General features: G+C 37.8%; 1 protein-coding gene across 1 annotated transcript; it reads right to left on the bottom strand.

Annotated features, from left to right (window-relative positions):
• Nucleotides 1–28,105: 28,105 nt before the first annotated feature.
• Nucleotides 28,106–143,751, bottom strand: RERG (RAS like estrogen regulated growth inhibitor). Its single transcript, XM_043968858.1, has 5 exons — nt 143,538–143,751; nt 138,829–139,004; nt 44,802–44,858; nt 34,266–34,339; nt 28,106–33,064 (listed from the first exon to the last, which is right to left on the bottom strand). Exons 2-5 carry the CDS (start codon nt 138,887–138,889, stop codon nt 32,657–32,659), a joined length of 600 nt encoding a protein of 199 aa, XP_043824793.1. The 5' UTR covers nt 138,890–139,004; nt 143,538–143,751; the 3' UTR covers nt 28,106–32,656.
• Nucleotides 143,752–144,179: the final 428 nt, after the last annotated feature.

Here is a 144,179-nt window from a genome sequence, read left to right as displayed (position 1 = left end):
GTAAAGTAAGGATACCCATGATCATCACTACTATTTAACAGTGATAGAAATGCTAGCTATGACATTAAAACAACAACAAAAAGAAATTGAGGAAATATGCCCAGGAAAGAAGAAGTGCAATTATACTTTTTACAAATAAGTGTTTAGAGAATTCGAGAGTTAATTAAAAATTTATTTGAAATAACTTCAGATAAGATGAATGCACATGAATCATCAGCACTCCCACATACAAATAACAAAACCCAGGAGGAAGATCTAAAAAGAGAAATTCCATTCAAAATAACTATAGAAGCAATAAAATATTTGTGAGTATATCTACCAAGATTTACCCAACCTAATAATAAAACACTCTGAATAAATAAAGACAGACCTAAGTAATTGGAGAAACATTAATTGCTCATTGTGGGGGGCGGGGTGTTGAGCTAATTTGATAATACTATCTAAAGTAACATAATTGTTCAGGGCTGGATGAATCAAACTCTCCAAAGGATTCTTTATAGAGCTAGAAAATAAAATAACAAAATTCATATGGAGGAACAAAAGATCCAGGATCTCATAAGTAATATTTTTCTAAATGGGAAGAAAGGGCACTTACGATATATTTCAAACTGTATTATAAAGCCACAATCATTATTAGATTTGGTACTGGCCACCTCATCCCTATCATATTAGCTAACATAACAGAAAAGGAATATATGATAAATATTTGAGGGGATATGGAAAAATAGGCACACTAATGCACTGTTGGTGGATCTGTGAACTGTTCCAACCATTCTTGAAAACAATTTGGAACTATGCCCAAAGGGCTACAAAATTGTGCATACCCTTTGACCCAGCAATACCACTACTAGGTTTGTATTCCAAAGAAATTCAGGAAAAGGGAAAAGGACCTATGTGAAGAAAATATTTATAGCAGCTCTTTTGCAGTGGCAAAGAATTGGAAACTGAGGGAATGCTCATTAATTGAGGAGTGGTGGAATACTATTGTGCTATAAGAAATGATGAGCAGCATGGTTTCAGAAAAACCTGGGAGACATATAAAGTGATGCAAAGTGGAGTTAGTAGAACCAAGAGAACATTGTATATAGTAACAGCAAGGATGATCAATTGTGAAAGATAGCTACTCTTATCAAGACAATAATCTAGGACAATTCCAAAGAACTATAATGAAAAAAGCTATCTCCTGAGAGAGAACAGATGCACTCTGAGTGCAGGCTGAAACATACTTTTTTCACTTTCTCTGTGTTTTTTCTTTTTTCTTTTTGCTACATGGCTAATATAGAAATATGTTTTGCATTTTAAAAAAAAGATTTGGTACTGGTTAAAAAAGAGATTGATCAATGGTACAAATTAGGTACACAACATTTGGAAGCAATATGTTAAGTGTTCAATGCATTCAAAGATCAGAGTTACCAGGGGAAGGAATCACTATTTGACAAAATCTCTTAGGAAGACTGGACAGTACTCTGTTAGAAATTAAGTTTAAAACAACACTTCATATCACACACCAAAATAAGCTACAAATGTATATATAGCTTAAATATAAAATATCACTTCATAAACAAATTAGAGGAGCAAGGAAGAAATTACCTTTTGGATCTATGGATAGGGGAAGAGTTCATGACTAAACAATTTGTAGAAAAGACCACACAAGATAAGATGGACAATTTTGATTATATAGCTTTTTTTTTTTTTTTAAAGATTGCACAATCCAATGTAATGTGGTAAAAATTAGAAAGGAAACAAGTAACTGGGAGGTGGGGAGAATCTTTCCAATGTTTATCAGAGGATAAAGTTCTTATATCCAAGATTCAAATTTATGACTATAAGCCCAATAGATAAATATCAAAAGATATGTATTAACAGGATGTTTTCAAAGGAAGAGATCTAAACTCTAAGCAATCTTATGAAAAAAATGCTTTAAATCACTAATAATAAGATAAATTAAAAGTAAATTCGAATCCACCTCATATCTATCAGACTGGAAAAGGTGACAAATGTGAAAGAGAAAGACAGAGAGACAGACAAGAGAGAGTGTGTGTCAGAAATGGACACACAGAGCTAGAGACCAGAAAGAGACACATACACAGAGTTGGAGGGATATTTTATTATTTTAGTTTTTTGTTTTTCTTTCTATGCTAGCTATGCCTTTGCTATATTCCCTTCAGTAGAAAAAACAAATATAGGTTTGTGAGCTATTGTTTTGAAGGGATGTGAATTCTGAATACCTTGAAACTGTTAGCCTTGCCTGGGGATCATCTTGTGGGAGTTGGGAGGAGGAAAAAACCTAGTCCCCGGGTGCTACACAAGTAAAGAATTATGAAAAAGAAGTGCTGTAAAGAGTATCATAAAAATATATGAGGGAAAAGATGGACTGGTCTCATGAAGAGAACAGGGAATAACCAAATGAAAGTCCATGTGCTCTACTAGTTTCTTTTTGATGTCAAGAGAAAGCAAAGGAGGCTATAGGCCCTTTGGGCAGATTACCTGTGGCAAACTTAACTAGACGACATAGATGGGAGTTGTACAGGATGGGCAGGCATGAATGGGTTGAATTATTGGAGGAAATACCTACAGCGATGAGATAAAATATTCAACTGAGCATTTTGTATTTTTGAGTGAAACTTATTTAGTCGAGCATCTTATAAAGTATTCACTAAGGGTTTTGTGAAACCTTAAATGAAGTGCTGTTTGTACAAATGCCACGTTGAAAGAATGTGAGAGGTAGAGTTGGTGTTTTAAATTGCCTTTGGGAAGGGTCTACTATGAACACGTGTTTAACTTTTTTGTTTATCTACATAAAAACAAACTCAGATTTGTCTAAAACATAGACTTCAGTTTAGTATAGCCATGGGCAAAACTAGTTAAATAATGTTTTCCTTTAGTAAAATGGTTTTGTTTACTTGAAATATCCAAAATAACGACTTAATGGGGATGCCAAAGCTAAAGATATATTTTAAACACAAACCTGTTTCTCTAAAACAGTGCTCTACTATAGCCCTGATGGTTTTCCTAGGGAAAAAAATAGACTGGTAAAGAGAAGACTTAGGGGGAACTTGATGACTCTCTTCTGATAGTTTTAAGGGGTCTCATGTAGAAGAAGAATTATAATTATTTTTGTTTATGACAGAAAGTACTTTGTAAACTTGAAGTACTACATCAATGTGAGTTATTTGCAACAAAAGAAGCATTGTTGTTGCAATTGTTGTTCTTAGAGAGCAATGAGTCAGATTTAGAAGAAGGTAGATTTTATCTAATTCTAAGGAAAAATTAGCTCAGACTTAGTAATTGTGTTTTAAAATTTTGTCTTGAATACTCTATTTTCTCCATTGAGAACTCTAGTTTCTGACTTAAATTCATTCTCAACTTCTTTAATTAATTTCTTTTTTTTTGAGACATTCTGAAGTTTGTTGCTATTCTGTGAATTCTGGAAAGGCAATAGGATTCAGTTTTTATGTTACACTATTTATTGGTCCATTGTCCTTTATGTTGTCAAAGGGAAATAGGTGGTGGGGTCGTTGGGTATTCCTCTTTAAAGAATCGCAACCCTAACACGCAATCCAATTAGAATAAAAAGGTCCTTTATTTGGGTGCTGGAGAAAGTGACTGAGAGAAGTCAAATATTTCACCTCAAGGGGACATGGCTTAGGGACATCTTTTCTCATTGAATGGACGAAAGACTGAAGCTTTTATAGAGGAAAGATGGGGTGACCATCTGACAATGGGAAGTTACTTTTGGGGGTGTGGTGGGGGAAGATTTCTGAGGGGGCAGTCTTTTGGAATGATAGTCCTGACTTCTGGAGTTAGCTCTTTTTCCAAGTTCATTTAGTAGCCCCACCTAACTGACTTTCCTGCTATAGAATTTAATCTTCCCTTACTTCCTAGGTATGTCCATCCTGATAGCTAGTTACCCAGTTTAAACTTTAATAGTCCCTTAATTCCCCAATATGTCCTAACTCCATATCATTATTATAATATTTATGAAGAAAACTTGGATTTCTATTTAGAGTTTACTTATTTCTTTTTCTGTTTTTAGGATTTTATCTCCTTTTATACAGGGCTTTTATGAAGGCTCTGTTTCTCCATATCTTTGGTGTTTCTACCTTCTTATATTTCCCTTTACCTATTCTCTGGACCTCTTTCTCTTCACACATTGCACCCCCCTCCATTCTCTATCCCCCAAGGCAATGTTGCCATTGTACCTCTGAGGCAGGGGTGGGCCTGACTCTAGCACCCTGAAAGTTCAGTTTTGATTTGGGAGGAAATGAGGCACTCATAAATTATTGGAAAAATAATGGAAAGAGACTTACTTAGCTCTAATGTAGCAAGGATATGCAACATAGATTGAGTAACAACTTTCCTAGATTCTCCCTCCCAAACTCCCAGTAGAATTGGGGGAGGTATGGTGACTCCCATGGTCTTCAGACAAACACCAAGTTGAAGGAACTCTGACTCCACAGACATGGGACTCTTTGTGCCCTTAGGTGACTAGGAAGCTAGTCAGGGTGGTTAGAAGGGAGGCAGGGGCCAATCAGGTGCCAAAGAGCGTTTTATTGCCCTTTTGCGATAACCAATCCTTGTTTCAGGGAGATGGAGAACCCTAGTATTCTAACATTTGAGAGATATGGTGGTCACTATCTTGGGTACCTGTCCTGAGTAACCTCTAGGATGGAATTGGTCCCAGCCACATTTTGTACAGTCAATGAGCATTTATTGAGCTCTTACAGTGTGCCAGGCACTATGCCCTTTACCTCAAGCCTAATGAGACAGAGAAAGACAGAGATAGAGAAAGGAATAGGAGGTAAAAGAGAGAAGAAAGACAGACAGAGAGAGAGAGAGAAAGAGAGAGAGAGAGAGAGAGAGAGAGAGAGAGAGAGAGAGAGAGAGAAACATAGCACATCCCAAGTGTGAAAATAGCTTTTTAAGAAAGAGAAACAGAACACAAAATAATAACAAACATTATTATATTTTTTCAGAGTGATCAAAGAATTTCCTATATATTATCTCACTTGATCCTAATAAATTAAGCACTACAGGTTACCAATTCTACTTCCTATATGATAGACAACATTTACATTTAGGTCTCTGTCACACACAAATACAATAGCTGTACATGTAGCCCAGCCATTGCTTGCACTGTTTAGGAAAGATGTGTTTATTTTACAAATATTCCAAAAATCTTGTGAAGTCAGGATCTTTTAACTTTGTTGTACTTTGGTAGACTATACTCGACAATTTACATTAATATAGATCTATCTTTAAATATTGGAATGTAAGCTCACAAAATTGAAATTAAGTATGTCTTGATTATATTGGAGGGTATTTTAGTACAAGAAGGTAAGGAGACAGATAGGGAGGAAGGAAAGAAGGGAGGGAAAGGGAAAGCACATAGCAGATCTTGTGTATGTAAATGCCCAAATTATTAAACATCTCAACTCTCAGTTTAACAACCCATAGTAAAGCATCCGGAGAAACGTCACCATGGCCTACAATGTATGCCTGATACTAATATCAAATCTTAATTTTTTTCCCATTGTAATTTACACCAAATTCATATTCAATATTATCATGACAGATTTTTTGATTCTCATTATATCTTATTCTGAATTATAAATAAATTTCTTAATGCATCAAATTTTAGGAGTTTTTTTTCCCCTCTCCATTTTGTATTTTTTGCCCTTTTTAAATTGCCTCATTCTTGGGATTCAGGAAAAAAGAAAATGTCCAGGAAATAAAATTAAGTTACTATATTCAAATCACACTCTGGTCCCAATCACATAGTTTGGAAGTTTTTTCTTGAAAAAAGTATATTTCCTTAATTTTACTCAAGAGCCAACCTTGATCATTACCATTGCACAGAATACAATTTCTTTTTATTGTTCTTTCCATTGGTATTGTTGAAGTCATTGGGTGTATGTGTATCTATATCTATGTATCTACATATGTGTGAATGTATGTATGTGTATATATACATATGCACGTACATGTATATATATGTAGGTTGTAAAGGGCTTTAAAAGCTAAATCCTTGAAGCAATAGGGAGCCACCAGAATCCATTGATCAGAAAATAAACTGGTGAGATCTAAATTTAAGGAAAATCATTTTGGCAGCTGTGTGGAGGATGGGTTTGAGAGAGAGAGAGAGAAAGGGAGGGAGCATTAAGGAAGGGAGAAGAACAGAGGACTATTGTCCAAGAGAGACATGATGAAGGCTTCTACTAAGATGGTGGCTTTGTGAGTAGTTGTATGCCAGAGACACTATGGAAGAAGAAATGTTAAGATTTGGCAAATTGGGCAGCTAGGTGGTGCAGTGGATAGAGCACCGGCCCTGGATTCAGGAGGACCTGAGTTCAAATCCGGCTTCAGACACTTGACACTTACTAGCTGTGTGACCCTGGGCAGGTCACTTAACCCTCATTGCCCCACCAAAAAAAAAAAAAAAGATTTGGCAAATTATTGGAAATGTGGGGTGAGAGGAAGTGAAAAGTTGAGAGTTACATTGAAATTGAGAGTCTGGAGACAGGAAAAATGGTGAGACTCTTGACAGTAATAAGGAAAAGGAAATTTAGAAGTATGCTCATTTTGAGGATAGTAAAACAGATAATGAATTTTGTTTTGGACATGTGGAGTTTGAGATTTCTTTGTGATTTCCAGTTTGAAATGCATAAAAAGCAACTGATGAATTAGGACTGAGGTTCATGGGAGAGATTAGAGCTTATGATATAGATCTGTGAGTCATCAGTATATAGATGATGGGGCAACTAGGTGACACAGTGTGGATAGAACATTGGCCCTGGAGTCAGGAGGACCTGAGTTCAAATCCAGCATCAGATACCTGACATTAGCTGTGTGACCTTGGCAAGTCACTTAACCCTGATTACCTCAAACATCAGGGGCCATCTCCAGTCATCATGATTTATATCTTGTCACTTGACCCAGACTGCTCTAGAGAAGAGAGTAAGGCTGGTGACTTTGCACAGCCCTCCCTTACTTAAATCCAATTCACTGCAAGTCATGACTTCACCTCCCAATGTCATGGTCTTCTATGAGAACAAAGGACAAACACCAAACAGATAATTAAAGGTATAAGAGTTAGTGAACTCACCAAAGAAAAAAAAAATATAAAGAGATAGAGATGAGAAAGAATGCCTAGAGTATAGCTTTGGAAAATACCTAGAGTTATAGAACGTGATTCAGCAAAGGAAGGATCAGATAGGTAGGAGGAGATCCAACAGAGAGTAGAGTAGGTGGCTAAAATTAGGCTCTCAGGGATTTTCTCTGTGTGAGTGAGATGGGCTGGTGCCCCTCCCCCTCTGTTTCAGCTGCAGGAGCCTCTGAGCCTTGGGCCCATGCGTGGCGAAGCACAGCCCCTGAAGCAGCTAGGTGCTCCAGAGGGGGAGGGACACCAGAGCTTGTTTCGCCCAGCCCCCAGCTCCTGGAGCGCTAGGCACAGGGCTCGGCCTGACCTAGGGGTAACAGAGAATTAACTTGGCATGTGTAGGCCAGAATTTCAGGAGGATGAAGATAAGGGATATATAGCCTGGGGGGCAGAGATGCTGAGAGGTTGACATAGTGAAAGGGGGAAGGCTACAGAGATGCTACGGAGGAAGGAGATGCCAGGGAGACAGTATGGGAAGAAAGGGGGCTTTGGGGCTGGCAGTTAGAAGATGTTACAAGCAGGAAACAGAGAGAGGAGCGGAGCAGTGAAAGTGAAAGGGATTGAGAGAAAGGAGACTGAGAAAGGGGAGCAGATGGGTGGCAGGGCCAGCATACCCTCAGGTGAGAGATTTGAGGGGGGCAGGAGAGAAAGTTTAAAAAGGTTTCGGGTTGTATACTTTGCATTTCTTTACCCTTATCTCTTACATTTATTCTCATAAATAAACCCATTTGCTTTAATTGAAGAAAGAGGCTTCCCAATCTTTTTCTTATCAATTTGGGAGAAACAGTGGGGGAATTTTAAACGGCCCATACTAAATCAAAAGCAGTCAGATAGCCAGTCAAAAATCCACAGATTAGGCCCCTAGTTAAGTTAATATAATTTTTACAGTACTGTCATAGAAACCCAGAAAGGTGAGAGTATCCAAAAGAAAAGAGTGATCAACAGTCTCAAATGCAGCATATAGGTCAAGAAACATAAGAACAGGAAAAAATTATCAGGTATGGCAGGTGAGAGAACATTGATAACTTTGGAAAGAGCAATTTCAGTTGAATGATGAAGTGGGAAGCCAAACTGTGACAGAAGGAGGAGTAGGTGAGAGGAAAGGTAGAGGAAGCAATGAGTGTTAGCTTTTTCTGAGTTTGGCTAAAAAAAGAGAGGAGAGATAGAAAACAACATCTTAAGGGGATGGTAAGGTCTAGAGAGGATTTTTTTTTCTTTTTAAGAATAGAGGAGGCTTGAGTACGTTTGCAGGAAAAAGGGAAGGAACCAGTGGATAGAGAGGGGCTAAAAATAATAAAATAATAATAATAGCATTTATTTAGCATGTTAAGTTTTACAAAGAGATTTGCATGTGTAAAGGATTCAAATTTGTATCTTATTTGATAAGAAAGGGGAGATAATTGAGGTGAGATGAGAGAGGATTGGGATCAAGGGCACATGTAGAAGGATTGGTCTTCACAAGGAGAAAAACAACCTGATTTTCAAAGACCAGGTCAAGGAGAGAGTTCATGATGATAGTGTTTCAAGATGAAAAGAAGAGTCTCAGTTTTCTTTAGAAAGTCAAAGGTATGGTCCTTAGTTCATTGAAAAGGGAAAAGAATTGGGGGAAGTGTGGCAGGCCTGAGGAGAGAAGAAAAAGTTTGAAATAACTCCTATAGGAAGTGAAATACAGAATAAACTGGAAAGGTATAAAAGGATTATGTTGCTATGGTGAAGAGAAGACAAGGTGGCAAGGTATTCCACTCTAGAGGACAGTAGAGATTTGACTTGTCTAACTATAGAATTGAAATCCAAATAAGAAGAAAATGGAATCAGAGCAGGGATAATGCTCTGAGAAAGTATTAAAGGGTATAGAGGTATTGGAGGTCCAAGGAAGGAGAATAGGTTTATAAATGGGGAGCAATGGAGAGATGGATTGATAGGAATTTGTGGTCAAATAGATTAATTTCATAATTTTTGTTCAAGGAAATGTAACATTTATGGGTAACGGTAAGGTCAAGGTTGTGACCATGCCTCTATAGAATTGAGGTGGAATAATGGGTAGGCCATAGGTAATAATTTAAGGAATTAAATCTGGAGGATGGTGTGCCTGAAGAACTATGGACAGAGGTTCACAATATCATACAGGAGGCATCAACAAAAGCATTCCAAAGAAAAAGAAGAGCAAGAAAGCAAAATGGCTGACTGGTGAGGCTTTACAAATTGCTGAAGAAGGAAATGGAAAGGGAAAGGAGAAATACCCAACTGAGTGCAGATTCCAGAGAATAGCAAGGAGAGGTAAAAAAGTTTTCTTAAATGAGCAATGCAAAGAAATAAAAGAAAACAATGGAATGAGAAAGACAAGAGATCTCTTCAAGAAAATGAGAGCTATCAAGGGAATATTTCACACAAAAATGGACATGATAAAAGACAAAAATGGTTGGGACTTAACAGAAGCAGAAGAGATCAAGAAGATATGGCAAGAATACACAAAAGAGGGGGCAGCTAGGTGGTCCAGTGGATAAAGCACTGGCCCTGGATTCAGGAGGACCTGAGTTCAAATCCAGCCTCAAATGCTTAATATTTACTAGCTGTGTGAGCCTGGGAAAGTCACTTAACCCTCATTGCCTCTCAAAAAACAAAACAAAACAAAACAAACAAACAGAAAAAAAATACACAAAAGAACCATAAGAGAAAGATTCTTAACATCACTGATATAACCATGATGGCCTAGTTATTGTTTTTTTGTTTTGGTTTGTTTTGGGTTTGGGTTTTTTTTTGCAGGGCAATGAGGGTTAAGTGACTTGCCCAGGGTCACACAGCTAGTAAGTGTCAAGTGTCAGAGGCTAGATTTGAACTCAGGTCCTCCTGAATCCAGGGCTGGTGCTTTATCCACTGAGCCACTGCCCCTCGATGGCCTAGTTATTGATCTAGAGCCAGATATTTTGGAGAATGAAGTCAAGGGGACCTTAGGAATCATTGCTAACAAAGGCTGCTGGAGATGATGGAATTCCAGCTGAGCTATTTAAAATCCTTATAGATGTTGGTGTTAAACTGCTATGCTCAATATGCCAGCCCATTTAGAAAACTCAACAGTGGCCACTGGATTGGAAAAATTCAGTTTATGTTCCAATTCTAAAGAAGGGAAATGCAAGGAATGTTCAAATTACTGAATAATTATGCTCATTTCACATACCAGCAAGGTTATGCTTAAGATTCTGCAATATGTGAACACAGAATTACCAGAAGAGGACCCTGGTTTTCGAATGGGCAGAGGAACTAGAGGCAAAATTGTCAACATTTGCTGGATTATGGAGAAAGCAAGGGAGTTTCAGAAAAAAAAAAAGAAAAAGAAAAAAACATCTTTTTCTGCTTCATTGACTACACTAAAGCTTTTGACTGTGTGGATCACAACAAAATGTGGCAAGTCCTTAAAGAGATGGCATCATCTCACTTATCTACTTATACTTATAATAATAATAATTATTACTTACTTACTTACTTATAGATCACCTTCCTTGTCTACTAGGCCAAGAAGCAACAGTTAGAACTACACATGGAACAACTGATTAGTTTAAAATTGGAAAAGGAGTTTGACAAAGCTCTATATTGTCACCTTATTTAATTTATATGCAGAGTACATCATGCAAAATGCCAGGCTGGATGAATCAAAAGTCATAATTAAGGTTGCCAGGAGAAATATCAACAATCTCACATATGTAGATGATACCACTCTGATGGCAGAAAGTGAAGAGGAATTAAGAAGCTTCTTGATGAAGGTAAAAGAAGAGAGAGTAAAAACTGGCTTGAAGTTTAACATCAAAAACACTAAGATCTTGGCAACTGGTCCCATTACTTCCTGGCAAATAGGGGGAGAAGAAATGGAACCCGTGTCAGATTTTATATTTGTGGGCTCAAAAATCACTGCAGATGGCAATTGTAGTATTGGGAGAGAAACAGGTGGTGGTGGGAGATTGTTAAGCATAGGGTAGTGATGAATGAAGATGTAAGAAACTTCAAGTCTCCAAGGGGTGTTGTTGAAAGGGAAAGGCTAGGGATGTGAGCCTAAGTTATCCTCATTTATTCTTTTTGGGTGGGAGGTGGGGTGGCTTGGGGAGTAAGCACTAAGGAAGTCAGGTCCCCCAAAGGAGATAGCACTTGGCTACACCAAGATCTACATTGTTCCTGACTTGCCAATGCTGCTGCTGCTTCTCTGATAAATTTGGGGAAGGGATTAGGCAGTAGTTGCGCTCTCTCTCTCTCTCTCTCTCTCTCTCTCTCTCTCTCTCTCTCTCTCTCTCTCTCTCTCTCTCTCTCTCTCTCTTTCTCTCCCTCTCCCTCTCCCTCTCTCTTTCTCTCTTCCCCTACTCAGCTTTCTGACTACTTATTCCCTATGTTTATTGGATCAACATATCTATATCCATCTCCACCTCCACCTCCACCTCCACCTCCACCTCCACCTCCACCTCCTTCACCCTCTCCCTCTGCCTCTCCCTCTCCCTTTCCGTCTTCCTCTCTCATCCTGACTGCCTAACTTTGGATGTATCCCAGTGCTCTATACTGCCTCTGTTCTCTATGCACTCTTTTCCTTGGTGACTTCATCAGTTTGCTTGAGTTCAATAGAGGCAGCTAGGTAGTTTAGTGGATAGAGTGCTAGGCTTGGAGTCAGGAAGACCTGAGTTCAAATCTGACCTCAGACACTTACTAGCAGTGTGACCCTGGGCAAGTGACTTAACATCTATTTACTTCAGTTTCCTCATCTTTAAAATGAAGATAATAATAGGTCCTACCTCTCAGGGTTGTTATGATGATCAAATGAGATAATATTTGTAAAAGCCCTTAGCAGAGTGCCTGGTATATAGTAGATGCTATATAAATGAGTATACCCTTCCCTCTCTTTCCATTATCATCTGTGCTGATAACTCCCTAATTTATATCACCAATCATAATGTCTCTTGAGCCCCAGTCCTTGATCATAAACTATATATTTGAACTAGAGTTTCCATAGGCAAATAAACTCAACATGTCCACAATAGAACTCATCATCCTTCTTTCAAAACACCCATCTTCTTAATTTCTTCTTTTCTGTTGAGAGTAGTAGCTTCATCATTCCAGTCATACAGGTTTGGTACTTTGAGTTCAAACTCCTCCTTACTCTTCTCTCATCACACAGTCCAATCGTTTGCCAAATATCACTGTTTCTACTTCCATAACCTCTCTAGCATCTGTCTCCTTCTTTCCATTCAAAACCCCATTAATCTAATTCAGGCCCTTATTATCTCTCATCTCCTCTATTGTAATAGCTTCCTAGTTACCCCACCTCAAAATTTTCTGATTCTAATTTATCTTCTACGTAGCTGCCAAAATATAGTTCCTAAAAGGCATATATTACCATGTCCCCTATACAATAAACTCCAGTAGCTCCCTGTCATCTTTAAGATCAAATATGAACTTTTCTGATATTTAGAGCCTTCCATAACCTAATCCCACCTTACTTGTCTACCTTACTCTCCACCATGCACTCTATGACTCATCCAAACTGCTGTTCTTAATGTTCTTAATCCATGATACTCCATTTCCACTTCACTGGCTGTCCCACATGCTTGGAATGCATACCCTTTGTATCTCTGCTTCTTAGAATTGCCTGTTTCTTCCAAGGCTCAGCTCAAGGCTCACATTCTATAGGATGCCTTTTCTGATTTCCTCTTCCTCTCATTACTCCCAAATCCCCCTATGATTATTTTGGATCTATTTTGTTTCTATATTTTATAGATTTAAAGACATAATGTCCCTCCCTGATAGACTGCAAACTCCTTAAGGGCAAAGGCTCTTTCATTTTTGTCTTAGTATCATAGAAGCTAGCACATAACTATTGCTGATTAATTATAATCAAAAGAATCAAACTAAAATTCCCTTTTCCCTTATTGGTTAAAAGCGTTACCCAACCATATTTGTGAAAGATAGCTGTCCGTTGTTCTCCACCTTTTCCCCCATGATGTGACCTCTTATATTTAAATTGAATATTCATTGGGCTTACGATGTTATATAATAACTGGTCTGAACATTTTTTTTTTTGCCAAACTGCTTTCTGGTATTCCTGGTAATCCTTGTCAGCCAGGCAATCTTTCCCAGTGCAGCTAGCGAGCAACAAAAGATTTCGAATTTCAAGGGGAAAAAAATAAAGAAAATTGGCAATCAAATGGAAATAGATCTTCCAGACCAATTTATATTCTCAAATACTAATTACCCAAATTATTTGGTACTAGTTAAAAAGTAGAAAAGCACATCTGTGGGAAAGACGAAGCAAGAATCAGAGACAAATGAACAAAGTATTCTGTTTTTTGATAAATCCTTACCTAAATTTTTTAAGGGGGTGGGTATGAGAGCCACATATGTGGTTTTTGTAGTGAATATATTGTTTATCTCATCACTCCATATTATATAGGGTTTCTTTCATTTAAATTTAATACATATGTTTGCTAATAATCCAAGAGTCAATAGGAGAGGCCCCATAGTGGGCATAAACTATGACATTTTCCAGCGATGGTGTATGTTCAAGAAATGACATAAAGGATATCATTCAGGAAATGTATAAGTGGGCAAGTAGAAGGTAATTAAGGCTTGTTTATTTATTTATTTTTATATTTATATTCCCAGCACCAAGCAAATATCTGGATCACAGTAGGTGTTTAATGAATTCTTGTTGAATGATATGGCAAGGGTGAAAACTAACAAATGGACAAGTACTGCACTGTGAAAATGAAACGTTAAAAAACAACTAGCCAACCCAATACTAGAAGAAGGCCCCCAGCACACTGGGTGAATACTCTCTGGAGAATTTATGGAAGAGCATGGACAAGATGTTCACAGTATAAGAAGGCATGAATGAAAATCAATGAGATCCTGGATTCATTGAAATATTAATGTTGTCAGAGATGGTAAACAGCTTCGCATGGAAGGTGGCACTGAAGCCACCAATTATTTCCTAGCCATATTTAAGAAGGGACAAGATTTGACCTTGTTGCTATGACTCAAGAAATTTTAATAAGAAGTATGATTTTGTTATTGTTGTTGTTTTAACCAGAGCCTTCTTGCTTTTGTCTGCTAATATTGGTAATCAATGCTTTTAGCACTAAATACTTGTATAAATTATTCTATATAATTTTAAACATAAAACCTTGAAGGAAGAGTTGAAGCCTTAAGAATATATTCAAGGCAGGGCAGCTTGGTGGCATAGTGAATAAAGCACCAGCCCTGGATTCAGGAGAACCTGAGTTCAAATCTGACCTTAGACACTTGACACTTACTAGCTGTGTGACCCTGGGCAAGTCACTTAACCCTCATTGCCCTGCAAAAAAAAGGAAAAAAAAAGGAAAAAGAAAGAAAGAAAAGAAAAGGCTACATGACCTAACTGAGAGGTGCCATAGGATAACAAAAGTGGCAAAGCTCTCTGCTATTCTGGTACCTGCCCCACCCCCCCCCTTTCTTTTCTGGATCCAAGGTGTCTCCTTTCAAAGTAACTCCCTCCTTTCCCATTGCAGACCTGCTCAATCTCAGGACCACATTTCATTGATTTGTAGGGTCCCAGAATATTGATTAGAAACTATAAAATATAATTGTATAAGGGCTCCCTAAAGATCTCTGTTAGTAATTTTCCACTGGAAGAGGTTTTGCAAATGACTGTAGATAAAGGAAAAGCTTTTTAGATTATAATCATCCTTCTTAAGAGCAGCAATGAAAAGCACATGTTGTATTTGACATGTATTCCGATATATTATTTCCTGCAATTAACAATGCAAACATTCATTCATATTTATGTAACACTCCCCACCCCTACTCCATAGCTATTTTCCCCCAATTCCCACTTGTATTAGCTGATTGAATACCCAGAAAGCAATGAACTACCCCTCAAGGTTAATAACCTCACTGAAGCATTTCTAGTACTGTCATGTAATAGGGGGAAAATCAGTCTGAAAGTCATCCATTTTCTCTTTTTGTCTGCTGTTTCTTAGTTAATACAACCATTTTAGGTGGCTTCTCTCATCACTTTAACAGTTCCTTCTTCCTATAGCATGCAAAGAGAGATAAGAAAAGTTTTGAAAGAATTCTGAGATATAGTTGTCTTTAATTTGTTCCAGTATCTTGTACATACAAAGGCATTTATACACCAACAATCTACTTAGAAAAAATAATATAAAATTTAAAGAGTTTTATTATATTACCAAATTGTGAGGCAGAAAGAAGATGTTTAATTTACTAGTCTGAAGTTTAAAACTGGTTTTGGGGAAAGATTTTCTTTCATCACCCACTGAGCAATTACAGCCCAAACCAATCCACAGTCTTTTGGGGACTGACTTGATTAGAATCACTTGTTTGTAAGCAGTTTTTACTCCTGCTGCACCGACTCTCCCTTTTTTCAACTACATTGATTTTAGAGTTTTGTGTTAAGTTTTGGGCACCATATTTTAGGAAGGATATTGACAAATGGATTAGCTTCCAGTGGAAGGTGATCCAGGGATTAGAAACCCGACTTTGTGAAGATCAGTTTAATAAGGCCCACTTTTTGGAAAGAATAGTTAATGATTAAAAGAGCTGAGGGTTTGTTTGTTTTTTTTTAGTAAAGAGGAAGATTTATACTAAGGGTTAAAACATATATGATATTGCCATAGTTACAGATGGTACTATTTTTGTTACATTCTACATTTTACATAAATGTTACATTTTAATACCTGAAAGTTATTAAAGTCCCTTTTGGAGGGACTTTACCATCACTGGCAGAGCCAGACACTGAATGAGCACTTGGCAACGTTTTGACTAGGATTCCTGTTCTGGTATGAGGAAAGTTAGCTGGTTTTTATAATTCTTTCCAATTCTGAAGGTCTGTGATTTTTAGGAACTTTATCTCATTATTCCTCCTTATGAGATAACTAAATACAACATATCTGTAACTTCAGATAGACTAGAGTTCAAGAGAAACACACACATACACACATATTACACGCAAACTTCATTTGGCTGCTTTATCCTCAGATTTCAAAATCTCCCATTCTTCAGAATGTACCTCCTATAGGAAAAAAAAATCCAATCCTAATTGTCACTGTTGCTGTTTACATCCTCAACACAGAGAGAAAAATCTCTATTTATAGATTTGATTTTGTGAATTCAGTTGTATCTTATTCTTGTGATAGTCATGTGGAGCCTGTCATAGCTGGTTTTTTTTTTTTTTTGAAACTTGCAGATATCCTAGCACTTGAGATACATCCCATGTTAAAAAGTTTTTAAACAATATTTTAACATTTAATGTTTAAATTGTTATTTATTTTTAACATCCTTTAAAATTTTTTTTATTTTCAAATTCTCACCCTTCGACCCCTCCCCTACCCATTAAGAAGGCAAGCAATATATCAATTATACATGTGAAATCAATCAAAATATATTTCCATATTAGCCATGTTGCAAAAAAAGCAAGAAAAATAAAGAGAGTGAGAAAATTATGCTTCAATTTACACTCAGAGTTCATCAGCTCTCTCTCTCTCTCTCTCTCTCTGGAGGTGGTTAGTGTTTTTCATCAAGAGTCCTTTAGAAGTGCCTTTGATCATTGTAGTGATTACAGTAGCTTTCTTTCACAACTCATCATCATTGCAATATGGAGAAGTAATGAGATCTTGAACCAGGGTAATTGTGGTGTGAGTAGAGAGAAGGGCTCTGGTGTGAAAGATGTCTAAGACTGCCAGGATCTGGAAGCTAGATCGATGTGGGAACTCAGGAAGAGGAGAGTCAGATGAGAGGAAGCACAATGTATTGGGGTGATTTAGAATCAGAATATTGGGGTTGAAATCCTTGACCTCAGGCAAGTCACTTTATTTCTCTTGGATTTAGTTTGAAAAAATTCTGAAAACAGCTCAGGAAAAATTTCCTAACCATTAGTGCTCTCGAAAAGTACAGGTTGAAAAAAAAAAGTACAGGTTGAAAACCTTGGAGGTTTTCAAAGGCCACCTAATAGGTTTATTATAGGGTTGATTCCTTTTCATGTATGGGTTGGACTCATTGGTAGCTAAGGCCCCTTCCAACCCTCAAATTTGGGGATTCTTTTATTCTGTGCTCCTTGAATTAGGCCTTTATCATCCTTTGGATCCAAGGTTCCAAAACTGGGGAACCCAAAATAAGTAGTTTTGAAGCACTGGCAGGTGTAGAGATAAAGATGATGAGTTGAGTTTTGTACCAATTGAGTGTGAAGTCCTAGTGGGATGCTGATGCAGACATGTGCAACAGGCAGTTGTAGACCTGGTACTCAATTTAAAGGTCAAGATTAAGCCTGGAGATAATAGGGTAGATCCTCAGGGAGAGTGTGTATAGAGAGAAGATAAGTGGTTCTAGGGTATTGTATCTGGGAACTGCCACACTTAGGGGAGGAAAGGAGGGAAAGGAAGGAGAGAAACATAAGGTGCCAGAACTTGGCCCAGGAATGTGGCTCTATATCTATAATGCTGGAAAATACCTTATTTGGGATATTCTGGGTTATCAACTCTGGATAAGTGGAAGGCATAAGTTGTTGAAACAAAATTGAAAAAAAAAAGTCAATGGTTCTATACTTCTCTCAGCCCTCTACTCAAAAAAATCCTTTATTTAAAAAGTCAGTGAGGAGAGAGTAGAGCTAAATTCCCTGTGATCAGTGTTTTTAGAACTATCAAATCACAGGGTACAAAGGGATTTTTAAAAATTCAGCTTCAGCAGGACCACTCCTAAACTATTCCAACCAGTAGAATTCAGTCTTGTTTGTACTTTCTGAGAATAAACCAGATCATTTCATTCACCCAAAATAAGCTTGGAGGGAGTGAATGCCACACCCCAAACCCACAAAGGAAAATGGTGTGTTGGTTTACAAGGAAATGAAAAGGATGTTCCTTTGTCATTTGTCATTGACACCACTCTCAGTCGAGAGGTCTGTAAAGGCAGAAATGTGTATTGAATTTGTTTTCCTGAAGAAACATGAAACTAGAGAAGAGACATTTTTTTAAAAAATGAAACTTTTGTCCATTAAGAAAAATAGAATATAGATGAGAGGGATTTCTGGCAAGATTGATGAGTGAGTAAATGTGCTTAGGTTCTGGTCCCTTTCATTATTTTTATACAAGAAGAAATGCATCAAATATTTTTTTTAAAGAGCAAAAGGAGAAAAGGAAAAAAGTTACTACCAGGAAAATCTTACAGAAAAAAACAGCAGAGAGACTGAAGAAATTAATCTCTTAATATAAGAATAATTAACAGAAGAATAGTGGGATAAAAATACTGTGGAGAGAAATCTCCAAAAGAATGAATGAATGAAAAAGCATTTATTAATCACTTATTACGTGCCAAACATTGTGTTAAGGACTTAGAATACAAATACCAAAGTGAGACAGTCTCTGTCTTCAAGGAAGTTACATTCTAATAGGGTGACAGAAGACACATAGAGAAGTGATGGTCAAGGAATGAATTTATTTGGTTTGGGAAGTCACAAGGAGTAGTTGGTGGAGCCAATGGAGTGTTGATTGATACATGATTTTCAGTTATCAATGGCAATATATTGGTTATGGTTCCAGAACTTGAAAGGGGAAAGTGGAGATAGAGTATCCCACAACAGATGGTGAGAAGATAGCCAGGGTAGAATGAAAAACATGGTTAGGGCTGGTTAGATATAGTGGGCTATGTGAAGCACTCACCAGTTAGGACTCCACACGGTTCAAAGAGGAGTTTCAGACACCAGAGGGTCTGGAAAGTGTAGGGCAGGTAGGATTAATGGCAAAAAGCCAGACTAGAAAAAAAAGATGCAATAATTGAGACTGGGATAATCGTAAGAGCCTGGTGAGTGGTTAGGATTAAAAACTTTATTAAAATAAGATAGGAGTCAAATTAGAGATGTAAAAATTTAAAAAGACAACAGGAATCAGTGTTTTAGAACAGAAGGTAGACAATTTTATTAAGTGGACATTCTGAAAAAAAGAATGGAAGAGATGGAACTCAAAAATGGAATGAGGTAGCAAGCTATATTAATTAAATGACAGCAAAATGGAAGAATACTTCCTTTCTCATCCTAGTTTGTGAAAATGTTTCTCAGTATGCTATCAGAAAGACTTATGAAAAATGCAATCCATCTACAGAGAAAGAACTGATGGCATCTGAATATAGATTGAAGCATCATTTTTTTTTTGTTAGTTCCTCTTTCTAAAGGTTTTTTTTTTGGTTTGTTTTTTGTTTTTTTTAGTGAGGCAATTGGGGTTAAGTGACTTGCTCAGGGTCACACAGCTAGTAAGTGTTAAGTGTCTGAAGCTGAATTTGAACTCAGGTACTCCTGACTCCAGGGCCAGTGCTCTATCCACTGTGCCACCTATCTGCCCCTCGAAAGGTATTTTATCGGTTTTCTTTCACAACGTGACTAATGTGGAGATGTTTTATGTGACTGCACATGTATAACTTATATTGAATTGCTTGATTTCATAGGGTGGGGAGGGAGGGAAGAAGAAAATCTGGAACAATCAATGTGAAAAAAAATTTGCAACTTGGGGAAAATTCTAAATAAATCAATAAATCCAAAAAAATGTTTCTCAATTTCATATAGCTGATATCTATTTATCTTTTGCAATTGCCTCTTTCTTTTTTGTTTGTTTAAGAATAAAACCCCTACCCACTATGTCCTAGTTCTCTTCATATCTACCTGACTGCTCCTTCTCTGTCTCCTGTGCTGAATCTTCCTTCAGTTCATATCCTCTAACCACATGTGTCCTTCAGGGTTCTGTCTAGTGACCTCTTCTCTTCTCCCTCTACACCACTTCACTTAGGAATCTCATCAACTCCCATGGATTTAATGCCTATCTCTATTCTATGATTCTCAAATCCACCTTTTCTGTCCCAGTGTCTCTGCTGATTTCCTAATCTCACATCTCCAAGTGGATGTTCAGTAGGTAGCTTAAACTTAATATGTCCAAAAAACCTCATTATCATTCTTCCTAACCCCTATCCCCTCCCACCTTCCCTATTACATAGAGGGCAGCATCATGCTCCCAATCCCTCAGTCTCAAAATCTAGGAGTCATCCTAGATTGCTCACTATCTCTCACCCTTTTCCCCACCTACAATATCCAAGCTGTTGCCATGGCCTGTTGACTTCAGCTTTGCAACAACCCTTAAATACACACCTCCTTCTGTCTTCTGACATCGCCACCACTCTGGAGCAAGCCTTCAACTCCTCGTGCCTGGGTTACTGAAGTAACCTCTTTGTGGGTCTTAAGTCTCTCCCCTTTCCAAGCCATCCTCCATTCGGTTACCATTCTTAAATTATAAGAAACTCCAGTGGCTCTCTATCACCTCCAGGATAAAATACAAATACTCTGTGATTTGGAAACTCTGTATAACTTGGGCCCCTCCTACTCTTCAAGTCTTTTTATAGCATACTCCCTGGTAGATACTCTGCCGTCCAGCGGCACTGGCCTACTGGCTGGTCCATGAACAAGACACTCCATTTCTCTGCTCCAGGTATTTTCTCTGGCTGTTGCCCATGCTTGGAATACTTACCCGCCTCTGCTCTGACTACTGAACTCTTTAACTGCCTTTAATTCCCAACTAAAATTCAATCCTTTATAGGAAGTCTTTCCCAACCTCTCTTAATTCTAGTGTCTTCTATCTATTAATCATTTCCTATTTATTCTGTATATATGTATATGCCTTACTGAATATATATATATGTATATATATATGTGTATATATATGTGTATATATATATGTATATATATATATATATATATATATATATATATATATATATATATATATATATATATATATATATATATATATATATATATATATATATATATATATATATATATATATATATTTGCATTTTGTTTTCCCCATTAAATTGTAAGCATTGGGGGAGGCTAGGTGACAGTGGATAAAGCACCGGCCCTGGATTCAGGAGTACCTGAGTTCAAATCCGGCCTCAGACACTTGACACTTACTAGCTGTGTGACCCTGGGCAAGTCACTTAACCCCCACTGCCCGCCAAAAAACCAAACAAACAAAACCAACCAAACAAAAAATACCAAAAAACAAATTTTAAGCATTTTGAGGACAGGGACTGTTTTTCTCCTCTTTTTGTATCCCCAGTACTTGGTACAGTGTCTGGCACATAATAAGTGCTTAATTAATGTTGATTGATTTATTGGTAACAGTGAAAGTTCTCATCTTTTCCTCCTCCCACCTCCCTCCTCTCACCTCCTTCTTCCTCCTCCTCCTCTTGTTTAGTTTTATTTAACCCCCAAGAATACAAACTACTGGGAAAGATATTCATAATTTGACAAAAACTGTTGTAAAAACTGGAATTTTTTTTGTAGAAAGTAGATATATATTGGTATCATAGACTACATACCATAACAATTCCAAATGAATAGCCAGTCTAAGTATAAAAAGGAGCACCATAAAAATCAGAGGACAGAAAGTTATATCTTTCAAAGCAATTAATTAGGAGAAAATTCCTAACTGAATAAGGACATAGGAGATTACAAAAGAAAAAAACAACCAACAGTCATGATTACCTAAAATAAAAAAAAGCTTTTGCAAGATAAAAGGAAAGTAACTAAAATTAAAAGAAAAGATTGAGATTGAGAAAAGGTTTTTGCATTTAACATTTTAACCTCAGTTTTCTGATTTGTAAAATGAGGAGGTTGGTCTAGGTCTTTTGAGAGTTGGAATAATGCCCTCTCCTGGGAGGAATATTTTGTGAGCTCTGGCCTGAGGACATAGCCACGTGGCCTTGGCATCAGGAAGTGACGTTTGCTCATGGGTACTGTCAATCAAAACTATCAGCCAATTAACTTGGAGCTCTGTGTATACGGCCCTGTTTCCTGTTTCATGAGAGGCTTCTGGGAGGAGGTAGGGGAGAGTGAGCTCTCTTTCGCCCGGGACCTTGGTTTGAGTGGAGCTGAGATGCTGACTCCCTGAGATAGATAGATGAAGGAATCTTGGCCTCTTTCTCCTCACCAAATTCTTATGCTTCTTAAGAAATACTTAAAAGTCTAAACTCTTGCTAAAGCTTATAATTTATGGCGACCGCTCATTAGATTTTTAGACTGTCTAGCTAGTATTTTAGCCCTGTACAGATAGCAACCTTACAGTCTGCAACCCTCCCACAGGCAGCAAAACCAGATTGAAATGTAAGTGGGAAATATTGAACAAAATAAATTTAAAAGACAATAGAAAAAAATAGACATTTTTATATGTGATTTTATAAGTTAATATGCAGGCCACAAGGATCCTTATATATGATTTGGTGGCCCTGTTAGTTTGACACTAGTGGTCTAGATGACTTCTAAGTTTCTTTCTATCTCTGTGTCATTTTATGCATTTTGATAAAAGTTTGATATCTAAAATCTAGAGGGAATTGACATACATTTTGCTAAGAGCTGTCACCCAACAAACAACCAGTCAAAGGATATGAGCAAAAACTTTTCAAAGGAAGAAATGCTAATCTTATTCTAGCTACACTGTGAATTGGAAAATAATTTGGAATTGCTAAAGAAAATTACAGAAACAAACCTGGGAATAAAATATGAGCTCAGTGGTGGGGGAATGGCTAAACAGTATGAGTATAATGGAGCATCAGTATGATATATAAAGTAACTAATATTAAGATTTCAGAAAAACTTAGGAAGACTTGTATTAAACAATGCTGAATAAAGAAATAATAGAACAAAAGAACAACATATACAATGTAAACATGGAAAACACTCTAAAAGGCAACAAAACTCAAGTTAATTATAGCCTATAATATTGGTTAAAGAACATGACCTCCCTTTCTGTTGCTAATTGACAAACTCCAAAAGTGGTTAGTGACCTGTTCTATCAATTGCAAACACATTAGTATGAAGTTTTGTTTAACTATGGGGCATTAGATAGTGTCAGGCCTGAGGTCAGGAAGACTGATGTTCCTGAGTTCAAATCTGGCCACAGATACTTACTAGCAGTGTGACCCCGGGCAAGTGACTTAACCTTGTTTGCCTCAGTGTCCTCATCTGTAAAATGGGCTAGAGAAGGAAATGGAAAACCACTCCAGTATCTTTGCCAAGAAAATCCCAAATGGGGTCACAAAGAATAAAACATGGCTGAAAAATGAACAACAACTTGGTGGAGGTAAAGGGGGGAGTGTCATTTTGAGGGTTGGTTGGGAAATGTCTATTGTGTTAAAAATGAAATGTATCCAAAATATAAAGAAAGAAAAAGAAATATATGTTAAGTATGTGTGTGTGTGTGTGGGGGGGACACAATACTATCATGTGTTAAATTATTGGGATTGTTTTAAATCTATTACAGTCATGTTTTCCCTCCATCATTGAACTTGTTCATGTAAATTTTGTTGTATTGACTTGAATACTTAGATACTATGATGAATCTGTTCTTTCATGGATATGATGCAGCTGAGAACTCATCCAGAGTAACTCTTGTCTTTATCCTCCTATAAATCCTCTATTGGTGGGGGGAGGGGCAGGATTTGTTCATCTAATAAACTATATCTTCCTCTAGGTCTCTAAAAGATTTCTTGACATTGTATGGAGATCAGTGGGGCACATGCCCATTCATGGGTAACTCCTCACTTATATGACCTCTCTACCTTTACGTTGCTTCTGCACAATTAATTCTTCATTGGTTATAGTGCAGTCTACTGAAGGTAACTGTCTATCTCCCCATTGCCTTTACAGTGACCTTCAACTTTAATCCATCACTGACTGATAGATAATCTATGACTCACAGCCTTACTGCATCACTAGAATACTGATGTTAACAAAGATTGGTTTTCATTTCAAGAAGAAACTGTGGGTCATTAAAAATGCAAAAATGTGACATTTATACAAATTAAGGTTCTTTATCAAAATGACAATCTGTACTAGCTTTTTAAAATCACTTGGATTTGGGGAGAAGTCCAGGCATGAAAGGAATATTTTATTTATATATTTATCAACTATCACAGTGCTTTTGGATGAGGCTGCTGAAAAAGACCCAAATGTCAGTTTTACAGGGGTTTGGAGTTAATTTGATGAGGCTACAATCTTAGAATAGGTTGGATTAAGCTTGTCTAAACTATTTTCCATTTTCATTTTATCTTAGAAAGTCATAGATGGGCTCTATTTATATGTAAGCACTACTGATGGGAAGGACAATTGTTAGCTATATGGGTGCACCTTTTTTCTTAAATCTTGATATAATGATAGCTCCAGTTTGGCATTCAGTAAAGAAAAAGTATCCCAGCAGAGGCCTATTCATATTCTAGTAATAGCTGGATTGGTTGGAACACTGAGCATTTATATAACTTTAGTGAGTGTTCTTCCCCACACTGACACATAACCAAATAGTGAAACAAGAATTAACAACCAGAGTTTTAGGAGACGGTAATAATAGTAATTGATTTTGAGCAAATATTTTCGTTTTTCTGAACTCAGTTTTCTTTGTCTTATATGGGACTATGTAACTGCAAATGAGTCAGTCAGGTTCATTAATTTGATTGTTCAATGAATGGCTGCCCAAAGTTGAAGGAATTTTAATTTTTGACAAGAAAAAAGTCTTGCTATTGTATTAAGTAAATTTTTCTCTCTTCCTCAGCCTCTTCTTTTTCATTTAAATAGCTAATCTTTTCTCTTTTGTCCACTATGGATGTCTGTAACCTCTTTGTGGGTGTACACTAGGATCACAGGACCAGAGACTTTAAGAACTGGAAGGTACTTGGGAGGTCATCTAGTAAAAATCTGATTTTTCACATAAGGGAATTGAGGCCCAGAGAGGTTGTACAAGGTCATACAGTAACCATTCTGGATTTGAACTCAGGTCCTCAGCCTCAAAATATGACACTCTTTTCACAGTGCCACATTGGTTTCTGAATTATTCATTTTCCTGTTCATTAAAGATGGGAATAGTAACACCCTTCTGTTTAACTACTAAGGCATCATCCTTCTTGGTAAACTCCCAAGGGCATACTTTCTCAAAACAGTTTATTTAATTTAAATATAAACTTCAAATCAGCATGGCATAGTTTATAGCTGTTCAAGGCACTTTTGGAAAACTTTCCCACACACACACAAAAATCACCAGCCTTTCTTAGGTTCATCAATGTAGCAGCAAGGAATATCAGGAGGCTGCATACTCCTCCAGTCTATTGCATCCATTTTTATTAAAATTAACAGCATGTAACATGAGAATTTTGGGGTGCAGTGTAATTTCTTTGAAGACTGGGTCCTGAGAGTCAGTGACAATTGGTACCACTACTACAACAATTGACTAAAGGACTTGGTCTTCATTTCTGAGTAGAATGCACCAAAAAAAAGCATTTTCTTCCTACCAGATGTATGTTATATATAGAGAGATACCGATACTTATCCCACAAATTTTGTTGTTAAATACATCTAGGTGGCACAATGGATAGAGTGCTGTGGCCTAGAGTCAGGAAGTTCTGAGTTCAAATTTGACCTCAGACACTAGCTATATGACCCTGGGAAAGACACTTAACCCTGTTAACCTCAATTCCTCATCTGTAAAATGAGCTGGAGGAGGAAAAGGCAAACCACTCTATTATCTTTGCTGAGAAAAGAATAGGACACAACTGAAATGACTGAACAACAATAACAAAATGGGCACACAAGAGATAATGGACTTAATTCTATCACAAAGGAAAGGCAGAAGCAGCTCAGAATTTCCCCTCCCCGTCTGTCTAAGTAGAAGAATCAGGAACTAAAACTGCAAGTTCCTTCTCTTATCTTGGCCCTTGTTCTTTTAGTCTCAGGGTGGGGTTTTAAAATGTAAAAGAATCATTCACATGTAATAGCTTAACTCCTAACAGTCCTGCCCACCCCTACCCTGGGGACATTTCCAAATGTATGTAATCCTGTAGTGGCCAATGAGAACCAGTCCTCAGCAGCACTCACAGAAGGCTCTGCCTGATGAACCCATGACTCCCAATGTGGAGGACTTCAGTTCATGTCAGTGTGGAAAGGCAGGGCTGGCACTCCATTTTACAAAGGAATTATTCTAAGGGCGGTTTTTAAAAATTTTTTAATTTTTTTTTCCTGCTTGCTGAGTGGTGAAGAAAAGGTCATTTGGTCAGCTGCTCAGTCAGAAATGAGAGTATGTAAATTCATGAGGAGTGTATGGCCACTGCACACAGTAGTACCTGGTTGATCTCTTGCTGAGTTGGTTGCGTTTCTGAGCTGCCCCACCGGACTGGCAAATTCTAGTATGACTCTACATAAATATATAAATTATAGTCAATGGATCTCTGCAGCTCCAACCTTTTGAAGTCACAAGGTCAAGTCCTATACCAAAGTAAAGAAGACACACCAAAAGGCATCCCATCTCAGACACAGTTTTGATCATAGAAACTTACTCAGTAGCTGGCATGACTGGCGGCCATGGGCACTGCACACCATTTCTACCACACACACTGTCGCTCCAGAACCCAGACTTGACCTTAAACTTTGAGACAAGCCAGAAACAAAGAGAGGGGGTTTCTCTAGGGGGCCTTTTGTTTGCCTATTGTTTCCATTTCAGTAGCCAATAGCAAAGCTCCTCTTCATGAAGTATTCAGAATACCCATCCATGCTCTGAACTGGAGCCTTACATGTCATTATGAACATCCAGATGCAGCTTCATCCAACTTCCACACGGGGGAGATCATTAGGTAAAGAACGTGTTGCATGCTTCTAAGGAGTGATGATAACATAACAATAGCTAGCATTATGCAATTCCTACTATGTATTAGACACTGTAATAAGAGTTTTACAACTATCTCATTTGAATCTCACAACAATCTTGGGAAGTAAGTGTTATCTTCATTTTACAGTTGAGGAAACTGAGGCAAACACAGATTAAGTGATTTGCCCATGATCAGTCACATTGCTGTATTTGAACTCAGGTCTTCTTGACTCTGGGCCCAACATTCTATCCACCAAGCCACCTAGCACTGGCCAGTTCCCTGGTATATTGCATTTTGCTATTAGCTTCTTATTTCCATTCCAGCTTCATGTAACCCCAAAAGGAAATGGGTTTCTATTATAGCTTAGGTGCATATATTGTAAGAAAGTGAAAAATAATGGAATCTAGTATTGAGACTCCCCAAATAGTGGCTCCAGCGACAGCCATCTGAAAGGCTACTAGCAACCATCATGTTAATGGCTAATTTCACAGCTACTCTCTCCAACGCAATGGTTGGGAAACCAAGGTCTGAACTCTTCCTAAAGGATCTCTTGTTCCTGGAAGGTTTGGGCAAAGGAGAATTCATTTCATTCATCTCATTCATTCCTCCCCTGAATATCATAATCAGAAAGGGGAAAGAAGTTTTGCCCAGAAGTGCAAGTGATGGCCCCATCCTGATTTTTATGGAAACAGCTGATGATTCTTGGATACCACAGGTGGCCTACGAAGGGAACCTCAGGGCCTGTAAGCTCCTACCACAGCTTTACCAGCTCTTTTCCTTTGGCAGTGCTCAGTCAAGTTACCTTTCTCATCATTCTGGACAGTCACTACTCTGACCCCCAAACACTTGAGACATTGTAGGAGGTGGCATTTGAAGGAAACTAGGAATTTTAAGAAGTGAAGAAAAGGAAGGAGTCCCTTCCAGGCCTGGAGGGGAATTCTTCTGCAAAGATAAGGAGATAGATAATGGGTGGAATGTTTGTATCTGCAGAAGATTAAGGGAACTGATTTGGCTGGATTGCAAAGTGCAAGAAGGGGAATGTAATGCATAATAAAGGCAGAAAGGAAGGTTGAAGCCGGTTGGGTATGTTATAGAGGGGATTCATTTTCAAGTATGGGTTCCATCAGATAATTTCTGAAGCTCCTTCCTGTTCTCAAATTGTTATTCTTTAACTATTACCAATATGACCAGAAGAAAGAATACAAAAGACACAACAGTATGTGTGAAAATGATACCTTTTATTATAATCTCGGTATTTCAAATAAAATAAGTTAGTTACACCAAAATTTCAAAATGCATTGGTGAATCAAAGCTTCAACCTTACAAATGGTTTATACATATATCTACGCATTTATATATATGTTTGTGTGTGTATATATATATATATATATATATATATACCTACACACATATATGTAAAAGTCATACGGACATTTTCCTCTAAAATAAAGTGCCAGAATTTTTAGATTTGGAGATATGACAGGGAAAATGAGTCACTTATTTTAGTAAAGAGTAATGAAAAGTTTAAAAAAGAACATAATTTTTATGTTTTTGTTTTTTGTTTTTGCAGGGCAATGAGGGTTAAGTGACTTGCCCAGGGTCACACAGCTAGTAAGTGTTAAGTGTCTGAGGCCGGATTTGAACTCAGGTCCTCCTGAATCCAGGGCTGGTGCTTTATCCACTGCGCCACCTAGCTGCCCCCAAGAACATAATTTTTAAACACAAAGCCCTATCATTTCTTATTTTGAGAGTATAGGTTAATGGACTGGACTGAGTGATATAGCTGAATCCCCATTATTCATGCATTGATTATTAAATTCTTTGAGAGCAGGGGTTCCTTTTCTTGTATTTGAATCCCCAGAAAGTAGCACAATTCCTGGCGCACAGCAAATGCTTAATGAATGTTCACTGATTAAAGTTGTTACTGCATATCTGGTACTTTGGTCTCCCCTCTTTCCTACTGCTATGTCCTTTCTTCTCCTCCTCTCATCCCTCTTTTGAAACTTCACTTTCCTTTGCCACTTTTGCCAGAGGTGAAAAATCAGGAAAAAACAAGAGGGAAAAATTAAACACCCTCCCTCCCCCAGGAATTCCAATGAGTGTGTAAGGGTCTATATGCATGAGATTACTGGATCAAAGGAAGTTTCAAACTTATCTGTGGGTGCTATTTATCCAAATGGACCTCACTGCCATAGATGAGTTTGAGTTGACTATAGGAAGTTTTGAATCTTAGCCTGAACTCTGTGAAAATAAACCTTGCCACTATTTTAAATTGAGGTTTAATTTAAATTAAAGCTGACATTGCCAATTGAGCTTTAGGAGTTCCTCTACTAGGAAAGAAATATCCATTCTTCCATATTTGCTGATGTATTAATACATACCACTGTTAAAAGTTTGTAGTTTCAATAATAGAATATGATATACAAATTGATATGGCATATCAATTCATTTCACATGCATTTCTAACTGTAATGAAATGGAACTTTTTTATGCATGAAGTACCTTGATTTTACTTGGTTGACCAAGAATTAATAAATAAATTCCACTGTGAAATCATATATATTTTTATCTTACTTATCTAGTAATTTTCCTTATCACTGGATGGCCCATGTGGTCCATTATTACTCCACAACCTTATTTTAACCAAGAGCTTCTTCCTCTTCTTCAACTTAATCACTTACTAGCTCTATCAAAAAAATAAAAAATAAAAATGTCCTATTTTGTTTTTCCTACTTTTCCCATTTTTATTGTGGAGATTCTAATGAGCATGAAAAATATTCAACAGGTAGTTAGCAGCAGGCAAACAAGAGGCCTGAACTTACTAAAATATTCTAGAAAATAAGATTCCATTTTTCCTCCATACCATTTTGTCCATGTTTCCATAAAATATCTGCACTACCCTGTATACTGTATAGGGAAAGGTCTTGCTAAAACTTATAAACTGCTGGGATTAAAAAAAAAAATGTGTGCTAAATTAAAGCCAATCCACCACAAGTAAATTGTGAAACAAATGAGCAGGGGTAGATCAAAAGAGGAAAGTGTCAGCACATGGCCCCAGAATTGAAAACAACAAAATATGACTATTTGTGTGTTCTCAAGAGGCATGATGGATGGGGAGCTGGGCTCATGTGCTCACACTCCAAAGACCTGTCTGCTTCTTCCTCTAACACAGTTTCATTAAGTCATTTAACCTGTCAGTGAGCCAGGCAATTTTTCTCAGGCTAGAAGTTGTAGAGAAAGTGCCTATTTCATTGGAAGAGAAAGTTCCTTACTGGGGAACTCCCAGGAATTCACAGGTTTAGTTTCTTTTTTTTTTTAAAAAAAAGCCTATGTGTGTGCCTTGTTGAGAGGGAAGATGTTTAATATCATTTGTAATTTTGCACTTTTGACTCTTTGGTGTTTTCTGACTTCCTCAAGCCAATGAAATAAGAACTGTTAGAATGGAAAGCATACTGTAAACACTTCCAAAAGCTGTACCCTAGTTTTCTGTTCTACTATGAGCCAAAATTTAGCATCAACAATCTACCTTTAAAACATAGCTCAAAGATGCAAGAAAATCACTTCCTTATAAATGGCTAGATTCCTGTCACAAGCTTGCTCCCCAGACACATTCTTCATCAATCTTCACTAATGGCTGAAATAAACAAGCTTCCCATAGTGGGTTGAGTGCAGGACTTAGAAATGAGCCTCAGTATCACCCTCCAGAAATGGGGGATAACAATACTTTTAGTAGCTACTTCAAAGGACTGTTTTGAAGCTCAAATAAAAAAAAAAAAGGTGTATGTGAAGCATTTTTCAAACTTTAAAGCACTATATTAAGTATGTGGTATTAATATCAGCATCCATGGCCGGTAAAAGTCTGCCCAAAGGAATCATATTGCTTTCCCTGGGAATTTTATTACTTCCTCTTACTGCTTATAGGGTAGACATCTTCTCTAAGAATCTCTGAAGATAAACTCTAAACTAAATTTAAGCAAAAGAAAAGGTGATTTTTATTAGCTACAGTAAGATAAGGATTCTTTTCTTTTTAAAGGCACCCCTCCAACCTAAATGGAAACCCAAATTATCAGATAGTTTTAAAACAATCTTTGTAAATGAAGATCAAGATATAGACAACAGCTTGAAATTTTAAAAATTCAACTGTACATAAAATAATATAACCTCATGGTTCAAGTTTAAAATATTTTTAGTGTCACAAGGCAATGAGTGACCATTTAGATGATGTTTCAGAACTTCTTTTATCTACTGTAATCAATCATTGAAAAAGTTTTGTGAATAAAGAGTTCTCCTGGTTTTCTTTCTCCCATTCTCCTGTTCTCCCCTCTCTCTCTCTCTCTCTTTCCCTCTCTCTCTCTCACTCACTAGCTCGCTCTCCCCACTGGTTATCGTGGAATTGTCTTCTAAACCATTAGTCTTGATACAGACATTGATAATCACTACCCTTGTGAAAATTCATTTTTACATATGCTCAGGTATACTTCAATGCCTCTTGACTCTAGACCACATCTTAAAATGTCTTCATGATTTGCCATAGTCAAAAAATTAATCATCAATCTTTTGAGGTTGTGCTTCTCTGAATTAGTTAGACTGATACCATCTGTCCAGCATAAGAAATCTTTCTAGCTTGGCTTTGAGAACCCACAGCTAAGATGATGATGTACATGTCAAAATATGGCTTTACTGGTATATTACTGTAAAAATATACAAGGAAATACTACCCTTTCCAAGGTTCTTGCAAATAATATAGTTTGGAAATAAATGCTCACAAGATCTCTGACCTACCAGGTCTAAGATAAACATTCTTAAAGTGAAAGGTGTATCAGATTCAGTTTAATTGGGAGTCATTTAGAATTTTAGTTAATCAGTTTAGTGAATCTAGGCCCCCCCAAATATTTTTTATTATATATTGCCCCAAATTTTCCAGGTTGTGTAACCTCACAGCTACATTTAAAAAATTAATTTATTTGCATAGTAATCTTCAAAAGAAAGGGTTCTCTATCTTCATATTCAAGATAATTTTTGTTTTTCCCATCAGGCAATGGATGTCTATTGTGAATGTCAATTGGCTGCATATTTCCAAGAAAGTAGGAAGAGGACAAATTTTGGACATGAAGGACAGTACTTTCTAACACCAATTACTTGAAACTTTCAATTTAATGAGGTGGGGACAAGAGAATAGGGAAAAGGTTGTTTTGGGGGTAGTTTGTAAGTGAAAATGAATCTGATAGGTCTTTCAGTTATGGTACAGATAATGGTATCCCTATTTTGGGCACAGGAAAAAAGGGCTGAGAAATGTTTCCAGCCCCAGCATGAGGGATCTTGTTTTAGTCATTTTGATCATCACACAGCTATTCATACAGTCTATTCATGGAAAAGGATCCTGCCGATCAGGTGATGATAGAACCCACTCCACAAATGGAAGTCAAATTCTACCATGGAAAGGGAAGAGTTGCCTTGGAATGGACTCCAGTCCCAGACCTGTACTAATTTGAAGTGACTTTCTGAAAGACAGCCAATCCTATTTGTACAGGCCATATCGTAAAACAGAATGCACTATATACAAACAGAAAACCTGAAAACCTTAAAAGCATAAACACACTGTAATAACTGAAGTATTAGAGCCTAGGGGACAGAATCCCCACTTTGCCAAAAGAGGTAAAAGTGTAGTTTCTTTTCTTTTCAGAGATGGAAGAATAGGCAGGGAGGAGAGAGGGAGAGAGAGGGAGATGGAGGAGAGAGAAAGAAACAACCATCTGGCCATTGCCACCCCTGCTGGAGCATGGATTCTCTGGGAAAAGCAGCCCTTTAACTGCTGATTTTGGTGAGCATCTTGTTAATTGCCTGCTTAACATGTGTGGTGGAGCTTCTTCTCCTTGTCTTACCCTGGACCATCTTCCGACGCCGGACCTCCCGGCACAGCTCGTAGAAAACCTCTGTGATATTCCCTTCTCCGGTGCAAGCTGAACATTCATAAAATGCACAGGCCAGGTCAGTAGCCAGCTTCTCTCCTTCTTCTGTACTAACTTGCCTAGAATGGTCTAGGTCAGCTTTGTTCCCCACTAAGATCAGAGTCACATTCTTGGGCTTTTTGATCTCATCCAGCAAGTTCTTAAGTGGGAGCACATCCTCAAAGCTTCCCCGGTCAGTAATGTCATAGACCAGCACAAAACCTTCTCCCCATCTCACGTGTCCTTCCCTTTGAATAGCGTCCTCCTGTTGACAGAGAAATGACAGTTGGGGAGCTTGAAGAGAATAGCATTAAGAATACTCTACAATGTCTTTCCTTAATTAGTATCAGCTGTTCAATGCTACACAGCTTTGCAAGCTTAAAAAATCATTCAGTAGTATGCACTTTCTCAGACAGCATGGATAGTAGAACCACAATAATTTATTATCAGTAACCATGCCATACCCTGTCAGCTCAGGACACCCATCCTATAGGTCCTGCTCTGCTCACCAGCCTCATGGAGCAGACCACACTTTACTTCTCAGCTATCTCTCTACTAAAGAACTCACTTGTGTTTGGGCATCCTCTGTACCCTTCCTCCAGATGTCCAGGTCTGAAATAATCAAGTCAATATTTACATCATTACTAGAAATGATGTGTCAATTAACTTCCCTCCACTCACCATCCTTGAAACTTTCCAAAGCAAAAATGCCCTTCCAGGGCCACCACAATCTTTATGTGTTGTCCGGTCATTTTAGAATATAAGCCTCCTGTGGGCAGCAACTGTCTTTGCTTTTGTTTGTACACCCAGCTGTAGCACAGTAAGTGCTACATGGTAAGTGTTTGGTAAATCTTTTTCATTCATTCAATTTATATGAAACCTTCCTCCTAAATGAGATAAGTGTCCAAATTTTATTTGTCTTTTAAAGTTTACATCCCAAACTTTCAGCAGTTAGAAGGTGTGTATGTATGTGTGTGTGTTTAAGTGTGCAAGTGCGTGTGTGCACGAGCATGTGTGGTGTGTGTACATGTGTGTGACCAGGGTGTGGCAGGAACCTCAGAGGATAAGTAACAAAGAGAGTGTTTGTAAACCTGCCTAAGAGCAGTGGAAAATGCTGTAGCCTCCTTTATTAGACCATAGCTCCTCAAATTCCTATCAGGGACTGTCATTTTTCATCTTGGCATCATCAGTAGCCTGATCAGTAACTTGCATAAGGTATGCACTTAACAAGAATTGAATTGCATTGTACTAGCTGTAAAGACTGTCACAGTGCTGACAGTGGTATATTAAATGTCTAGATAGTTTGGGTGAAGCACTTCTTTAGTCATCGATGCAGACTCCTTTATAAGTGTTCAGTTTTATCAGTTTTACTACTTATTTATCTTCCCCAGGCTTTATTTATCAAACCCCATCCTTGTTGTACAATTTCATCAAGGATTGCTTTAGTGGAACCCCTCCTTGCCTACCTGACCAGCTGTGTCTAGTATGTCCATGGAAAGAACTTCATCATCAATTGTTGCTTGATGTCGATAAGTTGATTCTGGGGACAGAAAAAAAAAAAGGACGAGAGAAGATGATATTAATGAGATAAATTTGGTTCCTAAGACTCAGATGAACACAAATGGAAATGCATTTTTTGTGTTTGTGTATATGTATGTGGTATATTGGTTTGTAATTCTAGAAGACAGGAATGGTGTCTGCTCTTTTTATTTCTCTTGAGCTTCGGGGTGCTCTGTACATAACATGCAGTCAATATATTTGTTGAGATGAAGTGAGTGAAGCCAGTGTCACTTCACTTACTATAATATGATCAGATACTCACAGCAATGATTAAAACAGTGTAAGAAAAAATGAGAATTCCAGCTCACACCCTCAATTACCTAGAAGTGTATACTGACTTCTGTCTCACTATGTTTTATGTATGCAGAGGAGAGTATATGTGTGTGAGTGAGAATGTGTGCATGTGTGTGTGAAAGGAGAGACACAGAGAGACAGATAAAGAAGAAAAAGGACTAGGCAAAGAAGAGTGGAGGTAATAATAATACTTATTTAGTGCTTACTATGTGCCAGGGACTATGCTAAGTGCTCTATAATTATTATGTTATTTGATCCTTACAACAACCCCTGAGGGCAGGTGCTATTATTAACCCCATTTTATAGAAGAGGAAACTGAGGCAAACAGAGACTAAGTGATCTGCCCTGATAAGTGTCTGAAGCTGGATTTGAACTAGGGTCTTCCCAACTCCAGGCATGGTATGTTATCCAACTGTACCAACTCTGAAAAAAAATGTATATAACATTTATGATGTGCCAGGCACTGTACTTTAGAATGATTATCTCATCTGATCCTCTCAACAGCCCTGAGAAGTATGTGCTATTATTACTCCCATTTTATGGATAAAGAAACTGGGGTGACCAGAGCTAAGTGAGTTGCCTGGGGTCACACAGCTGAGTCTTTGAGGTCATATTTGAACTCAGGTCTTTCCATCTAAAGGTCTGGTCCTCTATTCACTGTACCACATAGCTGCCCTATATATGCACCAACTCCAAGTGTCACACATGTGTTCTCAGTAGGCAGGAGATTGTTAATTTCAGGCTAGAGTTTGGGGAACCAGGACCACCAAAGTATAACACTGGAGATGACTATTCCCTCTTTTCTTCATGTCCCTCTATTGAAGTATAAATCCTTTTCTATCGAGGAAGCTGCTTTCCCCTTCTGTTGATAATACCTGTCCATCCCAAATGTAGATTCTACTCCCCACTCCCATCTCCCCAAAAAGGCACACGTGTAACTGGGTTTAAATATCTATACCCTACACGATGAGCATGAACTCTAAGCTTCAGAATGGCTCTGAACTAATGGTCAGTCCAAGTGCTGAAAAGAGATGAAAAGAGATGAGCAGAGCAGAAGGACTGAGGCACTAGTGGACAAAGAAGTGGTCCAGAGCTGGCATTTGGAAATCTGGTGGATTTTAGTACACTGGGATGAATGGGAGCTTAAGGTTGAGTGACTGGTGTCACCTTTTAAGGGCACTGCACCACTGATGGCTCGATGTGGACTAGATTCTGCTGCTTTGAGGGAGAGTAAGAGTTCTAAGCTGCCCAGAGCATGATGGGTCATGCTGGGAAGAGATTACAAAGCACTATGGGAGGCTGCTGCAGGTGAAACGACTGTAAGTAACTGCAACCCTTCCCTTCCCCATCTGAAGACTGACAGGGAATGATTCGTCTGAACACATGAACGCGTGAATGGCTCTTCTCCACTATCTCTCTGCTTCAAGCCTCCCTTCACACGCAGCCAAAGAGATCTGCCTAATGTACAGGTCTAACCATGCCATGACTCAATAAACTCCAGTGGTTCTTACTGTCTTGAGGATCAAATATAGATTCTCTCACTTGGTATTTAAGACTCTTTACAACCTGGCCTCACTTTACCTTTGCAACCTTATTATATTCCCTTCATGTACTCTATAGACTAGATTTACAGGCCTACATGCTGTTGTTCTTATGAAATAATCATAATCATACCTATATAGTCATATCATAATAAAACATAGAAACAGCTAACATTTACATAGCAGCTATTATTTGCCAGGCACTGTACCATGTGCTTTACAAATATTATCTCATTTGATGCTGGAAAGAACACTAAAAGGTAGTTGGTATCACCGTCCCCATTTTACAGTTGAGGAAACTGAGGCAAGCTGAGGTTAAGTGATTCACTCAATGTTACACAGCTAGTCTCTAAGGGCAGAATCGAACCCAGGTCTTCCTAATTTCAGGCTAAGTCCTTTCTCTCCTGAGTCATCTAGCTGCTCCATCTCTTTTCTTCATGCTTTGTACTAGTTGACTGGCATGTATGGAATGCACTCCCTCCTCTCTGCTGTCCTTCAAGACACACCTGAAGCACCACCTTTTGCAACTCTTTTGTATGGTGTGTGTGTGTGTGTGTGTGTGTGTGTGTGTGTGTATGTATGTATGTATATATAAATCACATACATATATATATGTATGCACATATGCAAATTCTCTCCCCTTTCAGAATATAAAATATATGCTCCTTGAGCATATATATTTTGCTTCTGTTTTTGCACAGAGAGCACCTCCCCCTAACTTTGTGGGGCTGAAATCTGAGCTTACTTGTCTTCAAAAAGACTACCTCACTTGCTGGCAGTTCCTTGAACTCTCTTGCCTGAACAAAATCCATTCCACTTGAGAGCAAAGACATAACCCCCAACCTGCAGCCTAGACTCCAGGGCAGTGCCTAACCTTGGGAATATTCTAAGCATCTTCCATCTTTGTCAATGCAGCTTCCATCTCCTAATACCCCTAAAGTGACCAAACTCATCCTGCTTGCTGCTCTCCCAAACTAACATACTTCTCTTCATTCTGAACCAACTTTCTCTGGTACTCCGAGACCTAGTTTCTCCCCAGTGACATGGCACTACCAGTCATTTTCTCTAGCACTAGCTGTGCTTCTTTAACCCTCATCACCTTGGTTCTAGAGGGGGAGTTTAGAATACTCTTTGTTCTCTACCTCTACTACTGGACACCTTTGATGCTGTAATCAATCACTTAGAAACCTCTCTTCCTCTGAAGTCTCACCCAATCTGGATCATGGCTGCTGTCATTTTCCATATTTTCTTAAGGAGTTTAGTACCTGGTTTATGGGCTTTCTCTCTTCCCCAACTCCTGCATTTATGCCAGAAGACTTAAATCTATATCAATACACACATATATTATAACACACATTATTATTAATATATTATCATTATTTATATATCAGCATGTACATGTCAACGTTCTCTCAAACAGACTGCCCTCTTAGTTCATCAATCTTCTCAAATTCCACAAGCTCTGTTTTCCCAATCTATTTCAGCCACACACACAGAGATGGTCCTGCAATTGATCTTACAATCACCTACAAAGGCTCCACTTGTTTGATAAAAAACTTGGAAATGCCTCAGATAATCATAATTTCCTATCATTTGATATTTACCTGCACCTTACTCCTCTTAAACCTAGTCTCTGACCTCCCTATGACTTCCAAACCATTTACCCCTCAGAACTCTCTCTGGGGCATGGGCTATTTCATTTTGCCTCTGTAGCTCTAAGATTTAGCAGAGGGCCTGGCACTTGGGGGCACCCAATACATGTCTGTTGTTGGATTGATTTCCCAACCATTCTGTAAAAAAAGGACACATCTGTTCTTTTTTGTCATTTAGCTCTCTAGCGTGCCATTTACAGCCAGAGTTCTCAAAGAAATATTCTGCCTTAATCATTTTTATCATCAATGCTCCAGTTTGACCCTGGAGAGCCACAGGAAATGTCACACATGCTGCAGGCACATATTCATCCCCCGCCTGCTTCTTCCTTTGATGTTCCTTGTGGTGTCCCTTATCCTTGTATCTTTGCTGGCTCCTTCTTTTAAATGATTAACATTATTATTGAAGCCTTGATGGAAGCCAGAGTTTGGGGCTATATTTCATCTGCTTGCTTCTCAGTCACCTAAAAAATACCAGTGATTTTCACTGTGCCTTCCACAATAAAATAGATATGAATTTCAAACACAGAATCCCTCAGTAAGGAGAAATGAAACATAACAAAAATTATATGAGTTATGTGATCATTTGACTGTTTGCTAACAGAGGGGGAAAAGGGTAAATATAGGAAATATGGAAATGTCTGTTGCAACAGTGACAGTGGGTGGTAGGAGTCATTTTATCTGCTTTGAATACTAGCTTTACACAAGTGTGTATATTTTATTTGGACTGATTTCTTTTCTCATTAAAGACTCTGCTTCTTTTCAGCGAACTCATTAGGACTTTTGCCTACAAGGGCTTCATGCATATATATTAGAGTTTTTCTTTGCTTTAAAAATGTCTTTTTATTGTTACATTTTGCTCTGACACAACAGCTACTACTCCATATAGAAAGACTCCTCCCTCCACAAAAACAATGTATATTTCTTGAAAACAGATGAGCAAAACCACCTAGTAATTTTGAGTGATTGTACATAGTTTTTCCCCCACTTTTGTAGTTGATTGTTAACAGAAAGAAAAAATGTGATTTAAAATTTTGTTGCCTCTTTTTATATTTCTTCTATTTACATTATTGTATTCATGGTGTTTATTATTCTTTTGTCACACCTTTCTTTATTTTGCATCAATTTATGCCAGTCTTCCTATAATTCTCAGAAATCTCGATTATTCTATTGGAACTGGAAATTAATGAGATTATGCCCTCTTTTCCTGCAAGACTTTTGCCCTTGTATTCTCATGCTTTACTCTGAATTGCCAATTTGCATTTTTAATATTTGCTTCTAATTGCGTGGCTCACATCTGGTGTCACCCAAATATCTTAGGACCTGATCACTTACAAATGAAGAAAGCTGTACCTGTGCATGCCTATCAGAACAAACAAACAAAAAAACCCAAACAACAAAAAAAACCCCTACTTTTATTGGTAAGAGAAAGTACTGAAAACGACTTGGTATTATAGAAAGGGTTAAAGTGAATTCTCCACATTGTTTTCTTCTGATTAAAGCAAAGGCTGTCTACTCATGTAGAATATGCCAGAATGGATGACTGGAAGAAAAGGAATTATTATTTGGTCTAAAATAGAAGATCCAGACATTGGAAATAATATTATAATATTATGCTCAAACTATTTCTTGATGAAATGATAGATTTTACAATAACTGGTGGTAACAATTATAAAACTGCTGCTAGCTTCCTCAAAGGTGGGCTGCAAGTAGACAGTGTTTCTGTGTTCCTCCCCTGCACTGAAGCTATCACATGTCCTCTGTGTACCTCTGTCAGGCATGCTTTATTACTGCAGCTAGTGAAAGACAAGGAGCATTGCAGATGTGCAGAATTCATCTAAGGACCTTCTGAAGCATAAACATTTTCTGGAATTAAGAGAATGAGTTGCTTCAAATGCACTTATTTGCAGATGATGCACTAATTGCACTAGACCTTCAGAATAAGATCTCCTCAATAAGATCAATGGCAACTCAAAAGTTATTATACTACAAAGAAAAACCAAGTAGATGAAGAAATTTAGCCTCAGGAGCTTCCTTACTAGCTATATGACCCTGGGCAGAGTTTCTTCATCTGTAAAATGGGAATACTAATAGCACCTACCTCTTAGGCTTATTATGAAGATCAGATGAGTTAATATTTGTAAAGCAATTTGCAAACCTTAAAGTGCTATATAATTATTATTGTTATTATTATTATTCAGATGATGACATGCAGTTCTATGGGAAGACAACCGAATTCATCCATAAATACATATATAGCATAAAAAGGCACCTTGGATGGATAACTCAACAGAGCTAAATAGGAAGGGAGAGGATGTATTGCTTTTGCTAAATGACAGAAAACTTTCAATGATCCCAAGTTCCTATATGATGCCAAAGACCACCTAATCATATTTTCAGAAGAGCTAAACTGCAGGTGATCCAAGGGGCTAAAGTAGCCAATAATGAGATGCATGCAATAAATGGAATAAAAGGTATAACTGTAATAATAATGATAAAAATAACAAGTGGCATTTATACAATATTTGAAGGTGCATAAAGAGCTTTAAATTGCATTATTTCATTTGATCCTCACAATAGCCCAGTGAAGTAGGCCTTTATTATTATTTCCATTACAGATGAAAACACTGAGGCAGGGAGATGTTCACATGACTTGCTTAGAGTCCTACTGCCTAGGGAGTATCTGATTGAGGATTTGAACTCAAGACTTCCTGACTCTGATTCCATGCTCAGGACTCTATGTACTCGAAGCACCATCTGACCACTTCAAGTCATCAAGAACATGTTATACCTGGGAAGACTTACATGAACTGATGCAGAGTTGAAGTGAGCAGAACCAGGAGAAGGTTGTACAGAGTTACAGCAACATTGTGTGATGATCAACTGTGAAAGATTTAGCTCTTCTTACCAATACAATGATTCAAGACAATCCCAAAGGACTCAAGATGAAGTATACTATTCACCTCCAGAGAAAGAACTGATATTATCTGAATACAGACTAAAGCATGCCTTTTTTCACTTTCATTCATTCTTTTTCTTTTATTAAAATCTCCTTGTGCATAATGAGTAAAATGGAAATGTTTTACATGATTGTACATATATAATCTATATGTGCTTATCGTCTCAAGGAGGGGGGAGGGCAGGGGTAGGGAATGAAGGATAGAATTTGGAACTCAAAACTTAAAAAAACCCAACTCAAATAAGAATTTGTTTTAACATGTAATTGGGGAAAACTATATATGCATATGTATATGTAAATAAAAATATAAAAATAAATGCATGTATGTATATATGTATGTGTGTATAACATGTCACAAAGGCAGAATCCTAACTATGAGGGGTGAGAGAGAGGGATTAAAGATAGACAGACCACCCAAAAGCTGACCCAGTATCCATTAAAAAGGAACAGACTCCAATAAAGGTGATCTCCTATGGGGAGATCTCCTATGGATGACTCAGGAAAGGCTAAGGTTGAGAAGCACACAGAAGCCACCTTTACTGGAAGAGTAAACCACTAAGGAGAATATAGATTCATCAGTGTTGAAGTGTCAAGTATGTGATAGGAGTAACTAAATTGGGCATAGAGCCTTTCTAAATCTATAGCAGAACATTAATTTTCTTCAGTCCTTCCTCAGAAATGGACAAACTGGCAAATGAGCAATTTTTCCTATGGTTATGAAAAAGATGCAGAACTCTGGGCATTTTGATTAATATGCTTCTTTGTTGGGCTCATATCACTTCATTTTTTCTAAACATCTATTCTTCATTTGTAAACTGAAGGGGTTGGGCTAGCTGACCTCTATGTTGTTGCCTTGTTCTAACATTCTATAGAGTCTATGTTCCCAAGCACCAAATGGATAGTCCTTGAATGCTGGTATTGAGACCAATAACCTAGGAAACCAAGGATTTGATAGAGGTAAATAGCTCCTTTTATGCTATCTTCTAAAATACAAGTACCTCTGAAATTCTGGCTGTACTTCAACTGTGGACTGGGTAGATGGATTGGGAATTGCTTAGCTTGGAGACTGACTGTAAGCTATCAGCCTAAGAAATACAATTCCCAGTGCAAAAGAGTTAATGAAATCCTGGTCTAAGAGTGAGTCAGAGATTTGACACTCTTGAGCTTGTAAAGCTTCTGATCAAAGCTTTGGTTGCTTAGCAGCTGCATTTAAAATCCATTTTACAATATAGTTTCTTTCATTTTTATATTTGGGGATAAGAAGAATATGTCAAAAAAAATCCGTTTATAGATTCCCATTGGTAGCAAATATCTTGTAGAAAAACAAAAAAGGAATTCACGACTACTTAAAACAGCCATCGCTGTTAGCTGATGACTAAAGAGGGACACTTGGAAGAAGACAAATATGTTATGAGCTCATAATCTTTTATTTGTTTTTTCTTTCAATGGAAAGTATTGATTTAACAAATATAATTAATATTTTTCTACTTATTTCTCATAAATCATTTGATTTGAGGAGTATAATCTCTGCAATGATATGCTCATGAAAACAAAGTTCATAGAATCTAGAACTACAAGGGGTCTCAGAGACCATGTAATCCAACCACCTCATTTTATACATAAGGAAACTGAGGTCCAATCAGTCAGATAACCAACAAGAATTTATTAATCATTTACATCTTGCCAAGAACTATGCTAAGTGCTAAGGATATGAAAAATATAGTTCTTGCCCTTAAGAATCTCATATACTAACGAGGGAAAGGAAAGACAACAAACTATGTGGAAGAGAGGTAATGGGATCTGGAACGGTCCTTTGATTCCAGAGACAATGCTCTTCCCACTGCACCATGCTGTATGGAAGCAGGAAGAATTAAAAGATATGAGAAAAATAAAAAATATGAAAATATTTTTAACTGAAAATTTACCTTCAATATTGTGATATATTTTTTGGAGTAATGGCATATATATGTATAATATTAAAGAATAGGCAGAAAGAATTTGTTGAATATGAAAATATCTCATTTAATTTTATCTTGAATATCAGAAAATTATATTTACTAGAATCTATCTCTCTATGGCTTCCATTCATCCATCCATTCATCCATCCATCCATCAATCCATCATTTATCATATGAAAACATCTCCTTTAAAAAGCATTATCAAGGAGTTCTTCTGGCAAAATAGTCACGAGAGGTTATCCATTAGAATGTGAGCTCCCCGAGGCCAGAGACTGTTTTTGTCTTTCTTTGTATTCCCAGGTGGGCTTAATTTAAACAACTCACTGTATAAACCCAGTTTCCTCTCATCAACTCAAAATCGATAAAAATGCTCAAAATAAACTAAAAGAAGAGATAAATTAGGAGAAAGGAAGGAAATTTCTACAGAAAGGGAGAAATGCCCCGATGAGATAATGATAATTAATCATCATAATAACATTTATGTAGCACTTTTTTTTTTTTTGGTGAGGCAATTGGGGGTAAGTGACTTGCCCAGGGTCACACAGCTAGTAAGTGTTAAGTGTCTGAGGTCAGATTTGAACTCAGGTCCTCCTGAATCAAGGGCCGGTGCTCTATCCACTGCACCACCTCGCCGCCCCCTATGTAGCACTTTAAAGTTAGCAAATTGCTTGACATATATTATCTTTTGATTCTCACAACCACCCTAGGAGGTAAGTACTTAGTATTCTTATTAGGCCTATTTTACAGAAGAGCAAACTGAGGCCCAGGAAGGTTAATTAACTTGCCTGGGGTCAAACAACTAGTAAGTATCTGAGGCAGGATTTGAATGTAGGTCTTCCTGACTCCCAGGGTGGTGGTCTATCCACCACACTAGCTATCTCTGAGCAAAGAAAAGGTCTTAATACAATGAAGAAATACCATGGAGTAAGAAAATGTCAAGAAGAATTTCAAGAAAAATAGAATAATTCTGTAATAACTATAGCTAGAATTCTAGATGAGTGGACTATACTGTGGCTACTCATTTCTTTCCCCTGTATATGAACCTCAGCTGTGGAATCACTTTTTAAAAATGTTGATCTTTTTTATTTTTAATTTCTGAAATATAATAAACATTTCCATAACATAGTGTAATAAAAAAACAACTGTGGGATTGTTTACAGATATGATTTTTTCACCTATGTCTACAAAGTGTCTGGAGTATTTTGGGCATAAACAGTATGAAACAGGGATCTAGAAAAGGCCTTTTAGAAGTCTCCATTACATTGTCTAATACAGCATTTCCACAAGGATATCTGAAGAGTTGAAGGCTCTATCATATGGTCTGTCAGTCCTCCTGCCACTGATAAGATCGGGCTCTCCGACTTCCTAAATGGCCTTGGAGAGTGCTGTGTCCTAACATGTCATTGTCCTGAGGCCTATCTGCTGATGAGCCTCTCCAACTCAGCTACACCAGGGTCCTTGGTCAACATACCTAATACATCACTGGGAGACAGTGCAGATACTTTCACTTGCTGTACACCATGCCTAGAACACTGTCCATCCGCATCACCATCTCCTGGCTTCTCTGGCTTACTTCAGGTTCTAGTTAAAATCCCACCTTCTAAAAGATACCCCTTCCTGATCCCCTTGAATGCCAGTGCCTTTTCTCTGTTAAACATCTCCAATTTACCTGTAAATATCTTGTTGGTACAGATTTGTTTGCATGCTGTCTCCCCCATTGCACTGTGAGCTCCTTGACAGCATGGGACTGTCTTTCTTTGTCTCCCCAGTGCTTAGCACAATACTGGGAACATAGTAAGCACTTAATAAATGCTTATTGACAGGGCATACTTGAAGCCTTTTCATGGATAAGAACTGATACAACTTACACTCCAATGGCAAAATTGCTGAGAACACTGGGTTACTATCATATCATAGCAAGGCACTGAAGGGGATACTACTTCAGAGGAAGGTTGAAAGAATAAGGACATAAGAACACTGTAGAAGACGATAAACCATTTTTTCTTTAATGGAAAAAAGGTTAACATGAAACTTGACCTACCGAGGGTTGGGTCATATTCCCAGATGAACCGTTTGGTGAGAAATCTTACTACCAGAGCTGTGGAAGGAAGAAGAGACATTTCAATTGCAAGTTTAAAACTACAATCTACATCTGCACACCAGTTTAAAAGTTTCTTGATGCTACTGCATCTGTCCATGAGGGCAAAGTCTCATCGATCTGCCCCATCCAAATACCTTCTTATAATCATCCCAATTAGGATCACAAATAGGTTAACTGTAATTAATTGTCTTGTTTAATAGGTTAAAGGCATATGAATAAGGCACTTAGGAGCTAATCCTCCATCCAGAAATCTGGTAAATATTTCTAGGTGATTCTGCACACCAGCAATCTTCATGAAGGACAGCTGGTGGCCCAGTAGGCTTGGAGTGAGGAAGACTCATCTTTATGAGTTCAAATCAGGCCTCAGACATTTACTAGCTTTGTGACCCTGGACAAATAACTTAACCTTGTTGGCCTCAGTTGCCTCATCTGTAAAATGAACTGGAGAAGGAAATAGCAAACGGCTCCAAGAAAACCTCAAATGCCGTCATGAAGAGTTGGACGTGACTGAAACAACCATACAACAACAGAAATGACAACAAAAGTTATCTTCAATCCTTCAGTACAGGATATCTCAACAAAAAGATGATGCAGACAGGTTATTTCAGGACCACTAGTTCACTTTAGTGATGACGTATGGTCACTAAACGCAAAATAGGCTAAAAACCGCAGGATTTCAAAATGATGGAATTATCTTTGTCATTCAAATAACATGAAATTAACGTTAAGACAATTACAAAAATGAATTAAAAAACAGAACCACCAGCAGCACATGTTATCATTATGAGGGTATGAATATTACCTGGGTACCATTTCACATGGAAGGTGGCAGGATAAAGTCCAAGAATATCATCTATCTATCTATCTATCTATCTATCTATCTATCTATCTATCTATCTATCTGTCTGTCTGTCTGTCTGTCTGTCTGTCTATCTATCCATCCATCCATCCATCCATCACTTCAGGATCATATTCTCTCTCTCTTGCAGGACAATGAGGGTTAAGTGACTTGCTCAGGGTCACACAGCTAGTACATGTCAAGTATCTGAGGTAGGATTTGAACTCAGGTCCTCCTGAATCCAGGGCCGGTGCTTTATCCACTGCGCCACCTAGCTGCCTCAGGATCATATGCTCAAAGGCAAAAAAGCTCATACTAACTACGTGATTCAATGATATCCTAATATGATTTTCATCACCTATCAATATATTGATTTTAATTAGAAGGTTGGTGACTGCATGCCAAATTATTTTAGTGGTGACAGTAACTCATGGAGGGCAACCACTAAGGCATGAAGAGGCTGCAATCTCCATCAGATGAAAAGCTACATACTGATGAACTGATGGATCTTCTAGAGGGATGAAACATATCGGTTATTAAAGAATATTTATGGCAATGCCAAGTATATCTTGGATATTCTCTGTATAGCTGAGAAGAACAATAAACTCAATGTTAGTCCCTGAGTTCCTCAACAGTCTTTGTAAACAGGGGTATCCTAACACTAATGCTGACATATATGACGAGCAAGGCAGAGGACAGCTGTAACATGAATCTTCTGAAATAGAACCTAAAATACTTTGAATTTTAGAAGTTCAGGACCAGTTGATTGGGTCTGAAAGTAATATCTTATTCTTCTATCACAGTGAGTATGACTATCCACTGAGTGAGTTCATAACCCTTTGGTTCTTCCCACAGTAAGCATCTCTGGGATAGAAATAGTTGGTTGGTGTTGGCTTTCTGAAGATAATGTTTCTTTAAATAATCTGAGCAGAAAGTGATGTATATATACATTTAGAAAGCAATATGAATATAAATAATTAAAGTAGCATCAGAGGTTAATCTCCTCCCATAGAATATATTTTGGCTTAAAGATCACTAACTGGAAAAATAAAGCAGCACCTCACTTATCTAGCATTGTCTACACAGGTAATCTGTGTAAGGTAAGCCTGACCTTTTAAAGTTTTAGCCAGTTTTTGAACATTTTTCTCTATTATTTTTGTTTTTATTTTTCAATTAATAAGTATCTTAATTTATCTGTTCCACTACATCCACCCTCCATTGAGCAAATTTAAAAATTTCTGAAAAATAAAGTCCTCAGTGAATAACTGAATAATGCAGCAAAACAAATTCCTGCTGTAGTTATGTCTGAAAATGCATGTCTTTTTCTGAATTTTAAGTTAATCAGATTTCTGTGAGGAGGTGGTACATGCTTCATCTTCATTCTTTTGAACTCAAGGCTTATCATTGAATTGATTACTGTTCTAAAGTCTTTCAAAGTTGTTTATCTCTATGACATTATCATATAAATTCTCCTATTTTAGGTCATTTTTCTCTGCATCAGCTCATAAAGGCATTCTCAGTTTCCTCTGAAATTGTCTATTTCATTGTTTCTTATGACACAATGATATTTAATTACATTAATCTACCACAAATTATTTACCCATTTCCCAACAGGAAACCATCTGAGTTTCTAATTTGGGGCTTTCATGAAAAGGCTGCTATAAATATTTTTGTATTTAGATCTTTTTCCTCTTTTTTAGATTTCTTTGGAGGTATGGATCTTCTAGTGGTATAGTTGGGTCAAAGGGTATGTAAAATTTGGGAACTTTCTGGGCAGAATTCTAAGTTATTTTCCAGAATGGCCTGACCAATTCACAACTCCATCAAGTTTTTCTTGTTTTTCTGTAATCTCTTCAACATTGGTCATTTTACTCTTCTGTCATCTTTGCCAGTCAAATAGGTGTGTGGTAGTACTTGAAAGTTACTTTAATTGGTATCTCTCTAATTATTAGGGATTTAGAGTTGTTGTTTTTCATGATTGTTGATAACTTGGATTTCCTTCTTTGAAACCTGTTCATATTTTTGACTATGTGTTAGGGAATGTCTCTTAGTCTTATAAAATTTGAATTAGACCCTTATATATCTTGGATATGAAACCTTTATCAGAGAAATGTATTGCAAAGATTTTGCCCCCTCCCGGCCCATCTTCCCCCCACCCCCAGTAGCTTTTCCCTTCTAAGTTTTTATTACATTAAATTTCTTTCCTATGTTTTAATATGGAGTATTCCAGACTTAAGGGGCAACTAGGTACAGCAGTGGATAGAATGCTGGGCCAAGAGTCAGGAAGATTCATCTTCCTAAGTTTAAATCTGGTCTCAGACACTAGTTATGTGACCCTTGACAAGTCACCGAACCCTGTTTGCCTCAGTTTCCTCATCTATAAAATGAACCGGAGAAAGAAATGGCAAACCACTCCAGTATCTTTGCCAAGAAAACCTTATATGAGTCATGAAGAGTCAAATACAACTGAAAAGACTGAACAAAAACAAAATTCCAAACTTAAATTAACTTTAAGTTTCGGTGTCATCATTATGAAAAATACCCGTTATATTGTATATAACATTACTCATACCTATAGTGATGCCCTGAGGGGCTAAAGGATCTCAGGCAATGATGGGTCTTTGACATTCTTGAATCTATTTTAGAAGGTTTTTTCCTGTCTCCTCTGCTTTCACCTGCCAGTTCTTGTGGTGTTACTATGTCCATGTCTAACAATATCCTCCCCCTCAACTCCCTGCCCCCAATTCCATGCTACTCCTGCCATATATTTTGGCTCTTCAGAGACTGATTTAAAAAAAGCCAAACAACCCAACAACTCTCAGGCTCTCAGCTATGTTCCAGGTAGTTGAGTTTACTACATAAATAACCTCTGCATAAGTGAGGCTATATATATTCTGAGTGTTCTTATTCAACAAACATACATGTACCTTAACAAATCAAATATTTGGATTTTTTATTTAAAACTATTTGGGTTTTAAACATGCATTTTAAAAATAGCACAGACTATTTTAACTAGATCAACATGAAATTTAAAAATTTTTGGTTTTATAGTTAACTTAGTTTTCAACTTCCTTCCCTTTGTTGATTATTCACAAACATACAGATGACCTTTCCTATTTTTTCAAAGTTCAAATGATTTCCTTATTTAGGATAACTTGATGAAAAACTCTAGATTTTTACATTGAGAATGGAAAGTCCCAAGGTGAATAAAATTTTTCTATACATGGTAAAGTTGTTTATATTAAATGCTGAATTATCACACATACAGATAAATTGTATGATACAATTACAGAACACTTCACATAAATAATGAAAGATCCAAACAACTAGAGAATTATTAATTGCTCACGGATAGGCCAAGCCAATATAATACAAACAACAATACTACTTAAATTAATTAATTTATTCTGTGCTATACTAATCAAAGTACCAAAAATTATTTCATAGAGATAAAAAAATAATAAAATTTATCCAGAGAAACAAAATGTCAAGAATATCAAGGGAATCAATAAAAAATAAAGTGAAGGAAGGGGGTCTTGTACTACTAGATCTTAAGCTATATTACAAAGTGGTAATCATCAAAACAATCTGATACTGGCTAAGAAATAGAATGGTGAATCAATGAAACAGATTAGATATATGATATAGAGAAGCAAATGAGCATAATAACCTAGTACTCTATAAACCTAAAGATCTTAGCTATTGGGGCAAGAGCTCATTATCTGACAAAAACTGGAGAGTAGTCTGGCAGAAAAACTAGGCATAGACGAACATCTCACAAAGTATACTATGATAAGTTAAAAATGGGTACATGCTTTAGACATAAAGGGTGATATCATAAACAAATTAGGGGAACATAAAAAAATTTACCTGTCAGATGAATGGATAAAGGAAGCGATCAAGACCAAATAGGATTTAGAAATGATCAAGGGAGATAATGGATAATTTTGATGACATTAAATTTAAAAGTTTTTAGACAAACAAAACCAATGCAGCCAGAATTAGAAGGAAAGCAGAAAACAGGGAAACATTTTTTTTACAAGCTTCTCTAATAAAAGTCTCATTTCTCAAATACATAGATAACAGCTAAATTTATAAAAATAAGGGCCATTCCCCAATTGATAAATGGTCAAAGGTTATGAACAAGCAGTTTTCAGAAGAAAAAAGGAAAGCTATAAATAGTTCCATGAAAAATTCTCTAAGTCACTAATAATAAGAGAAATGAAAATTAAAAGAGCTCTGAGCTACCATATCATATGCATTATTATGGCTATTATGAGAGAAAAGGAAAATGATAAATGTTGGAAGAAAGAAAAATAGGAACCTTTGGTGGAATTATGAACTGGTCCAACCAATCATTTCAGAGAATAATTCAGAATGATGCCTAAATGGGTTATAAAATTCTGCATATCCTCACCTAGTTATACTGCTACTAGGTCTGTATCCCAAAGAGATCAAAGAAAAAGGAAAAGGACCTACATGTGCAAAAATATTTATAGCAGCTCTTTTTGTGGTGACAAAGAATTGGAAACTGAAGCGATGCCCATCAATTGGAAAATGACTGAACAAGCTGTGGTATATGATTGTGATAGAATACTATTGTACTATAGAAAATGACAGAGAATGGGTTCAGAAAAACCTTGGAAGACTTATATGAGTTGATGCAAAGCGAAGTGAGCAGAACTAGAACTGTACATAGTAACAGCAATATTGTAATGACAACCAACTGTGAAAGACTTAGCTACTCTGATCAATATAATGATCCACAGTAAGTCTAAAGGACTCATGATAGAAAATTCTATCCACTTCCATAAAGAGAACTGATAAACTCTGAGTACAAATTGGATCATATTTTTAACTTTATTTTTCTTGCTTTCCTCCCCCTGTAATATGGCTGATGTGAAAATATTTTTGCATAATTTCATACATATCATATTTCTTGTCTTCTCAATGGGTGAGGGAAGTATGGAAGGAGGGAGAGAATTTGGAACTGAAAATTTAAAAAAATAAGCACAAAGAATGCTGAATTATTATTTTACTTCCCTGTTAAAGCCAATTCTTGTGTAGCAATTAAACACTTACAAAGATCAGTAAGGAAATAAGCTGAATATAGGTCACAGTAGGTCATACTATAATATTTTAAAGAAGCTAAATAATTTACATAAATATTTGTCTCAAATGCCTTTTGACATTTCATTATGCTCTCTTTGTATTTTAACATAAACTGCCTTCATATCCTTTAGGCAACTTTCTATTACAAAAACATTAACTTAGAATAATTTAAAAAATTAATTAAAGAGCTCTCATATCACTATTCTTGCCATCTTTAGATAAAGGTCAGAGATGATCTAGTCTGGTCAATCTGAGGAATGGAATTGATGATGTGGATGGCTATAGTTTTCCTAGATTTTTGCAAAGGACATAAAATCTCTCTCATTCTATTCCTATGGAAAACACAGCACAATTAAAAGGACACAGAACTGGTTAAATGGACAAATACCAAAGGTTCTCTTAATGGTACGATGCCAGTTTGAAATAATCAGAGATGTAGCTGAATCTGGCCCTGTGCTGTTGCACATCCTTATCCCTCACTTGATTAAAGGTACACTAATGGACCAGTTATCAGATTTGCAAATGATACAAGGCTGGGAAAGACTGTTACCATACTAGATGAAAGAATCAAGATCTAAGAAGACCTTGACAAATCAGAACATTGTGCTAAATCTAATAAGATTGAACTTGAGTAAAAAGCAGTTCAAGCCTTGTTCTGGTGCCTCATCCTAGAAGAGAAGTGACTCTGGGTCCTTAGAGGCTATGCCACAAGGGCCTATTCTCTGGCAGGTTCTGTCATGAGGCTTGTAGGACACTCCTGCCAATAGGCAGTGTCTAGTTTCCAAGGACTAGCCTAGATAAGTAATTATTAAGCATTTATGAAATGTTTATTTCATGCTAACCAATGCATTAAGGACTGAGAATGTAAATACAAAAAAGAGACAGTTCTTGTCCTCATGGAGTTTATATACAGGTAACTGGGGTAGGGAGCAGGGGGAGGCACACTCTTCATGGAGAAGCAGATACAAACTACATATATATATATATTATATATATATATATATATACACACACAGAAAATGATCTCAAGATACAGGGCACACTAATCAGGAGGAAAGGTTTCTTGCAAGAGGTAGCACTTGAGTTAATCTCTGACATCATTTTTGGTTCCAAGAATTTGGGATGAGGAGGAAGAGCATTTCAGGCATTGGGCATGGCCTGTGCCAAGGTTGAGTAGAAGAAGAGGGAATGTCATAGAAACCAGTGGGACTGGATTGCATAGAACACTTTAGAAAGGAGGTAAATGGAGATCGTGAAGGGATTTAAATGCTAAAGAGAGAAGTTTGTATTTTTTTTGGGGGGGGAGATGAAAACTCATTGAAATTTCCTGAGCCACACAGGTGGATATGAAATGGTCTGATCTGTGCTTTAGGCATCAATTTGGCAGCTGTATCTTGAATGGACTACAGGAAAAAAAAATAAACCAAAGACAATGAGAAAAATTAGGAAGCTATTCAGTCAAACAGTCAGTGAGTATTGTATGTATGTATGTATGTATGTATGTATTTTTTGTGGGGCAATGGGGTTAAATGACTTGCCCAGGGTCACACAGCTTGTAAGTGTCAAGTGTCTGAGGCCAGATTTGAACTCAAGTACTCCTGAATCCAGGGCCAGTGCTCTATCCACTGCGCCACCTAGCTGCTCCAGTGAGTATTTATTAAGCACCAACTATTTGCTAAGCCCTATGTTTGGGTATACAAATAAAAAATTAAATAATTCAGCCTCTCAAGGATCTTACATTCTAATTAAGAAGATAAGTACATATAAAATATATGCAGCATAAATATAAAGTAAATAAATACAAATATGCACAAAGAAGTTAAATACAGGGTAGATTAGGGGAGAGGGCACTAAAACTTAGAAAGGCAGGGGGAGGGCCAAGAAAGGCTTATGTAGAAGATGGTGCCTGCACTTCATCTTAAATGAAGAGGACTCTATAAGGCAGAAGTAGAAGGGGATGCGTTTTGGTTCTCTGGGGCTGGGGCTGGGTCTACATGGTGCTCCACTGTCACCCTGGTGTAACAGACCTTTTCTGCAAACTTTCTAAGCTGTCTTTGACTGGAAAATGATCTCATTCCATCCTTTTGTGGGTTCTGCTGCTCCAGGATTTGTCTTATGGCATTATTTGAAGGGATTTGAAGGGATCTGGGGGAGAGCTCCAAGGAGTCACTGCTTATGCTCCATCATCTTGGCTTGGGAGTGCATTTTGGGCATGTGGAGTTGCCACTGCAAAAGTTCACAGATGGCAGATGTAATGTCATGTGCAAGGAACAAAAAGGCCAGTTTCGCTGGATAGCATACCTTGGTGGGCTGGGGGAAAATAGGGAAATAATGTCCAATGATGCTGAAAAGAGAGGTTGGGGCTAGGGTGTGAAATGCTTGAAAAGCTAAAAAAAATTGTAGTTTATCCTAGAGGCAACAGGAAATCACTGCAATTGTCTGAATAAAGGAGTAATGGACTGAACTGTTTAATATTTCTTTAACATTTGTACAGTACTTAAAGAAATACTTATCTTTCTGGACTAAAAGAAAAATATGTGGGCAGCAGGGACTGGATGATGGACTGGAACTGTGGGAGACTTGAAGCAAAGAGACCAACTAGCAATCTCTTGCAAAGAAACATGAGGCTATGAGCCTCTCAGTTAAGGTAGCAGCTATGTGATTAGGAAGAAGGGGTTAGATGCAGATGTGAGAGAGCTATGGAGACAGAAATGGCAAGATTTGGTAACTAAGTAAAGAATCAAGGACAATGCCAGGGTTAAATATCTGGGAGACTAGAAGGATGGGATGTGTGATAAAATAATGGGATTTGACAGACGCCCAGGGGGCCCCACCTGAAGATTGATTTGGAATTGATTGAACTGGGTGAGACTGAGAAACTGACTGAGAACCTACTTAAGATTGATAAAATCAAACCATGCCTTGTTGGTCCTGAGTGGGGTATTGTTCTTAGAGGTTATGGACTGTGACATCAATAGGAGACCACCCTCAACCAATGAGCTTGAAGGACCTCCACTTTCGGGGAGGGAGACAGGAAGAAGGACGGTGAGGCTGAGTTCCTGGATGGCTCTCTTTTTTGTTCCGGAATTGACTTGTGGTGGCAGAAAAGGTGAGGTTTTCTCTCTGGCTATCACGCATAGATCTAAGCTAGGGTTTTCCATTCTATGAGAGATCTGTTCTCATCCTCTCTCTCTTCACTAACTTTTTTTTTTTTTTAAGTGAGGCAATTGGGGTTAAGTGACTTGCCCAGGGTCACACAGCTAGTAAGTGTTAAGTGTCTGAGACCAGATTTGAACTCAGGTACTCCTGACTCCAGGGCCAGTGCTCTATCCACTGTGCCACCTAGTTGCCCTCTTCACTAACTTTTAATACACTTTGATAAATATTTAAAAGCCTAAACTCTTGCTGAATTTATCAGTAAATCTTAGCTAGTTCCCCCTCCCTGCCCCAAACTGGGGGGGGGGGGCAGGTAAGGACCCACATTAGATTTTAAACATAACAAGGGGAAGGTCTGGTGGGGAAAGACTATGCTTTTAGTTTTGGACATATTGAGTTTACGATGTCTCCATGAAACCTGATTTGAAATGACTAATAGGCAATCAGTGACATGAAACCAAAGCTCTGTGGCTAGATATTTAATTTTATATGTATTGATATCTGTATAAGTATATAGATGTATACATATATGTATATTTATATGTATATATATATGTCATTTAAATAGAGATGATCATTAAACCCATGCAAGTGGATGAGATTACTGAGAGAATGTGTATTGTGGTAAAAAAATGGAAGTTTTAGCTGAATCATTTGAGAGTTGAGCGCATGCTACTGAAGTGGCTTTTGAAGGACTTCCCTTTTGGGGTGGAGTCCACGAACTTCCAGCATGCCAGCTTAAAACTGAGGGTGGAACGGAAGTTTGGTCTCTCTCTGGCTTTTCCGTGGCAGCGCACGCATTTGGTGTTCGGTGCTGGTTCTTGGCCTGGCAGGCAGTTTGGGATTTGGTGAGTTTTATAAAGGAATATAGACTAAGCTTAGATCTAAGATTATTCATTTGTATTTCTACTTTCCTATTTCCCTAATTGATATCACCTTTTGTTGTCTAATTCCCAAACAATAAAAACTAATCCCCCACTGATTAAAGTTCAGAGGCTTCTTTTTCTTAGTGGTCTGGGAGACATATATATATATATATATATATATATATATATATATATATATATATGTGGGAAAAGTTAAAAGGGGAAGTTTAATGCTCGTATATCCAATTTTAAATCTCACAGTTTAGAAGAGAAAAAAAGCCTAGCATAGAACTCTAAGGGGGGCATAATATGGATGATGATCCAGGAAAGAAGACTAAGGAGTGGTCTGATAGTAGAAGGAAAACTTGAAAACAGTTTTGTCATGAAAACCCAGAGATAAGAGGAAAGGAGAGGACCTAGGACAGAATCCTGGGGATAGGTACTCACACATGGAAGTAGGATATGTCTAATAATCTTGCAAAGATACTTAGGAAGATTGCTTAGACAGATAGGAAGAGAAACAAAACAAGTTAGGGTCAGGAAGCTAGAGTATTCAAAAAGAGGGGATAGTAAACAGAGTTAAATGCTATGGAGAGTTCAAAAAGGATGACAACATAAAAGGCCATTGGGCTTAACATCATTGGCAACCTTGGGAAAGCTAGGTGGCACAGTGGATGGAGCACTGGCCCTGAAGTCAGGAGGACCTGACTTCAAATCTCACCTCTGACACTTACTAGCTGTGTAATCCTGGACAAGTCAATTATCCCCAATTATCTTAAATATCCAGGGCCATCTCCAGTTGTCCTGTTATATATCTGGCCACTGGACCCAGATGGCTCTGGAAGAGAGTGAGGTTCATGACTTTTCATAGCTCTGCCTCACTTAAATACAACTTAGTGCAAGTCATGACATCACCCTGATGTCACGGTCCTCTTCAAGAACAAAAGACAAATAACAACAACACTGCCTTGGGACAAGTACTTACAATTTGATAACTGGGGACAGAAGCCAGATGGAAAGAGGTTAAAAGCTGAGTTGAAGGTGAGAAAATGAAGGCAACGAGTACAGACAGATGTTTCTAAGAGTTTGACTGTGAAAAAAAAAAAGATAAGTACAGGACGACAGCTTGAGGCCATGGTAAGGTAAAGGGAAGATTTGTTAAGAACGGGGGAAGAGCTGGGCATGTTTATACCAATTTTGATCTTTGTTCTAACAAGTAGTATTGTATGGGTAGCTAATTCAGGAATGACTCCCACATCAGTAATGAGTCACTTACTATCTTCTGAAATAGAATCAATTCATGTGTGTGTGTGTGTGTGTGTGTGTGTGTGTGTGATGTTATATGGTGCATGCCATGCAAAGAGCATACTTATTATTTTACCAAATAAATAATATATAGACATGAATCTTCTGTGTAATTCATGAGTTTAGGGCGTCTCATCTCTATAACCATATTTTCCAGTACTCCTTGCCATCCTCATCCATGCCCTCTTTTTGGACTTGAATCACCAAGTAGCAAAGTATATGGTGATTTGCTTTGGAGGACTTTGTTATATTTTGTTTTATTTTAAAATAATAAGCATTTTTTCCCTCCAACCCTATCTTCAATTTAAAAGAAAAAGAAGACAAATAAAGCCTTTGAAACAAATATGAATAATTTTTGCTTTGGATACTTTTATAAAGTTTTTGTTTTATTATTTTTTGTAGACTTTCTCTACTGCAAAGATGGTGAATAATTTGTGTTTGTTTTCATGGTAGTCTTATTGCATAAACTTATCATGAGCACTACAATTTTTGTTGACAAAATGTCATATGAAATGATTCTTTTTGCCTGTGGGTATGTAAGAAAACCAACTCCATGAACTCCTTTTGTTTTTTCCCCCAAGGGAACCTATGAGACATCCTTCCATTCAATTACAGCTTCCTTCTTGTGTTTTCAATTATGAGACTATCAGTATTAATATGATTCAATTTTTAGTAGTCTGCTCATTCACTGATCACTAGATTAGGAACTAATACTTAGAATGCCAACAACTATGTAAATTCTCTAGATGGTTAAAAACCACTTGATTCTGTTCCTTTTGTGCCACTCTGCAATGAGAGAGAGAGAGAGAGAGAGAGAGAGAGAGAGAGAGAGAGAGAGAGAGAGAGAGAGAGAGAAGGATAGATATCAGAACAAATCATCACTTTTTCCTAAAGGAGTATATCTGATGTAAATCAATGACTATAACAAGAAGACCAAGGGAGCCTGCAAACCTACATAATCACTCAACACTAGATTTACTTGCCAACTGGAAAGAGATGGCAGTGAAGGGCAACACCAATTTAGAATACAAACTCAGCTGTATTATCTTCCAGAGGAGGATTGGTGAATGACTAGAAAAACTGCTTCATCAATCACTAAGAAGTAGTGGAGGGAAAAACAGATTTACAGGAAATCTTGTAAGAGAACCAACTGAGCAAAGTCATTCAAGAGGGTATTTAGGAATGAAACTGGATGGGGTAAAGGAAGAGAACAAGCATCTATTAAGCACCTACTATGTGCCAGATGATCCCATTAGATGGATAATAACACATGAGAAATGAAGATACATGATCCATAAAGATTTTTTTTACCAAAAAATTTCTTTTTTGCTGTTACTGCCAATGGAGTTACTGCATTTGGACTGGAACATAGTAGTCCCAGATGTTTTGTATGAGGAAGTAGAAATGGCACTAAAGAAAACCAATAGCAACTGGGACTAAACCAAGTTTTACATAGAAGAGATCCATTCTATCCGTGGTAATAGTTTTGAGAAGATTGAGGGGAATGACTCTAAAGATATATGAAGGAAAGATACTAATAACCAACACTTATATGGCATTTTCCATGTTATTACAATTGGTCATCATCACAAACTCATGATCCCCATTTTATAGATGAGGGAACTGAAGTTGACAAGTTAAGTGACTTGCCCAGAGGTCACACAGTTAGCAAGTGTCTGGGGCCAGATTCAAAATCAAGGGCTTCCTGATGTTACGTCTAGTACTCCAATCACCTTGACACCTAATTGCCTCTAATTAAAATAAATCCTTTTTTTTTTTTTTTTTGCACCATGGACCTCTTTCACTGTATAATGATACCTTCTCAGAATGTTTTTAAATGTACCAAAGAAAATACACAGGATTATAAGGGAAACCAATTATATTGAAATATAGTTATGAAAATGTTAACTTTTTTATGGAGCCTAGATTAAAAACCCTTAAATTAAATTATATATGTAAAATCCTTTGCAAATTTTAAATCACTATATACATTTTAGCTATTATGATTATTTTTTACCAAGCTGGGAAAAATCTCACGCATTTTTGTTATCCAAAAGGCCATTTATCTACTTTCCTTACAAAAATCTTTACAAAATCTACACATTCAACGAGGACATCCTTAATCAGAGCATGAAAAGGGAAGAGGAAGGCTTTTGTCAAGAATATACTGCAGAAGATCATACCTTTATCATCATACAAGTGACTAAAAGGTGTAGGGACTACAAGATCCCTTTGTATTTTCCATAAAGAGAAACCCTTTTTAAAAAAGGTCTCCAAATGAATCTTCTCATAAGCATTTATTAAGGATGTACTGTGTACAAGGTACTATATTTGGTAATGGAAATAAATTGATAAAAACAGAAATGATTCCTGCCCTTAGGGATCTTATATTCTATAACATTCCAAAAAGGCAACTCCCATGCATACATCAAAATTATACAAGATTCCCTGGATGTAACAAGTGATATAACTTTGTTAGACAATGATCTGATTGGTAATACCTGGCAAGAAATAAAACAGGGAGATTATGCTCCCAAAGGTATCTGGCATCATCAATTTGAATATCTAGTACAGAGTTCAAATGGAAAAGAAATTCCCTATAGATGGAAAGGTATTCCAGATAATCATGTTTTTAGGTGATACTGTCTTGCACTACGCCCTGAAACATGTTAGTCTTCTAAATGAGGTCCACGAAAAGAATTTGGTCTAATTATCCACACAGTAAAAACCAAGAGGATAAAAAAATGTCTATTGTCTACATTATGACCTAAAGTCTATGCTATAACTGTCTAGACTATAATATGGATGGACAGCCCATCGAACTAGTTCATTCCTAAATATATCTTAGACAGACAGTGAGGAATAGACAATGAGTGGGTCTCAGAACTAAACTGACAAATTAGAGCAGGCTAAATTGCCTTTGGCAATTTGTCTCATGATTTTAATGTCCATGCTTCTCTATGAAATAAAGATTTATATTTTTATTGGAAATCGAGGGGTTGCCCATCAATTAGGGAATGGCTGAACAAGTTGTGGTATATGAATGTAATGGGATACTATTGTGCTATAAGAAATGATGAGCAGGCAGATTTCAGAAAAATCTGTAAAGACTTATATGAACTGATGCTGAATGAAGTGAGCAGAACCAGGAGAATATTGTACACAATAACAGCAACACTGTGTGCTGATCAACTGTGAAAGACTTAGCTCTTCTCAGTAATATAATGATCTAAGACAACTCCAAAAGACTCATGATAGAAAATGCTCTCCACATCCAGAAAGAGAACTATGGAGTCTGAATGCAGATGGAAGCATAAAGTTTTCACTTTTGTTGTTGTTTTTTCTTTCTTGTGGTTTTTTCCTTTTGTTCTGGTTCTTCTTTCATAACATGACTCGTGGAAATATGTTTGACATGATTGTACATATATGAACTATATCAGATTGCTTGCTATCTTGGGGAGAGGAGATGGAAGGGAAGGAGGGAAACATTTGGGACTCAAAATCTTACAAAAATGAATGTTGAAAGCTATCTTTATAAGTAATTGGAAAAATAAAATAATTTTAAGTGGGAAAAGAAGATTTATCTTTTTCATGACCACAATCTTTTGGTGATACTGTCTGTGAGTCCTAGAATACAGCAGTTTCTGAAGAGTTAAATTCAAGAGTCTCCCAAAGGTGCGTGAGTACAGATGAAAATTTCTCACAAAAAGCAATAAAAATAAGATTTAAAAGCATATGACTAGAAAAACAGATGTGTCAGTTATTTATCAAAAACAAAGGGTAATTTGATAGCCCGTGCTCAACTACTATTCATATAATGTCAAGAGAACTAGAGGATGGTCCCTGGCATTTTTGGGGGATCCTCTGTGGAGGATTTATGAGAGGTCATGGATAAGAATAGGTAGGCCTGGATGCACTGCAATGTGTATCACTGGACAGGGTATCCTCATCAATGGGATAACAGAGCCACTAAAGTATCACAACATTAAAGCAGCATAATTGGTAGTTATAACAAGCCTTTCCTCAATGGTTGGTTACTACTGCCATTATATCCTCTATCATTCCTTACATTCATTTATTGCCTCTGTGGATTTCACCATCAAATCCCAACTAATGTCAGAGTAAACAGGAACCTCTCATTACAAAACCACCACCACCACCACCACCTCAGGGATACCTGTTTTTGACTAATGGAAATGATTTAACACAGAAGATACTTATTCTATTGATCTGAGGTACATCCTTATTTTTAATGATCCAAATATACTTGGATCAGCTCATTTATTCCTGAAGAAAATATTAATAATTTAATTTTAAATGCAATGGGTCCCAAGATTTTTTGGAAACCAAATGCCACAAAATGTATTTTAATGGTTTGGTTGGAAACTAATTAGTTCAATGTAAATGGAATTCCCTTTCTGAATTTGCACTGATGTTTAAAACTCAAGGAGAAAAGGTCTCTAAGGAGAACTCTGAGAAGTATAATTTGTGAGCCCCAAATGTTTACTATCATCATTCAATCCCTAATATGGCTGGACTTGTTTCTCCTTAACCATGAGAACATGGCCAGCCTCCATGGCAACCAGAGAGCATCTGAATTTCAGAAAATGAGAAAACAAACTCTGAGGACAGAAAGCTTCTTTCTTTTCCTCGTGCAAAACTCCAGCAAATGAGAGAAAAGATGACATCAAACACAAAGAATGTGATAAGCAACAGAAATGAAACTGTCTTCAAACTGAATTTTTCTTAAAAATATCTCATCATTTTCATGCTTGTATATTTCTAAAAAAGACAAAAGAAAAGAGGTCTTCCCTCCATAATGCAATAGTAACACTGACTACTACCTGGGTACCTGAGAATTCATTTTCATTAAAAAAAGCATTAGTAAATGCCTGTTCTATATAAGGTAACTGTGTTAGATGCTGGGGATACAAAGTTTGATGACAGTAGAGTTGCTACTTGTGAAGACATACAAATAACTTTAAGACCATGTAGAAATTGAGTAGAGAGAAGAACCTGAAAGAGTACCCAGAAAAATCAGAAGACAGAATACTTTCACGATTGTGGTAGTGGTAGTAGAGCTGGTGAACAGGGAAGATTTTCTCTCTTAAGCTTAGCACACCTAACATTCTGACATACTCTCTCACTTCTACCACTTGCCCTTCCCCTCCTCCAATTTTCTTCCATTCCCCCAGGTGTTACTCTTCTCAATAGGAAAAAGAATATGAAGGACCTAGAAGTATTGGGACAGTCCTTTATGTGAGGAAAAAGCAAGGTGAACCAGAAGCTTGGATGCAAAGAGGCAAATTTGATTTCATACCTATCACTGAGACATGATGGAATGAGATCCGTGGCTGGAGCATAGCCCTGGAAAAATATTTATTATTGTTGTTGTCTTTTTCAATATTGTCTGATTCTTTGTGAGCCTATTAAAACTCACAGGCCCATGCCATAAAATTTAGTCCTACCCACTTAAAAATACAATTAAATTAGTTAAATGTCACAGAAGACATATCTACTTAAAAACTTTTATTGTTACTATTTTGTTTGAAGATAGCCCACTGAATGTAACAAATGGAACTTTTAAGAATATTTTGTTACCCTTTAGTATATAACTATTAGGAAGTTATTGAATAGCTTCATGTTTTTACATATTTTCAGAATTTAGAGCTGAAAGGAGATCATTTTATCTAGCCTTCTTATTTTAAGATGAGAAAACTGAGGTCTAGTAAAATTAAATGGCTTGCTCAAATTCATAGGGATTAAGTAGCAAAGCCAGGATTTAAATGCAGGTCTCTGGACTACATATTCAGAGATCATTCTACTGCATCAAAGATGCCTATGAGAAATATGAAATGTTGAGCAAATTGAAAGAAAGGCCACTTTGCTTATTAAGTGAAGAAAAATCTTTATAGATAATAAACTTTAAGTACTCTAGAATCAGTGTTTTGATTCGCTATTCCTTGGTATAATTTGATGAGATAAACTGTCCTTTCTCTGATATATGGAGTATATGCGATTGCTTAAATATTGCATTCAAGTAAGTGGATGTGCTAGGGTGAGGCATTGGGTTTCTAGACAGGAGGCCTCCCAAGTTGTTTGCCTCTGGGGATTTGGCCTTTAATAACTATACTATTATTTGGATAAGCATGCTATCCAAATATAGTTGGATGGGCTCAGCAGCAAATCAACTTAGAAACATTATCATAATGGCCTCATTTCCTGGATTTTAAATTGTTTTCTGAATTTGTTATATATCCAGAACAAAACAAACAGAACAAAACAATCAACCAGATACACAACACTTTTACCTCTTGGCATTCTACTTAAAAAAAAAAATCCTTGTCAGCTCAGAAGCCAAATTTCCTGAAACCTCAGCAAAGGTTTATATTTATTTCAGTTCAGCTTGGGGATAGAAGTTCAGGCCAATTCTTATTTTAAGAAAATGGGCTCCTCCACCCTTGAACCTTAACTTGCAGTGCATAATTATGCTGGTGACCACAAAGGCTAAAATGATCTGTGATGTGGATTTGGTGTACAGTTTCACAAGATTAAAATATGGCTTTAAAAATGAACATACTTTTTACCAAAAAAAGTTTGTTTTCAGCACAAAAAGCATTTTGTAACATCCTCTTTTCTTTGTACCTAAGTAAGATCATGTCTCTCTGAGCAAAATGGGCTGAACATTTAAGGTAATAATCAGGATATAGAAAAAAACATTCTTTTTTTGGATAAGAATATTCTGCCTAGGTCAAACCAACAAGTAACTTTCTGCTTTCCATCAGAGAAGATATTAATTATTAGCAATGTTAGGAAAAATGTTAAGACTATATAAACTTCAATTTATAAATATGTAAGCTCGTGTTACCTGCGGAAATCTGTCCATTGGCCCTGGACAACCTTGTCCAAATAGAAACTATTTAGGTTCATTCAAAACTAACAAAATTTAATCTTTGAGAAATAGCCATTAGAAGTGAAAATGCAAAACTACCTCAGATAAGCTGACTCAATAATTCAACAATTGTTTACTATATGCTAAACACTGTGCTAAGCACAAGAAGAAAAGAAGCAAAAAACAGTCTCTGCCCTCAAGAAGCTTACATTCAAAATAAGATACATGCAAAATACATTCATGGTAACATTAAAGAGGAAGGTATTAATAAGTATTGGTGGGGAGGAGGAGACTGGAAAAAGCCTCTTGCAGGAGGTGGTACTTGAACTGGGTCTTAAAGCAAGCAAGGGAAAAGATGCTTAAAAGGAAACTAAGAGAAGGCTAGAAGACAAAGCATTTGGGGAATGGAGGCCAACCAGTGTGGATATAGAGTTCTTAGATGGAGTTTAGGATATGAGGAACAGCAAGGAGGCCAGTATGCTTGAAGGCTCATAGAACATGTGAAAGGATGTAATTTGTAAAAAGATTGTAAAGAGCTTTAAATGCAAATCTGAGATGTTTATATAAGATCCTAGAGGGAGCCACTGAAGTTTATTGAGTAGGGAAGTGACAAAGTTAAACTTATGTTTAGGAAAAATCACTTTTGGTAGCTGTGGGGAAGATGGATTGAAGTGGGAAGAGACTTGGGGGAGTTCGTTTAAGAGACTACTGTAATAATATAGGCAAGAAGTTATGAGGAACTGAATTAGATTGGTGGCTGTGTGAATAGAGAGAATGGGTTGTGTGTGAGATGTTGTAGAGAGAGAAATGACAAGAACTAGTAATGGATATTACATGAGATGTAATATACTGGCCTAAACCGGGGGTTCTTAATTTCTTTTCATCTCATGAAATCCTTTGGCAGTCTGGGGAAGTCCTTGAACTGTTTCTCAGAATAATATTTTTAAATACATAAAATAAAATACACAAGATTACCAAGAAAATCAATTAGACTGGAATACAGTTATCAATTGTTCAGTTGTGTCTGACTCTTCATGACCCCATTTGGGTTTTTCTTGGCAAAGATAACAGAGTAGTTTGCCATTTCCTTCTCCAGCTCATTTTATAGTTGAGGAAAATGAACCCACATTAGAACTCAGGTCTTCCTGAGTCCAGGCCCAGTGCTCTATCCATCATGCCACTAACTGCCCTGAAACAGCTTTGTGACATTGGACAAGTCACTTATTCTTGTTTGCCTCAGTTTCCTCATCTGTAAAATGAATCAGAGAAGGAAATGGCAAACCATTCTAGTATCTTTGCCAAGGAAACTCCAAATGGGGTCATGAAGGGTTGGACATGACTGAAAATAACTGAACAACAACAGCAAACATGGTTATAAAAACATATTTTTAAAAAGCACCAAGTTCATGGACCCTAGGTTAAGAACCTCTGGATAAATATAATTTAATTCAAATCACTTTCCAGTTTTCCCAGATCTTTTGTCAAGTATGGAGTATTCCAAGTAGTTTATGTTCTCAGGTTTACCAATTAATGAGTTTTATTATTATTGAGATTGACTACTTCAGATTTTGCTTATCTCATTTACTTTTCTATTTTTTAAAAACTAGTACCATTTAAAAAATCATTACTGCATTATAATATAAAATGAGGTTTGGAAGTATTCTTTAATTCCTACATTTTTCATGATTTCTTTGAAGAATTTAGATTTCTTTGTCCCTGTAAATGAATTTTGTTAGTATTAGTTCTAGAAATACTAATAAAAGTAGTAAGACAAGAAAAAGAAAGAAAAAGTATAACCATTAGGGGGCAGCTAGGTGGAGCAGTGGATAGAGCACTGGCCCTGGATTCAGGAGGACTTGAGTTCAAATCTGGCCTCAGATACTTGACACTTACTAGTTGTGTGACCCTGGGCAAGTCACTTAACCCTCATTGCCCCGCCGAAAAGAAAAAAAGTATAACCATTGGCTAAGAAGTAATGGAAGTTGCAGATAACATGATCCTTTGCATAGACAACCCCAGAGAATCAGCAGTGAAACTAATTGAGACAATCAATAGCTTTAATGAAGTGTTAGAATACAAAACAAATCCACAAAAATAGTCCATATTTTGATATAACAATAACAAAATCCAGGAAAAAATAATAGGGAAGTTCCATTCAAAATACCTCCATCTAGTGTTTTATAATAGCTTTTGATTTTAGATATTGTTGGTCAAACTAGGAAAAGTCCATTTAAATTTATAGGTTCATAGGCTCGTAGATCTAGAGGTAGAAGGGAATTCAGGTACCATTTACTTAAACTTCTCCATTTCAGAAATGAGAAAACACAGATCCCAGAGAGATTAAGTGACCTGCACCAAGTCACACCAATTGTAAAGGGCAGAGCCACAATATGAATCTGGTCTTGTGATTCTAAATTCAGCAATCTTTCCAAAACACAATACTACTTCCTCTCCATTTATTCTTTTGCTTTTTAGTGTTGCAAACATTTATGAATGTGGCATTTGGTCAAAGGCTTTTTATTCATCTAGTTATGTAATGATGTCATTTTAACTTTTTCTGTTACTAACATTATAATTAGAGCTAACATTTATATTCTGCTTTAAAGTTTACAAAACACTTTACTTATACCATCTCCTTTAATCCTTACAACTCTGTGAAATAGGTATTATGATGATCCCTGTTTTACAGATGAGGATACTAAGGCTGGGAGAGGTTAAATGACTTGCCATGGGCCACACTACTACTAAAAGTATGAGGCAGGACTCAAACTCGGTTCTTCTTGAGTCTATATCCAGGATTCCATCCACCATGCCATGTAGAAATAATATGATCTATTATTGTTATGGTCTTGCTTATGTTAAATGTTTTCTGGTAGAAATCCAATCTAGTATTAGGAAAGAAGTTTTAAATATATTACTATGGTCTCTTTTCAATATTCTAGAATCACTGTTTATTAGTGATATTAATCCAAAGGTTTTGTTTTCTGCTTTCTCTCCCTGGTTTGGGAATCAGATCCATATTTATCTCCAGAAGTAGTTGTTGCCACAGCTGGTTCCAAGACTCCAGAGGCCTGATTCTTTGGGGCTGTGCTGGGTCTGTGCAGTGTGGCCCAGGTCTGTAACCCACTCTCACCCTGGTACGACAGACCTTTCCTGCCAACCTTCTAAGCCGTCTTTGGCTGGAAAATGATCCCACCCCTTCCTTTTGTGGGTTCTTCTGCTCCAGGAATTGTCTTATGTCCCATATTTGTATCATAGAAGGAATTTGGTAAAATATATTTTACTTCTATTTTTGCAAGTGATTTATATAATATAGAGGCTATTTTAAAAATATTTAATGGAAATTGTTTATAAATATATCTGGTACCACCCCCCATTCCTTACTTTGGGATTTCATTTTTGGCTTGTTTGATTTCTGTTTTTGAGATCAAGTTGTTTAGATTCTGTGTTTCTTGTTCTGTTAATATAGTTATTTTATATTTTCTAAATATTTATCTATTTTAAGTTCTTGCTTTTATTTTCTAATAATATTTTTGGCATGACTTTTGGAATGATGTTTGTATTTTCATGGTTCAAGTCTAACTTTCTGTACTAATACATATCTATACCTAGGTTTCTGATAAGTAAAGTGATTTACCCCAGGTCACACAGAGACTGGACTTGAACTCTGGGACATGACCTATTCCTTTTTTTTTTTCTTTTCTTCTTTCTTTCTTTTTTTTTTTTTAAGGGCAATGAGGGTTAAGTGACTTGCCCAGGTTACACAGCTAGTAAGTATCAAGTGTCTGAGGCCGCATTTGAACTCAGGTCCTCTTGAATCCAGGGCTGGTGCTTTATCCACTGTGCCACCTAGCTGCCCCTGACATGACCTATTCTTGATGAAACCATGCTGTCACTAAAAGTATGACTGCTTCTCAAATGCTCACATTCTTTTAACAATAAATTTGAGAATTTTGCTAGTCACTGAAGTCAAGCTCAGCTGCCTATAACTGAAAACTGAAACCATTCCCCCCTTTAAAAAAAGAAGTATGACTATATTAACCTTTCTCTAATCCTATAGTGCCTCTTCTTGTTCTCCAGTTTTCACTGAGAATAGCTCAGCTACAATATCAACTAGCTCCTTAAGTGTCCTAATATTTAGTTCTTCAGTGCCTAGTGACTTGAATCCATTGAATTTAAGGTGTGCACTTAATAACTGTTTGTGAAAGAAACTTTTTGAGCTAGAAGAAAACTTAGAGATAATTTGGTCCAGTTTCCCCATTCTATGGATGAAACCTCAGAATGTTAAGGGACTTGTTCATGGTGACAGCTATTTAGAGATAACTAACTAGTTGGTAAGGGCTTCTCAAGATCCTCTTGGACTAAAAACATTCAGACAATTGCTATATGGCAAGAGGGGAAAAAAGCCAAGAATGAAAAAGGAAATCTGTCACCTAAAATGCCAGAAGAGTTTTTGAAGGAAATAGTGGAAATCTACAGATCTGAGTAAATGTAAAAATGGTCTGAAGTGATTAATGAATTAATGTAACATCATTCGTTGATTTTTTTCTTCTCAAGATCTTAAAATAAGCACATATAGATTGAGTTTCTTGTGATATGTGTAAGATACATAGCATTAGTTATATTTGTGAATAGATGAGCTGTCAAATGTCTTGATCAACATCATAAATCTACAAAATTATCCATTTTGTGGATTATCCAAGACATATTATTTCCATCTAGACTGGTTTTTTTCTTTGCTACCCAGAAGACAAATCAATCTTGGCAATCACTGCTGTGACAGATGCCCCAGGCAGATTGTCCTTACACATCAACCACCTAGCAGGATTCTGGGCGGCGCCCTCATGCAGTTAGGTACACTCGGGGGATACAAATTAGTTCTAAAATCTGTCTAAGACGAATAATTAAAAAGATGAAGATAAATGCAAAGACTTATAATAGAACTGACTTGACATTTCTTTGCATTTAAGAGAATTTAACCCAAATGAATATGGTACCATGTTTTCATATTTCTTGGATAAATTAATGAAGAGGGCTTAAGATATAAATTTAATTTAAATAGTGAACAAATACTGCTCTGATTCTTACTAAATAAAAAAGACCTAAGAGAGAAAAGGACCAACCTACCTACAAATCATCGATATGAGAAACTCTGTAAACTTGGAAAAACACAGATGATAAAGAAATAGCATAAAGGCTACAAAACAAATAATTTGAACAATAAATTGAAAAGAAGCCTAATAAATGCATAAAGTAATCTAGCATCATTAAAATATATATGTGTATATGTTTCATTTTTCTATAAGAATTTAAGATAGATTTTAACTATTAGACAAAAAGTACATAACCAGTCCCATAGTTAGAAATGCCCTGATTAAACTTTTGGAAAACAAAGACTTAAAAAAAAAAAAGATCAAATGAGAGAAAAAGACACAAAAAAGGGCTAGTGAGATTTTAAAGTACGCAAATGAACAATGAGTTTACCAATCCTTTAGCACACTATTCCTGAATTGTGTCTCCACAAGAAATCTTGGTTTGCATCCACTTTGGCAGCCTGCTTACACAGGGTCAACCACCCCAAAGCAATGGGGTTATTTTGGATTTTCTGCTAGAGGAACTGATTTTATTGTCAGTTTTAAGAAAGGGTAGTAAGGGGAAGAGGAGGAAATGGAGAGGAAGGAAATATTGACATTACAGTATAAATGGAAAAATCATTTTTTTGATTGAATGTGTGAGAAAATTATGGGTTTGGGGATGCCCAGAGGACCCACTCAGGGGGATGATATTGGGATTGATTGGATTGACTTTGATGATTAACTCACTTAAAGTTGACTTGATTGAAACCACACCTACCTGAGAGCCTGGCCCTCAAGGGGTGTGTTCTCTGAACTCTGATCTCAACATGTTCTGCTCATGGACCATCCTCAAGGCCAGTAAGCCAATAGACTTGAATGATGCTAGCCAATTAGCTTTGCCCAGTATGAAAGGGCTGCCTCTCCTCCAGACCCAGAGGAAGCTTCCACTCTCAGTTAGGCTCTAAGACATGCTTGAGGAGGAGGAGGACTTGGAGGGAGAAGCAGGCCGGGATGAGTTCTAGACTAGATAGGCCTTTTCTTTTTATTTATTTATTTATTTATTTATTTATTTATTTATTTATTTATTTATTTATTTATTTTTTTAGTGAGGCAATTGGGGTTAAGTGACTTGCCCAGGGTCACACAGCTAGTAAGTGTTAAATGTCTGAGGCCGGATTTGAACTCAGGTACTCCTGACTCCAGGGCCAGTGCTCTATCCACTGTGCCACCTAGCTGCCCCTAGATAGGCCTTTTCTTAACTTTCTGAGCCAAGTGTTCTCTCTTTACTAATATTTGATATGCTTTAATAAATGCTTAATGCTGTTAAGGGCTAAAATTCTAGCTAGTCTGTCTCAAATATCCAATGAGTGGTCGCCAATAAATTATAAGCTTTAGCAAGAGTTAGACTTTTAAGCATTTATTAAGGAGAATAAGAATTTTGGTAAAGAGAGAGAAAGGCCTAGATTCCTATCTATTAAAGGGAGAGCACATTTCTAGCTCCGCTCTCCACCAGAGTCCAAAGGAAAGAGCCTGAGACCGAGCGCCAGTCTCTTCCTTCCTCCTCCCACTCGCCCGCATCACTTCCTGACACCAAAGAAAAGACTCCTGGTCTTGCCCTCAAAGACCTTCGCTTCATGGGCAGAACTCTTCTACAGTAAGTCTCCAGCAGGTGGCATCATTCCAATCATTACAATGCCCAAACCTGGAGCTAAAGCTTCTAATTTATAAGTAACAAATATATTCGGAACCCCAGCTAATCTTCCCTAAACTTGGGACAGAAATAAGGTGACCACATATAATTTTAAATGCCACAAATGGAAAGTCTCCAATGAAATGGAGAAATCACTTTTATGGTTGAATGAAAAGTTATGGAGGACATGTTCCCACAAATCACTTTGTCCTAGTATTTAGTGCCTTTCTATCCCAACCAAACTCTGAAGGCAGCTTCAGTTACTTCTTCCAAATGCCTCATTAAGCCATGACTACAAAGAAGGTTTATATAGAAATCTTTCTATTATCCAACATGAATGATGTGGAGACCACAGAGAGCTGCCATCACTATCTTACATCAGTATCTTTTTGAGAAATGGAAGGCTCTCAAGAACAAAATTCTGGTAGATGTTACAATTTATTCTGATGATAAAGAAAAGGAAAAGGTTTCTAAAAAGATCTAAGAGATCTTCTAATTAGAAAAAGAAAGGTTTCTAAAGATGTCACTGTATAGAAAATTTAATCAACTTCACCCATACATGACTAGGTTGATATGGGGACATGGAGAACCCAGGTTTTCTATGTGTCTTGGAGGAATAGAGAAATAATAGACACTGTTAGCACAATAGGAAAGGCAGTGTAACTCCACTGCAGGGGAAGAGCACTGTATTGTGGTCAGTAACACTGAGGACTTCATCATTTTCTCTTCTACCCTAGGGAAACTTCTACCACTAAAGAAAACAGGTAGAACTGTCAGAGAGGCACATCATCTGAGGCACATCAACTCTACATATACATTTGCAGCTGTTTGGTAAGCCTCTGGGATAAACATTCGAAAGATTAAGAAGCAGAGTGAAGCTTGAATTGTCTGGGTGGGTCTGTAACTGTATACTCCTTTCCAGATCTCAACATTAGGAGAGATGGATAATGATGGCTTGTGTTCCAAGTTTAGATTAGACCCAAGTACTACAGGAGTCTACTTGCCTCTCCCTGAAAGGCATTTTTCTTTTATGCTATCCTTATAGACAAAGTGGAGAACTAGGAAGTTTGAAATTGAATCAAGCAGCAGAAGCTGAATCACCATTTGTCAATAATGTTGTTGAAAGGAATTTTGTTCAGGCACAAGTTGGACTAGATGGTTCCACTGTCCTTTTCAACTTGGAGCTTCTGAGATTCTGTGGTTGACTAGAACCCCAAGGCTTTTAATGGAAAGGCTTTCACCTGTATGGAAGACTCTAGTGAGATGCTACATAGCTCTGTTCCTGGTTCTGCTCAGTTTAACATTTTATCAATGATATGGATGAAAGGACAGATATCAAGTTTTCCCAGTCATTAGGTGACACAAAATTTGGAGGGGTGGCCAATACAGAACCAAGATTCAAAAAGATGTCATCATGCTAGAATAATGGGCTGGCTCTAACAAGATTAAATTTCATAGGGACAAATATAATGTCTTTCGCTTGAGAAAAAAATATAATGGGCTGCAAGTTTAAAACGAGTCAAATATTATGTGGCATTAATAGAAGCACAGTGTCTAGAAAGAGAGAGATGATTTGATCCTCAATTTAGAAGCTAAGAGATTAAATGATTTGCTTTATATACATGAAATATTTATATCAGCTCTTTTTGTGATGGCACAAAACTGGAAACTAAGAATGTCCATTGATTGAAGCATGGCTGAGCAAATTGTGGCATATGAATGTGATGGGATGCAATTGTGCTATAAGAAATGAAGAAACAGATGATTTAGAGACATGGAAAGGTTTACACCGATTGATGCAAAGTAAGCTAAGCAGAACCAGTAGAACAAATTATACGATCACATAAATATTATAAAAGTGACAATTTTGAGGACTTTTATAAACTAATAAAGAATGAAATTAATAGATTCAGGAAAGCAACATTAACAAAACAATAACACTTTAAAGACAAACAGCTTGGAAAACTGTAAGAACTATGATCAATGCAAAACCATCCATGATTCCAGAGGACTGATGAAAATCCTACTCTTTATCTCTTGACAGAGAGGTGATGAATTTAGTGTACAGAATGAGACCTTTTAAAAAACATAATCAATAAAAATTGTTTCATTTGGCTATGTATATTTGTCAAAAAGGAATTTGTTTTTATTTTTTCCACCAATGGGGTGAAGGAGCAGGAGAGAAAATGGAGAGGAAAAACATTTGTGTTAATTAAGAAATAAATAATGCCCATGGCCACTTAGCTAATAAGTGTTAGGGTCAATAGTTTAACCCCAGTCTTTCCTGACTCTAAGTCAGGCAGTCTTTTTACTATAGCCATTGGATTCACTCTCCTCAGTCCTTGAGAATAGAACTAGGAGGAATGTATACAAAAGCTGATGATTTAGGCTTGATTATAAAAACAGCAACTTCCTAATAATTTTATCTAACTAAAAACTGAATGGGGGACCTCAGTGGGAGTGAGCTTCCTTTCAATTTCTTTCAGTGAGCTTTCCTTTCTTTACTGGAGGTCTTCCAGTAGACACATGCTAGAGCTAGCTGGATAGGCTTGAGAAAATGATTACATTTTCAGTGAGAACATTTATACCTTGGAAAGCAGCAAATACTGCAAATCAGGGATTGATTTATTGTTTTCTTGATTGTCCAGACTTAAACAAATGATGGACAAAATGTCAATAATGCAAGATGAAACTTAAAAGTTGCTGACTGTTAAATATTTACCAGTACAACCTTATCTTCAAGCAAATGATGGAGGACTATTTGTTGGGTAGGTTGTAAAGAAGATTCTTTTCCGGGATTGGAGTAGATTAGAGGGGTCACAGGCCACTGTGAACTATGACATTCTGTGATTCTGTGATACATCAAAGGAGTCAGAAAAGGAGTGGCTGGACAAACAAGAGAAAGCAGTAGCTTGGAAGCCAAGGGAGAAGAGAGCACCATTTGTCAGGGACAGTTATGAGCGGATTCTTGCTCTGTTAGTAATAGGATTAGATAGACTTTGAAATTTCTTTCAGCTCTCTATTTCTATACATCAGTGGTTACCCCTTGCCACAAGGGGCCCCTCTCAGATTGTGTCTTCAGATTGCTTTGCTCCTCCTGCTATGGACTTACTTGACAATCCTTCTAGACCACTACTAAATCTCTTTCATTAATGTTTAATAGACATTCCTTATCAAGTCCAGGAGACAAGGACTAGAAATAGAACAACAAACAGCAATGAATAACAGTCCTTTGAAATGTAAATCTATCAGGGGACAAAATGAAAGACTCTTCCCATATATACACCTCATATACTGGGGGAGTTTCATCACTTAGGATCTGAGAGTTTTTTTTTCACCTTTTTATACTTGTGAATTAAAAGTGAATGAAAAAAACAAAAAAAAGTGAATGAAGAAGAAAAGCACATAAACTCTACTCACAGATTTGTTACATTTATATGAATTTATATTTTTTTCTATTGTGTCTTGAATTACCAACTCTATACTTAAGAAGCAGGTCTGGGGGCAGAGCCAAGACAGCAGATGAAAGGCAGCCACCTAGCTGAACTCTCCCAACATTCCCCTTCATACACTTTAAAATAACTTCTCAAAACAAATTTTGGAGCAGCAGAACCAACCAAAGGTCAGAGTAAAACTTTTTTTAGCCTAAGACAATTTAGGCTGTGACAGCGGGTGGGTGGTGGCCTGTAGCATGACACCAAGTAGCACCCATGGTCGGCTGTAAAAGGAGCAGCAGAAGCAGCAGCAGCAGCTTCAGGAGCGCTTAGCCTATAGATGGTCAGGAGGTCAGACAAGTGATCAGAAAGATATTCCAAGGGATGACTCTTTGCTGTCACTGGATGCAGCTGGAACTGACTGGCAGATTTATTGCCCATAAGCAGGTTTGGGTTGCAGGTTCCAGGGCAGAGAAGAGAACTGGTGGTTGGTCACAAGGAGCAGGTTCCCTGGTCACAGTTCAAAGGCAGATAGTAGTGTTAACACTTGCAGCTGAGGGGAACAGGGGCCTTGCCTGGTAAAGACCAGAGTGCAGACCAGGAGAGCAGTAATCACACCTCTCCCTGTACCACACCGCCTTGGAAACACCCAAAACATACAGATCCCTCAGAACTAGTTCTGAAAGCAACAGCATGGAAAAAGGCCAAAGCTTGGGACAGTGACTTCCCACCCCAAGGTAAGCAGAGTCCAACTTTAACATAAAATTAGGGGGCAGCTAAGTGGTGCAGTGGATAAAGCACTGGCCCTGGATTCAGGAGGATCTGAGTTCAAATCTGGCCTCAGATACTTGACACTTACTAGCTGTGTGACCCTGAGCAAGTCACTTAACCCTCATTGCCCTACAAAAACAAACAAAAAAAACCCCCATAAAATTCAAAGTCAAGAAATGGGGTGGAAAAAATGAGCAAGCAACTATAAAAAGAATTTGACCATAAAAACTACAATGGCAGGGAAGACCAAGATATAAATGCAAAAGAAGGCAAGAAGGTGAAAATAGCTACAAAGCCTCAAAAAAATGCTGATTGGACTCAAGCCCAACAAGAATTCCTGAAGAGGTAAAGAAAGAAAAAAGAGTGATAGAGAAAAAATTGGGAAAAGAAATGAGAGTGATACAAGAAAATTATGAAAAGAGAATTAGCAGCTTAGTAAAAAAGGCACAAAAATACTGAATAACACCTTAGGCACAAAAGAGATGTACAAAAATTAATTTTAGAAAAGAACTATTTGAAAATAGAATTGGCCAAATTGAAAGATAGGTCTAAAGACTCTCTGAAGAAAATAATTCCTCAAAAATTAGTATTAGGCAAGTGGAAGCTAATGACTCCATGAGACATTGAGAAACAATTGAACAGTCAAAAGAAGGGGAAAAAAATAGAAAATACGAAATAGCTTACTGGAAAAACAACTGACCTGGAAAACAGATCCAGGAGAAATAATTTAAGAATTATTGCACTACCTGAAAGCCATGATCAAAGGAAGAATCTAGCCATAATATTTCAAGAAATTCTCATGGAAAACTGCCCCAATATCTTAGATCCAGAGGGTAAAAAAAGAAATTGAAAAATCCACTGATTACCTACTGAAAGAGATCCCCAAATGAAAACTCCTAGGAATATTATAGCAAAATTTCAGAAAAAAACAACAAAACAATTCAAATATTGTGGAGCCACAGTCAGGATCACACAAAATTTAGCAGCTTCCACTTTAAAGAAGTGAAGGGCTTCAAATATGATATTTCATAAGGCAATTTGGGATTTGGGATTACAACCAAGAAAAACTATCCAGCATAACTGAGTTAAATATTTTGGGGGGAAATGGGTATTTAGTGAAAGAGCTAAATAGAAAATTTGACTTTCAAACACAAAACTCAAGAGAAGTATAAAACAGTAAACATGAAAAGGTAATCATAAGAAACTCAATAAAGTTAAAACTGTTTACATTCTTAAATGGGAAAATGATACATGTAAGTCCTAAGAATTTTATTATGATTAGGACAGTTAGAAGGAGTCTACATAGACAGAGGGTATTGAGTATAAGTCAATTATGTTGGGATTATCTAAAAAAATGGAGGGGTGAAAAAGGGATGTATTTGGAGAAGGGAGAGGTAGAATGGGAAAGAAATTTCTCACATAAAAGACATGTACAAGGAATAACTTTTATAGTCAGGGAAAATGATGAGGTATGGCTAGCAATGCTTGAACTCACTCTCATCAGAATTGGTTCAAAGAGGGATGGAGACATACATACATACATACAACCAATTCTGATATATGTATATGCATGTGTATATATGTATGTATGTATACACACACACACACACACTCTCAGTTGAGTATAGAAATCTATCTTACCCAATAGGGAAATAAGAGGGGAAAGGTTATCTTTTCCCCTAGACATAGAGGGGAGAGGATGATAAAAAGGAGGGCAGATTAAGGGAGGCTGTGGTCAGAAGTAAAACAGGCTTTTGAGGAGGATAAAAAGAGAGAAAGAAGGATAAACTAAAGAAAATAGGATGGAGGGGAATACAGTGTTAGTAATCATAACTGAGATTGCAAATGGGATGAGCTTACCCATAAAACAGAAGAGGATAGCATAATGCATTAGAAACCAGAATCCAATAATATATTATTTACAAAAGACACACTTGAAACAGAAAGACACACACACAGTTAAAATAAAGGGCTGCAGCAGAATATAATATGCTTCAGGTGAAGTTAAAAAAGAAGGGAGGAATTGTAGTCTCAGACAAAGCAAAAACAAAAATAGATCTAATTAAAAGAGATAATTGGAAAAGTACATTTTGCTAAAAGGTACCATAGATAATAAAGTAATGTCAAACAATTTTAAAGCAGGTTTCTCCGATAAAGGCTTCATTTCTCAAATACATAAGGAACTGAGTCAAATTTATAAAAATAAGAGCCATTCACCAATTGATAAATGGTTGAAGAACTTGAACAGGCAGTTTTCTAAAGAAGAAATCAATGCTTCCTAAAGTCATATGAAAAATGTTCTGAAACACTATTAATTAGAGAAATGCAAATTAAAACAAATCTGAGGTACCACCTCACATTTATAAGAAATGAAAAATGCTGGAGGAGATGAGGAAAAATAGGTTGTGAACTGAACCAATCATTCTAGAGAACAATTTGCACTATGCCCAAAGTGCTATAAAACCATGCACACCCTTTGTCCCAGCAATACCACTACTAGGTCTGTATCCCAAAGAAATCAAAGCAAAAGAAAAAGGACCTATATGTACACGAATAGCAGCTCTTTTTTGTGATGGCAAAGAATTGGAAAACTCAAGAATGCTCATTAATTGGGGAATGGTTGAACAAGTTGTGGTATATGATTGTGATGGAGTACTATTGTGCCAAGACTTTTATGAACTGATTGATGCAAAGCAAAGTGAGAAGAAGCAGGAGACTATTATGATAGTAATATCAATGCTGAAATGATGATCAACTGTGCAAAACTTGGCTATTATGACCAATATAATGATTTGAGAGAATTCCAAATGACTTTTGAAGATAAAAAACTGCTATCCACTTCCAGAGAGAGAACTGATGTACTCTGAGGGCAAATTGAAGTATATGATTTTCTCACTTCACTTTTTGGGGTGATATAACTAATATGGAAACATATTTTGCATGATTTTGGATGTATAATTAATTGATATCATTTTGCTTGACTTCTCAGTGGGTGGAGGAGGCAGAGGGAAAGAGAATTTGGGATTCATAATTTAAAAAGTTAAGAATGTTAAAAATAAATAAAAAATTTTAAATGAACAAAAAACAAACAAAAAAGAAGCATGTTTATGTTAGTAAAATCTATCCTTTCACATATTTGAAAAAATAAACATTTATAAGTTATAAAAAACACATGAAAGCCACCCTGAAGTGACAGTGCTTTGTTAAACATTTTTAAAAGAAAGTGTTGGGGGAAATTATTTATGTGTCTCCACTAACTCTACCAGACCATAACATTTGTATTACTGTCAGTATAATATGCTGGGATGCAGTGATGGATGTTCCTTGTGTACTTGGAATGTTTCTCTTCTTTGCTTTGACTTTTGGATATAGTCATCTTTTTTAAGGCGCATTTTTCCCTTACAAAACACATGATGGAAAGCTAAATTAGAAAGAAGCCTGCAGAGTTTGCAATGCTGTGGAACTCTGAACTGAGCTAACTGTTCCAGCTCGCACAGCAGAAGTCATGAGAACACTAGCGTTCCCAGACTCACTGTATCTTTCTGGTCTTCAAAAGGGAGGATGGCTCAAGCACAGCCATTTATTTCATTTTTCTACAAAATTACTCCTTGAAACATGGTGGGAGTTAAAACTTTGAGCAAAATTAAGTGCCATTTTCTATTTTGCATAAACATATTCTCTTTTGTGACCACAAAGATCTACTGAGAATCGTAAATTATTTTCACAATATTCCAGTTAAAAGACTGACACAACACAGCATGGCACGGGGGAAGACCACTGCATTGAGAGTTGGAGAACTTGTATTTCAAAATAGCTTCTGTTCCTTACTATCTGTGAGATCCTGGATAAATCACATAAGCACCTTGGGCCCCAGTTTCCTCATCTGTCAAACAAGGGTTGGACTATATTATTTCTAAGGCTCCTTTTCAGTTTTAAATCCTATGGTTGTCTTCATTTTACAAATCAGGAAGAATATGGAGAACATCTGTCAGGCCAATCTATGTACATTAAAATCTGAATATCTTTTTGGTTTTCGTGTTGAGAATGTGACTGATATAAGATGTCACCAATTTGATAGGGAAAATATCAAAATTGTATCCCTCATTTTCTTTAAGGGGGAAATGGTTTTGGTGATTAGAAGGTACCATACTTGTTAAGTATGTCCTGGGTCCTCTTCTCTTCTATCTTCCTATTCTGTCTTAATGATCTCATCAGCTCCCATGGGTTCAGTTATCATCAATGTTCAGATGACTCAGATCTAGAGTTCTAATATCTCCTTTTTCCTGAGCTCTAGGCCCACATCACTAACCGCTAGCCAGACATGGACATCCATATTTCATATAGTCATTTCAAACGCAACATGTCCAAAACAAAACATTATCTTTCCCACAATATCAAATCTTCCTAATTTCCCTATTGGTGTCAAGGGCACCATGATCCTTTAAATTATCTAGATTTACAACCAGTCATCTCCAGCTTCCCACTCTCCCCTTCCCAATATTTGATTGGTTGCCAACGTTTCTTCATGTTACATGTACAATTATCATTTGAATTGGTTCCTTTCTCTCTACTTGTATGGCCAATACCCTACTTTGGGCTCTCTCACCTATCACCAGGGTTATTGTTTTCCCTGCCTCCCAGTTCTTCCCTCTAAATTCCCTAATCCCTGTGACTATCGAATCATTTTCGTCTCTGTATTCCCACTGTATAGAACAGTACCTTGTGCACATCAGTACATTAGTAAGCATTAGTGAATATTTTCTAAATTGGAAAGAATAACTAAAGCACTTCATGACAGAATTAAGATTCAAAAAATGATCAATTTTTTAGAACAGGGACTATATCTTATATCTATTCATATCTCCTATTCCTAGCAGAGTTCCCTGTATATGGAAACTAGTAGTATAGTTAATGCTCTTGTCTTATACAAAATTACTTTCAAACCATTAAGTACGGCTATTAGTCATATCATTTACTACTTCCATAGCCTGTACCTTTCTTAGTGGTAATGAATGCCAAAATCTGAAGCGTATGGGAAAAACAACAGAATGTAGGAACTGCAAACAGGTGTAAAAATAATCTATTCATAGACAATTCAACTAGATAAACATTTATTAAGCCACCTACTACGTGCCAGGCATAAATGTGAAAAATCAAAGTCTTTTCAATAAGTATACACAGCAATATATATAAAATACACAAAGTATATGGTGGGGTTGATCTGAGGTGGGGAGAATACTAACAGTTAGTTAGGGATCAGGAAAACTCTCTTGTCCAAAGGGGCACTTGACCTGAACAAGATGAGGAATTCTCAGCACTGGGCAACTTCTCGCATAAAAGTATAGAGGTGGAAGATACAATATTGTTTACAGAGAAGAGAAAGTAGGCCAGTGTGGCTGGAACCTAGAATTCATGAAGAACAAAGTAAACTCAATCTAGAAAGTTAGGGGGGAGGCAGATTGTAATTTGTAAGTTATTCTAGAGACAGTAAGAAGCCACTGAAGGTTCATGAGCAGGGGGGTGGCATGGTCAAACCAATGCTTTAGGAATACCAGTTTGGCAAGGGCAGTGGAAGATGAATTCCAGAAGGAAGGGACTGGAAGCAGGGAGACTAATTAGTAGCTTATTGCAATGGTGTAGACAAAAGAGAACAATGACCCAAATGAGGGTGGCAGCTGTGTGAGCACAGATATAGGGATACATGAAAGGGGTGTTGCAGAGACAGATAGAATGGAGTGGGAACATGGGTACAAGTAGAGGGGTTAGACGGTCACTCCCAGGTCTGATTGCAGGGAGGTGCTTGATTTTTACCTTTGAATTTCCAGGTCCTGCCACAGGGCCCAGCACTAAGTGTTGAATAAGTGTCTATTGAATTAAACTAGTTTGGTGTTGGTAAAAGGCCTACCTTTTTCTCAAAGGCTGGAACTAAGAAAAAGAGAATGTGGGATGAAGTTGAGGGGATCTGATGTTTGAAATTGGGGAGAAAGAGCCTCTATTTTCACTAATTAGGAGGGGAAAGTATGTAGTATAGGAGGAGAAAAGAGAAAATTGGCCACTCCCAGACTTAGCAGAAACCAGTTGTCCATAGCCAGGGTGGCACCAGAGGAGGAAGGTAGATTCTGAACTGTGCTGGGCTAAGGCATGTCCCACAGGCCGAGACAGCCAAGAACAACCATGAAGGTCCTTCTCCTTGTCCTGCTGAGCATCCTACTCTGTGTGGAGCCAGCCCATAGCATCAAGTACTACAACTGTACAAGGCAATCCAGTCAATGTAATGCTGTGCAGTGCTCCGTGACAGCAACTCACTGTAGGAGTTTGGAAGCTGCAGATAAAAATGGGCCAGAGGACAAAAAAATCTACTTCAAGGGCTGTGTTGATAACTGATGGGGGCATTCCTGCTCAGCCTCGGACCTGCCTCCATCTGGGCCATGCTATGAGGGCTTCAGTCACCTCCCTGTATTGCCTGCCTTGTGGTTTCTCTTATGCCTCAGGAAGAGATGGGCAACTTTCTCTCTTCACCTTCCCTCTCCTGCTTCTAGACCAGTTGCAAACAACATTTAACAGAATTTTGTCAGTCCTGATAGACACACATGCATGTATGAGGACCCACACATCTACACAGACAGATGCACAGAAACAAATAGACATTTTCTGTTTGGGGATTATCAGTGCCTCTGCATTCCCTCATTAGTTACAAATGGGAGACACCCAGGAACTACTGAACACTCAGTCCCTAATGGAGGGATGTGTGGAGGGTTATCTTTCTTTTCTTAGTTTCATTTGTGCCTTTTGTTTTTATATTGCATCCCTTTCTAAATATATCTATCCCACCCTCCCCTACTCAGAAAGCCATCCCTCATACCAAAGGGTGAAAGAAACAAAAGCTTATCAGCAAAATCATCTAATACAATGAATGACCAAGTTTACCAGACTAGGGAATACTTTGTACCCAGAATCCCCTACCTCTCCAATGAAAGGAGAGAGATGCATTTTCTCATCTCTTCTCTGGGTCACAATTAAGAATTATAATACAGTGTTTGGTTTCACTTTTTAAAAAAATATTTCCATTTTAAAAAAAAGAAAAGAGAAAATTTGGAAAAATACTGGGGAATGTAATAAAGAATACATTAGGAAAGAGTAAAAGGATTGCTTAGCACACTGAAGACTCAGGTGAGAAAGGTAACATGAATTTGTAGTGGAGCCAGACCTCTTTGTGTCACCTAAGACTATGATACAAATGTCTTTGTAGAAATCACTGATATAAAGGCTCTAAGAAAGAATCCTAGAGTACTAAATTGAGAATGCCTCTATAGGCTGATAATCATTCATTAGTTAATAATACGAGGCAGAAAGTACAGGCAGAATTTTTCTCATTTTATAGATGAAGAAAACTTGGAGGCTTGGAGAGGTTAAATCCATTTGAACAAAGGATTTGAATCCAGGTCCAAGCCAAGCCTTCCTTCCACTGTATCCATCTTTAATTATGTTCATTCAACTACTTAGGAATCTACCTTGTTAAAGGGATAAAATTCTAGCTAGTCTGTCTAAAATATCTAATGAGTGGTCGCCAATAAATTATAAGCTTTAGCAAGAGTTAGGCTTTTAAGCCTTTATTAAGGAGAATAAGAATTTGGTAAAGAGAGAGAGAAAGGCCTACATTCATCTATCTATTAAAGGGAGAGTACATTTCTAGCTCCCTTCTCCACCGGAGTCCTCAGGAAAAAAGAGAGATAGTCAGAGCGCCAGGCTCCCCCTTCTTCCTCCCACAAGCAAATGTCACTTCCTGACACCAAAGAAAAGACGCATGGTCTTGCCCTCAAAGACCTTCACCTCATGGGTGGAGCTCTTCTACAGTAAGTCTCCAGCAGGTGGCATCATTCCAATCATTACAACCTTAAATATCTAGCTATTGTTTCTTCTTGTCTTCAAAGATATCTTGAGCAACTTTATTCAATGACCTGGAGAAATTAAACTTTGGCATGTCCATAGCACTCAACTAGTTTTCCCCTGTAGTAAGCTTGAATCCTGAATGGAATATAGTTTGATAAAAGGAACAGAGAAGTAGGGATCCCAGATAGCAGAAGTAATAGGGAAACAAGAAAAGATTTGTTGTTGTTGAGTTGTTTCAATTATGTCTGACTCCTTGTGACCACATTTGGGGTTTTCTTGGCAAAGATAGAGTGGCTACCTATTTCCTTCTCTAGCTCATGTAAAGATGAGGAAATTGAGGCAAACAGGGTTAAGCGACTCGCCCAGGGTCACATAGCTAGTCAGTGTCAGAGGCTGCATTTGAACTCAGGTCCTCCTGACTCCAGGGCTGGCATTCTATCTACTGTACTACCAAACTGCTTTCAAGAAAAGATTATTACTATGGAATATATATATAAAACTGGAATAATTTTCAGTTATTGACATATTTTTGTACTCTTGGAATTTACATAAACCTAAACCAATATAGCAACGTACAGATTATCTCCATCATATCAGAGATTAAGAGCTGAGTAGGATCTCAGAGATCATCTGGTCCAATCCACTCATTTTACAGATGAGGAAACTGAGGCCCAGAGAGGTTAAGTTTTTTGCCCCAGCTGACACAGGTAGCAAGTGGCAGAGCTGGGGGCTGAAGCCAGATTCTTCAGCTCCAAATCCAGTACTCTTTCCACCGGCACCTTTAATTTAATACATTTCTGTGACTGAAGCAGAAATTATCTAGGGCTCTTTTCTTCCTTTTTCAAGCGCACCTAAAGGAACAGCAAATCATTGGTAAGTTGGTTGTTGTCCTTTGCTCTTGAAGAGGACCAAAATGACATTACTACGTTAGTCAAGTTACAGTGTGTCCAACTATGGCTGATCAAACCAACATGAGCTCAGAATGCTCTATCACAGGTCGGGCACAAATAAACCTTGTGAACATTTGGGTTGGCTTCTCTCAATTTGTGCACCTCGCATTTCTTTTGAGCTACTTCAGTTCTGCTTTGCTCCTAGAGCACAGCACTTTCTCTACTGAGGGCACACCATTCTGGGCAGGCCTGTGCCTGTCTCCCATGTCATGCAATCAATTCCAGTGTTTTTAAGAGAGATCTTCAGAGTGTCCTTATATTGTTTTTTCTGACCAAAATGTGAGTGCTTGTCTTTTGTGAGCTCTCCATAAAATTGTCTTTAAGGCAAGCATACGTTTGGCATTGGAACAATGTGGCCAGCCCATTGGAGTTGCACTCTCTGCAAAGAGTTTGGAATGCTTGGCAATTTAACTCGAGAGAGGACTTCAGCATCTGGTATCTTATCCTGCCAGGTCTAAGACAATTCAAGTTGAAGGGATTCAGAATGGCGCAGCAGAAGGTTTTTTTTTTTTTTTTTTTGGTGGGGCAATGAGGGTTAAGTGACTTGCCCAGGGTCACACAGCTAGTAAGTGTCAAGTGTCTGAGGCTGGATTTGAACTCAGATACTACTGAATCTAGGGCCAGTGTTTTATCCACTGCACCATCTAGCTACCCCCAGACGAAGGGTTTTGAACCTATAATCCAGAGGTTGATGGATTGAAACCATCCTCTGCTAGAGATATTTCATTGGTAAGTAATAAGTAATAAGAGGTGGGTTCTCTGGTATTCTGGAGAGATTTTAATTTACTATTTAAGAGAAATGAAAGAAGAGTACTTTTGAGAAGGGAATCCCAAATCCCAAGGAGTAAAAGTGAACAGAATGACAGATTTTTCTAACCTTAAATCCAGGGTTTTTTCTTCCTCTTATACCAGGCTGTGGTTCAATGTATCAGCCTTTCAAAACGGCATATACAATCTGAACAAGGGCCTTCAACTGACAGAAATACTGGGTCGAATAAATTCAGGTTTATCTAGAATGTTCAGGAAATAGTTCTGGTTAACCAAATCTTTTGGTAAACAGAAGTATCAAAGAAATCAAACATAGGTAAAATACATTTAATAGTAAAAACTACTTTGAGCATATCTTAATCTGCCTTTGATTTTTCAGAAGCTACATCAGGATTTGCAAGAATATTTCATCGTTAAGAACCTGGATTATTATTGTGCAAGGATATGAAAAACATTCTGATTTAAGAATATCTTTTTTCGGGGGGGTCAGCAGAAATGACAATTCATTCATTTTATATATACATGATACATCTGTGTATAACACACACACACACACACACACACACACACACACACACATATATATATATATATATGATTTTAAAAATTGGAGGAAAATTTGTGGACATTATAATCTTACAAACTTCTTTTAACATAAGAATTTTGGGATACACTTCCCTAAAAGTAAGAATTTACTGAGAGCATAATTTAATTCTTAACTGATCTAACAGCCTATGTGGCTCAGCACAAAACTATGATTATCACTCAACAAGTATATGAAAGCAAGTGTGCTTCTGCTGTTGAGTCAGCATCACAATCTTTGTATAAAAATGGTAGCATGTATTACAGTGGAAGCCAAATCAGTTTCCAGAGAACCATGCTATGCACCACTTAGGGCCCAAATTCAATAATGTCATAAGGAGTTTATACTTTCTTATACATATTATATTGGGATTTAAAAATATTTTTAAGATTCCCTTTTATTGGATTGGAAACTAATTGAAGGCAAGGACTAAAAAAGAAATTCTTTTATCCCCAGCTCCTAGCACTCAGTGCCTAACCCAGAAGATGTTTTAAAATATTTGTTATATCAAAAAATAATGAAGCCCTACCAATGCATTAACCACATAAAACTTATGAAGGATGAAAGAAAGAATTATAGATAACCTGAGAGACTGAACAAAAGCCCCCACAGTCTCAATCTTTTTCTCTTTATCTCACATAAGCAAGTAGAATGATCGTTATCCTGGTAGCAACACCTTGGAATGTATACCCTCAATCTAAAATATTTATCAGAATATTAGATAGGGGATATCACATTTTCAAATTTCTTCTTCTGAAATCACCCCTTTTGGGTTTTCCTTCACAGACAGATCTAATTGAAAATCAAAGAATATTCTTAGATTAAAAAAAATATATGCTACATGTATAGAGTTCTTTACAACTTACAAAGTCCCAGTGCCCATTGTATCTGCTAGTAGAATAGGAAACATTATCCCATCCAGAAAATATAGTTCTTGGCTTTGAAGTAGGCTATCACTGATAAGTTTGACAACTATGTGTATGGAATTAAAATCCAAATGTGAATAGACAAAAATCCACTGATTTTTAAAAATAAACTTTATGACTCATTTTTGTTTTATATCACAGACATTTGTGAATCTTCTCTTTCTTCCTCCCAAATAGCCTTCCCTTGTAAAAAAATTAGTTAAAACCAACTGACGCATTGCTGAAATCTGAGAGTTATCACAATATTCCACAATATTCCTGCACTCCTAACTCCTATGTCTCTAGTGAGAGAGCTCCATTTCCTCATTTCTTTTCTGGGGTCAAGCTTGATCACTAGAATTATTTCATTTCAGTAGTCTTTTTGTTGATATTACTGTAATCAAAGCACGGTTCTGTGTCAATTCATATACGTCTTCTCATGTTCCACTGATTCCTCCTATTAGTTGTTTCTTACAGTGTGATAATATTCCATTATATTCACAGACCACAATTTGTTCCATCATTCTTCAGTTATTGGGCACCACATTTTGCTTCTATTTTTTTTTTTTTGCTACCACAAAACGGACTGCTATAAATATTTTGTTACAAATGGGATATTTCTTTCTTTTTGTGACTGTCTTGGGGAATATGCCTAGCAGTGAGATTTCTGGGTCAAAGGATAGCAACATTTTAGTCACTTTTTTCAAGGATTCTAGACTGCTTGCTAGAATGGTTGGAACATCAGTGTATTGAATATGCCTGCCTTCCCACAGTCCTTCTAGCATCGAGTCTTTCTTTCGTCATAAAATATTTAAAATGTTTTCTACATACTGTAACTATTCCTATCATCATTGTTATTATCTTTGCCAATATGTAGGATGGAGGATAAAATCTGAGTTGTTTTATTCTCTTATTATTTATGATTTGGAGCAATTTTTCAAATGTTTGCTAATAGTTCACAATTTTTCCTTTGAAAACTTCTAATATTTCTACTATTGGGGAATGATCCTTGGTCATATATATTTGAAATTAGACAACAACTTTCCATATGGTGGATATCAGACCTCTATGAGATATATTTGATGCAAAGATCCGCCCCCACCAATCAACACTTTTCCTTCTTATCCTAGCTATAAAACAGGCTTCATCTTCAATTTCACAACATACCCAATAAGTCCTCATTCTAACTTTACTTTAAGACAGAATTAGAAGAAATACTGCTTTTTGAAACAGTTCTACCTTGGGGCAGTCCTAAAATGTTCTGAGGTTTTTCTTTACATTAAGTCCCAAAAATGCCTTTGTAAGTTTTACCCAGTAGTCCTATTTTTGCTTTTTGAAGTCAAGAACAAGTCAGATTTCTCGTCCATAGTGAAGGCCTTTCAAATACTTGGAAGGTAGCTATAATGTTCCCCTTACTTAAGTCTTCTCTTTTCTAGGATGAACATCCCAGGGTCTACAACTAGTCCTCATCTAGTGGAGATTGAAGGATCATAGCTATACAGTTGGAACAGGCCTTAGGATCTCTAGTTACCACATCATTTTTAAAAAGGGAAGTCTCAGGGAGGTTAAGTGATTTTTCTCAAGGTTTACACAAATAATAAGCATCAGAGTTTGAATCCCAGGTCTACTGACTATAACCAATGGTCTTTCCACTGCATCTCCCAATATATGGTATGAATTCAAACATCACATATAGCGTGCACAGATAACCATAATCTACTTCCTATAGACCATGTGGAAGTTCTGGGGGGGGGCGGGGAAGCAGTGTCAGCTTTGACAATGTATGACTCATTACTGAGGGTCTCCTAAATGGTTCCTTAGCTGGAAGAACTAATTATTCAAGAGATCCTTTAAGAGAAGAAACCACTTTCATCTGGGGCCTTGTAGCTACAGCTCTCCAGGTGACAAGATGAGTCAGGGGGTTGGGGAAGGACAGGATTCCTATCTACCCTGATGTTAGGGCAATCCCATTTATAAGGCAATTAGTGGTGGAGGGAGATTGAGCTAGGACTGGCTGCCTTTGCCCATCTTTTGCTTTTCTTTTCATTTAGTAAGTAAACCTCATAAATTTCAAAAAGCCTGGAGGTCACTCAGAGTCTATCTGAGTAGTTATAATTGCAGCAATGAAAGTAGCAGGCTAGCAGCAAGGAAAGCATCTAATTGGAGACAACAGCCATGTCCAGGAAAAGGGCCAAGCATGGCCCATTTCTCTGGTAGGTTTGGCCTAGGAGTTAATCAGACAGTGCCCAGTGGAGATAAGTTGTAAAATGGATAATTGGAGGCAAAGCAAAATGTGTTTTGAGTTATGATGAGACTTAAGTACCAGCCTCCCAGCAGACTCTACCAGTAGTTATAACCTGAGTTGCTGAATTACATTCTAATCATTCTTTTAATTTGTGCTATGACTCTTTTATGTTTATCAAAACCTTTTGTGTGGAAATAAATTAATATTATACATTGAATACTTTTATTTACATCCACCCTTTATTGAAAAACTGTAGACAAGAGCTATAAGTAAAACTGTCTTTGGGAACCCAGGGATGAGGGCTTAGTATTGAACCAAGGGATGTGAAAATGGAGAGTCAAATTTCCACTAATTAGAGGACAGGTTTCCCTATAAATGAACCCAATACAGGACCACATGTCTAGGTACCAAAAAAGGAAGGGCTGATTCCCTAATCCTTGTATTCCCCATAGTGGTGCCTCAATATTGGCCCTGGCTAACTTTACCTCTTCTTAGTGTCTCTCTCCCTTATTAAGAGACCTTGTGAGGGGCCAGCCAGGTGGTGCAGTGGATAGAGCACCAGTCCGGGAGTCAGGAGGACCTGAGTTCAAATCTGGCCTCAGACCCTTGACATTTACTAGCTTTGTGACCCTGGGCAAGGCACTTAACCCTCACTGCCCCGCAAAAACAAACAAACTCAAAAAACAAAAAACAAAAAACAAAAAAAAGACCTTGTGAGTCTGGAAAGGTCTGGAGAACTGCTAGTGATGGCAGTAGTGCCTCCTTACTAGTGCAATTGTGCTTGTATCAGTGGCAGGAATAGGTTAGCAGAAAGGGAAACATCTGAGAGAGTAAGAGACCCCAGCCAGAAGCTTTCTCCTCATTTAAAAGGTCCTCTGAGCATTCAGGTTTTCTGGTTGGGCTGCCAATTAGTGGACTTTCAGTGATGAGTCATACTTGGCCAGAAGCTGGCCTCACAGAGTTCCCACATGGTCTACAGGAAGAATGCAGAGGTTATCTGCACAAGGTCTGTTCAATCCACACGGAATAAATCTGCTTTTTTCTTTTTTTCAAACACTCTCTCTGTGTTTGGGGGGAGGGGAAGATGTTTCATCTTTCACAGTATTATTCACAGATTTCAAGTATCATTTCCACAATGATGACTTTCAGATTTACATACTCAATACTAACTAATCTCTCTACTGAACTGCAATGGTATTTAATCAAATTGACTGTGAAGTCTTATAAATCCTAAAACCATATCTTTCATATCCATTCTCTTCCCACTTTCATAGGCAGTTCTCCTTCATGTCCCTACCATTTCTTGCCTGGATTACTTAAATAAGTCTTTTAATTGATCTTCCCTCTTCAATTTATATTGCTAATATAATCTCCCTAAGGCACAAGCCCACCTGTGTCACTCCCTGATGAAAAACCTCCAGGTGATCGCCAGTGATTCTAGGAATAAATATACCTTTTTCTACCTGTTGGCAGCAGCTGCAGCAGAAGATCATTTATGTACTGCCTGAAGGTTGGCAAAGCACTTTCCATATGTTATATATACACGTATGTTCTTTCACTTGATCTTCACATCGACCTTATAAGGCAGTTTGCTATTTTGCTATTATTATCCCCATGTTACAGATGATGAAAACAGGCTCAGAGAGATTCTGTGACTTGTCCTGAGCCACACAACCAGTAAGTAACTGAGGAAAAATCTGAACCTGAGTTTTCCCGAATCCAAGTCCTTGGCTCTATCCACTGTCCTATCTGGCTGCTATTATGTCCCACAATAATTTGGTCTTTCCAGATTCCCTCCTATTTTTCTAGTTTCTTTCTTTTCTTTCCCCCATTTAAAAAGGTTTCTAGCCAAACTGGATTACCAGCTCTTCCCTAAACGTTTCACTCCTCCCCAACGCCATGCATTTCCAAAGGTCACCCCTCTTGTCTGGAATTCACTCCCTCCATAGCCCTACCTCTCAGAATCCTTAGCATTCTTGAAGAGCTAGTTAAGGCAGCTAGGTGGCGCAGTGGATAAAGCACAGGTCCTGAAGTCAGGAGAACAAGAGTTCAAATGTGACTAAAACATTTACTAGCTGTGTAACCTTCAGCAAGTCACTTAATCCCGATTGCTTCCCTGTCCCCCCCCCCCCGAAAAAAAAGTTCAGGTGTTATCTCTGTGAAGCCTTCTCTGCTCTTACCCAGTTATTATTTCACCTTATACTTTGTGTATATGTGTATGTATTATGCATGATATAATATATACATATGTGAAATCCTTCTAGAAGGAAACAGTCTACCAAAAGTTTTAGAATAATTTTGAGATATTAAAGCTTAAAACTGCACTGAGACTTTTAGATAATGAGGATGATAGCTAGCATTATATAGTGTTTACTATGTGTCAGGCAATGTGCTTAAGGGAGGGAAACAGCATTTTATGTTGAACCTACTATGTATGTATGATGTGCCAGTCGATATGTCAATCCTTTTTTTTTTTTTTTTTAACAAATCTTATCTCATTTGATCCCAACAATAATCCTGGGGGCAGGGTAGATTCTATTATCATTACCATTTTACAGATGAGGAAACTGAGGCAAACAGACATGAAATGACGTGCCTAGGGTCACATTAGCTAATAAGTGTCTGAGGCAGAATTTGAATTCAGGTCTTCCTCACTCCAAGTCCAACACTTTATCCACTTCATTACCTATACCTTTGAACCTTAGGGTTTCAGAAGATGGAGTGCCTGAGAAGAGGTGGGAATCATTGAACTCTCTACACTCTGCTTGATATATAAGTGCCTAGAGTCTTCTGACATTCCAAGTAGATCATCTGCAGTTTCTTAGCTGATTGGTTTCTATAACAGGAAGACTAGTTCCCTGATATGACTCTGGATCTAAAGCTCGCTCTAAGAACATTTCATTTTGCACACAATGCTGTGCTTGAACACTCACTGACCTCTGGATTATTTTCACTGATACACCAAATGGTATAAAAGGCTCTTGCTAATCCCTCCAAATGAATTAACTATACATACACACGCACACACGTGTGTGTGTGTGTATGTGTATATGTATGTATAAATAGATAATATTTCTCCAAGAAGTTGTTAATAAACATTTGAATATTGTCATTAAAAGTCTAAAACAGCAAGACATTTAAAGGAAGTGTGAGAATGTGAGAACAGGCCTACAAGTTTTCTGATTTCCATTTCCATTTCTTGTAGCCTAAACAGAGTGATTCACTGCCTTAAAAACTGACAGAGAAAACAAAACACACCATGACAAAGAATGAGCAACTGAAGTTATCTTTATATCTTATCAGGCAGTCTGGGGGACCCAATGAATTTCAAAGGAATGTTTTGACATTGGGTCCTATATGAACCACAGAGAATAGTTTTCTATAGTCTAGAAACACACCAGCAGTAAGACTGATCCTACAAAAGCTAGGCCAAAGGCATGACAAGCTGGTAATTTAGAAATTCTGGTCCTGCTATAAATTGGGGTGTGGCTAAACAAAATGTGGTACAGAAATGTATTGGAACATTACTCTGCTGTAAGAAACAATGGATGTAATGAATACAGAGAAACATGCAGTCTTATGTGAAATGATGATGGGTAAAGAAAACAGAGCTGAGGAAAAAATATAACAATGACTCCAACAACACAAATGGAAAGAGTAACAACCACAGAACAATCTAGAATGAATATTGTAAAATACAAAGAAAAAGCATGTCCCAAAGAAGAGATATGACAACACATGTTCCCCTGCTCTTCTGCAGAAATGAGAGGTACACAGGTATTGGAACACTGAATATATTTTGAGTGTTTTTAATGTATTGATTGGTTTTGCTTTTTTAACCTCTTTTTATTTTTCTATTAAAAAAGAGAATACAGGGGGAAATTGAGAAAATGGAAAAACAAAAATCAATAAAATTTATTTTAAAAAGCTTGTTTGGGGCAATTAATAATGCAACCTCAGGGAAGTAAGAAAAGGATCACATAAGTCCAATAGTTAAATCATTTAACTAAATTAAGAAACATCATAAAGGAGGAAGGAAATCAGTGACTTCTTCATTCTGGTACATTCAAATGGATGCGATTCATGTAACTAGAAAAATTACAATCTAATTGCTATCTAATTCCCGTGATTTCCCAGCATAGTGGTAGGAAATGGTCATGGTCACAATGGCAATATTCTCCTCCAAATTCCTCCCAGGAGTCTCAGGGCAGGTTGAAGAAAGCTTAAACTTCATAATACACTTATGGTGCAATTCAGGTCTGAACAAGATTCCAGGGTAAGGCCTTCCACTTCATGTGTCCCTTCAGGCCAATCATTCCAATTTATTTTTTCTCCTTTGCATTTATGCCACAAAATTTTTTAAGCCCTTCACCTTGTAGTCTCCACTAAATGGTAGTCCTTGTATGGTGAAATCATGAAGCTGTGGTCAGCCCAAACATGGAAAATGAAGTCCTGGGGACAAGCTCAGTATACATCTAACAATGGCTACTGTTAAAACACAAACACCCAGGACCCAGAGGTGAACTTCCTTGGCTTAGGTCCAGAGGTTGATACAAAGGTATCAAAGATTGTATCTACACAGAACGCATAAGTATGGGCAAGATCAATAGTGATTATTTAGCCCTGACCAACCAAAGCAGAAGTCCACAGAGTCAAAAAGGCATATAAATATTTATCTCACACTCTGTAAGTACTTAGGGATGTCTGGTAATGATTAAGTCTATTGTGAATTAAAATCATGATGGTTAAAAACATTAATCTCTGTTGCAAAAAATCCCAATGAAATAAGCCGCAAGTGAAAAAACTGAGTATTTTCATCCATCAATATGGTAAAAAATAATTGAAAGCAAAGAGAAAGTTCTGGCAGGGTCTTAAACAAACAAATACTTTCATCCATTTTGGAAAGTAATCTGGTAGCATACAACAAGTTAAAAATAATAATACCCTTTGATCTAATAATTGCATGTTGGTAATATACTCTGAAAGCTTTACTTAAAAGAAAGGCACTAGGGAGCAGCTAGGTGGCACAGTAGATAGAGCAGCCCTGTATTCAGGAGGACCTGAGTTCAAATCTAACCTCAGACACTTTACACTTACTAGCTGTGTGACCCTAGGCAAGTCACTTAACCAATTGCCTCACCAAAAAATAAATAAAGAAAAGAAAAGAAATAAAAGAAAGGCGCTATATATTCAAAGATTTTCATAGTAGCAATATACACAATTGCCCAAAACTGGATGCAACTTAAATAACCAACAAAAGGAGAATGATTAATTGAATTGTAGTACATTAATATGGTGGCATACTATAGTGTAATTATAATACATAGCAAGGCAGTGTGGTTTAGTAGACAGAATGGTGATAATAATAGCATCTTTAATAATAGCACAGAGTTGTGAGGATAAAATTATAAAAAATATGTAAAGCTATCTATAAATATTGGCTAATATTATGAAGACAGAAAAGAATAACAAATGCAAAGAAATCTGGAAAGATCTTTTTGAAATAATGTAAAGCCAAAAAAAAGCACTAGAAAAATGGAATACACACTAATTATGATGATAAGAGGAAAAATAAATGAAATGAATGGACAAAGAATCTGGGTATAGACTGAAAAGGGTGTTATAATTTATTCACTGAAATTAATGTACATGTATGTACTTACCAAGCAACTTTGCTTACATTTGTATTCAATGTTAAGTTTTGGATATAATATTGAAATTTTAGAAATAAATTCACTATTGTTACATAAATTTCACTTCTTAAGCTAGCCTGCTTTAACAGCAATGGTTTGTTTCCACCCCCACCCTCACTCACAAATGACAATCCATAATTACCTACTCTATATAGAATTCTAATGATTTCCAGTTTAACTATGAAGACTTTCATTGATGGGTCTCATCCTGATAAGATTCAAGGATAGTAAATTCTCCCTACTCACAGAAAGGTGGAGGAAATCCAGGAGGAAAGGAGATAAGAGAAAGATGATTGTAAAGGCACATATATCCAGTATGCCTTTAAGTAGGAATGGGGGGGAGAAACAAAGAAAAAGGGAGAGGGGGATGGAGAGGGGAAAGCAGGGGATGGAGGAGAGAGAGAGAGAGAGAGAGAGAGAGAGAGAGAGAGAGAGAGAGAGAGAGAGAGAGAGAGAGAGAGAGAGAGAGAAAATTTCATACTTATTGCAATGTCCACAAATGTCATTGTAATGGTGTCTCAAAATACATAACCCTAAGAAGTTAGAGAATGGGAGTAGAAGCCACCTTTGGAAGAAAATTTTGTCCTCCCTAAAGGGATTCCAGCATTCCTTTAAAACATTTTAAATTACTTGTTCAACTCAGAATCAATGCACCATAATTTTAGGGTATATATTTAAACCAAAGTTTTCCTTTGGAAGTCAAAAATGCAGTTATCCATCAATTTTAAATGGAAGAAAAAAAGGTTGAAGAAAGAGATTTTTGCATTCAATCAAGCAATAATCATTTTTATGTGCCTATGTTCCAGGAACTGTGCTAAGTGCACATAAATACAAAAATGCCTTGCACTTGAGGAACTTACATTCTAATAGGGAATATAACACATATAGGGGAGGGGTATAAAGGAAAGAGTTTTGATTTAGCTGGTCGAATGGATTGTGAGTGAAGCCATTGGGGAGATTACTGAACCCTTCCCAGGAGTAATGGCAGTATTGATTTGATAAACATTCCCAGGGTAAGAACAAGAAGTTCTTGGGGGGAGGGACCTGAGTCCCAGGTGGGGGTTTAGGGGCACAGTATACACACAGCTGTAGGGAAAGTAGCAAGATATGGAGCCTGAGCAGGTCTTACTGTCCTGGTAGATGGTAAAATAGAATGTAGCCTTGCTAGACGGTGCATTAGCTATGTTTATATACTTATTTATTCACAATCGATATAGTTCAACCTTAAGGGGAGACCCAGAACTGAATGGATTAACTCACCTTGGGTGGGAAAGGATGGCTTCTGCATATGAGAAGGAGAGGGTGGCTGATGCTAGTGTAAAGAGAGAGGTTATAGCTAAGTAGAGGGCTAATGTTCACACTGACTAGGTCTAGATATCCTGATGGCTGGTTGGAGGGTTTCCAAAATTTTAGTCCATTTCATTCTCATGAAGTCTGTTTTCTTACATTTATTTTATGTTGTTATTCTGACATGTCAGACAATCAGAAAGGTGTCAGAATTGCTTTCCTTTCCTTAAATGAATGGCTTCCATTTAAATTTTTTTTATTTTTAGTCAGCTAGGTGGCACAGTAGATAGAGTACTGGGCCTGGAGTCAGGAAAGACTCATTTTCCTGAGTTCAAATATGGCCTCAGACACTTACTAGTTGTATGACCCTTGGTAAGTCACTGAACCATGTTTATCTCAGTTTCCTCATCAGTAAAATGGGCTGGAAGGGAATGGTAAACCATTTCAGTATTTTTGCCAAGAAAATCCCAAATGGGGTCATGAAGAATCAGACATGAATGAACAACTAAATGTTTACAATAGCTTTTTTTGGGGGGGGGGCGGCAATGAGGGTTAAGTGACTTGCCCAGTGTTACACAGCTAATAAGTGTCAAGTGTCTGAGGCCAGATTTGAACTCAAGTCCTCCTGAATCCAGGGCTGGTGCTTTATCCACTGCGCCACCTAGCTGCCTCCCACAATAGCTTTTTAATTGGTCTCTCTGCTACCATTTTCTTCCCTATCCAATCCATATTCCATAGAGTTGCCAAATGGAAACTCTTAAAACTCAAATCTTATTATTTCAATCCCCTATTAAAATTTTTTCAATGCTTCTGTATTGCCTCTATGGTTCTATACCACTTTTCTAGCTTGTTTTTTTGTTTGTTTGTTTTTGTTTTCTAGTCTGTTTTGGGGGTTGTTGTTACTTCCCTTCCAATGCTCACTATTTCAGTCAAATTGGCCTGCCATCTGTTTCCCATACATAACATACCATTTCCTCTTGTCTCCACACCTTTGCACAGATTGCCTCAAATGTCTAAAACATACCCCTTTAGAATTTCTAACTTCCTTGAAAGCATAGTTAAGTGCTATCTCCTTCAGAGTTTTCTTGACCACCTAGTTTAGTGTCTTCTCCCTCTTGAAATTACTCGTTATAATTTTATACTTCTGTCTCTCTGTCTTTCTATTTCCCTTCATCCTCAAAAGACTAAAAATCCCTTGAAGCAAGGACTGTTGTTGACTAATACACAGACTGAGACCCACAGTCTTAGGACATGGCTAGCACGGGAACTTGCTTTACTCAACTCCTCTTATTTTGCTGCTGGTGTTTCCCTTCCTCTCTTCCTCTCTCCCTTCCTTTGTAAGGAATAGAAAAGAAAAATATTTGATTATTGAAAATAAATAAAACCTTTAAAAAAAACCAACTACTAAAGCACAGTTTTTAGTGGAATATGTTTGTTTAAAGGCAGTGTGGTTAAAACTACTATGAGGTTGGTCTACTTTGGTCCTCTCACAGAGAGTAACGAATTATGGTTGGCACACTGGTTAGTTTGTATATACATATGGGATATTCTCCCTATTTTTAGGTGACAGTTCCAGAAATCCTTATAAGCAAACAGATGGTTGAATATTTCAGATAGCTCTAACCTTTTCCAAGTTCCTTCCTTCTTTTTTTTATATTAAATTGATGAACAAGCTGAAATTAGGTGCTAACCGTCTTATATACCAGCTAATCTACTATTAACCAGGAGAGTGGGGGTGGCTAAGGCAGCGTGGGCAAGAGAAGGCAGTGAATATCTGAAATCTGCATTCCTGAATTTGAAAATAAGGAGTATTTCCCATATAAAGTGATCCAAAGTTTCCTGAGCACTGATCCTGAAAACAACTAAATCCCGCACTATTTCAAATGAGATAATAATGAAGGTACATGTTAAAAACTATGGGGTAGTAATTTTTAGCATTGTGATAATTTCAAATGATATGTTTATGGCTACATATACAACTACCATGATAATGCTCATACAATAATACATGGTAGATACAGATACTTAAAGTATCAGGGGTAATGTGACTTAGCAGAAAGCACATATAACTACCATGATAATGCTTATATGATAGTCTATGGTAGCTACATGTACTTAAAATATCAGGGCCTCAAAATCTGTTTCAGTTACAATCTATGGGCTTGGCAGCAAGTGCTATGCAAGTCAAATCACCACCTTGACCACCATTTTCCCTTTGATCCTGATGTAGATAGCTGAGGGCTCTTGGGAATACCAGTGTCCTCCAAACCACCAGATCTGCTTCTAGTCTACCTCCTGCAGCCACCACCGAAGGGAGAAATCATTGTAGAGAAGAGAACTTGCATAGTGTCTGGTACAAAGTAGGCACTTAATAAATGTTTGTTGACTCAGTGACTTCTTAATTATCACCAACAACAATTGGTGGGCAACTGCTCCAATGAGCAGATAAGCACAGAGCCCTAGGAATGGAAACACCCCTACACCACTCACCCAGACCAGCCCTAGAGTGGTTCTTGTGGAGAAAGGGCTCAACCATCCCCAACACCTGTTAACTAACTGCCATTCATTAGGCAGGCCAGGCAACCTAGCCGAAGCAGCAAAGCAGCCTAGAGGGAGATGGGAGGCAGTATATATGTCCCCCTCAGACCCCGACATAGCCTACATCTTGGGAAGCAACCCCTGTAAAGATGCAGCCCGATAGTGCTATTGTGAAATGCTAGTCACATTTTTTTTGCCAACCCCAAACAGAAAGCCCTTGGCATTGTCAAATGGTTCAACATCAGAAATTGATATGATTTTATGAGAGGAAACAATATTAAAAAACAGGCATTGGGGGACAGCTAGGTGGCGCAGTGGATAAAGCACCAGCCCTGTATTCAGGAGGACCTGAGTTCAAATCTGGCCTCAGACACTTGACACTTACTAGCTGTGTGACCCTAGGCGAGTCACTTAACCCTCATTGCCTCACCAAAAAACAAAACAAACAAACAAACAAAAAACAGAAACAAAACAAAAAATAGGCATTGCCATGAGCTTTGCTGCTGCTGTACTCAAGACCATGAGGCCTAATTGATTTGCAGCTGGAACCTTCCATATGTGTTGTCTTCCCCATTAGAATGTGAACTCCTTGACAGCAGGCACTATTTAATTTTGCTATTTTTATCTCTGGTGCTTAGCATGGTGTTCTGCACATAGTAAATGTTTTATAAATGTATTTTCCATCATTAATTATACTTTCTGAGCCTCAGTTTTCTCATCTGTAAATTAAGTTTCTACTAGATATCTAAGGTGCCTTCTATTTTTGAATATATGATCCTGTGACAAGTGCTGAAAATGGTTTCATCCCAGCCTACAGTGAGAAATGTAGAACTCAAGTATACCTTATTTGATTTTGAGGCAAAGACATTTAGCATACCTCAGAGGTAGAACTTGGTTTGATAATGAAGGTTGACTTATGGCTGTTTAGAAACTGTATGCATCTCGTAATTGCCTGGCTTGCATCTTTTATATAGGTAGGATTTAGTCCATGAAAATGGCATGCTTTCTCTAAGGGATGAACAATAAACAGAAAGGTGTGAAAATTTAAAATTCAATAAGCCTTTTTCTCTACACAGGACAATATGAAACTCTAGAGCCTTGCTGATCAGCTCAGTGCTTGGGCAGGGACCCACATCAGCACCACAACTTGGAAATCCAGGGACATTATGCAATATTTGTTAGGCTCCCATCATGCAAGGCACTATGGTATATGCTGTAGATACAAAGCCAAAGTCAAAAAAGCAGACCCTGTCCTCGAGGTGCTTACTAGGAGATAGACTATTTAAGCAGATAAGTAAACACAAGATAATTTAAGGAGGGAAGAGTCTAACCAGGGATATCACTGAGATAACCAATGTGGAAATTCCTCATTGAGATGTAGTGTTACAATAGTAATCATAAACAGTTCACCAAAAATCTCTGAGTTCAATGGACTGGGCTCACTCTTGGAGACATTCAAGAAATCTAAATCACAGTCTCTCTCTCTCTCTCTCTCTCTCTCTCTCTCTCTCTCTCTCTCTCTCTCTCTCCTCCTTCTCCTCTCCTCTTTTTCTCTTTATCCCTTCCTCCTTCCCTCCCCACACTTTCCCTCTCCCTCTCTTCTCTTTTTCTCTGCCCTTCTTTTCCCTCCCTCCCGCCCTTCACTCTTCTCCTTCTTTTTCCTTCGTTCTCTTTCATTTTGCCTTAAACTGAACCCTTCCTTGTAAAAAAGAAAAACAGACCAGCAATATGAAAAGTATCCGACAACATATTGCTGTCATAGTCTCCTGTTCTAGAGAAAGAAGGGAAGTGTGTTTCATCGTTTCTCCTCCAGGACCAAAATTGGTCATTTGAAGTGATTTAAATGCTTGTATCCTCATGGTGGGTTTTTTGGCTTTGTTTTGTTTTGTTTTTGTTTTTGTTTCTGTTTTTGCAGGGCAATGAGGGTTAAGTGACTAGCCCAGGGTCATACAGCTAGTAAGTGTCAAGTGTCTGAGGCTGGATTTGAACTCAGGTCCTCCTGAATCCAGAGCCAGTGCTTTATCTACGGTGCCACCTAGCTGCCCCCGACTTGTTAATTATTTCAACTAATTTTTTAGTTTATACTTTAGGATTCTCCAAGTATATCATCCCATCATCTGCAAAGAGTGATAGTTTTGTTTCTAACTCACCTATTTTAATTATTTCAATTTTTTCCTTCTCATTGCTATAGCTGGCATTTCTAGTACAATATCCTCCTGACTTCAGGGCTGGTGCTCTATCCACTGCACCACCTAGCTGCCCTGGTGGGATTTTTTAAAACAAATTTTTGTAATCACTGTATATATTGTTGTCCTGGCTCTACTTACTTCACTCTGCATCAGCTCATATAGATAAGTCTTTCCATATATTCCAAATTCCTCAAACTGTTCATTTATTACCACAAAATAGTATTCCATTACATTCATATACTGTAAGTTTTCAGCCACTGCCCAATCACTAGGGAATTTTTTTCCCCCTAGCACAAAAATTGTATCTTTGTCTCCTTTTTGTTCTTCACTCCTGCTCCTAGATGATAGTTTTAGAGAATAGTAGGGTTAAGTAAAACAAAGATAAGTATAAATTAAAAAAAATAGAATAAAAGGTCGCCACATCTGTTCTTCACTATGACAACGAGAAGGCATCTGAATAGTCCACTGACGAAAACCTATATTATATCACTTTTCTACTTCCCCACGGCCCCAGCAATTTTCTGCCACAACAATGCTATATTGAGCCAAATATTCTTAGAAATATCTTACCATTTAAGAACATTATGTATTCTCTTGACAGCAAAACCAAGCAAATAGCAAGGGAGAAAAAGTAATGATGATACAGATTCTTTCCCTGGATCTACAAATTAGTTGTTCTTTTGTTCTGAAGACAGTGTAGTTCTGACTAATTCAATACCTGGAAAAATACTGGTGTCTGCTGTTATACTTAATTATGACACAGGAAATCACAGAGTTGATCAAATAATAGCAATGACTTACATCTGTGAGAAGGGAAGAGTTTGGTGCTGATAGAAAGATGGGATAAAAGTTGCTAATTCTAACTTGTCCCTCCAGTCCCTAAAAGGTGATTTGCATGGAGTAGTCAGACACATGTGAGACATCTGGACTTTTGTCACTGTAACTCAAAGAATAGACCAGAATAAATTAAAAAGATAACGCCTATAGGTTCCTCTGGTTCTAAGTTTGAATCACAAATGAGTTGGGAGAGTCCTTGGAGCTGGGAGCTAAAAAGAGCACATATATTCTTAGTTCCACTGAGAAAAGACCATACAAGAATGATCATTAAATGGGGTGCCAGAAATGGCAGCATTAGAGAATCCACAAAGATCAATTTCTTACAGCTCTGAGCAGATAGCAGAGCAGCAAAGAAATGCATTCTAGCAGAGGATCCCAGCCGTGTGCAGGAGTAGAGAAAGCAGTTTAAAGTCCAATGATGTCAGATTCCCCATTACTGGATTCCCTCAGTTTAAAGTCAAATGATTAATCAGAGAAGATGACAATCCGCATTCGAATCATTAGGGAAGGAAGAATCATCAAGTTTCAATATATTTCCAAAGTGTATAGCCTTTCCCATGCATGCTTTCCCAGGCAAGTGATTGTCCTTTCCCATCAGCAACATGGGAAATGTGAATGTCCTTTCCCATCAGTCACTTGTGGGAGCCTGGAGACTTTTGAATATAGGGGAAATTTCCCGTTATCTATGCCAGCCTGCTTAATACGGCTTCTGGTTTACTGGTAAAAGAAACACTGGTAGGAACCATGAATTGTGATTCTGAATATGTGCTGGCCCAAAGCATTCCCTGAACCTCTGATTAAGGAGGACTGAGCTATACATTTATTTTCTACTTTAGTCAGTCAACTAGCATTTAATAAGTGTCTACTGTTTGCCAGGCACTATGCTAAGCACTGAGGAAATGAAGAAAGGTAAAAGTCTGTCTGCTCACAAGGAGCTCATACTCTAATGGGGGATACAACAACCAACCAGACTATAAAGAGAATACATTAAGGGTAATCTCAGAGGGAAGGCGCTAAGATTAAGGACTGGGAAAGTCTTCAGGTAGAATATGGGAGTTCAGCTGAGACTTGCCAGAAGCCATGAGGTGCAGATGAAGAAGAGAGTTACAGACATGGGATACATCCAGGGACAGTTCTTGTAGTCAGGAGACTGAGTGCCTTGTGTAAGGAACAGCAAGGAGACCAGTGTCACTGGATTGTAAAATACACAGAGGCGTAAGGTACAAAAAGACTAGAAAGGGAGGATGGATACAGTTTATGAAAAGCTTTACAAGGCAAACAGAGAATTTTGTATTTCACATTGAAGACAGGATGGAGTCACTGGAATTTACTGAATGGAGGGAGAAATGTTCAGAACTATGCTTTAGGAAAATCAGGAATGGAGGCTATATTGGAGTAGGGAGAGGCTTGAGGCAAGGAGTCCGACCAGCAAGCTTTTGCAATGTGTCAGGTGGTAAGGGCCTGCACCAGGGTGGTGGCGATGTTAGAGAGGAGAAGAAGGGGCATTTACAAAAGATGTTAGAAAGATAGAAATGATAGGATTTGCCCATTTATCATATATGGTTGGTGAGAGTCAGGAGTTGAGAATGACATCCAGGAGGTAAGCCTGGGTGTCAAGGAGGATGCTGGCACCCTCAACAATAATAGGGAAATCTGGAAGAGGGGACGGTTTTGGGAAAATAGGAAATGAGTTCAATTTGGGACATAACAAGTTCACTATGTCTACAGAACATCCAGTGAGAAATCTCTACAAGGTAATTCAAGATGTAAGGCTGGTGATCAGGAGATAGGGTAGGATTGGACAAGGAGATCTGCGTCATCAGCATAGTTATGATCACTGAAACCATGGAAGTTGATGAGGTGACCAGATGAGTAGTATAGGGAGGGAGAAGAAAAGGACCCATGACAGAGACCTGGGATATCCTTACTGTTAGCAGAGAGGATGTTTCCTTTTCAAGCAAAGGAAATAGAGAAGGCATCAGACAGGTAAGTGAGTAAGGAAAGTTCACTGTCACGAGAGCCTAAAAAGAAGATAATGTCAAAGAGAAGAGAGTGATCAACATCATCAAAGACTTCAGAGAGGTCAGGAAGGATGAGAATTGAGAAAGCACTATTAGATTCAGCAATTAAGAGATGATTAGTAACTTTGGAGAGAGCAGGTTTGGTGGAAAGATGATGTCAGAAGCCAGCCTGCAGAGTTAAAAATGAGAAGTGGAGGCACCTATTATAAATGGCCTTCTTGAAGAGTTTAGTTATAAAACCAAGGAGGAATGTAGGATGATAGATGTAGGGAATGAATAAATCAAATAAGGGTTTTTTGAGGATGGGGAGATATGGGCAGATTTGTAGGTAGTAGAGAAGCAGTCAGTAGGAGAAGTCAGGGCTTTGAACAGAAAGGCCAGACCCAATGGGATCTGCCAGATAGCACTGCAGAGAGCAGCCTAGGGAGGGCAGGCTCAAATTTAATCCTGTCCTCCTCCAAAATACCAACTTCCTCTTCTCTTCTCTTCCATCTTCCTTGAGTTATAACATAACTTAGTCCTTTTGTTGATTATTTTAAAACACAGTTTATTTTCCCAATAATAACATATCCCTGATCTTCCATGAAAACACATGAAATGTGATATCATTAAAAGATCATTGTAGCTGGGAGCAAGAGACCTGGGTTCAAATTCCTACCATGGTACTTATTAGCTGTGTGGCCATGGACAAATCACTTAAGCCTCCCAAGCCTGTTTGGTCACCTTTAAATTGGGATAATAATACTTTTTGAGCAAAGTGCTTTGAGAACTTTGAAGAGCCCTATACAAATGTGAACTTAATATTATTCTTATTGCAGGGACAACAGGGCAAAAGACAGCGGGACACTCCATTTTCTCCCACAAGAGAACATGGCAGACAAGAAAATCAGGTTGCAAGGAAGGATGGTGGTGGTACAAAACCAAGTTAAGTGGAACTGGTAAGTCAAACCCTGAAGGAAGATTAATGGGGTCACAAGGCTGTAGCAGATGGGGAAATGGGGTACCCCACAGTATCACCTGGAGATTTCCTTATTTATCATGTATATGTAAAACTTGCCTGCTCACTAGGGCTGTCTAAAATTCTAGTAAATTTTACCAGAAAGGGGAAAAAGGCCAACATATGTGGGAATTAGGAACTCTGTCCATCCTGTACAGGAACATGGGACTCATCTATGCCAACACCGAGCTGAGCTACATAGGAGAAAAGAAAATCCTGAAGCCTAATTGCCAGGGGGAAGGGATAATGATTTTTAACTGGCTGCTGTATTGTTGGGTAATGGTATTTGTTGCCATGGCAATACAGTGTCTGACACTGGGATAACTGCATAGCTATCAGGAAATGAAACCCTTTGGTTTTCCTCTATCGGTTCATATCTCCATTTCAAAGGCCCAGGGGGTCACGGTGCCTCTGTTTCAGGGCAAACAAATTTAACATGGAAATTTACATTTAATACTATATAACCCTTTAAATGCTCCTCAAAGAGGCAGGAAGTTTCCAGGTGAGTTGGGGAGGGAGGCAGGAGAAAGAAGGAATTCCTGGATATCAGTTTGATATATTTCTTAAAGAATTTGGCTCAAGATGAGATCACAGAGCAAGAGATGGAGGAAAAAAGATGGAAGGAAAACTGGAGGTAATTTAGGCAAATTCCAGACTTCGGACTCATCCAGGAGGCTCTTTCCAGAACCATATGGGACAAATGACAAAGAACAGGCACTGTTGGGTAAATTCAAATAAACTGCCAAAGTATAGTAGAACCATGTGAAAATAACCAAACATTCAATTATATGGTGACAATTAAAGCATAGGGAATTTCCCAGAGATTTATGAAGCAGCTGGGATGAGCTGATAGCCCCAGGGGCAGCCAAGGAATTTCAGTCAAAGAATAATTCCCAGGGATTGCTTCATATGATTTCCTCTATTAAGCAGAAAATGGAGGAAAAGCCCTAGGTGATTGGTTTGGTCGTCTCTTCTCCATTCCCTGCTCCCCCCCATCAATGGATGGTTGCTCTTCATTAAGATCCCTAAGGAGATAATTAGGCTGCTTGGTCCATCTCTCCCCGTCATTTCCTTTTTTTCCTTTTTAGAGGATTTCTGCAGGGATCTCCTGATGAGGGAACTCCCCATCCCCACGTAGAGCTTCATATATTCTGCAACTTTGAGTGTCAGAGAAACAACTAGTGCACTGAGGTTAAATGACTTATCCATGGTCACACAGCCAGTATGTGTCAGAGATAGGATTTTTAAACTCACATTTTTCTGACTCTAAGGCTAGTTATCTATCTACTATATCCCATCCTCTCTCCTGCCAAAAGCTAATATAGCATAAAACTTAGTAATAATAATAACAATAATAGTTATCACTTACATAAGCTTTAAGGGTTGCAAAGCACTTGACATATGCTATCTCCTCTGATCTTCACAAGAATCCTGTGAGTTTGGTGCTATTACTAGCGCTATTTCTGATGAGGAACCTGAGGCTGAAAAAGGTTAAGCGACTTTCCCAAGGTCAGTCTCATAGCCAATTAGAGTCTGAGGTGGGATATGAACTCAAACATTTCTGGTTCCAGGTCCAACATTTTATCTATCATGCCACCTAGCTCCTTTTCTCCATCTCTTTGGTCCAACTGGGTTCAAGATAACTTTGGGAGGAAGTCAAGCCAACACGGGCTTTCCACAGCAATATCATTCTTCCATGAGTTTCATGTGTTGGTAGTGCCTACTTTCATGAAGGTGATCTGGGATGTCAGAAGTTATGCTACTTGAGCCTGAGCTCTGGAAAGTTCTATCAAGAGATCAACAGGTTTTGGGCAGCTAGGTGAAGCGGTGGAAAAACCACTGGCCCTGGATTCAGGAGGACCTGAGTTCAAATCCAGCCTCAGACACTTGACACTTGCTAGCTGTGTAACCCTGGGCAAGTCACTTAACCCTCATTGCCCCACCAAAAAAAAAAAAAAAAAAGAGATGAACAGGCTTTGAGTATGGGCCTCATTATAACCGGGATTGTTTCCTAAACCAGCTTGGCTAACTGTGGAAAGATTCCTCACCATGTTGGCTAAAGGCAGGTTGATTTCTCATTCACAGCTACTCTTGAGTGCCATCTGCTAAGATGTGAAGAGGTTGTAATCTGTGTCAGTGGAAGGATTGCCTGAAGTGACAAAACTCCTGATCCTGGAAGTACAGACGAATGTCCCTAATGTTATTAGGGGCAGAATACCAGGGAGTAAAAGGATCTGAACAGACTGTGTTGAGACATAAGGTTTAGGTATTCAATTGTCACAGGCTGTAAGTACATTCTCACCAGCAGTTAGTATTTCAGGTCATGAATTCTAGCACGAATCCAATTTTTGCTTATTCCTGTGTAGGGCTGGGGAGAGGACTGCGTTAGTCTTTATCAGTAGGGATTTCTTCATTCTTTATGGACTTGCAAACCATGTCTATTCCAGAGCCTAAAGACTGTCTGTGTTGGCTCTAATCTCTGACAATACTAAATCAAGTGAAAATTATTATTATGCTTAGGTCTTTAATGGACAGATGAGATATGTATTTACGGATGTATGAATATATATATATATATATATATATATAAAGAATCCATAAATAGATATCTTAGCTGTCCATTAAAGCCAAATCACATACAGAATATTGATTCCCTTTTCTTATTCTGTGTCTTCCCTTAGGCATCACAAAGGGTAATAACTTTAGATGAGACTTTAGGGCCCTATGTAATGAATCAGCAGGCACCGACAATAAACATCAGAGCTGGAAAGGACCACTTCAGAGGCTATATAGTCAAATTCATTTATTTTTAGGGGTGGAAACTGAAGCCCAGAAATGTTATGTGGCTTGATTAGAGTCACAAGTAGCATGTGATTAGGTTAGGATTTGAATTTAAGTTCTACATGTTTCCAATTCTAGAATGTTTTCCACTTACCACACTCTCCTCTAGGTTGAGGCACTGAGGATATGAATGCAAAGAATGAAACAATACCTATTCTTTTATTTTTTTGGGGGGGTCAATGAAGGTTAAGTGACTTGCCCAAGGTCACACAGCTAGTAAGTGTCAAGTGTCTTAGGCTGCATTTGAACTCAGGTCTATCTGAATCCAGGGATGGTGCTTTATCCACTATGCCACCTGGCCACCCCCAACAATACCTATTCTTAAGGAGCAACACAATCCTCTCCTCTGCATTAGATGGGGGAAAAATGGAAAATGTAAACAGCGAATTTTTTCCTTTATCTGAATTTCTTTGTATCAAGAAACTGGAGAATAGAGAAGAGTAAGCTAGAATCGTAAGAGTAATTACTACTACTACTACTGCTACTGGTACTGCTACTGCTACTACTACTACTACTACTACTACTACTACTACTATTACTATTACTACTACTAATTACTCCTCCTCCTAATAACAATAATAATAATTTATGACATGTTTTGAGATTTTCAAAGCATGTTATAAATATTATATCATTTGATCCTCACAACAACCCTGGGCTGTAGGTGTTATTAATGTCCTAATTTTACAGGAAAGTGAGGTAGAAAGAGGTTAAAAACTTGAGGTCACTCTTGTACTAGATGACCTCTAATGTCTCTTATAGCTTTGACTCTCTGATCCTACGGCTATTGATTGAAAAAGAAATCACATGTTGTCACGTGATTTTCCCAAGTCTCTAAACTACAATATTTAGTTATAGGCACTTGGCATACAACAACCTGGTTGAAATGTGAACCATCTCAAGAACAACTTAGGAATTTGAGATGTGGGGTTGAGCATGTCTAACAGCAAGGATAAGTTTTAAATGCAAGCAGCAACCCCCCTACCCCCCAGTCTAAAAACGGATGCCCTAGACCAATTTATTTTCCATTGTTGAAATGTTTAGGAAATTAGCTGTTAATCATGCCTGGAAAAGAAAACAACAGAGGTCACATACCAGCTCCCTGAAATCCTTCTGTATCTTCAACTTTCTCTCTACTCCCACCCTGACTGTTCTCCAACTTGTTTTCTGTCTTATTTTTTTCCTACAAGATTTGAAATAGCATTTCAATGGCTAGATTTGGAGTTGTGTGAGGAGCCATGACCATATTAACAAACAGCTGGGCTTTATTTATCTCCCCTGAAGCAAAAATAAAAACAGATCTGAAGGAAAAAAATAGAGAAAAGAACAGGAAGTTGGCTATTCTTCAGTAATTTTTAATTTTGTATTTAACAACAGGTGAATTCTATCCCTTCTGATCCTGCTCATTCAAGCATAAGCATCACAACCTGCTTCTGGGATTCCTCTTAGTGTTAAAGGTCCTGAAAACAGTGCTAACATCTAAGTTCAGCCTTGTTAACATTGTGAAGGACCTCCTAATTTTTTTTTTTTGCCATTTCCTTGTCCCAACTCTTGATTCCCATAGTATTTTCTTCCAGGTACAAATGAAATTAGCTGACTGTGGCCTTCTGGCATTTGTAACACAAGTTTGGATCAGGAACACTGCTGAAGAATGAAATCCTTTGCTTTATCCCCTGTTCAGCAGCTCTATATTGCTTTTAGTCTAAAATATTACCAATTTAAGATATTCCACAATTTGACTTCAACATATCTTGCCAACCTTATTTCACTTTATTCCTCCTCATGACACTTTCTATTCCAGCCAAATTGAACTGCACTTATTCCCTGAACTTGACACTCCATCTTTCACTTATGTGATTTCACCCAAGATGATCTCCATGCCTAGAATGCATTCTCTTCTTATTGGAAAATTTTAAGATCTTGATCTTTATCAAGTTTCATCAAGGATTCAATCAGTCAACCATGGATTAAATGCTTATTATGTGCCAGGCATTGTGCTAAATGTTGGGGACACAAGGAAAAACTAAAGGTTCCTTGCCTTCCCAGAACTTACACCCTAATGAGGGAGACATTTATATTAACTGGTACATAAATTACACTTATAGAGCAGATAGAAGGTAGCCTTAGAGGGGAAGGTACTAGCAGATGGGGAGACTGGAAAAGTCATACATGAGGTTGTACTTGAGCTAAGTGTTAACAAAATCTAGGATGGGGAAGTCAGTTCAAGGTCACAGATAACAGAGATGAATGGTCATATGTGTATGGTACAGTAAGTAAGTTAGAATGGCTGGACTATACAATGTTTGGGGATGAATTATAAGAAGACCAGAAAGACAGAAAAGGGTAAAGTTATGAAGGGCTTTAATTGGCAACAGAATAGATTGTATTTGATCCTAGAGGTAAGAGGGAGCTGTTAAAGTTTACTGAGTAGTGGGGTGATATAGTCAGAGGAAAATCACTGTGATGGCTGAATGGAGGATGGGTTGGAATGGAGAGAAATCCTCTTACAAAGCTACTGTGACAGTCCAAGTGAGAGAGGACAAGGGTCTTAACTAGGGTGGTGGCTGTGTGTGTAGAGAAAAGAGGATGTATGGGAGGAAAGGTGTAGAGAAAGAAAGTACAAGATTTGATAACCGATTGTATATGTGATGTAGGTAAGAGTGAATAATTGAGGATGACAACAAAGGTATGAACCTGTGTAACTGATTTCTCCTCCTGAGTTTGTGAACAAAGACAATGAATTATCGTTTGAACATATTGAGTCTGGAGATCCCTACAGGATATTCAGTTTGAAATACCCCACTGACACACAGGTGTAAAACAACAATAAGCTGGGTGTATATATATATATATATATATATATATATATATATATATATATATATATATATATGTATGTATATATATATATATAATTATATATCTTCAGAATTATCTTCAGAAAGGATAACCGAACCCATTAATGCTGATGAGATAAACAAGTAAAAGTGTAGAGATAAGAGAAATGGGACCAGGACAGAGCCATGTTCTAGTTAGGGTACTAGGGGACTCTAACAGTCAATGGATAAAGTGTGTAAGGATCCAGATAGAAGGGGCCAGTAGTAGGAGGAAAACCAAGAGAGCAGAGTCAAGAAATCCCACAGAGGAGAGAATATCGAGGAGGAGAAGGTGGTCAGTAGTGTCACTATAGAGAAAGGTTATTATTGAGAACATGCCATTAAACTGGGCAATCAATGTGGAGATCATTAGTAACTTTGGAGAGAGAAGTTTCCATTAGATAATTTCAGAAGCTAGATTATACACAAGGTATATATGACTTTTCCAAGAAGTTTAGAAGGAGGAGGGGAGAGGAGAGAGCTCTAGGTGCACAGCCTCAATGTTATTGATAAAGTATGAGATAAAATCATAAACAACATTTTGGAAGGATAAGACAGTTCTGAGGAGCTGAAGATTTGGAACAGCCACTCTGATGAGTGGAACTGGGAATCAAACAATATAATTGTAGGATTGCCTTCTTGCAGTAAAACACCAGTTGAGATCAGGAAGCACCAACTGGCAGTAGACCAGTCTGTACACTTTTGTAATTTCCTCCAATTCCATTTATAAGTATGTGAATAGGAGTGAAGGAGGTGGATGCTGGGAGTAATCTGGGGATGGGGTTAGGCAAGACGGGTTCAGTGATAGGACAAGGGAACAATAAGCACAAGAGCCCTGGGAGGCTCACTACCTCCCTTCCCCCACCCCCAACCCAGCACAGGTCTCCTTTGCTCGGTGAACTGCAGAGGTTCCCAGTTACTTCTACAACTGAAAACTCCTTTGGCTGAAATTTAAAGAGCTTTCCAATCTGGTTCAAACTTACATTGTAGCCACATTATACACTACTTTCCTTTAAGCCCCCTCCAATACAACCCAAATTGACTTTCTTGTTGTTCTTCACAGGGCACACTCTGTCTTCCATCTCTGTAGGTTGTTCTCATGACTGAAATGTGCATCACCTTCAACTCTAACTCTAAGAATCCTGAGTTTAAAAGTTCATCTTAAACATCATCACATTAATGAGCCTTTCCCTAAATTGCCATTGCCTTCTGCCAAATTACCTTATGCTTGTTTTTTTCCCCCCAAACAGGGCAACGAGGGACTTGTCCAGGGTCACACAGCTAGTAAATGTCAAGTTTCTGAGGCTGGATTTGAACTCAGGTCCTCCTGAATCCAAGGCCGGTGCTTTATCCACTACACCACCTAGCTGCACCCCATGCTTGTTTTTTACATACTCACATGTGTTCATATTGTACATGTCTCCCTCTATAGTTCATTGATGGCAGAGACTGCTTCATTTTTTGTTTTTGTATCCCATCTTCTATCTACTCTATATGTATCATATGTGTGTGTGTGTGTGTGTGTGTGTGTATACACACACACACACATATAAATGTAACTTTTTGTTTCACACCACCCCCTTCCCCATTAGAATGTAAGGTCCTTGAGGACAGGGACTAATTTTTGTTTCTAATTTTTCTTTGTATTCTCAGAGTTTAGAATAATGCCTGGCTAGTGGTAAATACTTGCTGAATAATTGGTTGACTCAATGATAAGCAATTAGTATCTCTCCAATTAAGTGTTCCTTTACTTCTAAATAGAATGTTTCATAATTTTATTCAAATAAGTTCTAAGTAGAGAATCTTGGTAGATTAACTCCCAGAAATTTATTTATTTTTTGGGGGGTGTGTGAGGCAATTGGGGTTAAGTGACTTGCCCAGGGTCACACAGTTAGTAAGTGTCAAGTGTCTGAGGTCAGATTTGAACTCAGGTCCTCCCGACTCCAGGGCCAGTACTCTATCCACTACGCCACCTAGCTGCCCCAACTCCCAGAAATTTAATGTATTTTGTAGATATTCTTAATGGAATGTCTTTTTCTATCTCTTCCTGTTACTTTTTATTCGCAAATATACAGAAAGTCTGATGATTTCTATAGGTTTCTGGTCCTTACTCTTCACTGAGTTAGAAAGACTCAATTTTCCTCACCCTTTTCCTATCCCAGGGAAGAGAATTCATACACCTCATACACAATCCTTCTCACTTATTCTATCAGGTTGCCCATTCCATGGATATTTTCAACTCCCATAAGCCCATAGATCTTAAAACTGGGCTAAGCCCAAGGCACCAAAACTTTGGAGGGTAAGGGCAGGACTGGTGGCCCCTTGCCAGCATCCTTGCTGCCAAGGCAAAGGTCCAGAGGGAGGAGCAGGCCTGCCAGGCTCCTCTTTTCCCACGTGAACCCTGAAAGAAACATCTGAATCTGAAATTTCGCTTTAGAACCAAGAAAATGGTAAACACCTTTTGCAAGAACAATCTAAAGAATGATTCATAGACTGTGGAAAGATTTCAGATTATTTTGCTATTTTAAGAACCTTCAGGGAAATATGTGAAATTACACATCTTAGGGATAAATGAAGGGAGAAAGCAGCTGGAGTACTTCTGCGTTTTCAGGGTACATATTGACTACATGAAAGTTAGTCTCCAAATAACAAACACTGGCTTCCCTCAAGCATAATATTCCAGAACTTGTCACTTAGGAAGAAAATAATGCTTTTTTTTTTTTAAAGGAATCTTTCAGCAGCTACAAGGAAATTTCTCATCCACTCTTCTACCCTACCTCCCCTGAAGGAGTACAACCCTTCCTCACAAACCTATTCTCTACCACCCCCCCCACACACACATCTCCATAACTTGTGACTTCTTTCAGGATGGCTTTTGTAATAAGCTATAAGCCTGAGTGGAAAAAAAAAGTGAGGAAAAAAACAAAAAGAAACTCATATCTTTGGAGAAATGGGTGTTTGGGAAAAGGTTAATAAATAAGAGAGGTTTCCAATATGCAAATTTCATTCATGTACACACTGCATACACGTTTTTCAGAGGGGCCCCAGCCCCTCTGAGAATGCTTGGAATTCACTGCAGGTGATGTTAAATAAATAGAACTTATTAAGTTCTATTTAATGGAAGATTTATTGTGTGGTGAGAGGTAACTAACAGTAGAAATTCAGAAAAAATATTTGTATAAACTGATGAAGAGTGAAGTAAGTAGACTCAAAAGAGCAATATATACAATGACATTTTAAAAAATCACTAAAAAGAAGTCTTTTTGAGTAACTGAAAAACCAGTGATGGTTCTGAAGAACAGAGAATGGAAATTGCATCTCCTTTCAAGACAAAGAGGTGAGAAATTACCAGAACTGAATATCTGTACACATTTTAAGATGAGGTCACTATATTAGATAAGAAGAGGAAAGTGGAAGTCATAAAACATCAATAAAATTTATTTAAGAAAAAGTAGTTCTAATTCACCTTTAATTTATTCCCCTAAACTGACAAGAAAACTCACACTATACTGGTTGATATTCTTGGGTACTTAAAGATGAGGGTCTGACTATACCTGACCAAAGATGTTTTTACTTAATTGGAAAGGAAAATATAAGATTAGTAGTGATTTCTGGTAATGATAAAGTTTCTTATTGTAAAAAGAGGCCATCTAAAAAACTCAGGGTCCACATGGTCCAGTTCCAATTTGGGAGGTTAACCCTAAGGGAAGAACTTTTTCCCTTTTTCTCAATGGCCTCATCAGGAGTTACTTCAGAAGAATCTCAACATAATAAAGATATAACACTTGTTAAGGCTTCCCTAAATATGAAAGAAGTTTTCCAGCTCCCACGCAAACAGTCAAGGTAGCCTATGAAAATAAGATATGGGACAGACTTGATTTCACCTGACAGAAAGGCAGAAGACACAGGAGTCCATAAACAGATAGAGAAAAGACATTTGCAAGCCCCAAGAAGGGAACTCAGCTTAGGGTTGCTATTGCTTTGACATAGCAATGAGCATCTTTGTCTTTACCACAGTCTTACACAGTCTCCCCAAAACTCAGAGTACCACCCTATGGTTCAGCTTTCCATAGAAAGGTAGACATATCTGGGGGACTGCTGAGCAAGCAGTCTCATTTTCCATCACATCTGCACCATCTGAGTAACACACTGGTTTTGTTCAGCAAAAAGGCTACATGAGTACTATGTGGATGGACTTCTTGCTTCTAAGACAAGCTGGATCAGGGAATTCCCTTGTTTCTCTAAAATGTCCAATCTCCTCCTCTCAAACTTGGGAATTTCCAAACTTAGAGCTACTCAGGAGGCAATTCCTAAAGTTAGTGCTGCCCCAGGATATCTCCTGTCTCTGACTAGAAGTTTAGGATCACGCTGCCTAGGAGTTAAACAGGCCCTTCATTCACAAGGGCATCGGGGTTCACAATGTCCATGAACTAACCCCTCAGGTGTTCTGTGGTTACATGGCATCCCTGTTTAGCATGTTCATCTGCCGCCAAGTTATTATATATTGCTCCTTGGAAGAGGAAAGTGTACATAAGTACCTGTTTCCCCTCTCGACAAGTGTCTACTAATTTTTGTGAGTGGATCTTTCTTCTCAAATTCCATGAGAGGGAATGAGATAGTCTCACTAATTTTCTGCCCCAGAGAGACCAGTGGGTCATCTAAGAATTAGTCTCCCTAAGTTGAAGGAGGTAAATAATCAGGTGTTACCTATTTTCTATAAGCAGGGAACCAAGGGACAAACCTACAAACCTTAAAAACAAAGGTTTATACCCTGTAATGTCATTACTTTGATTAGGTGACTCATTAAGTTGATCAGGAATTCCCCTGATCAGTGCCTACCCCTTAGACTACAATCCACTCAATCCTTAGTGCCAGGATTATTTTCAAATGAACTACATAAGACACTAAGTGAACAGAATGATCTGACATACACACACACACTATTCTTACTGTATGCCCTTTATAGGAATAAATGTTTCATCTATATCCCTGAGTACTAGGAGATGTGTTTAATTAATGTTTGCAAAATGCCTTGAGAAAATCCCTGCTAAACATCAATATGGCCAAAGCTAATCACTTAGTAATTGCTGACATCTGGAGAATTCTAATAAGGAACCTAGAATAAGCAAAAAAGATTTCCACATATCATGGAGGAGGTGCCATGAACAAGGTCAAGCGGGGCTAAAGATCAGGGGCGAGGGAGGCAGAGATAGAAATGGGAGCCAACTTCATGGTGTCAGCTTCCTCTAGGCAGATAAAACCTCAGAGCATGAGGGGGTGGTTAATTATGAAATGAAAGACTAGGACAACTATGACAGATCACTGCAAATCACTCAATCATTCCTTCCCACTCATTCCCTTATTACAAAGAGGGCGGGCCTTTACTTTGCTAGGGGAAGAGTTTTGTCTTCTGGTCCTGCAGACAAAGAGTTTCACAAGCTACCTTAATATAAAACAATGCTGCCTGTGTTTTTGTTTTGTCTTTGCTTGCTTTAATTGTCAGCCCTTCATAGTCTCAAACAGAGTTAGTATAAAAAACAAAGAAAAACTCTGCTTTCAGGGACACAGGGAGGTGGTATTAGTTGCCATCCAGCACTTAAGCCAGGTAAGTATATGTGTGCATCCCTAATAATAAAGGTTTTGCTGCCTTCTCTCCTTTGAGAGCTCACAGTACATGTTCTCCACTCAAATTGATCTTATGTCCAATTTGACTGGAAAATCACTCAGTTGCAACTCTGCAATCCCTGTTTGGTTTATATACCTTTTAAAAATATACACACTATAATTTGGCAAAGGGATCTTTGCCAAATATGTGCCATGAACTTCACCCACAACTGTGACATGGAACTGGGGACTACCTCAACCACATGGCTTTGTGTGCTAGGGAGAGTGAGGCATTCTTACCCTATTTACCTTTCCACCTATATGAGGGAGCCCTCCACAGATTTATGAGAACACAGTTGTTAGCTCATAAATTGGAAAATAGGGCTTAATCTAAGTCAACTGAAAAGGAAACCCCGTTGAGCAGCTGTGTGTGACCCATTCCAAGAAGAGACAAGAATTGTGGAGCTTTCATTTTTCATACAAAGGCCAAGAGAACATTTTGTTCTGTGCAAGCAATTACCTTTTCTGTTTGAAGAGATGACCCTGGCTTCCCGAATTGGCATAATTAGTATTATTGGCTTGTCATGTGATTGGCACAAACATGCTGGAAACTACACCTTGACTTAATCACTCTTTGGCGCCAAGGAATTATATCTCAGATACCAAAAAGTTTGAACATAAAAACGTAGCATGGAAACAGCTCATTATCCTACTGCTGTGGATATCTTGCAAATTAAACAAATATTCATCCAACAAGTATTTATTAAATGCCTTCACTCTGCCTGGTACTGATACAAAAATGAAATCGTCCCTCTCCTCAAAGAATGTACATTGTACTAGGAGAAATAACATGTGGTAGATAAGTAAACAGAAAATATATAAACATTAGATACAAAGTAATTTTGGAGAAACATAGGCTATCACAATAAGATTCCTGTTGGAGGTAGCATCTAAATTGATCTTTGAAGAAAATTAGAGTTTTTAAGTAGCAAGATGGCACAGTGGATAGAGTGCTGGGCCTGGAGTCAGGAAGACCTGAGTTCAAATCTGACCTCAGATACTTATGAGCTGTGTGACCCTAGGCAAGTCACTTAACTCTGTTTGCCTCAGTTCTTCAGCTGTAAAATGAGCTGGAGAAGGAAATGGCAAACCACTCCAGTATCCTGGCCAAGAAAACCCCAAATGGAGTCATAAAGAAGTGGACACAACTTAAAAAATTAAACAGCAAAAGATATTTTAAATCAAAATGATTCTAAATTAAGGTTTCATAAGTAAGGAAGGAGTATGGGGGACAGCCTACACAGAAGCGTGGACGTGGGAGATGGGATGCCTACCATGGGGTATAGCAAATGGGAATAAGTATGTTGACTTGGCATAACCAACTCCATTTTGTTGTAAGCCTCCATTTTGTCACTGAGCTATTTTTCTTGCTGGGTGGTTTTTCTCAAAGTTGGTTTGGTTTTGGGGGGTTTCTTTTTGTATTTTTTACTGAGGCACTTGGGGTTAAGTGACTTGCCCAGGGTCACACAGCTAGTAAGTGTTAAGTGTCTGAGGCTGGGTTTGAACTCAGGTACTCCTGACTCCAGGGCCAGTGCTCTATCCACTGTGCCATCTAGCTGCCCCCAAAGTTGTTTTTTAATATGATAATCACTTTTGGGGTAAATTTGAAAAGCAACATGTGTGAATTCCTAAACAACTGATAAAAACATGTAGGCCTTTAAATAGTAAAGAATGCCAATGAAAAATTATGGTACACAATTCACTTTCTTCTTATCATTGCTTAAGATTGGTGAACTATACCAATCAAATTGTTTGGCAAACAAATTAGGTAAAAATCATGAATCAGATCTTGGGTATATCTAGAAAACACCTTTAGTTAGAACTGTAAGAAACCCACTAAAAGCCTCAGTCATCAGCCTGCTCCTGGGTCAGGACTAGGACAGACTCCCTTGTTCCCAACCTTCAAAGACTCACACATCTCATGTTTGTTTGCAAGCAGTGCTGACTGATGTACACTTGCACATAATAGCTTTGTAAGGCAGGCTGGAGGCAGACTATGAAGGACTTAAAAAAATAAAACAGGAGGGTTTAGCTTTTATTAGATACAAGAGTGAACCTCTGTAGCTTTTTGCTATTGTTGAGAATTGTGATTTCATCAGTATAGTAACTTCCAGATAAGAAGATTTCCCCTATACAGACTGGCAACGCTTCTACAAATTATAGTCTTAGAGGGTTGTCTGCAGCCCTAAGATGCTAAGTGACTTATTGTCACTTGGCTAATTATTAGATATTAGGTAATAAGTGACTTGTGCCTGATGGGATGATTGTCATGCGAATAGTTATTTGTCAGAGGTGAGACTTGACCCCAGGTCATTCTGACTCTGAGGCCAGTTTTCTATTCATTACTCCATGATACCTCTTATGGTCAAAGCTGTGCTTTAGTGATATTGATTATGAGCTATGTGGATGATGGGTGGAGAAGGTTTGGATGCAAGATAAATTAGGAAATTATTGCAACAGTCCAGGAGAGAAGTGACAGGGACCTGAACTAAGACGGCAGCCAAGTAATTAGAAAGGAACAGATGCTAGAAATGACTCGTCTTGACAGCTACTTAGATATCAGGGGTGAGGGGGAAGGGTGAGATTACAAAGTTGGGTGAGTAGAAGGCTAGTAGTTCTCTTAACGGAAATGGGGAAGTTAGGAAAAAGGAAAAGTTTTGGGAAAACCAAAATGAGTTCTATTTGGGATACACTGAGTTTGAGCTAGCAATGGAGTATCTGTCTGGAAATGGCTAATAGGCAGTTAGTTATGTAAGACCAGGATTCAAGAAAGTGCCTTGGGCTGGATATTAGATCTGAGTTATTTGTGTAGAGAGAATAGTTGAACCCACGGGTACTGATGAGATCATTAGGAGAGCACATGTAGAAAAAGCAGAGTAGTATAGAGAGGGTCCAGGACAGAGCACTAGGGAACACAAGTGTGTAGGGGATGCAGGGATGATGACTCGGCAACCAATAGAGAGCAGAAAAGCAAGGCTTCCCTTAGAGTATCCAAGAGAAGGAGATGGTAAAAAAAAAATCTGATGTTGTAGAAAGAACTTCAAAAGGCCATCATATTAATAGTAAAGGGTAGGAGGCAGCTAAGTGGCTCAGTGGATAAAGCACCAGCCTTAGATTCAGGAGGATCTGAGTTCAAATCTAGCCTCAAGGGGCAGCTAGGTGGCACAGTGGATAGAGCAACGGTCCTGGAGTCAGGAGTACCTGAGTTCAAATCCAGACTCAGACACTTAACACTTACTAGCTGTGTGACCCTGGGCAAGTCACTTAACCCCAATTGCCTCACTAAAAAAAAAAAATCTAGCCATAGACACTTGACACTTACTAGCTGTGTGACCCTGGGCAAGTCACTTAACCCTCATTGCCCTGCAAAAAAAAAAAATAGTAAAGGGTAAAAAGCAAGACAAACTATGCAGAGTGGATCTGAGTAAATATATTTCTAAATGGAAATCTCTTCACTGATTTTTTTTTCTTTTTTTTTTTTGGTCAGGCAATTGGGGTTAAGTGACTCGCCCAGGGTCACACAGCTAGTAAGTGTTAAGTGTCTGAGGTCGGATTTGAACTCAGGTCCTCGTGAATCCAGGGCCGGTGCTCTATCCACTGTGCCACCTAGCTGCCCCTTCACTGATTTATTTTCAATAAGTATTCAGGATATTGACAGTTTGGTGATTTTATTTCATCTATGTATATGGCCCCTTCAGTGGAGCAGCTAAAAATCCACCCACACTTTCTCATCTTGTGGGATTTCTGTTCATATGCTGTCATATAACTCTTTAGAGAGTGCACTCCATGTGCTGGGCCATTACAAAGACAACACTGATGTTGAAAAGATGAGACTTCCTTTCAAGAGAAATATGGATCCACTAGAAACACTGTGTAACTGTCCAAAGAAAAGCCAGCCCATTATTCTCCTGCTGTTCACTTCTGGGATTACTTCACTGTGCATACACGGTATCTTTCCAAGATACACAGAGTAATAGCAAAACTGTATGGGTTTTCCATTCAAACTGGATGGTACAGTCTGGAGGGAGAGGCATTCTTCATATGTTTGGTTCTTCTTATGTGCAAACTCTTTCTTTTTCTTAGTAATTATATATCTCATTGAAGATGCCCTACAATGTTGAAGGACTTAATGCAATGCCACCCAAAGAATATGTTGATCCACAAACAGAAGAATCAGGAGGAGCTCCTTAACTTAAATTTGGACTATGTACTATATATTCTTCCTGAGAACAGCAGAGAAATACCTTTATCAAGCATATTTCCACCTGTTTGATGCCATATTTGATATGAATAACCAGAGGGTCATCAAACACTATTTTAGCTGATATTTTATTGCGCAAGAAATCTTGTACTGATTTTGACACATGCATGGAAGGCACTAGCACTTTGCTCTTACCAATCAAATGACATAGGGGGCAGCTAGGTGGCGCAGTGGATAAAGAACTGGCCCTAGATTCAGGAGGATCTGAGTTAAAATCCAGACTCAAACACTTGACACTTACTAGCTGTATGACCCTGGGCAAGTCACTTAACCCTTATTGCCCCATGCCCCCCAATCAAATGACATTTATAATCAACAAAAAATAAGCCTAATGGAATCTTGTATAAGCCTAATGGAATCTTGTATTCTCTTCAAGTTTCTCTCAGTTGTGCAACTCTCAAGATTTGACATGCCAAAGAATCATGCCTTTATCTAAGATGCCATCTGTATAGGTATATATTATTCTCCAAATAGTTTTTTAAAGATGGGATAGTAGATATACAGGTGAACAGTCACTGACATTTTCTCAATTACCATTTTTTGTTAGTCCATGATTTCCCCCCAAATTTGGGACCTACCTCACATTTCAGATATTTTGAGAATTGATCCTCAACATTTTTAAATTTGCAGGGTCTCCAGCATTGACCTTAGTTTAATCCAGTTTTGCTTGCCATCATTATTTTCGTCACTTCTATTTCCTCCTGGGACAAATCTGAGGCTCTGGTGTTAGTGTAAATATGAAGCTGTCATATTTAGACAGCTTCACTGTTATTGATGGTATTTATGTAGAAATTTATATGAAACTTTTCCAGTTTTTTTCTTTGCTAGCTTCCATTTTTTTTCCTTAGATGCTTTAGAGATACTCTAAGTTTAATTGGGTCTTTTGTCAATCTTTCTGATAACTTGTTTTCCTCTTTACTGTTTGGTAAGGCAAGCCTATTCATAGCATTTATAAATCAATCAAAGAAGGATTTATGAAGTACTTACTCTCTACCAGGCACTGTCCTAAGCACTTGAGATACAAAGACAAAACAAAGAATTGTTCTCAAGAGGCCTACATTCTATCAGGGAAAACAACACGTACAATATAAAAAAAACCTAAATATAAGGTCATTTTAAATGAAATAACCTTTTATTACTGCCTTTTGATTTTCACACAGTTCCTCTTCTGCTCCTTCTGCTCCAATTGAACCCTCTCTTGTAACAAAGAAAAATGATTAAGTGAAATTGATCAATAAAGCAATTCTGTTTGACAAAGTATATAACATTCCAAACCCATATTCCCCTAACCTCTTTTTAAAGCTATACATGAGCAGTCATGCAAAACATTTCCACATTAGCCAGGTTGTGAAAGAAAACAGATAAAACAAAACTTCAGATAAAGGAACTAACAAACAAACAAACAAACAAAATTATGCTCCAATTTGTATTCAGACACCATCAGTTCTCTCTCTGTAGATGGACTGCATTTTTCTTAGGACCTTCACAGTTGACTTGGATCATTGCTAAGAATAAGAAAGTCATTCAAAGCAGATCATCTTACAGTATTGCTGTTATTTTGTATACAGTACATTTCATGTTGCATCAGCACATGTAGGTCTTTCCAGGTTTTTCTGATAGTATCCTGCTCATCCTTAAAATAAATAGATAACATATAGTACCTTATACCTGACAAAGAATTTTCTTCACAACAGCCCAGCAAAGTAAGCACCATATGTTTTATCATCATCAATCAATCAATTCTCATCATCATTATCAATTCAGCCTCATTGTCATCAATCAATCCCCATTTTCATCCAATCATCATCCATCATCATTATCTTACATTACTCTTGCCTTTGCTTCACAATTTTTTTTACAGTTACTGTTTCCTTCTATCCTATTCCCTTCCCCATGATATTTACTCTATTTTCTATCTTCTTTCACCATATTCCCTCCTCAAAAGGGATTTGATTCTGACTGTCCCCTCCCCCAATCTGCCCTCCTTTCTTTTACCCCTCTCCCTCCTACTTTCCTGCAGGGCTAGATAGATTACTCCACCCAATTGAGTGTGTATGTTATTCCCTCCTTTAGCCAACTCTAATAAGATTAAGGTTTTTGAGTCAATTCTGATGAGTGTGAATGAGCCTCACATCTCTCCCCCCACTCTATAAGCCATTTCCTGTTTCTTTCATGCATTCCCCTCACCCCTCAATTTTATCCTAAAGATGTCATCATGGGGCAGCTAGGTGACACGGTGGACAAAGCATCCACACTGGACCCTGGACGACCTGAGCCGAAATCCGGCCTCAGACACAAGACACTCACCCACTGTGTGAACCAAGGCATGTCACTCAACTCCAACCACCCCACAAAAAAGATAAAAAATAAATGCTTGGGGCAGCTAGGTGGTGCAGTGGATAGAGCACCAGCCCTGGAGTCAGGAGTACCTGAGTTCAAATCCGGCCTCAGACACTTAACACTTACTTGCTGTGTGACCCTGGGCAAATCACTTAACCCCAATTGCCTCACTAAAAAATAAACAAATAAATAAAAATAAATGCTTTATAAGTATCATCCCTTCATAATCACTTCCAATTTGTGCCCTCTGTCTTAAATTTATTTCTATCATCTGCCTGAAGACTGATAATGTTCTTATGAGTTAGATGTATCATCTTCCCATGTAGGAATGTAAACAATTTAACTTTTTAACATCCCTCTTAATTTCTTTTTCTTGTTTACCTTTTTATGCTTCTCTATTCAGTTCTATTCTTCTATTCAGCTCAGGTATTTTCATCACGAATGCCTGAAAGTCCTTTTTCATTGAAGTTCCATTTCTCCCCCTGAAAGATTATACTCAGTTTTGCTGGATAGGTGATTCTTGGTTGTAATCCCAGTTCCTTTGCCTTCTGGAATATCATATTCCATGCCCTCCAATCCTTTATAATGTAGAAGCTTCTAGATCTTGTGCTATCCTGACTTCAGCTCCACAGTACTAGAATTGTTTCTTTTTGGCTGCTTACGATATTTTCTCCTTCACCTGGGAACTCTAGAATTTGGCTATAATATTCCTGGGAGTTTTCCTTTGGGGATCTCTTTTAGGAAGTTCTCAATGGATTCTTTCAATTTCTATTTTACCTCCTGCTTCTAGAATATCAGGGCAATTTTCCCTGACAATTTCTTGGAAGATGATATCTAAGTTCTTTCCTTGATCATGCTTTTCAGGTAGTCCAATAATTTTCAAATTATCTTTCATGGATCTATTTCCAGGTAAGCTCTTTTTCCAAGGAGATATTTCATACTGCCCCCTATTTTTCTTGGAAGCTTTTGGTGTAGGAGGCCTGACGTTGCTATCCCTCTTCTGAGGGTGCATGTTGATCTTCATTGTCACTAAAGAAACTTTCTATGGTCTTCATTTTTCTCTGTCTGCTCATCTTGCCTATCTTTTACTTGCCTTTTAACTACTTCTTAAAGTGGAGCACTGTTTCCAGGCTGTACTGTCCCAAGCTTCAGGGGGTCCCAGGTCGTACAATTTAAGGAGGGGTAGGTTCTTCACTCACCTGGCCTGTTCTCTGGTCCGTAAATAACCCGAGGCCAACTTGCTAATTAACCAGGCAGCAAAACGTTGTGTGTTGTGGTTGTTAGCTCTGACGAGCCTGCTCCCCTCCCCCACCTGGGCAACAGGCACTCAAACCTACTTCCTGGTTCCCAGCAGGGGTGAAACACCCAAGTTCTGCCTCACTGCCAGCAGAGACCCCTGTAATCTCTCCCCGAGACAACCACTCAGCCCTCTCACCAGACTGTGAGCTTAGTTCCAGAAGACAGCGGCACTGCAGCTGATTCAGAGGCTCAGAAGGTCTCTTTCTCTGGTGAGGCCTACCTGGGACTGGATCTGTGTCAGTGTGACTGTGGGGCTGGGCTCCACTCCAGCTCCTGCACAGCAGCCCCCTCCTGCTGACCTTCTAAGTGGTCTTTGACTGGAAAATGATCTCAGCCCATTCTTTTGTGGGTTCTGCTGCTCCAGGAACTGTCCTATGGCATTATTTGGAGGTTTTTTTGAGCAATCATGTCTTGAGTTCTGAGAGCTTAATATAAGGTCATTTTAGAGGTAGCAGCTAGGGGCATATCATTTTAAGAATAATCTTATGCTTCATAGGTTTAATGGGTATCATATTTCTTGCCTTCTCAATGGGTGGGGGAGAGGGTGAAAGAAGGGAGAGAATTTGGAACTGAAAATTTTTTTAAAAAATAAAGAAAAAAAAATTTAGATTATTCAGGGCAATTCAAGGTGAGTCAAGTTCAGATTTTAACTCCAATCAAACAACTACAATAAAGCAGCTAATAAAAGGAAAAATCATCTTATGGAACTGGAGCTGAGCTCTGAAGAAACTTGAGGGTATACACGTTGAAAGAGAAGAAAGAGTGCATTCAAGGCATGAAGCCCATACTAAGTTCCAGAGAAGGAAGATGGAATACCTCATATGCAGAACTGCAAGAAGGCCAGGTTGGCTGGAGCATAGAGTAAGTGAAGGGAAGTCAAGTATAATAAGCCTGGAATGATAGGCAGGAGTCAGACTTTAAAGATATTTCAATGCCAAGGATAGTTTGTATTTTATCCTAGAGACAACAGGGAGCCACTAGAGCTTTTCTGGGAAGGGGAGTGACAAGTTTAGACCTATGATTTAGAAAAGCTGAGTGGAGGATAGGGAATTTAGTTTTAGGGAAGCTGAGCAAAAGATGGATTGTGGAGGAGGGAATTATTAATGGCTATTAATGAAATATGTTCTGAGCTGGACCTGACTCAGGCCAGTCCCCAAGTAGTTTACATTTAATACTGGAATAAAATAATTCACTTGTAAGTCAATCCACTGTTTGCAAAAAGAGATTTACTTCTGGTCATAGCAGAAGGTTATTCAAGAAGAATATGTAGTGAAGACACCTAAGATAATTTATCTGATTGAAGCTCCCTTACCTCCTTTGCCCATTATTTTACATTAGTCAAGAATTAGAGAGAACCTACATCAATTCTCAACAGCTCTGACTAAGGCAACTAGAAAGGGACTAAGCCTTGGTCCTTTGGACCAAACAAATGTCATGGATTTTAAGAAACAAAACTAGCCTAACTTGCATGGGGGAAGGGATGGGATCATTATTCCTACCACAAAAACTTATTTTTACAATAGGGAAGAAGTCCTACACATTACATATGTGTATCTTGCTTTTGTAAGCTAATAGAGGAGAAATAACATTTATTTTTATTTTTTTTAAGTGAGGCAATTGGGGTTAAGTGACTTACCCAGGGTCACACAGTTAGTAAGTGTTAAGTGTCTGAGGTCGGACTTGAACTCAGGTACTCCTGAATCCAGGGCCGGTGATCTATCCACTGCACCACCTAGCTGCCCCGAGAAATAACATTTATGAAAAGGAATACATGAAAAGAAAAAAATTTCAGTTAGACTCTTGGATAAGTACTTCAGTCAATAGCACAATTTTTGTGGATAAAGCAAAGATGGAAAGGTTAGTGGGAGAATAAAAAATAATCACATTCGATAACACAATGTTTGATATATCTTGAAAACTCTATTTGACAAGAACTGCTAGAAAACTGGAAAGGAATTTGGCAGAAACGAGAGTCACAACAAATTTCTTATACCATATACCATAATAAGTTCAAAATGGATACATGATTTAAATATTAAAAATGAAAATTGTAACAGAACCAGATCAGGTATTTCTCACAGCTCTAGCTTGGTGATAGAATTCTTAAACAAACAAGGGATAGAGGTAATTAAAAATACTAAAACTGATCATTTTTATTACACAAAATTGAAAAGCTTTTGCATGAACAAAATCAATGTAACTGGGATAAAAATAAACAGTCCTTTGGGAAAAATCTTCATATCAAATATCTTTGATAAGGATTTGCTATTCAAGATAACTGGACAACAGAAATATATATTTATATACATATGTATATCCACGAATTTGTGTATATATGTATATATAAATATACATACACATATGCCATTCGAGAACTGCAAACCATTAATAATAGAGGAAAAATTGCTCCAAATCACTAATAAAAGATACAGAGGCCAAAAAACCCCTACCTAGCAAATTGGCAAGAATAACAAGTTGAAAATAGTCAACATGAGAGAGGTTATGGAAAAACAAGTATACTATACATTGTTGGTAGAGCTGAGAATTGGTCCAACTATTCCAGAATGCAATTTGGAATTATGTTTTTTTTTTAAAAAAAGTTACTAAAATGGCCATACCTTTTGACCCAGAGACCACACTGCTAGGCAAAAACTCTGAGCAAACCAAAAACAGCAAGAAAAGTCCAATATATACCAAGATATTAAAAACAGCACTTTTTGTAATTACAAAGTCCCAGAAACAAAGTAAATGCCCATAGATTTGAAATGACTGTAAAAAAATGTGGTAATAAATATAATAGACTATTATTGAGACATAAATGACAAATATGAAGATTTCAGAGAAGTAAGGGAACATGTATATGAATTAAGAAAGTACTATGTAAACAAAATTAAGAAAGTAACATCTAGATTGACTACAACAATATAAATGAAACAGGAAAAATTGAAAATAAATGCTGTATAACTATAATTACCAAGCTTGGACCTTCCTTCTTTGAAGAGCTAGGGAACTTTAGGTATATAATATTCAATATACTAACAGATACAGTTCAAGTTATGGTTGGTTTTATTGACATATTTTTCTCTTTTTATTTTCTATTCTGTGTTATAAGGATGAGCCTTTGGGTATGGGATAGAAGAGGGACATATTCAGAAATTAAAATGATATAAAATAAAAGATACCAATAAAAAGATTCACTTTCACTACCTGAGAGGTTTCTTGTAATAATGTAAAAGTTAAATAAAACTAATAATACAGTGATCTCATCTGAAAGAACAGATAACATTTCACATCTGTAGCACCTCTCCATCCCACCTCTATTTAAAAAAATTAAAAGAAATCTACTTTTTTCTCTGGCCTCCTACCCCACTGGAAAAGAAAAAAAAAACAGATTTCTTATAACAAGTATGCAAAGTCAAGCATATTTTTTTTTTAAAGAAAGTGGAGGTGTCAGAGGGAGGATATCTTGCAACTTCCTACTCCATTAGATTTTACAGATTAGTTTATATTTTAATCCCTTATTGTCCTTGGCAGTCCTGTCTCTCCATTAGTCATGGAGATGAAGTGTTTCCTATTCCAGGCAGTTTCGAGGCTCTTTTGGTCTCCAAAATTGTGTCAACTGATTTACATCAGTTAAACTTCCTTAGGAAATGGTGAAAGTCTGTATTTATGTCTGTTATTTTAAGCATGTTCCATTTTTCATCATCAACAGCTTATTTAAATGGTCCGTGCTTCAACTTTATGACATACCTACTTCTCATTTTTGTTCTTTCTTATAATTTTACATTGATTTTGATCTTTATTTTAACTAGTTTATGGTCTCATTTTGATAGAACTGATTCTTAAATTATACCTACATAGGTAGCCAGTAGTTTCCTATCTGTTAAATTATAATAAATTTTATTTTTGTGATGTTAATGATATCAATAACATCCCTGAAAAAAAGGCCCATGTTTTTAATACCAATATTCTACCAATGATACTGTATGGCTGAAAATCATTGAACAACACTATAGTTTCCAAGGAATTAAAAGAATCACACAAAGAGCAATGGAGAGTGATAGTGAGTAGGTCACAACATAAAGTAAATACAGAACTTTGAAGAACTGGTGTTAAGGATGTCATTAAGGAAAATGCATATGAAAAAGATGACTGGTCACTGGTGAGACCTAGGTATAACAAGTAGTCAGGTAAAATCCTCCTTGTGATGGCAGGAGAAAGCAAAGAGTGGTGCGGGATGGGCAAGTATGGGCAAGGGACCTTCTTTGAGATACTTTGTCAAATATAACAGATGCAAAGATTTTTTTGCCAAGCTGGCAGTTTCTGAGAGACAGCCAGAGAGAGAGGAAGGAGAGAAGGGGGGAGGGAGGGAGAGAGAGACAGAGAGACAGAGAGACAGAGATAGAGAAAGAGAGACAGAGAGACAGGGACAGAGACCAAGAGACAGAGAGGAAGGGAGAGAAGGAGAGAGAGCGGGGAGAGGAGAGTGAGGGGGAATGGGAAGGGGAGGGAGAGGGAGAAAAAACCTTTAGAGCCAGGAAGGCTATTCATACTGAAATTCAGCCCCTGATATATACTAGCCATGTGGCCCAGGGCAAGTCACTTAATCTCTCAGCACCTCAGGAAACTTTCTAAGAGAGCTGCCTACATTGGTCAGACTATATGTGGGACACTGTGTTCCTTTTTAAGAAAGACATTGGTAAGTTAAAACATGTCCAAAAGGGGGAAACCTGGATGATATAAGGACTTAATTCCATGCCATATAAGACGTGGATGAAGGAAATGGGATATTTGTCCTAGGGAAACCTTTGGAGGAGTATGATAGTTCTCAAGTTTTTAAAAGGTTGTCAAGTGGGAGAGGGATTAGAATTATTCTATTTGGATCTAATATATTCATCGACACAGAAGTTTCCAACAATAGTCATAAATCATTTAGAAAATATAAAAGATTTATAGTTATCTGATGGGATTTCTTTCTAATATGTCTGCTCCCACAGTACTTTTGAAACCTGGCATTCTCCCAGCTATTTTTTTTTCACATGAACATCTTGTATTTCTTTTCTTTTCTTTTCTTTTTTTTTTTGGTGAGGCAATTGGGGTTAAGTGACTTGCCCAGGGTCACACAGCTAGTAAGTGTCAAGTGTCTGAGGCCAGATTTGAATTCAGGTCCTCCTGAATCCAGGGCCAGTGCTTTATCCACTGCGCCACCTAGCTGCCCCCCTGAACATCTTGTATTTCAAAAAAGAAAAACACCCTTCACATGTGGTGAATTATAAGGATAAACTCCCATATCCACTTTAAATATATACATGTATATGTGTATATATAATATACATATATATCATACATATGCATATGGTATATGTGTGTGTATAGGAGAAGAGGAGAGGAGAGGGGAGGGGAGAATGTAGAACAGAGCCAGGAAGAGGACTCATACTCAAATCCAGCCCTTGATATACATTAGCCATATGGCCCTGGGCAAATCACTTAATTTGTCAGTGTCTCAGGTAACTCTTGGATTATAAATGGCAGAGAAGTTACCAATATACATTGGAACAGGGAGTTTCTTCAGAAGCAAGTTTCCTATACCAATGAAATCATAGATCAGTAATTACCTGTCAGCACACACACATACATAAGTACATGTATATATTTGGAGGAAAAACCCCATCAGTTTAAAATGTATAGCTCTCTTCTATTTTTTCTTCAATCTGGATATGCATGATTTTTTACTGTTGTGAACAGCTCCTGGATCTCGTTTCTTGGGTTCTTCCAGGTCAAGTTATTAATGTATCCTTCCTTCTTTCACTACTTAACACTCTTCACATTTTTCACATTTTTAATCTTAAGACCTTGCATCTTTTGCTACAATTTCTAGTCTCCTACCTAAATTCCCCCCTCATGCAGTGTTAGACTCCTGTTGTCAAAGAAGAGTTTTTCCTACATGAGGTAAAAAAACAGAATGTAGATTCAAAATCATAAGGTGGGGGGGGGAGCTTATTTAAGATAAGGGGGAAGAGAATAAGCATTTATTAACTGCCTTATGCCAGATTCTGTGCTCCGTGCTTTACAAATATTATCTCATTTGATCTTCACAACAACCCTACAAAGTAGGTGCTATTATTATCCCCATTTTACTGTTTAGGAAACTAAGGCAGACAGAGGTTAGGTGACCTTTCTAGGGTCATCCAACCAGGAAGTGTCTAAGGCAGTAACTAAACCCATGAAGGACATCCTGACTCCAAGCTCAGCACTCTTATCTACCTGTGCCACTAGCCACCTCTAGAGATATAGTATAGCACCAAAGAAACAGGATAAAGATATAAAAGAATGGATTTCCTAATGGTACTTACACCACTGTGGTCTCCTATGCTTGTTTAGCACTGGTTTAAATTACACTTTTTTAGACTGGCTGTCCCATGCTCCAAAAATTGTGGTTCCAGGGAATAGTGGGGGCTTCTGAGTGGCTTTTCCCTGCTCTTGCATGAGGATTATCAAAATAGCTTCTCTTTTTCTAGCCATCATTTTCAGTAGAGCATAGAGAATAGAGTTCAGTTGTTCAGTTGTTTTTCAGTCATGTCTGACTCTTCAGGACCCCATTTGGGGTTTTCTTGGCAAAGATACTGGAGTGGTTTGTCATTTCATTCTCCAGCTCATTTTACAGATGAGGAAACTGAGGCAAACAGGGTGAAGTGACTTGCCCAGGGTCACACAGTTAGCCTGTATCTGAGGCCAGATTTGAACTCACAAGGAGTCTTTCTGACTAAAGGCCAGACCCTCTACCCACTGTGCCACCTACCTGCACCCAGAGAATAGAGAGCCAGACCTAAAGTCACGAAGATCTAGGTTTGAATCCTGCTTCACATACTAAGCTATATGGTTTGGGACAAGTTAACTTAGAAGGGGGTCTCCAGTGGAGAACCATGTGGACCTCTACTTCACTCTGCATTGTTTAATATTTTATCAGTCATCTGGATAAAGACATTAATGGCACACGTCAAATTCGCACAGAGCATACTGGGCGACAGTATCAGGATCCAACAAAATACTGAGGGACCAGAACATGAGTCTGAATCTAATAATGATCAGCTTAAAAGGGAAAAATGTAAAGTATTACACACTCAAAAATTAAAGTCACAATTATAAGACAGGGAAGACATGAGTAGATAGCAGTTAATCTGAGAAGATGTACAAATTTTAGTAGATTGTAAGCTCAATATAAGTCAACAATGTGATAAAACAGCTAAAATGCTAATGTGGTTTTTGGACTACATTAAGAAAGGTACAGCAACCTCCAAAGAAAGAACTGATATTGATAGAATAGACTGAAGCATGTTATTTTTTACTTTCTTTCATTTTTTTTCTTCCAATCAAGTTTGCTTGTACAAAATGACAAATATGGTCATGTTTTACATAATCATACGTGTATAATCCACATCTGATTGTTTGCCAACTCAGGGAGTGGGAAGGGGAGGGGAAGGAGGGAAAGAGGGATAAAAATTGGAACTCAAAACTATAAATAAAAAAATTTATTATTAAAAAAATTAAATAAAATATTGTTTTTAAAGGAAGAAAGATACAGCTTCTCAGAATATGGAAGTGATAATCCCACTGCAACTGTGTCCTGGTCAGATTGAATCCGGGGCATTGTGTTAAGTTCTGGGCACCACAGTTTGTAAAGGATATTGATAAATATGGAGAAAATCTAGAGAAAGGCAAACAGACTGATAAATGCACTTGAGTCCTCGTCATATGAGCATGAGGTAAAGGAACAGGGTATGTTTAACTGTAAACTAAGGAGATTTATGGATGGGATACTGTCTTCAAGGTGGTGAAGGGTCGTCCCATGAAAGAGAGTTTTGATTTATTCTGCTTGTCCCCAGAAGACAGAATGAATAGCAATGGACAGTGAAAGCTGCAAAGAGGCACTTTCAGGTTTGATGAGAGGAGGGTTGCTAGAGTGGTATGAGGGTCATCAAGAAGAGGCTGGAGGAGCGTTTAGGAAGTATATATTGTCATGGGGATTCATTTTTCTTCTGGGTATGAGTTGTATTAGTTGGGCCTTGAGTTCTTTCACCTTTAAAATTCTGTGATTCTGTAATTCTAATGTTGGGGGTGGGGAGGATGGATAATAACAGATTGTGATAGAAGCACAATGTGACAAATGAGAAACTTAAACAATAGAACGATAGTTTTGTTATGTTTTGATGCTAAATTTATGATTTATTTTGTTAATTTGGTATTTTATATTTTGTGGATGTCTACTTCTTTTAAAATATCCACTTTATTTATCTATATGGTTGGCTACACCAGTTCCTGAGAATTCTTTTTAAGTTCTTGATGATAATTATGAATTTACCCTCTTAATTTTCTATTTTAGTAATCTGACTTTTCTCTCTTTTGAAATTATCTAATGGTTTATCATTTTTGCTATTCATAAAAAATTGGTCTTTGATTGCAAGTTCTATTAGTCTTTTTTTTTTTAACATGTTTTATTTCTCCTCTGTTTTTCCTATTTTCATTTTTTGTGCTTCATCTAGGGTTTTTACCATGCTAACTTTCCTGGAACTTAAATGTTTATTGATGGATCTCTAGCATTGTTGATTTCTTTTAATTGCATGATTGATTAATTAAACCTCTCTGAGGCTAATTTTCTCTCTGAGAGTTGCTTTAGCTTTAATATATTTTGGATGCTACACCACTGTTATTCTCTGTAGAGTAATTATTTCTTGCTGCTATGATTTTTTTCCTTTGAACCAGCTTTTCTTTAAAATGTTAATGTTTAGTTTCCACTTATGTTTGGATCGTTTGTTCACATTTCCTTTATTAATATTTATTTTTATTGTTATGTATTTATTTCTGTTTTTCTATATTTATTTATGATTTCTTTGTGCCCTGTAAAATGATTAGTTATGGTAAAGGTACTGCATAATGATGAAAAATACATATATTCATTATATTCCTAGTCAAAATTCACTCTAGAGTTTCAAATCCAGATGTTTTTACAAATGAATTGAACCAAATTTCTGAAATTCAGTTACTCAAGGGAATGAGAAACAGGTAAAGAGAAACATGGTTCAATATTACTATCGATTTAGGAAATGAGAGATCTAGAACTATGATTTAACTATGTACTGAGCTCCCCAGTGAGGAAAGAAAGTCCCATTGTCAATGATGATAACCTTCTGTTTTGAAATTTAAAGTCTGGGAAGTGAAGCTAAGTTACCCAGGGTCACATGAGGGAGAGGAGAATAAACATTTGTATAGCACCTACTATATGCCAGTTTCTATGGTAAGCATTTGTTAATATAAATATTATCTCATTTGATCTTCACAACATTCCTAGGAGGTAGGTGCTGTCATCACCACCATTTTAACTGACTTGCCCAGTAACATGTAGCTAAGTATCTGACGCAAAATTCGAATTCAGGTCTTCCTGACTCCAGGCCTGGACCTCTAACCACTGACCCAGTAGCTACAGATTGGCCAGGATTTGAGCCAGGTGGTCCTGACTCTGAGGCCAGCTCACCATCCACTCTTCCATGCTTCATCTCATCACGAATGAATATGGTTGAACAATTTTAAAAAATTAATTAAAAGACTTGGAACTTTCCTTATCCGCTTCTTACAAAGTTAGTCCTTTTCAGGCAATAGTTCTGATGCTGAGTAAACAAGTCAATAATAAAATATGGTTTGTAGCCGGCTGAATTTTTGTAAGTTGGTCATTAAGGAATAGTTCAATAAAATAATAATCAGGGCTCTATTATCTATTCTAATGGAGAGAAGCAGCCAGTAAAATAATACAAGACAGTGAGAAGTCCAATTTACTTTCTATTTGACTTTAGAAAACAAGATTCCTAGACACCTTCACTTCATTAGGTTTTACTACCTAATCATGGTTTTTTTGTAAACTAGTTATAAAACTGTTTTGCATGCCCGGGTTACAGCTAATCATACATAATTAAGAATTTATCAGCAAGCAAATCATCCTAGTGCCCAAGTCCTATTGAGCTCAACTTATCCTTGCAACAATTCCTGCAATATACAAGAAAGAACTATGCGGCCCTGTGTTTATCCAAGTTTTTTGTATGTTCCTTATATACACACAACTTGGAAAAGTTAGTTTCCTACTCACCTCATAGAAGGAACAAAAAGGAAATATAATAGTGTGCATGGTGTGCCAGTCTTTGCCTTTCTTATGTAATTAGAGAGGATGTTTCAGGTTATTAGATTTCCTGAAGACAAAAGAGACTACTTCTCTAACCTCACAATATTTTAAATCTGTCATACTGATCTCTCTCTTCAATTACTCCCTCCCCCACCACAATCCCAGGGGATTATTCTACCAAGAAACTATTCAATTCTATTGAACAAACATTTGTTAAATACCTACTATGTGCAAAGCACTGTGCAAGGGGAGGAAAAGATACAAACGTAATGAAGACGTGGTTCCTGCCACCACTGAATTAACAGTCTAGTAGGGGAATCTAACATGAGCACAGATAATGATGGTTTTTCCAAATAGGTCACAAGAAGTATAAAATGGCATGTGAGGTCGGAGGAGGAAAAGATCAGCAGTGAGCAGGAATACCAGGGAAGGTTTCACCTAAGAAAAGGTACTTGAGCTGGGTCTGGTAAGTTTCAGAAGACAGATGAGGTGGGAAGGAGGCTGCTGCAGGTGTAGTATGTATGCTGGGGATGGCGGTGGAGTGGAGTTGAATTCTTTGAATAAAAGCACAGAAGCCAATCATAGGAAAGCTTGTCTAGAGAATAAAGAAAGGAGTTTGTTTTGTGTTTCTGTTTTATAAAAATAATCACAGATGTTATCAGGAGCCCACTTCAGACCTCTTCTTGCTCAATTTAATTTACATCTATAAACATTTATAAAGTACTTCCTATATGCAACATTAGCCTTTGCCACAGAAAGAATAATAATTCAAATTATATTATCAAAGAATTTTGGAGCTAAAAGTTAACCTAGTCGAACCATGTCAATTTTAAAGACAAAACTGAGGTATATATATGTATGTGTGTATTGTGAGAAAATAATGGCATTTGGCAGTCGGCCAGAGGCCCCACCTGAAGATTGATTTGTAATTGATTGAATGTGGTGAGACTGACTGATGGACTGAGAACCTACTTAAGGTTAATTAAATCAAGACCACACCTGGCCAGCCCTGAGTGGGGTATTGTTCTCAGAGGCTGTGGACTACGACATCAACACGAGACCACCCTCAACCAATCAGTTTGAAGGACCTCCCCTTCTGGGGGAGGGGGCAGGAAGTAGGAGGTGAGGCTGGCTCCCTGGGTCTGCCCTTTTCATTCCCGGACTTTGGGTTGGTGGCAGAGAGAGAGGGGAAAGGAGATAGGCTTTTCTTGCTTTATTTTCTGTACTCCATGTATTCTCTTTATTCTGATAAATGCTTAATGCTAAAAACTGATTCTGACATTTCTAGTTTATAAGTAAACCGTAGCTAATTCTCCCCTGACACTGGGGGTAGAAACAAGGCGACCACACATTAGATTTTAGATGCCACAGTATGTATGCATACATACATGAATATATGTATATACACATGTACATGTACATATACACATACACATATCCATATATGTATGTATGTGTATATGTATGTATGTATATAATGAAATGTCAAAGCTGGGTCTGGGGCTAGGACTCAGTTTTCTGGACTACCAGTACTGTGCTCCTTCCATTATACTATGAAGGTGGGGAAGGGAGAAGGAGGCAGAGGAGAATTAAAAAACAATAATTGATGAAATAGAGCTTATCTCATAGAAGATGTAGTGAACTGATCAAAACATTATTAGCAATATCTTTAGAGTTGCTATGCAAACATCAAGTAAGAGCAATATTTTTAGGTTGGGGGAAAGAGAAAGAGAGACAGAGACAGAGAGACAAGAGAGAGAGAATAAGCAGCTCTTTGCTCTTATTGGACATATTTTAAAATGAGTTTCGGGCCTGAGAAAATAATTGTTTTTATGCTAAAGCACTATAATCCTGTATTTATGTATGTATACATATTATATATATGTGCGTGTGTATACTGTGATTTTATATATATACATATACATACACACATACACATATACATGTACATATACATACACACATGTATGTATGTATGTATACACTGTGATTTCAGTGATGCAGGAAATTCTTGAATGAAGAAACTTCCTTTATCCTCAAGTGATTTTATCACCTCCACTATAACTTGTAGTCCTAAAGGATTACTGGATACTTTCTGCATGAAGCCTTTCCCATAACTGCTACTACTCTTCCTCCCTTAATTGCCATGTATTTATTTTGGTATTATTACATATATATATATATATATATTCATATATGTACATATTATCTTCCCAAAAGAATCTAAATTCCTTTAGAGAAAGGACTCTTGTCTACGTCCTTAAGTCACCAATGACTAGTATAATGTCTGGCATAAAGTAGCCAATTAATAAATCTTATTGAGAGAGAGAGAGAGCTATGGCTATTACTCAAGAAGATATGTGGATATAGATATAAGTATATATGTAGATAGGTGATAGCCAGCCAGCCAGCCAGATAAATGGGTTAATGATAGATTAAGGCACAATACTTTCCCAGAAAAGGAAAATACATATATCAGTTTGGTTTTTTCCCTTAACATGTTACAACAATATATGTCTATAAAATTGAGAGTTCATGACTGAATGAAGCAATTGGCCTTTAAATAATAGTATCTTATGATGATAGCCCATTCAAGAAACGTGTTAGTAGTCATCTATCAAGGAAATTGAACAAGCTAACTCATTTCTTTCTTTCTTTCTTTCTTTCTTTCTTTCTTTCTTTCTTTCTTTCTTTCTTTCTTTCTTTCTTTCTTTCTTTCTCTTCCTTCCTTCCTTCCTTCCTTCCTTCCTTCCTTCTTTCTTCTTCTTCTTTCTTCTTCTTTCTTTCTTTCTTTCTTTCTTTCTTTCTTTCTTTCTTTCTTTCTTTCTTTCTTTCTTTCTTTCTTTCTTTCTTTCTTTCTTTCTTTTTTCTTTTTGTGAGGCAATTGGGGTTAAGTGACTTGCCCGTGGTCACACAGCTAGTAAGTGTTAAGTGTCTGAGGCCAGATTTGAACTCATGTACTCCTGACTCCAGGGCTGGTGCTCTATCCACTGCGCCACCTAGCTGCCCAAGCTATCTCATTTCTATTGAGTGGATGCTGATCATGAAAATATATACTTAGAAAGAAACAGGCCAAAATAAAATTCTTAACCAGCTTTCTTCCCTTAGTACCCCCAAAACATATGAAGAAATGGAGCAACAATTTAACCTGAGAGGTATAATACAAATACTAAATTTATTTTTATTTTAAAATTTCCTACCTAGAATTTGAATTCTTTCAGGAGCTACGCCACGACTAAAGTACTTAAATGACTACATTTATCTCATATATTCAATAGTAATTGTGAAGCCTTACCCTAAGAAACTAATTTCTGATCTCCATTAAAAGACCTGTGTATGGGGCAGAGCCAAGATGGTGGAGGAAAGGCTATGAGTCCCTCGAGCTCCCGATAAACCCATCCACACACTCCAAAAATAATGCCGTAAGACAACTCCCAGAGGAGCCTAACCCATGTAAGAACAGAGTGAGACTATTTTTCAGTCAAAGAAAGCTTAATTAGGCGACTGGAATCATCTGCTGTTCGAACTGAGAGAAGAGCTTGGCATGCAGTGCGAACCTAGCCTGGAATAGACAGTGCTTCCAGGGCTTCGGAGTCTTTGGCGCCAGCAGCTTCTTCTGAGGCTCACCTCGTGAACTGGTGAGGAGGTTCGGGGGTTGGCCAGGGTGAAGTGGTTGTGTCTCTGCTGGAGTTGGGGTGGAGCGCCCATGTTCTGAAACAGTGGACTGACTCAAGTGTTGGTGGCCCAGTGGGGGAGGGGCACAGGCACGCCAAGCTTCTGACCATAGAGAATCACATTTCAATCAGACATCTGCTTCCAGATCTAGATGAGTAAGCAGAGAAAACAGCGGACCACAGAAAGCTTCTGTAGGGGCGAAGTAGACCAGAATACACCCTCAGAAGAAGATAATAACAAAGTCAAAGACCCAACATCCAAAGCTTTCAAGAAAAATATGAATTGGTCTCAGGCCATGGAAGCACTCAAAAAGGACTATGAAGAGAAAGTAGGAGAGATAGAAGGAAGATTTAGAGAGGTGGAGGAAAGGATGGAAAGAGAAATGAGAGTCATGTAGGAGAGTCATGAGAAAAAAGTCAAAAGCTTGAAAAGCAAAATGGAAAAGCAGATACAAAAGTTCTCTGAAGAAAATCATCGCCTAAGAATTAGGATTGAACAAATGGAAGCTAGTGACTTTATGAGAAACCAAGATACAATAAAGCACATCAAAATGAATTTTAAAAAAATAGAGGGCAATATGAAATATCTACTTGGAAAAACAGCTGACCTGGAAAATAAATCCAGGAGAGGTGATTTGAAAATCATTGGACTACTTGAAAACCATGATCAAGGAAAGAGCTTAGACATCATCTTCCAAGAAATTGTCAGGGAAAATTTCCCTAATATTCTAGAAGCAGAAGCTAAAATAGAAATTGAAAGAATCCGCTGATCACCTCCTGAAAGAGATCCCAAAAGGAAAACTTCCAGGAATATTATGGCCAAATTTCAGAGCTCCCAGGTCAAGGAGAAAATATTGCAAGCAGCTAGAAAAAGGAATTCAAATACTGTGGAGCTACAGTAAGGATAACACAAGATCTAGCAGCATCTACATTAAAGGACCAGAGGACATCGAATATGATATTCCAGAGGGCAAAGGAAGTGGTACTACAACCAAAAACTACATACCCAGGAAAACTGTGTATAATCTTTCAGGGGTAAAATGGGCCATCAATGAAAAAGAGGACTTTCAGGCATTTGTGATGAAAAGATCTGAACTGAATAGAAAATTTGACTTTCACAAACTTAAGTTAGCTGAAGTAACCTAACAAAGTACCATTATGTTCTGGTACTAAGAAAGTGACCTTTCAATAAAGCTACTGAAATGCAAAAAAAAAAAAAAAAAAAAAAGAAAATTTGACTTTCAAATACAAGACCCTAGAGAAGCATAAAAAGATAAACAGGAAAAAGAAATCATGAGGAATATTAAAAGCTTAAACTGTTTACATTCCTACATGGGAAGATAATATTTCTAACTCATAAGAACTTTCTCAGTATTAGCACAGCTGAAAGGAATATACTTAGACAGAGGGCACAGGTGTGAATTGGATATGAAGGGATGATAGCTATAAAGCATTTATTTTTTGTTTATCCTTATTTTTTGTGGGGAAGTCAGGGTAGGGTGGCTTATGTCTGGGGCTGGATTTGGGCTCAGGGCCTCCTTGGTTCAGGGCTGGTGCTTTGTCCAGTGTGTCTTCTATCTACTGAAGCAATTTCCTTACTTTCCTCCTACTTTCATCAACTGGACAAAGAGAACCAGAAATATACAAAGTATTGGAAATATACAAAGTATTAGCAGGGAATGGTCATGAAGGAGTACAGCATCCTGGCTGAAATATCTCTAGCTCCTATGAAGAATGGCAGCTTCTTAGCTCATATCAACTGCCTAATTTCTGTTTGGTTTCTGCTCAGGTAGTGGACAAGAAAAAGAAGAGAGGCTAGGGCAGAAGGAAGCACACTTGAAGAAAGCTAAAAAAGGCTTCAGATAAAAGTGGGATTATGGATGAAGTGAACCCAGAAAGACAGTAGCATGATCACAGATTGAAGGAGATAAGATTAGACTGCAGCACTTCAGTCACTGGGCATGTTGTACTGTATTTTTGTGGACTATCCATTATCTGATTTGTTCATTTTAATTCTGAGTGGGGCATGACTCTACCATCTGTCTTCCAAATGTCTAGTGAATCCCTTTACTAGGAATAAAAGGACAGTAGTTTATGTAGAATCAAGTAATGCTGTTTCCCCCAAGAACAAAGAAAAAAGACAGCATCCAAAAGCTCAAGCTGACTTGACATTTTAGCATCCTCAACTTTAGTAATCCTTGATCATATATGATCAAAGATTTCAAAAACTGGATGTTAGTTATATCACAGTCCATTATTTTACTCTCTGTCTTCAAGGTAAATGACCCTTACTAATCTTTGGAATAAAAAGGCTCTGGTTATTCTGTGTGAGTGAGGAGAAGAAAATGTAAACACATTTTAGAGAATCTGCTCGTAAAACTTTTTAGTAAAATTTAAAAACTATCAACTTACAACATTTCTACTAGCTTTTCTCACATAAGAATAATAATGCATGTGATAAAAATAAATTACCAAAAAGCTGCATATATAATGCATACACATGGATATATACATTCATTTATAAATATGTAGAAAAAGAAAGGTTCTGATTTCTTTCAGGCCCGGTTAAATTCCTTGCCTAACTTGTGGGCCCGGGCTAATCCATATGGATTCCAGAGTATTGTCATCATAACTTTTTTTAAACCAAAAACAAAACTTCACTTTAAAGAGACAAAATAGGCAATTTGAAGTAAAAATTCTAGCTAAAGAAGAGATTTTTTTTTTTGCATAATAGTGTGTCATATGGGAAAAGGAAGCAACATCCACACTGCATTTACAAGGTGTAAATGATAACCATCTTACCTGATTTCCCCACACCTGCTCGGCCAAACACTGCCAGCTTAACTTCTGCACTCTTAGCCATACTGGAATTAGGCAGGTAATTCGCTTCTCTCAAGAGAAAGAAACTGTGAATACCAGGTTGGCTCTTGTCTTTAGGTTCACCATATCATGGCAAACCTCTGCACGTTCTGCAATCCCTAAACAAAAGAGACATCATTACAGGGGGAGGCAAAGCCATTTTGAAGAAGGCTGTGCTTCTCAGCAGTATCGGACCTCTGTATTAGATTATGTGTATACCTACTGATGCATAATATACCCTCACAGTGGGAATATTAGTTAAAACACTTTTAGGGCATTGATTTGGGCTACATAATGTACTTCCTTGACAATGGAGACAGAAATCCTTAGAATGGCTCACATTCACGATTCATGCTTTAATTTTCTCCAAATTGCTACTGTGATCAGCTTTTTTTTTTAATTAGACACTATCAGAGGGGTTCTTAACCTGGCTCTTATGAACTTTTAAAGAAAATTGATAAATATACTTTGATATGATTTGGTTCCTTTGTAATTTTGTTTTATTTTATGCATTTAAAACATTCTGAGAAGGGGGCTACCTGAATTATCTACAATGGACATATGAAGGAAGGCGCTATCTGCATCCAGAGAAATATGCATAGAATGGTTTTACAGATACACACACAAACACATTTGTGTCTAATAGTAGCCATGTGTAGGGTGAAGAAAAAAAAGAAAAAAGAAGGAAGAAAAAAAAGAAAAAAAAAGAAAGTTATATGATAACTTTATTATATATTTAAAAGGAATTGCATAGCAAGCTTTACATAATAGACTTGCAGTTTCATATACAATCATCTTTTTTTCTATTCTACTCTGTTATGGAATTTCTTAAGTTCAAAATAAAATAAAATTTAAAAAAGAAGGGGTCTAAAAAGCCCTACACTATAAGGTAGGCAAGATTCACACTTTCACAAAGGTCAATTGACCCTGCCACAATTATACAACACACAAAATAGTAAGATTTTTTAAAAAATGCTTTATTTGGGAAAAATCTCATTAAATACAGGGAATGTCTTAGGAAAAATAGAATTGTGAGGGCCTAAATTCTAATTCTATTCCTCAAACAAGTAACTTTGTTCCATAGTTGGCTACCTAAAGACCTACACCAAGGGAAGAAAGAAACAAAAACGACCATCTGTTTAACTTCTCTAGAACACAATCTAGTGCAGATAAGTAAATCTCAACTATGCCCTTACTATAGCAAGGAAATCCTTTCACACTTCATTAATCAATTTTTGTTCTTGCATTCACCACAGAGGCTATTTCAAACCTTTTCATCTCTTCTCAAACCTCCCATAGCAGCCTCTCCCATCATCCTCTCATCTGAGGGCCTTGCCCCATCCTTCTCTGAAAAAAAAACAGACCATTTCCAAGAGCTTCCTTTTTCCCCATCCTCATCTCCAAATATTCTGACACCTACTGCCAACTATATCATCCTTGACCCTTATTTCACATGAAGAGGCATACCTTCTTATGCCAAGGCAAACTTCTCTACATGCCCCTTTGATCTCATTCCATTCTTCAGAAGATTATCCCCTCTATCATTCCCACTCTTACTTATCTTCAGTTTCTCATTGTACACTGGTGGTTTTCCTGCTGCCTCAAAACATGCCCATGTCTCTCCCATATTTAAAAAAAACCCTCACTTGATCCAACCATCCCCACAAGATTTCTTTCTCACTCCAGTAGCTTTGCCAAGAAAACCTCAAATGGGAACATGAAAAAAGTCAGTTATAATTGAAAAACTACTAAATAACAACAATTTCCTTATATTGAGCCAAAATCTTCCTGGGATATCCACTCATTGATCTGTTTAGTCTCATCTTTCACACAAAAATCCTCTATCCATCTAAGAACATTATTGTGTCTTCTATATCCTCATTAAAGAAAGGCAATCTGATCTAGGGACAGAGAGTCAGCTGGAGGCCGGGAAGACCTGGGTTCAAGACCCACCTCTAACAAATACTGGTTGTGTGACTCTGGGCAAATTACTTAATCTCTCAGTGTTTTAGTCAACTTTATTTGACTATAAGTTGTAGAAAAACATGCTGTGTTGGTAGAGTCTCCTATACCTATATATCCCTACTAAGAGTTTTCTATAAACTAAGTATCAACATTTCCTTCAAATAGTCTTCCTGTGATAGGATTACAACATTCCTTCACCATCTTGAGTAATTTCTGGATGTCTCTAGTTTATTAACATGCCTCTTAAGGTACTGTGCTCAGGACTGAACATAATAATACTCAAGGGCAGAAAACAGTGAATCCATAACTTTCATTGTTCTAGACAGTCCTATCATTCGTAGTTTCCAGCAGTCTCATTATCAAGTTGGTTTATATTGAATTTGTATGATAGAGATGGGGGCTAGACCTGGGATTTCATTTCATGGAACTCCCAGATGAGTAAACTCCCTTAGTAGACTCTACTAAACTTAAGTTAGCATCTTCTCAGCAATGTATAGTTTTAGATATCTGCCTAAGGCATCTGAAAAGTTAAGTGACTTGTCTGGCCAGTACTAGTCAAAGTCAGGACTTTGCCCCAGCCAGGTCATCTTGGCTCCAAGACCAGTTGTCTATCCACTACCCCACAATGCCCCTCAGCTGAATTTTTAGACAACTACCTTTTCACAAAAACTATTTTAGTCAAGGCCAACCTCCCTCAATATTTATTTTCCTAAGTCAAACATAGGTTGACATTATGAATTCCCGTCAATATCTTAAAAACAAACAAACTCAATTCTATCCTCCAATCTAGTAGTCAGTCTTCTTAATTTTATTATCTGCAATTTTCCAGAAAACTTTACTTTCAGTAGCAGAGTAATTACTCAAAGGAAAATGACATTACCAAAAGTAATGGCTTTAACAAAAGTGAAAATTTCTGAAAAAAAATTCTGTAATGGCAATGATGTGCTGGAATTTAGTATTAATTTGTGCTTACATACTTATATGTGCACAAATATATATGCTGTATTGTGCTAAAATACATACTTCAGAAAAATCTCTACTTTGGGATTTTTGATCATACACTTACCACTTCCTGAATGCAAGACCAAAAGGTCCATATTAGCACTTGATAATATGTTTATAATATCCTCTAATTAGGGAAAATTGCCTTAATGATTCAAAACAAAACAAAATTTGAAGAAAAAGCTTTTTAGCATCTGTTCTTTGCCTAATTCCATAACTTTACCCCCAAATGAAAGGTTCTCCTATTTTGTCCTTTTATGGCCATAATTATTCATAGAGAAGGTTATAAAAAAGGGTTGAGGAACCATCATAGATCACAGATTCAGGGCTGCAACATCTTAGAATTCATCTAGTCCAGGTCCCTCTGGAAACCCAAGGAATAAATTAGAAAATCCTGGATTCAGACCTAGGTCCTATGCCTCTAAGTCCAGGATTCTGTCTACTGCACCATGGAATGAACCAAGTTCTATGTTTCCCTAGAGAAAGTTCTGTAAAATGTATTTCAATCGCATAAGTATCAAATGAGATTATTTGCTTGAAAAACAATTCTGAAACATAGCATATACAAATGTTTATATATAGGTTGTATATACCAATGGTCAACAATTCATGCAAAGTTGTCCATTTTTAAGACCATATTTGTCTGGTTTCTATTTCACGAACATAACCATCTAACCTTTCTTTCCCACAGCATTTAGAAAGCCAAATATTGCAATAACTTCTATCTAGCTCCACTGACAGGAATTTCACAGAAGAATGAGAAGATTTCTCTCCATTTATTACCTCATGAAGTTACAGCTGGAAATTGTCAAGCTCATGCCATGTTCCAAGAAATAACTGATGGGGGAGACATAAAATTGACTGACAGTGTCTCTTCAAAATTTTATTTCTCACAATAAAATAAGACATCTCACATTTGGCAGTCAAATGGTAAACAGATATAAGTTCTGTTTTAATAATCTCTATTTTGTTTGTCATTTGGTTCCAGGTTTCTGATGTTTAAAACAAATCATAATGGAAAAGCTGCCATAAAATACTGATCTAAGGAAACTAGCTTCAATTACAGGAGGATGCAGACTGCTGCTAGGGAGATGCAAAGTACTTTTATTTAGACCATAGGATTTCGTGCAAGAAGGGAACTCAATGCAATAAACATTTAAAAAGTACCTACAGTGTGCAAGGTACTGTGTTAGGCACCAGAGAAGCAAAGACGAAATAAGACTCTGCTCCTGCCCATAACAAGCTTCTGAATACCTGTTCCCTAAGGGTAAATTCGCACCAAGAATATTCATGCAGTGGGGATGTTCGGGACTGCTTTGGAGCCTGCAATCAAGTCTTCTGGCCTCACGATTATTACTAATCTTTCTATTGCTAGTAATCCTCCCGCACGGGTCTCCTTGCATGTCCCCACGGCCACAGGCGTGACGGTCCCCGTAGCTGCAGTCAGGTTACAACCAGGCGTGCAACAGGTAATGCGCGGGGCTCGAAAATAAAGGCCCTCGTGGACGGCTCCTTCTTCCACTCAGTCCCCGGCCAGGGGCGCAAATGCTGCAGCGTTGCCTCAGAAGGTCAGCTCTGCACTGACCCTGCCAGCCTCGGAAGCCTCTTTCAGCTCCAGGCGCAGCCCGCAGAGAAAGCGGGGCGCCAGGGGAGCCCGTCCACCCGGGCTAGTGCGGAACACTCACCTCTGCCCCTGGTCAAGTTCAGCTCCGGGGGGAGGGTCTCTTCCGGTCTTCTCCCAGTCGCTCCTGTGGAATCCTACGGCTGCTCGTGGGTGCTCGCGGGGATCAGGCTTGGGGCTGAGCCGCAGCGGCCGGAGCAACAGAGACAGGAGCTGCGGCCATGGCGAGGGGGAGGGACCTTCCGTGCGCTCCCTCTGCTGAGCGCCACAGCGACTGCCGCAGGATGCCCGGGGGCTGCGCCGACTCGGGGCTGCTTTCCACCGCCCCGCAAGCCGTCGCTGCGCCGAGGAGCGGCGCTGCGGCGCCCCCTGGCGAGGGCCCGCGGCGCGGCGCTCTGTGCGCAGCGGGTCGGCCTTGACCCCTGGGGACGAGAGGACAGACAGCTTCGGGGCAATATCCTAGGCTTGGAGACTGGAGAAGGACCTTGTGCTTGATTTTCTGCCATCCCCTTCAGAAGAGGAAGCAGAGGGTCAGGGAGGAACAATGATTTCCCCAAGTCAAGTCATTATCTATTTATTTTGTTGGTTGGTTGTTTTTTTGGTGAGGCAATTGGGGTTAAGTGACTTGCCCAGGGTCACACAGCTAGTAAGTGCCAAGTGTCTGAGGTCGGATTTGAACTCAGGTCCTCCTGAATCCAGGGCCAGT

Source organism: Dromiciops gliroides, chromosome 5 (genome assembly GCF_019393635.1).
Source record: "Dromiciops gliroides isolate mDroGli1 chromosome 5, mDroGli1.pri, whole genome shotgun sequence".
In the NCBI taxonomy this organism is placed as follows: Eukaryota; Metazoa; Chordata; class Mammalia; order Microbiotheria; family Microbiotheriidae; genus Dromiciops; species Dromiciops gliroides.
Note: the sequence above shows the minus strand (reverse complement) of the source record. Positions and strands in the feature narration are given on the sequence as shown.

Bases quoted from the DNA above. Each gene is read 5' to 3' on its own strand.
- RERG (XM_043968858.1), bottom strand. From the start codon at position 138,889: ATGGCTAAGAGTGCAGAAGTTAAGCTGGCAGTGTTTGGCCGAGCAGGT. The intron at 34,340-44,801 runs GTAGGTCAAGTT...TTCTGTCCCCAG, and splicing joins GGAATATGACCCAACCCTCG to AATCAACTTATCGACATCAA. The intron at 33,065-34,265 runs GTAGGCAAGGAG...CTCTGTCAACAG, and splicing joins TACTAGACACAGCTGGTCAG to GAGGACGCTATTCAAAGGGA.